This window comes from Rana temporaria, chromosome 11, assembly GCF_905171775.1.
Source record: "Rana temporaria chromosome 11, aRanTem1.1, whole genome shotgun sequence".
NCBI classification, from domain to species: domain Eukaryota; kingdom Metazoa; phylum Chordata; class Amphibia; order Anura; family Ranidae; genus Rana; species Rana temporaria.
Window position 1 is genome coordinate 55,775,591 of NC_053499.1, and position 124,378 is coordinate 55,899,968.

General features: G+C 43.3%; 1 protein-coding gene across 1 annotated transcript; it reads right to left on the bottom strand.

The window, feature by feature from the left end:
* Positions 1 to 2,027: 2,027 nt before the first annotated feature.
* Positions 2,028 to 108,534, bottom strand: LOC120917338 (solute carrier family 22 member 6-like). Its single transcript, XM_040328560.1, has 10 exons — positions 107,447 to 108,534; positions 104,539 to 104,642; positions 77,075 to 77,229; positions 72,009 to 72,177; positions 63,557 to 63,677; positions 57,674 to 57,789; positions 27,820 to 28,034; positions 18,949 to 19,057; positions 14,822 to 15,025; positions 2,028 to 2,886 (listed from the first exon to the last, which is right to left on the bottom strand). The coding sequence occupies exons 1-10, from the start codon at positions 107,738 to 107,740 to the stop codon at positions 2,826 to 2,828; spliced, it is 1,548 nt and encodes a 515-aa protein (XP_040184494.1). The 5' UTR covers positions 107,741 to 108,534; the 3' UTR covers positions 2,028 to 2,825.
* Between the last annotated feature and the right edge of the window lie 15,844 nt (positions 108,535 to 124,378).

Below are 124,378 nucleotides of genomic sequence, written 5' to 3' on the forward strand. Positions count from 1 at the left end.
TCGCCTGCCTGTATCCCACGATCGGATCACAGAGCTGAAGAACAGGGAGATGTTAGTGTAAACACAACATCTTCCTGTTCTGCCTAGGTGACACTGTCACTAATTGTGTTCCCTGTCATCGGGAACAACGATCAGTGATGTGTCACGACAAGCCACGCCCCCTAACAGTTACAAGCACTCCCTAGGACACACTTAACCCCTTCAGCGCCCCTACAGGTTAACCCCTTCACTGCCAGTGTCATTTTTACAGTAATCGGTGCATTTTTATAGCACTGATCGCTGTAAAAATGACAATGGTCCAAAAATGGTGTCAAAAGTGTCCGATGTATCCGCCATAATGTCGCAGTCACGATAAAAATCGCTGATCGCCGCCATTATAAAAAAAAATATTAATAAAAATGCCATAAAACTATGCCCTATTTTGTAGACGCTATATATTTTGCGTAAACCAATCAGTAAACGCTTATTGCGATTTTTTTTACCAAAAATATGTAGAAGAATACGTATCGGCCTAAACTGAGAAAAAATATATTTTTTTATATATTTTTTGGGGATATTTATTATAGCAAAAAGTAAAAATTATTGTTTTTTTTTCAAAATTGTCGCTCTTTTTTTGGTTATAGTGCAAAAAATAAAAACCACAGAGGTGATCAAGTACCACCAAAAGAAAGCTCTATTTGTGGGACGTCAATTTTTTTTGGGAGCCAAGTCACACGACCTTGCAATTGTCAGTACTGAATCACAAAAAGTGGCCCGGTCTTTAACCAGACAAATGGTCCGGGGCTGAAGTGGTTAAGTACATGGGGGTTGATTTACTAAAATTGGAGAGTGCAAAATTTGGTGCATCTGTGCATGGCAGCCGATAAGCTTCTAACTTCAAATTGTTAAATTAAAGTGGAGTTTCCATCCCAAAAATGTTTTTTCATTATTGTGCTCATTAGACCTAAAAAATAAAATAAAAAAAAAAATATATATTTTTTTACTCATCTGGAAATGCCTGTTGCTATGCAGTCCCACAAAATCTGCCTTTGGAATTACCTAGGATTCTGACATCATCTCCCTCTAATGCTCCTGAGAAATGTGTGTCATCATTTCCCAGGATGCAGTGCGCTGTCCAATTATCACTCCCCATCCAAGACTTCCAGGAAGTAAGGGCCAGATTCACGTAGACTAGTGGCGGCGTAACGTATCGTAGATACGTTACACCGCCGCAAGTTTTCATCGCAAGTGCCTGATTCACAAAGCACTTGCAATGAAAACCTACACTGGTGGCCTCCATTTAAATTAGGCACGCTCCCGCGCCGGACCTACTGCGCATGCTCCGTTTCGAAATTCCCGCCGTGCTTTGCGCGAAGTGACGTCATTTTTTCGAACGGCGACGTGCGTAGCGTACTTCCGTATTCCTGGACGTCTTAAGCAAACGACGTGAATTTTTACATTTCGACGCTGGAACGACGGCCATACTTTATACTGCTGTGTAAAGTTAGGGCACCCAAAACGACGACTAAATTTGTGACGGGAAACTAGACTAGCAGCGACGTAGCGAACGTGAAAAACCGTCGTGGATCGCCGTAACTCCTAATTTGCATACCCGACACTGGTTTACGACGCGAACTCCCCCCAGCGGCGGCCGCGGTACTGCATCCTAAGATCCGACAGTGTAAAACAATTACACCTGTCGGATCTTAGGGCTATCTATGCGTAACTGATTCTATGAATCAGTCGCATAGATACTCTGAGAGATACGACGGAGTATCTCAGCTGTGAATCTGGCCCTTAGTGCTTGTGGGCTTCACAATGCCCACAAGCAAAATGACAACGGTGTGGACATAGTTTTATAAACTATCTTTTTTTAATAACAATGCGGAGCGGCGGCGGATTGTAAAATAGTAAGTGACCGGATTTATATTATAAAAACACATGATGAAAGGACATACATTTAAAAAATGCTAATTGTGGTTGGAACCCCGCTTTAAGCTGACAAAAACCCTGGAAACCGATTGGTTTTTATGCACAGCCGTTCCAGATTTTGAACTCTGCAGGTTTAATAAGTAAATCCACCCCATGGTTTCTGTTGGTTACACTCTGCCACAGCCTTCATCTCCTGGAACCAGACTGAGGGATGGAGGGCTGAAAAGGGTGGATCACTCTGTGCCAAAAGGCAGGTTGATGAAGTCATTGTCAACTTCCAGACCCAGGATCCCAACAGAACAGAATGGCTATTTTTGGAGAGTGGTATCTTGGCACTTTAATATTGTAAAGGGATAAGACTGCAAATATCGGGCCACTAGATTGACAGCTCACATGTTTAGTTCTGCTTAGCAACTGATGACTTCATCCAATCCACAGCCTTGGGCAGATGACCCTCATTGCCGAGAGGATATCCAACACAAGCATTTTCAGAAGGAGGTCAGCAATGACGCATTGCCTACATATTTATCTTATGTGTATGGTTTATGTAACAATCCAATAGCTATTCAAAAGACTGTGTTTGGAAGATAGAATATTTTACCATCATGTAGGAGATACATACATTATAAAAAAAACAGTTCCTACAAGTCTGAGACACATTACCATGATCATGTAAAAAGACAAATGTACTAGTAGTTATAGTTTTATGTTGCAGTTCTGAAAACCTATATATAGAAATGTCAGCAGGTTAAAGAAACTGAACTGGAGGGTACATCTGATGTCTTAATTCCGGTGTCCGGTGTCTTAATGAATATTTAACCATGATATTGTGAAACAGGTATAGACTACGGTATGAGGGAACCCACTGCTGCTACATTGCACAATTTAACATTGTCATATGAATTAAATGTCTTCTAGAGCTTGGTACCATATACCGATTCTGTATCAAGATTTTTACGGGTAGCATTCTTGCCTCTGAAGAAAAATAAAAGCAGACATAGCATATGTTTAATAGAGTTGCACGAACATAACATGAAAACGACTTTACTTATTATAGTTTATTTTAAAATTATTGAAGCATATTATTATTATTATTACTGGATTCCTGGTATTTTTATATACCCTGTTTCCCCGAAAATAAGCCCTACCCCGAAAATAAAACCTAGCGTTATTTTTGGGGATGGCTGCAATATAAGCCCTACCCCGAAAATAAACCTTAGTTAAAGTCATTGTAAGAACGAACGTAATTCGTTTTGTAAAAAGATTATATAATGTGCAGTGTGTCTCCTTTTTGTAACTTTGTTTTGGAAAATACCTTACTTACAGTGCCGCTGGGCGCTCACGTGACCGGCCGGAGATCTTCTCCTATCCAACGTCAGTGGTCCCTTCCTCTGCAGTGCTCAGAGTGGAGAAGAGCTACGGCGGGTCACTGTGCTGGCTATCATGCTTTAAAGGATCAGGATATATATTTTTTCTTTTTGGGGTTACAACCACAAGATTATCATGATGACATGACTGTATTTGAATAAATGTAGATTATTGTACATACCGTAAAGAAATAAGACATCCCCTGAAAATAAGCCCTAGTGTGATTTTTGTAGCCAAAATTAATATAAGACCCGGTCTTATTTTCGGGGAAACACAGTAGCTACATTGATCCAGCTTGGATCCTGTGGAATCCTCGTGGAAGCTGGAAACAGTAGTAGGCACTGCAACTACAGCGTTTGCCGCTGCCTTCCATGTCCCGTGCCGAGTGGCTGCTCTGCTGCATTGTGAACACAGAAGGTTGCTCACTTAGAATGGACACCATTCAGGAAACACTGCATTTTTCAATAAATGAAAAGAGTTCTCTGATTGGACAAGGTAGAGGGGCAGTGACATTACAATCTTCTTATCTCCAATCAGGAAACACTTTGAATTCATTCAGAAAATACACAGTGAGGTTGATTAAAGAGCTTGTAAACCCTTATGCCGCGTACATACGATCAGTCCATCCGATGAGAATGGACCATTTTCATCGGTTAACCGATGAAGCTGACTGATGGTCCGACGCGCCTACACACCATCGGTTATAAAAACGATCATGTCAGAACGCGGTGACGTAAAACACAACGACGTGCTGGAAAAAACTAAGTTCAATGCTTCCAAGCATGCGTCAATTTGATTCTGAGCATGCATGGATTTTTAATCGATGGTTGTGCCTACTAATGATAATTTTTTTTCCATCGGTTAGGAATCCATCGGTTAAATTTAAAGCAAGTTGGCTTTTTTTTAACCGATGGTTTAATAACCTTTGGGGCCCACACACGATCGGTTTTGACCGATGAAAACGGTCCATCAGACCGTTGTCCTCTGTTTAACCGATCATGTGTACGAGGCCTTACAGACCACTTAGCCCTACAGGTAAGCCTAGATTAAGGCTTACTTGTAGGTGCAAGAAATATCTCCTAAACCTACACGGTTAAGGAGATATTTGCAGAAAAACCTGCACCGATGTCTACGGCGCGCAGGCGCAATGAGCATGCCGTTAATGAATGGGACCGCGCCGTCCCTGACGACTCCCACACACATGCACGGGAGTAACGTCATTGCTGCTCCGGCCAGTCACAGCGCCAGAGCAGCGATACCCGGAAGTCATGGCGGAGGAGAGGAACGAGGGTTACTGTGGGGGTTTTCGATCTGGGTAAGTAATTCATAATGAGCTAGTATGCTATGCATACTAGCTCATTATGCCTTTCTCTTGCAAGGTTTTTTTTTTTAGGAAAACTTTCAGAGGGTTCACTTCCTCTTTAACTAAAACTGTAGAGTGTAAAATTTGATACAACTCTGCATAGAAACCAATCAGCTTCCATTTTTTTTTTTTTTTTTGACAAAGCTTAATTGAACCAGCTGAAGTTAGAAGCTGCTTGGCTATCATGTACAGCCCCACCAGATGTTGCACTCTCCAGTTTTAGTTACTCAACCTCCGTGTTTTCTGAATGGCACCTGAACAAAGGCCAACAAAAACCTGTGTTCAGTAAACAACAGGACATCTGCTCGCACTGGGACCTAGATCGTAACGGCAATAACTGTAGTAGCAGTACCTTCTTTTGTGGTTTCTAGTTTCCACACGGATCCCACGGGTATGGGACTTATACAGTATACTTACATTGGTCCAAGCTGGATGAATGCAACTATTTAAAAATCGAACCCTGACCTTTCTCTGTACACTTATTGGAGTTGATCTTATTTACCTTAATTTCCTTGGCCCGGATTCAGAAAGGAGATACGCCATCGTAACTCTGAGTTGTGTTGTCGTATCTATGCGACTGATTCATAGAATCAGTTACGCATAGATTTCCCTAAGATCCGACCGGCGTAAGTGTCTTACACCGGCGTATCTTAGGCTGCATATTTACGCTGGCCGCTAGGTGGCGCTTCCGTACATTTACGCAATGAATATGCTAATTAGGTAGATACGCCGATTCAGAAACGTACGTCCGCCCGGTGCATTTTTTTACGTTGTTTACGTTCGGCTTTTTCCGGTGTAAAGTTACCCCTGCTATATGAGGGGTATCCTATGTTAAGTATGGACGTCGTTCCCGCGTTGAGTTTTGAAAATTTTACGTTGTTTGCGTAAGTCGTTCGCGAATAGGGCTGTACGTAAGTTACGTTCACGTCTAAAGCAATGACGATTTGCGGCGTAATTTCGAGCATGCGCACTGGGATTCTTTCACGAACGGCGCATGCACCGTTCATAAAAAAACGTAAAATACGTGGGGTCACCATTCATTTAGATAAAACACGCCCACATCATCCCCATTTGAATTAGGCGGGCTTACGCTGGACCACAGACGTTACGTCGCCGTAACATAGGGAGCAAGTTCTTTCTGAATACGGAACTTGCTCCCTATTTTCCGGCGGCGTAACGTATCTGAGATACGTTACGCCTGCCAAAAGATACACCAATGTATCTGAATCCGGGCCCATATCTACAAATTAGCAGAAATTAATTTTGAGTTTGTCGCAGCTAGCGATGAGCAGGGCCAGATTAAGAACATCATGGGCCTGGTGCTGAGGATTTTGGTGGGGCCTTTTAGGCTGCATTCACACCTCCGCGACAAGTAACGCCGCGTACGCGGCGTATTTTGCCGCGAATAGTGTAACTTTTTTTTACAAATCCTTCCTATTGCTTTGTATGGCCGAACATCAATGCCGCCTGAAAAAAAGGGTCCGGGACTTTTTTTCATGCCGCAGGTGTACGGCCTCTATGAGATGTGAACCATCTCATAGACAGCAATGGGAATTCACCCCTCCAGCGGCACGAGCGGCCGGCGTCGGGCGTTTTGTCGAGGAGGTGTGAATGGGGTGTAATAAATAATAAATAAATGCGTGGGAATGACATGAACGCAGCCCAGCCAAGGCAAGTGACCAAAGGCACAGAACCCAGAAGGAAGACCGGGTGAAGATGGAAGTGTCCAGGCCCCGCCTGATTCATCGCAGCACTGGAGGGCTCAGTCTGAAAATTGAAGTGTACACTAATGTGCTAATATGCTGTGCATACTTGTACGTTGTGGCATAACCTACCCCAGGGCCTCTAAAAAGTAGTAATGTCAGGAAAGTTTACTCACCGCTTTATTATCACAGGATCCCAGGAGCCTCTCATGGGGCCCCCTACTGACCCGGTGGACGGTGGCCCTTGGGCAGTGCCTAAGTGCACAGTTGCCAACATTTAAAAAAAAAATTCAGGGCCACTTTTTTATACAAGTGCTATATTTAGAGTAGCTGAGATCCCGATGTTCCTCTATACATCATAGTAGTAATCACAAATTAAATGATAGTACTAATAATGGGGCAGAACAAATACTGAGAACTGATATTTCCTTTAGTTGAACTAACAAAAGTGTGTCCATTCTAGAGCTGGTAACATTGAGGATATTCAGTATAATTTTAAAGAACTGTTTTTTGTGGGTAAGTAAGCGGACATAGGGGAGGAGTATGGACGGTATATAAGTGGGAAGTATGTGCAGGTGAGGGAGACGGAATGTGGAGGGTCTACACAGTGGGCACTATGTACAGGAGAGGAGTACAAAGGGTACGGAAAAAAAGCACTATGTACAGGAGAGGAGTGTGAAGGGTATGGACAATGGGCAGTATGTACAGGAAGAGTGAGGGGTATGACAGAGGGTAGTACATACCAGAGAGAAGTGTGGAGGGTATGATGGGGCAGTATGTACAGGAGAGGAGTGTGGAGGGTATGACAGTGGGCAGTATGTACAGGAGAGGAATGTAGACGGTATGATAGTGGGCTCTATGTATAGGAGAGGAGTGTTGGAGGGTATGACAGTGAACACTATGTATAGGAGAGGAGTGTGGAGGGTATGACAGTGGCGCACTATGTATAGGAGAGGAGTGTGAGGGTATGACAGTGAGCAGTATGTACAGGAGAGGAGTGTGGAGGGTTGCGACAGTGGGCACTAAGTACAGGAGAGAAGTGTATGACAGCAGGCACTATGTACAGGAGAGGAGTGTGAAGGGTATGACAGTGGGCGCTATGTATAGGAGAGGAGTGTGGAGGGTATGACAGTGGGCACTATGTACAGGAGAGGGGGTGTGTAGGGTATGACAGTGGGTACTATGTATAGGAGAGAAGTGTGGAGAGTATGACAGTGGGCACTATGTACAGGAGAGGAGTGTGGAGACGTATGACAGTGAGCACTATGTACAGGAGTGGAAGGATATTTAGGGACTGAGTAGTGGTTAAGCGGGTCATACATGGATTGAAATTACGCCAATTATGCAGAGACCAGCCATAGTCAATCTATGTATGGGCTAGCTGGTTTTACACAAGTCAATCTATTAATCAACTTGAGTACAACCAGCCTGTTTTTTTTTTCTTAAAACAATCAGTGCTGCCAGCTATAGTTTGCAACACTGATCATTGTACGCACTGGCAGAACACAATAACACTGCAGGAGTGATTCCCCCATCCACAGGTCAGCAGGTGAGAGGGTGTGTGGGGACAGGCTGGGGAGAGATACTAGTCAGTGGCTGGGTAGGCACTGCTAGTATCAGAGCCAGATACACACAGATTACATACGCCACGATCGTTAGAGCGCGAACAATAATTCTAGTACTAGACCTCCTCTGTAACTCTAAACATGTAACCTAAAAAAATGTAAAGCATCGCTTAGGATACCAAAAAAAATTGTGCTAACTTAACTAACTGTTTTTTTAATGAATGAAATTTTTTTTTACAAAAAAACATGTTTGAAAAATTGCTGCGCAAATACTGTGCTAGAGCTGCACAATTAATCGTTAAAAAAATTGTGATCTCGATTCAACCCCCCTGACGATCTTCAATGCAGAGTTTGCTGATTCTTTCATATAACAAGTGGAGAGACTTTCAGCAAAGAAAATATCTGGGCAGTCTGCCAAGTTTTTAACAGGAAACATTGTAATTAACCTTCCTTCTTAGATCAAAGGGATACACTTCTGTGTGTAAAGAACAAATCTGGGCAGTCTGCGAAGTTTGTAAACAAAATGAAACATTGTAACTAACTAACATTGTAACTAAATTTAACCACTTAAAGTCCAACACTTGTTTCTTAAATTAAAAAGTAATATTATTTGCTAGAAAATTACGCCAAACATTATATATATTTTAGCAGAGACTCTAGGGAATACAATGGCTATTGCTGCAATATCTTATGTCACACTGCATTTTCCCACTTCAATGAATAATAAAAACCATAAAAACAAAACAGTGAAGTTAGCCCATTTTTTTTTTTTGTTTTGTTTTAATGTGAAAGATGATGTTACGCCGCAACAATCGTGAGAGAATCGTGATCTATCTTCTAAGCAAAAAAATTGCAATTCTCATTTTAGCCAGAATCGTGCAGCTCTATACCGTGCAACATAAAAAGTGCAAAGACCACCATAGAGTCATTTTCTAGCAAAAAACAAATGATGATTTTTACATGTAGTAGAGAAGTGTCAGAATTGGCCTGGGTGGCAAGGGGTTAATTACCATGAGTAATATACAAATAATTATTATAAGCACTGTGATCCTATCAGTCTGCTGTAGTGTGTCAGCTTGTATTTATATTGGCCGCTCTGAATGTAGCTTCTGACAGGCTGTGCAAGCAGGCCCGTATCTCCGGAACCATAAATGATAGCCGTCCCATATTTTAGCTCTTCCCATGTCTACCCCCAAATGTGGGGTTTCTGTGACCTCTACAACCCCCCAAATTCGATCTTAAAAAAAAAAAAATCAGTTTTTTTTTTTAATTGGGCAAATGGGCCTATCTTGAGAAAGGGGCCTGGAGCTGCAGCTCCATCAGCCCCATTGTTAATCCGGCCCTGGCGATGAGCATGGATTCGGTTCAAACCCAAGGTTATTCCGAAAGTTATCTGTCATTGCCTCACAACTCATTGGCCCAACAATGACCGATAACTTCTGGGTTTGTATCAAACCCAAGCTCTACCCCAGACACATTCTTAACTGCTTTATTGAATTTCCCCACTGTTTTGCCTAAAACAATTTTTTACTCTGTTTTATATTTATCAGTAAGGCCTCGTACACACGGACGGACTGTCCGATGAAAACGGTCCGCCGAACCGTTTTCATCGGACATGTCCGCTGCCGGATTTTGGTCTGATGTGTGTACACACCATCAAACCAAAATCCCCGCGTACAGGATACGCGGTGACGTGGCCGCGATGACGCGGTGACGTGGGCAACCCTGGAAGGTCAATGCTTCCACGCATGCGTCGAACCACTTAGACGCATTCGAGGGCTTTCGGCCGAGTGGACATGTCCGGTGAGTCTGTACAGACGACCATACATGTCCGACGGACAGGCTTCCAGCGGACATGTTTCTTAGCATGCTAAGAAACATTTGTCCGCTCGAAACCTGTCCGATCCGCCGGAAAATTGTCCGGTCGGACGTACAGACGACCGAACATGTCCGCTGAAACTGGTCTGCGGACCAGTTTCAGCAGACATGTTCGGTCGTGTGTACGGGGCCTTAGAAATATTTTGATTCTGATCCTGCTGTAAGAATGTAAAATTAATAACTAATATTCTTGTAGCTTCAAGGGCGTATCTGAATGAAGATCATTCATAGTCAGGTTGATTTGAAAATAACGTGTGAGTTTATTGTCACACAGGTGGCATCATAAACACAATGAAAAATAGTATAAAGTTCAGTTTAACGTAGATGAAAATATCTGGAATTGGATCGATAGTGTTGTAGCAAGCTTATGAAAGCATGTGTGCAGCCTCAGGCCATGTTGTCTTCTGAGATTTTCCAAAGTGATGCAGGAAGAAACAGGAAATGACGTTTGACTTCTGGCTTCAGCTGTTCTCCTAGTCAATATGTCAGTATGTCAGTGTTGTCTTTCAAAGAGGGTGTGAATGAGTGTGTCTTAGTTTAAGTGTGATGTAAATGTGAGTGAGTATCAGTGTGTCATGTAAGTGTGTGGTGCAAATGTGTTCAGCCCTCTTTAAAGCAAAGCTTAAATATATGTTACAAGTGAACGTCATGACCTCATACGGTCCAGACTTAGACCCTTGTATGGCAAACATTAATATCTGCTATGTTCAGCAATATGTTATACCAAGGAAAGGTTTTAGCAATTCATACCTAATTACTATGATTAATCATAAATCAAAATATGTTTTGCAAGCTTGCCATAAATTATGAATTGCCGAATTATGAATTTGAAATAATATTCTAACACCTGCCTATTGCCCAATTGTTTTTCCAAAATCATAGAACTGTAACTTTAAAATTTGTAAGCCATCTTTTTCAGAAGATCGAAAAATGACTGCCAGATTTAAGCAGCGTTCCTGGGAGTCTGCTCTTCCTCCTCAGCAAATCACGGTAAGGACAAGTCACATTTCCTATACTAAATATTCATGTACAGTATATGACTGCTTGGGGGGATGCTGCAAAATCTCAAGAGGTAAAACTTTAATAGGTGTGCAGAAAATATGAAAAAAGCTCCAAAATCTTGATCTATGATTAATCAGCAATTAATAGTAATAAGATTTTCCCCAAATTTGCATCTTTGCAAAAATATTATCGTCATTGATGGATCTGGACAACAATATTGTTTTTGAGGTCACAAGATGAATTCCATTACTTGCTATGACTATAGGTGTCCTTTCACACCTACTGTATGTGTTGTGCTGCAGTGGCACTTGAGAAAAGGTGCAGGTGCACCATTTGGTGCATTTTTGGCCCCATAAAATTCAATAGGAGTGCATGAAAAAACGCACACAAAATGTATTTAAAAACACATGAAAAATGCATAAAAAGCCCATGAAAAATGCATCCATAAAAAGCCCATGAAAAATGCATAAAAAAAAGCCCATGAAAAATGCATTAAACAACCGCACACAAAAGCTAATGAAAATGCAGATGCATGTACCTTAGGTTTACAATTAACTCTCTGACTACCTGCATTTGCAACAGCAGTCTCATACTGCCCTTGGAGCTTAAAGGGGCCCTGTCACCAGACTATTTGTATCAACAAAAATCTTCCTTTAAGATTATAGAGTATCTGAATTTAACGTATTTTATGCATGTTTTTTGCCTGCAAATGTCTTCCTTGTGTAGACATCCGTTTGAGACTGCTGCTCGGCACCACCATCTTGGATGTGATTTCGGCACTCCCAGCAGGCCCAGAGTCATCAATCAAGTGACACTCTTTAGTATTCCCCTTCCCTCATCTCCCACGGCTACATAAAAGGTTATCTATTGAGAAGTGGGGAGGGGTGGGGGAGCTGGGCCAGCACAGATAATAAATTTACACTCCAAGAACAGGTAAGAGCTATGATGTGCAAGGAGGGAGGGGACTGTGATAAGGAACTAGTCCCTCCTAAAGTAGTAACCTTTTCTAGGAAGTTCAAAGGCACATTGTTCTAGAATGTTCACATTTAAAGTAAACCTGCAAATTGACTATTGTACCCTCCACAACAACACATAATTATTTTTTAGTTGCTCCCAGCAATCAGAAGTAAAGAAAGACAACTATGTGTAAGCTCCAAAACACTCCAGTTGGAGCTTATACTGGGCTGCTCCCCTCCCTCGTGTGACAGCACTGGGCCAATCACCAAGCACCAGCATGCTCTCACATAGTGCGAAGCACATACTTCCCTATATCTAGAAGATCAGAGTACATGTTTTCTTTAACCACTTAATGACCAGAAGGATTTGCCCCCTTAATGACCAGGCCATTTTTTGCGATACGGCACTGCATCGCTTTAACTGACAATTGCACGGTCGTGCGACATTGTACCCAAACAAAATCGATGTCCTTTTTTCCCCACAAATAGAGCTTTTTTTTGGTGGCATTTGATCACCTCTGCGATTTTTTTATTTTTTTGTTGCGCTATAATTTTTTTTATTACTTTTTGCTATAATAAATATCCCCAAAAAACAATTTCTTCATCAGTTAAGGCCAATATAAATTCTTCTACATATTTTTGATAAAAAATTGTAATAAGTGTATATTGATTGGTTTGCGCAAAAGTTATAGTGTCTACAAAATTTATTTATTTAGTTTTTATTAGTAATGGAGGTGATTTTTAGCGGGACCTTGACATTACAGCGGACAGATCGGATACTTTTGACACTTTTTTGGGACCAGTGACATTTATACAGCGATCAGAGCTAAAAAAATAGCCACTGATTACTGTATAAATGTCACTGGCAGGGAAGGGGTTAACACTAGGGGGCGGTCAAGGGATTAAGTGTCCCCTAGGGAGGTGTTTCTAACTGTGGGGGGAGTACACTGACTGGAGGAGGAGAAAGATTGCTGTTCCTGATCACTAGGAACAGCAGATCTCTCTCTACTCCCCTGTCAGAATGGGGACCTGTTTATTTATATACTCAGATCCCCATTCTGGCTCTCTGTGAAGCGATTGCGGGTGGTTGGCAGACATCGCGGCCGACAGCCACAGGCATCGGCTTTGGCATCTAATCCCCTATTGCTCTTAATGCAGCCGACGCACACCTACGGCAATTCACGCAGCTGTGCCAACCTGCTGCAGTATAATGGCTTTGGCTGGTCGGCAAGCGGTTAAAGTGTATGCAAACCTTAACAATGATCTTTAATTTACTACCTTTTTGGTTTGTGTATCAGTTATTTTTAAATACCTGCCAATCAGGGCCACCCACATAGCGAATTTCAGCTGGTTGCTCAGGAACAGGATGAAATTCATATACAGTAAAACCTTGGTTTGAGAGTAACTTGGTTTGAGAGCATCTTGCAAGACAAGCAAATTTTTTTAATACATTTTGACTTGATATACAAGCGATGTTTTGATATACAAGTAGCATCATGTCACAAATGAGTATAAAAGAGAAGGGAGGAGCCTCTAAGTGTAGCAATATGGTTACATTTAATGAAGGTACAACATTTAGCAACATATTGCTACACTTAGAGGCGCCTCTCTTCTCTTTTATACTCTGTAGTTCCTGCTGGATTTTGCTTCTAATCCCCTTCTGGAGGCTTCCATTTGTGGATGGACATGTTATGGTTACACAACCTATCACATTGCTATGATCTTTTTATATGGACTATAAACTGAAGGACCTATAAATAAATGGTTGTGGAACAAATCATTTGAGCTTCCATTTTTTCTTATGGGGAAATTTGCTTTGATATACAAGTGCTTTGGATTACATGCATGTTTCTGGAATTATGCTCACAATCCAAGGTTTTACTGTAGTGTATATACAGCATTGGTCTCTAGGTTGTGGAGAATAGCGTAGATTATGTTTTGTTATAGCGTAGGGAAGAGTTGATATCCCTGCCAGTTTATTGCTGTTTATGTATCACTGGGGGAGTTTTCCTTCACCTCCATGTCCCAGAGGCACAATAGGAGGTTATACCTTTGGGAGGAAATCCCCCTCTAAGGCCCTGTACACACAACCGTTTTTCCTGACATGCCAAAACCCAAAGTTTTTCTCGGCGTGATTCCTCTCAAGCCTGCCTTGCATACACACAGGTTCAGTCAAAAAAACACTCGACCAAAGCGCAGTGATGTCCAACACGTCCGATGGCACTATAAAGGGGACGTTCCATTCAAATGGCGCCACCCTTTGGGCTGCTTTTGCTGATCCTTGTGTTAGTAAAAGTTTGATGAGAGATGATTCGCGCTTTTCAGCCTTGTGCTTTTCAGTCCGATACATCGTGACGAATGTGCTATCTCCATTACGAACGTTAGTTTTACCAGAACAAGCGCTCCCGTCTCATACTTGATTCTGAGCATGCACGTTTCCCCCCTTAGAAAAGCATACACACGAGCGTTTTTTGCAACGAAAAAAAGACTGACGGGAGACACGACCTGTGCTAACTCTATTACGAACATTAGTTTTACCAGAACGAGCGCTCCCGTCTCATACTTGATTCTGAGCATGCACGTTTTCCCCCCTTGGAAAAGCATACACACAAGCGTTTTTTGCAACGAAAAAAAGACTGACGGGAAACACGATGGTAAAAAATAGAGCAGGTCCGATTTTTTTTGTGGGCAGTTTTCTCGTCGGAAAAACTGCTATGGAGCATACACATGCACGGTTTTCCTGACCAATCTAAAAAATGTCAGTTTTCTCATCGGGAAAACAGGTCGTGTGTACGAGGCATTAGACAGTTGTCCTCAGAAGTACGCTGTACTCTTGTTTCCAACAACACTGACATATACATGATACAACGGTGCACAGAAAATCATGTTTATAGCAGACTATACATTGTTCCTGGGCTGCCTGTGTGGAGGATATATGCTGGGCATTATGCTGAACAAGCTTGGGTGGCCTGCGTGAAAGAGCCCTAAAGATTAATTACAAGGTATAAAGAGGCATGTTTGATCAGGTCATTATTTTACAGAGACACTGCAGACACATCATTTATTTGTACTCACCTAGTTTCTACTTCATCCACTGTATCCAGTAGAGGACAGTTGGACAGTTTCTGGTAGCAATAAAATTGCAGTCCACAGACAATGGAACACTGTTCCAAAATCACAAGGAGGAAGAATGGCGCATATGTTTTGGTCATCAAAACTAGGGGGGCAACCACCGCCCCCAATCTCATCATCATGTTGGTGAATCCCATCCCTGTTTGCCTGCAAAATATCCAAATTTATGTATTTTATTATTTCGTAGATTTTTCTATAGCTAATGGTGAGGTATAGAACCTTGTTTCTGAACCACTATTCTATGAACTGCAAAAAAAAGTTCTACATTTTCTTTATCCTGTTACTGATAACATTCAATTAAAGATTGAGATGAAAGCCTGTTCCAACTACTGTGTTTCCCCGAAAATAAGCCTGGGTCTTAAATACATTTTGGTAACAAAAGACACAGTAGGGCTTATTTTCGGGGTAGGTCTTACCATGTAATGTGCTGTCTTCTCTCCCCCTCTACCTCCCTGCCTGTTGGGAATCCCCAGTGTGATCAAATGCTTGTAAAATCCTAAAACCCACTCTATTACAATATTATATAATGTACAATGTGTGTGTTTCTGTCATATGAAGTCCTTGGCTTCCCGGGCGGCTAGGGGGGTGGGCGCCGCATTGCTCGGGACCTGGTGCGCGTGCCCGGCGGCCGCGATGTCCGCTGGGCACCCGCGATTGCCCGCAATCACGGCAGGACCATGGATCTGTGTGTGTAAACACACAGGGCCAGATTCTCAGAAGAGATACGACGGTGTATCTCAGGAAACACCATCGAATCTCTGTTTTTGGCCCCGGGTATCTATTCCTAGAATCATTTTCGCATAGATACGGCCTAGATCCGACAGGTGTAAGTCACTTACACCGTCGGATCTTAGATGTAATTTGACGCTGGCCGCTAGGTGGCGTTTACGTTCAGTTCTCATTTGACTATGCAAATGAGCCTGATACGCCGATTCCCGAACGAATTTGCGCCGCGTCGTCGTCGTTAACGTCATTTCCGTAAGCGTAAGGTTAACCCTGCTATATAAGGGGTAACCTTATGCCAGTCGGCCGTATGCCATGTTAAGTATGGCGTCGGGTCAGCGTCGTCTTTTTCTGTCGGTTACGTCGTTTTACTAACTCGTTCGCGAATACGACTTTACGTCAATGACGCTCACGTCGGCGTCATTGACGTTTTCCGTCGTGAGCTAGAGCATGCGCACTGGGCTATTTTTCCGCCCAGGCGCATGCACAGTTCGATCGGCGCGGGGGCGCGCTTAATTTGAATACAAGCCGCCCCCTTTGAATTACGCGGCCATACGCCGGGCCAATTACACTACGCCACCGCAAATTACGGAGCAAGTGCTTGGAGAATACGGCACTTGCTCCAGGAAGTTGTGGCGGCGTAGTGTAAATGGCTTACACTACGCCAACGCGCATTCTATAAGAATCTGGCCCTCAGATCTATGTCCTGTTAGCGGTGAGGAGACCAATGTGTGTTCCCAGTACAGAGGAACACACTTTAGGGAACATATTAACCCCTTCAGCGCCCCTAGTGTTAACCCCTTCCCTGCCAGTCACATTTACAAGTTTTATAACACTAATCGCTGTATAAATGTGAATGGTCCCAAAAACGTGTCAAAAGTTTCCGATTTGTCCGTCGCAATGTCATGGTCAAAATAAAAATCACAGACCGCCGCCATTACTAGTAAAAAAAACAAAATGCCATAAAACTATCTCCTATTTTGTAGGCGCTATAACTTTTGCGTAAACCAATCAATAAACGCTTATTGAATTTTTTTTTACCAAAACTATGTAGAAAAATACGTACCGGCCTAAACTGAGGAAAAAATTATTATAATTTTTTTTAATTGTGATATTTATTAAATCAAAAAGTAAAAAATATTGTGTTTTTTTTCCAAATTGTTGCTCATCTTTTGTTTATAGCGCAAAAAATAAAAACCGCAGAGAAGATCAAATACCACCAAACAAAAGGTCTATTTGTGGGGAAAAAAAACATAAAGACTTAATTTGGGTACAGTGTTGCATGACCGCGCAATTGTCATTCAAATTGCGACAGTGCTGAAAACTAAAAATTGGTCTGGGCAGGAAGGGGTGAAAATGCCCTGTATGGAAGGGGTTAAAAAGGCTTCTAAACGCAAATGTAGCTGAACGCGGTTAAACATGGCTAAACGCGGCATGTAAACGTGTCAAAACTAAAGTTTTTAAACATCAAGTTAAATCGTTCAGGAGAGGTTGTAAAACATCCCATGTACATTAAGCCTAAGCAATAAACAGAGGTTTTCAAATCTGAAATGTAACTTCCCTATGAGCGCTTCTCATTCCTTTAAACCTGAACACATATTAATTACACAGGTTCTGTGGCTGATTAAGGTGGTAATTAAAGCGGAGTTCCAGTCTCCCCCCAAAAAAAAATTTAACGACTGCTCTGTAATTTTTAAAACCTGGAAAATAACATTTCCAACATGGCATATTTTATTGCTCTTTCACTTTCTTGAAAAATAATCTTTTACTCACAGATCTCGGAAGCAGACAGGTTCCATTTTGGCTGTGGGCATCTGAAGCCGTTCTGTGTTCATTTCCTGGACTTTTGTGATGCCTGAGCGGTTGCTATAGCAATGTCGATTCATGTAACATACGGAGGGAGCTGGATTCATGGGACTAGAGCCGTTTGAGAAGCGGGTGGGGGGTTGCTGCTAAAGTTGTTAAGCGGGGGGGGTTTGGGTGCTGCCGCCGAACAAGAAAAAAAGTTGTTAGGCGGGGGGTTGCTACTGCTGCTGCCGCCGAACAAGCCCTTGTACGCCGCCACCTCGGACCTCCCCTTCTATGGCTGGGAGGTATGGTAGCGGGTGCTGTCAAGCCGTCACCTCACCCCCCCCCCCCAGACAGCGGCCGTGTGGGAGGAGGCGAGCTGCGGGCTATCAGAATGTTTCGTACCGCTCGCACCCTCCTCCCTTTCTCCTGTCATTGGCCATTTGCGTCATCTGCATATAACGCGAGATCTCGGCAGTAGGCGATATCCCAGAAACCCTTGTAATCGCTTAGGCTATTAGGGGTGGAAGTCAAGAAGAAATAAAGTTAAAAAGGTATTTCTAGGCAGAAAAATAAATAAATAAATGCCAATGTGAAAAGGATTAGCTCAGGAGATTGAATATAGATTAAGTTAAAAAAAATGGGTGGAACTCCTCTTTAAACTCTCTAGGTGCCTTATCTGCAAATTAGCCTCAGAGCCTTGTACACACGATCGGACTTCAAACAAACTTTTCCTTGGACATTTGTCCAAAGGGAGTTGGCCGGGCACACCCATAGCATACACATGCTCTGACTTTTCTGCAAACTTTCCTAAAACTTTCCCAACATCACGTGTTTTTTTGGACTAGGCACCATCGCACTTTTGTTGACGAAAAGTTTGTCCGTTTGCAGAGCGAACTTTTGTCCGATGAAAACCGAAAAAGTTTGTCCGATGGAGCGTACACACGGTCGGATTTTTTTGCAAACTTGCAAATTTTGAAGTTTGTTGGCAAAAAGTCTGACCGTGTACGGGCCTTTATTCATATGTGTTTAGGTTTAAAAATGAGGTGGCAACTCTATTAGAGGATAACAAGTACATATACATATATACAGGCTTGAGGCCTGCCGGGAGGAGAACACTGGGTAGTGTGATATTTCTTTCTAACAACCAAGGCAATTAAAAGGTTAATGGTCTAACATTCAAATATTGCCAAGCATCAAGTATATATCAGTTTGGACCAAAGTTTTAATGCTATGCAGTAATGCTTCCACTAAAAGAGAGTCCGATTTTCATTGCCTTGTCTGAACAATTTACATTATTTAGCAGGACATCATGTACATGATCTCATTTGGGAGTATCATTAACAGACTTTACTGCAGTTTGGATTGATTTATGAATTAAATGGTACAGTTTTCTTTGTCCTCACAGTAACTTTTTTCCATTATGTGTGTAGTTAGATGTGGAGAAGGGATAATATTAGAAACCTGAGTTAAAGGAGGCCCCTAATGTGTAACTGGGAATATACATGTATATATCTCAATGTATCTAAAGGAATGTGTGATAAATAGTGGTAGCTTACCTGAGCACAGTGGGGTAGAGTTCAGGGGTATAAAGATAGCTACAGACAATGGAAGAACCAAAAAGTCCCTTGGCTAGCACAATGAGAGATATTTGCATTATTATTAAGTCTGAAATAAAGAACCATAAATTTATAGTCAATCATCTGCAAAAACATTAAAGTGATTGTAAAGGCTTGTTTTTTTTTTTAATAACAAACATGTTATACTTACCTTATCTGTGCAGTTGGATTTGTACAGAGCAGGCTGTATCCTCCTCTTCTCGGGTCCCTCTTTGCTGCTCCTAGCCCCTCCTGAGTGCTCCTCAGCCAGCAGCTTGCTACAGGGGGCACCCGAGCCGAGTCAGAGCTCCGTTTATCCATTCAGACACGTAGCCCCGACCTGGCCCAGCCCCCTCTCTCCCCTGATTGGCTGACTGACTTTGATTGACAGCCACGGGAGCTAATGGCACCGCTTTTCTTTCTCAGCCAATCAGGAGGAGTGTACTGGATGGCTGAGGGAATTGTGGACATTGCTGGGGAGAGAAGGATCTCAGGTAGGTAATTGGGGGGTTCTGGGGAGGCTTCTACACACAGAAGATTTTTTATCTTAAAGGGTCACTAAAGGAAAACAATTTTTTATCTGAAATGACTGTTTACAGGGTATAGAGACATAATAGTTAATTGATTCCTTTTAAAAATGATTAAAAATAGATAAAAAACAATCATATAATGTGCCTGCAGTTTAGTTTCGTTTTTGCTGTTGTTTCCTGGTTCTCTGATGTACAGAGAGCCAATAGAGGGCAGTGAGCCAATAGAGGGCAGTGATACTTTGTCTAAAACTCCTCAGCACCAATCCAGTTTTGTTTTACACACAGTAATCACACCTCCTTGATTAGTCACCACAGTGAATAATCTCCCAGTACTGTGGTGATCAGGAAACAGACAACCAGGAAGTGTCCAGAACAGAGAGGATTTACAGCAACATCAGAGCAAAAACGAACAATGAGGACATTAAACCAGGACTGCAGTAAGGTAAAGGAAGCTATTTAGCAAAAAAAATAAAAAATTCTTTTAGTGACCCTTTAACTACTTAACCCCCGGACCATATTGCTGGTCAAAGACCAGAGCACTTTTTGCGATTCGGGACTGCGACGCTTTAACTGACAATTGCGCGGTCGTGCGACGTGGCTCCCAAACAAAATTGGCGTCCTTTTTTTCCCACAAATAGAGCTTTCTTTTGGTGGTATTTGATCACCTCTGCGGTTTTTATTTTTTGTACCATAAACAAAAATAGAGCGACAATTTTGAAAAAAAATAATATTTTTTACATTTTGCTGTAATAAATATCCCCCAAAAATATATAAAAAATTTTTTTTTCCTTAGTTTAGGCCGATACGTATTCTTCTACATATTTTTCGTAAAAAAAATCGCAATAAGCGTTTATTGATTGGTTTGCGCAAAAGTTATAGCGTTTACAAAATAGGGGGTATTTTTATGGCATTTTTATTAATATATTTTTTTTACTAGTAATGGCGGTGATCAGCGATTTTTTTTCATTATGGCGGACACTTCGGACACTTTTGACAAATTTTTGGGACCATTGGCATTTTTATAGCGATCAGTGCTATAAAAATGCATTGGATTACTATAAAAATGCCACTGGCAGTGAAGGGGTTAACACTAGGGGGTGGGGAAGGGGTTAAGTATGCCTGGGTGTGTTCTTACTGTGGGGGGGGGGGGTGGCCTCACTAGGGGAAACACACGCACGGGAGTGGGGGGCGAGCGGGGGGCGAGCGGGGGGCGCGCGTGCCCCCTAGTGGCCGCTCGAAGAGCGGACGTATAGCTACGGGCTCTCGCCCAGGAGAGCCGACCTGCCGCCGTATAATGACGGTGGCTGGTCGGCTAGTGGTTAATGCATAGAATGCATTAGGAGAAAAAAACCTTTTGCCTTTACAACACCTTTAAACATAACAGGAGGAACACTGGGCCAGATTCAGAGAAGAGATACGACGGCGTATCTCCTGATACACCGTCGTATCTCTTGTCGTATCTATGCGGCTGATTCATAGAATCAGTTCCGCATAGATAGCCCTAAGATCCGACAGATGTAATTGACTTACACCGTCGGATCTTAGGATGCAATACTTCGGCCGCCGCTGGGGGGAGTTCGCGTCGTATTCCAGCGTCGGGTATGCAAATGAGGTTTTACGGCGATCCACGAAGGTTTTCGCGTTTCGTTACGTCGGCGCAAGTCTTTTTTTCCCATCGCAAAGTTAAGTGTGCTATTAACATGGTGTAAAATTACTCCACCATGTTAAAGTATGGCCGTCGTTCCCGCCGTCGATTTTGAATTATTTTTTTTCGGCGTAAGTACGTTCCGCACGTCGCGATTCACAAACACGTCGGGCCGCCGTAATTTCGCGCAAAGCACGTCGGCAAAATTGCGAACGGAGCATGCGCAGAACGTCCGGCGCGGGAGTGCGCCTAATTAAAATGGTACACGTCCCATTTGAATTGGGCGGGCTTGCGCCGGACGGGTTTACGTTACACCGCCGCAAGTTTACAGGTAAGTGCTTTGAGGATCAGGCACTTACACTGAAAACTTGCGGCAGTGTAACGTAAACGGGTTACGTTGCGCCGCCGCAATTGTACCTGAATCTGGCCCACTGTATTTATAATGATTCTAATTAATATTTTTTGTGATTTTTATTCTGTGATCTGTCAACTAAAAAAAATATTCTGATTGTTGCACACATGGTCCACTTTTCATCATAGTGGAACTATATACACACAGATAATTATGAAGCTAAAATACACATCGATCAGCCATAACATGAAGATCAATGACAGGTAAAGTGAATAACATTGATTATCTTGTTACAATGGCATCTGGTGGGATATATTAGGAAGTAATTAAATATGTTGTCCCTGAGGTTGATGTATTGAAAGCATAAAAAATGGGCATCACAGTTTGTTGTGTATGGGGCTGCATAGCCGAAGACTGGTCAGGGTGCCCATGCAGGCCTGTGTCCACAGCCAAATGCTCCTACAATGGACACGTGAGTATCAGAACTGGACCATGGCGCAACGGTCTTCCATTGCGCCATGGTCCAGGTGACCTGGTCTGATGAATCACACTGGGTAATCTTGGGTTCTGACATTCTTGTGGATGGTATTTTGATCCCTAACCACGATTGGGGTGTCATTAACAAATAAGCCTGCATTCACATCTGCGTGTTTTGTAAACACACTGCAATTGAGCATTACGAATGTGTTTTTATCCATTTCCATGTGAACATTTCCATGCGTGCAGCAACCGCACAGAAAACGCACGCTGCGCTATGTGTTTTTGAAACGCTCTTGCATCCCTATTATGGTAGCTGCACATTTGAAAATGTGGAGATGTGACTGCAGCATACTGTAATTGTTAATGACACCCTACTCTCTGTGTATTTTGCTGCGAGACACAACACACTACAAATGTGCCACAACGGGCACTGAAAATACATGCGATGTTCCATGACCAAAATGGTTCCTGAGCTGCTTTGGGGCATTTGTTGCGCATATGACAGCCTATTCAAGTGAATGGGCTGCCCTATGCACATTTACGTTTTACAGTGCATTGCAAAAGTATTCACCCCCTTGGCTTTTTACCTGTTTTGTTACATTACAGCCTTTAATTCAATGTTTTTTTAATCTCAATTATATGTGATGGATCAGAACACAATAGTCTAAGTTGGTGAAGTAAAATTAGAAAAATATATACATAAAACTATTTTTCAGAAATAAAAAAATGATAATTGGCATGTGCGTATGTATTCACCCCCTTTGTTATGAAGCCCATAAAAAGCTCTGTTGCAACCAATTACCTTCAGAAGACTCATAATTAGTGAAATGATGTCCACCTGTGTGCAATATAAAGCCTTGGACACATAAATCGGACTTCCATCTGACTTTTCTGTGGATTTTTGTCCGAATGGGTGTTGGCCATGAACTTGTTCTGCATACACACGGCAGAACATTTTCAGCCAACTTTCACCAAATCACGTGGTTTTTAAGCTCTTTACTGCCACCCTTTGGGCAACTTATGCTATTGTTGTCCGATGTTTAGCATTGGTTCTGAGCATGCGTGTATGTACTTTGGATTTTAGTCTTGGATTTACCCTCCATCGGACATTTGTTGTCGAAAAAGTTTGAGAGCATGCACAGCGAACATTTGACCGTTGAAAAACCAACAACAATTGTCCGATGGAGCATACAGACTTTCGAATTGTCCAATAAAACACGCCCATCACACAATTGTTGTCGAAAAGTCAGATCGTGTGTATGGGCCTTAAGTGTCACATGATCTGTCATTACATATACACACCTTTTTGAAAGGCCCCAGAGGCTGCAACACCTAAGCAAGAGGCACCACTAACCAAACACTGCCATGAAGACCAAGGAACTCTCCACACAAGTAAGGGACAATATTGTTGAGAAGTACAAGTAAGGGTTAGGTTATAAAAAAATATCCAAATCTTTGATGATCCCTAGGAGCACCATCAAATCTATCATAACCAAATGGAAAGAACTTGGCACAACAGCAAACCTGCCAAGAGACAGCCGCACACCAAAACTCACGGACTGGGCAAGAAGGGCATTAATCAGAGAGGCAGCACAGAGACCTAAGGTAACCCTGGAGGATCTGCAGAGTTCCACAGCAGAGACCGGAGTATCTGTTCATAGGACAATAACCTGTACGCTCCATAGAGATGGGCTTTATGGCAGAGTGGCCAGAAGAAAGCCATTACTTTCAGCAAAAAACAAAATGGCACGTTTTGAGTTTGCGAAAAGGCATGTGGGAGACTCCCAAAATGTATGGAGGAAGGTGTTCTGGTCTGAGGAGGCTAAAATTTTACTTTTTTGCCATCAAAGAAAATGCTATAACTGGCCCCAACCCAACACATCACATCACCAAAAGAACACCATCCCCACAGTGAAACATGGTGGTGGCAGCATCATGCTGTGGGGTAGTTTTTCAGCAGTCGGGACTGGTAAACTGGTCAGAGTTGAGGAAAAGATGTATGGTGTTAAATACAGGGATATTCTTTAGCAAAACTCGTACCACTCTGTGTGTGATTTGAGGCTAGGTCAGAGGTTCACCTTCCAGTAGGCCAATGACCCCAAACACATTGCCAAAGCCACACTTGAGTGGTTTAAGGCAAAACATGTAAATGTGTTGTAATGGCCTAGTCAAAGCCCAGACCTCAATCCAATAGAAAATCTGTGGTCAGACTTAAAGATTGCTGTTCACAAGCGCAAACCATCCAACTTGAAGGAGCTGGAGCGGTTTTGCAAGGATGAATGGGCAAAACAACCAGTGGTAAGATGTGGCAAGCTCATAGAGACTCATCCAAAGCGACTTGGAGCTGTGATGGCTGCAAAAGGTGGCTCTACAAAGTATTGACTTTAGGGGGGTGAATAGTTATGCACAATGACTTTTTCTGTTATTTTGTCCTATTTGTTGTTTGTTTCACAATAACAATTTTTTTTTAAAGTTGTGGGCATGTTCTGTAAATTAAATGTGCAAATCCTCAAACAATCCATGTTAATTCCAGGTTGTGAGGCAACAAAACACAAAAAATTCCAAGGGGGGGGGGGGGGGATAATTTTGCAAGGCACTGCATGTAAGTAAAGTCGCATTGAAGAAACATAAAAGTCCCAAGTAAGTCGCACTACATAGTAGCACTGAAAATCGCACTTGTACTCAATTGTGGTTAAGAAAAAAGAAAAGAAAAAACACACGGGCACACATCAAAACACAGAAAAAACACACTGGAACAAATCAAAAAGGCATAAAAAACATGCATGTAGAAATGCATTAAGAATGCAGAAATTGTGGTGTGAGCCAGCCCTCAAGCTATGGGCAGATTTTTGGGAAAAGTAGTGAGGCAGTTGCATGAGCAGGGTAATGGCTATTCAGAGAATTTAAAATCACAGGCCCGGATTCACGTACAGTGGCGTATCTTTGAGCGGGCGTAACGTATCCTATTTACGTTACGCCTCCGCAACTTAGGCGGGCAAGTGCAGTATTCTCAAAGCACTTGCTCCGTAAGTTGTGGCAGCGTAAATAGGCCGGCGTGTTATGTAAATGTTATGTGACCCCACGTAAATTACGCATTTTACGAACGGCGCATGCGCCGTCCGTGGACATATCCCAGTGTGCATTGCTCCAAAGTACGCCGCAAGGACGTATTGGTTTTGACGTGAACGTAAATTACGTCCAGCCCCATTCACGGACGACTTACGCAAACGACGTAAAATTTAAAAAATTTGACTCGGGAACGACGTCCATACTTAACATTGGTATGCCGCATGTACGCCTCATATAAATATGCAGTTAAGATCCGACGGCATAAGAGACTTACGCCGGTTGGATCTAATATTAATCTATGCGTAACTGATTCTAAGAATCAGGCGCATAGATACGACGGCTCAGACTCAGAGATACGACGGCGTATCTGGAGATACGCCGTCGTATCTCCTTTGAGAATCTGGGCCACAGAGTAGAGGGCCAGATTCACAAAAGAGATACGACGGCGTATCTACTGATACGCCGTCGTATCTCTGTTTCTAACTATGCGGCTGATCCATAGAATCAGTTACGCATAGCTAGCCCTAAGATCCGACAGGTGTAATGGACTTACATTGTCGGATCTTAGGATGCAGTACCGTGGCCGCCGCTGGGGGGAGTTCTCATCGTAAACCAGCGTCGGGTATGCAAATTAGCACTTACGGAGATCCACAAAGCTTTTTCCCTTCGTTAAGTCGCCGTAAGTGTTAGTTTGCCGTCGCAAAGATAGGGTACCTTTTACAAAGTGTAAAGTTAGTACACCATGTAAAAGTGTACCCGACTTTCCCGCGTCGCTGTCAATTTTTTTTTAAATTTTTTTTTTTTCCCGCCACAACTCTTTTTTACCCGTCGCTATTCACAAAACCTCGGCGCAACGTAACTTGACGTCGGGAAAATAGCGTCGGGAGCATGCGCAGTACGTCCGGCGCGGGAGCGCGCCTAATTTAAATGGGACTCGCCCCATTTAAATTGGCCCGCCTTGCGCCGGACTGATTTAGGATACAGCGCCGCAAATTTCCTGGTAAGTGCTTTGTGGATCGGGCACTAACATGGGCAATTTGCGGAGGTTTAACTTAAATCGTTTAAGTTACGTTGCGCCCGGGCTATGTGAATCTGGCCCATAGTTCTTATGTTTGCAAAAAAGAGAAATACATTTTAAATGTTGTCATTTAAAAAAAAATGTATTACTAGTGACAGAATAAAATGTTAAGGAGATGTAAAACATCACACTTTTTTGTTGGAAAAAGTCAGTCCTCACAAAAGTGATATTAGTTATGCACTGGTGGTGCCTGATTGGCTAATTATATGTCTCCAATGGAAACATCTCGATGCCTCATTAGGGGTTCTTCCACCTACCTTTGTGTATTTCTGCACCTTCTGTTGCATTCTCATCAACAAAATAAAAAATATATAAAAATCCAACAGTCAGAGTGGAACCGCCTCATAATGGTCACAACAAGTGTACAGCTGCATTCACACTAAGGCCCCGTACACACGACCAAACATGTATGCTGAAACTGCTCCGCGGACCAGTTTCAGCATACATGTTTGGTCGTGTGTAGGCGCGAGCGGGCCGAATTCCAGCAAACATTTGCCCGCTGGGCCTTTTCCCAGCAGACAAATATTCCTGGACGTGTTTTAAAACCGTCCGCTGGAATCCTGCCCGCTCGGACATGTATGGTCGTCAGTACAGACCTACCGTACATGTCCGAGCGCCCGCCGTCCCTCGCATGCGTCGAATGACTTTGACGCATGCGTGGAAGCCTTTAAATGGCAGGCCCGCCCTCGTTGCCGCGCCATCGCCGCGCCATCGTCGCGGCGACGACGCGGACACGCCCCGCGTATTGTTTACGCGCGGACTTCTGTACGATGGTTAGTACAGCCATCGTACAGAAGCCCTCTGGCAGACATGTACGGTGAAACCGGTCCGACGGACCGGTTTCATCGTACATGTTTGCTCGTTAGTACCCGGCCTAAGGCTGCATTCACACCTAGGTGACAAGTAACGCCGCGTACGTGGCGTATTTTGCCGCGATTCGTTTTAACTTTTTTTTTTTTTAACAAATCATTTCCATTGCTGTCTATGGCCGAACGCCAATGCCACCTGAAAAAAAAGGGTCCGGGACTTGTTTTCAGGCGGCAGGCGTACAGCGTTTCGGCGTTTGGCGTGAGATGTGAACCATCTCATAGACAGCAATGGAAATTCGCCCCTCCAGCGTATCGAGCGTCGGGCGTTTTGTCGCCAAGGTGTGAATGGAGCCTACAACGCGGCGTATTTTACCGCGAATTGCCGCGACAAATTGCGGCGTTTTGTCCCGCAATCTGCCGCGACAATACGCGGTAACATACGCCGCGGTAACATACACAGAAGGGGTGATCTCAATTGTCGGCTATGGCCGAACGCCGAAGCCGCCCGAAAAAAAGGGTCCGGGACTTGTTTTGAGCTTCAGGCGTTTCGGCGTTCGGCGTGGAGATGTGAACCATCTCCATAGCCGACAATGTAAAATCACCCCTCCAGCGTATCAGGGGCTGCTGCGGCGTCGCGCTTCAGGCGTATATACGCCTAGGTGTGAATGGGCTCTACAAGCTTACGAACCCAAGTTCAGATATGTCACCAATAGCGTCCCCGAAAATGTGGAAATTTGGGTTTTCTCACAGATTGTTAGAACTAACCTGCTGTAGTTTAATCCCTATAACTGATCAGGCTTTATTTTGGTTACTTATGTTTTTAATGGAGAATGATAGTCATTAAATATAGGTTTTTTGCTTAAACTTACCCTCAGGAACTGCCAGACTGCACAGTATAAGGACTCCAGCCAGAATGAGGCAACCAGAGACTGCAAATCGTCTTCCAATGTAAGCAGCCAGAACCGTACTCAAGACTCTAAAAGGGAGTTCTACAGATCCAAAAATTACCTGTACAAGATAAATACTGAGGCCAAACTTCTGAACATCCATTGCCAGGGCAAAGAAGCAAAAACTACTGGAGAACCTGATGTGAAAGAAAAAGAAATACCTCAGGTTAATGAGAATGATTAAAACAAGAAAGATTTTTCAAATGGTTTCAACATTTTAGGTTAAAAAGAAAGGGTTTTGTTGCATAAATTCCCAAGTACATGTGAAAATACACTGCCCTGTCAAGGTGCCTCAGCAAAGTGTGGTCCCTAGATTAAGGTTTACCTGTAGGTGCTTGAAAAATCTCCTTAACCTCCCTCCAAGACAAGCGGCGCAAGCGCACTGTAGTGCGCCGATCCTCATTGAGGCCGTGCCATCACTGCCGGCTCCCAGGTGCATGCGCGGGAGTGAAGTCATCGTGGCTCCGGCCAATCAGAGCGACGGAGCCGCGATACGCGAAAGTAACTCCCGAGCAAGATGTCGGCTTCCCGGGCATTGGAAGAGGACGGCTGCGGGGGCTTCGATCAGAGGTGAGTATTACATAATGAGCTAGTATGCCATGCATACTAGCTCATTATGGCTTTGTCTTGAAGGTGGTGTTTTATTATCCTGGGTTTACTTCCTCTTTAAGGCAGAAGTGCAAAGCAGGAAAGATAAAGGTATAGGTGCCTTGACTGAAAATAAAGTTGCTTTAGAGAATGCAAAAGAGGATGCTGATGATGCAAAAGTGAGAAGAAAAACTTATGAAGAAACAGAGTGAGGGTCTAATTTCTTCTCATGATGCCCGCTCTTCTAATCCCCTTTCTTTTCCCAGTGCTGCTGTACAGAGAATTCCCAGTTGATTTATGAATACAAATTAGAGTACATACACTAGTAGATTTTTTAAATAATATTAATGCCTGTTTCATGTGTAGCACCCTCTACTGTAGGTAGGTGCTAGAAAAAAATGTTTTCAAGGGAAGCTGTCAGTACAGGTACATTTAGGCAGGCCTATGCTCCAGGCTAGGCCTGCTTGTTTTGATCTGGGGGCAGGGAATGGTTAGTGTAGCAGTGGGTGTGATCACCTGTGCTTTAGTTCTAGGGAGCCTCCCCTGCTTCCAGGGAGAATGATCTGGAAGAGGGGCAAGGCACAGGACTGGAGTGACAGGGAGCTCATGTGAGGAGTCCTGACCAATCCCCACTTGGTATTGGCAGGGGGCAGGCCTCCGATATAGGCTCAGGTCCCAGCCCACTGGGGAGGAGTTGTCAGTCAGAAGACATGGAGAATGGAACATTAGGCAGCAGCAGGGGCCCCACCCCCATTTGGGGGGGGCGAGCCCAAGCAGAGGAGCCCGGGAGAGCTGCGAGGGAGCTACATCCTTACATGGTCATGGACTGAATGTCTTGGAACAGCAAGGCTGGAGAAGCTGTCAGAACATGGGTCCAGTTAAAGTTCTCCATCATGGACTCAGGGAAGGAAAAGGTCGGTGAGTGGATCACAGTGGATTTCTGGATGAGGCATGCCAGGGGAGCTGGGTGCGAGGCCAGAGACTGTGGGGAGTGTGTCAAATCGATGTGGCCTGAGGGCGCAGGATTTGCAGACCGTACTTGCTGGGAACAGTAGTCCACCAAGCTACATGTGCTCCTAAATTACTAGGCCACCGGGGAGAGGTACTGCAGACCTCTGGCCTAGTAACAGCACATTTTATAGCCAGCCATTGAGACTATTCACAGCGGCCTCTTTAGCTAACATGAGGAGGATGTGACAGGAAAGATAAGGCTCTAAAGTGAAGTTTGTGCAGGAGGAGAGAAGTCCTGGGAGCAATAGTCTGCAGGAGATATGCAGAGGAGGAGAAATGGTCTGCATGGCAATGCAGGAGAAGTGACCATAGATATTATTTGTGCATCACTACTTCAAGGCTCAACCAGATTACAAGTTCTTTAACCACATGCCGACCGGGCCATAGCTGAAAGACGATACAGCGTGGTCGGCTTATTCTGGGAGGGCGCCCATTGACATCCTTCCAGAATCTTGCTCCCGCACGCCCCCTGGGGCGCGTTCCCGGATCCGTGATCGGAAGACCCGGAGCATCACGGATCATAATAAACGGCCGCTGATAGCGACCGTTTACCACGTGATTGCTCTGTCAAATTACGTAGCGATCACAACAACAAACCAGCGCCACGCCTGCAATACTCATCCAGCCATCCATACTCTGCAATACTCATCCGTCCATCCATACTCTGCAATACTAATCCGTCCATCTATACTCTTCAATACTGATCCATCCATCCATACTCTGCAATACTCATCCATCCATACTCTGCAATACTCATCCATCCATCAATACTCTGCAATACACATCCATCCATACTCGGCCATACCCAGCTATACTCGGCCATACACAGCCATACACATTCATGGCTCAACTATGCTCAGCCATCCCCATCCATGGCTCATCCATGCCATATCAGTTCGCATCCATGCCACTACAGTGCTTCAAAGTGTAATTGATAGTCAAATTAGACTTGAAATTTATGCCCCTAGAATGCCTGCTGGTGCTCCCTGCATGTTTGACCTCTGTGTGTGGCCACGCTGTGTAAAAGTCTCACACATGTGGTATCGCCATACTCGGGAGAAATAGCAGAATGTATTTTGGGGTGTAATGTACATGCTGTGTGTGAGAAATAACCTGATAATATGAAAATTTTGTAAAAATAAATTAAAATAAATCTTGATTTTGCAAAAAATTGTGGGAAAAATTTACAACTTCAAAAACCTCACTGTGCCTCTTTCTAAATACCTTGGAATGTCTATATTCAAAAAAGAGGTAATTTGGGGGGTATTTGTACTTTCCTGGCATGTTAGGGTCTCAGGAAATTAGATAGGCCGTCAGTACTTCAGGTGTAATTCCATGATTTATTTGTCTTTTTTTTCATACAAATAGAGCTTTCTTTTGCTGATATTTGATCACCTCTTTGATCACCACCTTGCGCTATAAATGAAAAAAGACCGAAAATTTTGAAAAGAAAACGCATTTTTCTTAATTTCTGTGATAATATTTTGCAAATTAGTAATTTTTCTTCATAAATTTTGGTCAGAATTTATACTGCTACATATCTTTCGTAGAAATAACCCAAATTGGTGTATATTATTTGGTCTTTGTGAAAGTTATAGAGTCCACAAGCTATGGTGCCAATATCTGAAAATTGATCACACCTGAAGCTATGAAGACATTCCAAGGTATTTAGAAAGAGACATGGTGAGTTTTTTTAAGTTGTAATTTTTCCCCACAATTCTTTGCAAAATCAAGATTTTTTTTATTTTTATTTTTAATTATTTCACTAAATTGTCATATTAGCAGGTTATTTCTCACACACAGCATATGCATACCACAAATTACACCCCAAAACATATTCTGCTATTCCTCCCGAGTATGGCGATACCACATGTGTGAGACTTTTACACAGCATGGCCACATACAGAGGCCCAACATGCAGGGAGCACCTTCAGGCGTTCTGGAGCACCCAGGCCAATTCTGACATTTCTCTCCTACATGTAAAAATCATCATTTATTTGCTAGAAAATGACATCTCGCACAGTATTTGTGCGAGATAAACATCCCTTGTAATAGGAATATGGCATGACAGGTCCTCTTTACAGTGAGATATGTGGTCAATAAGACTCCACATCTCACCTCTAGGCTGGGAAGCCTGAAATAAAAAAAATAAAAAATTATCCTGGCTTTGATCGTAGCAGGGAGTCGGTAGAAGCACCGGAGGGTGGCAGGACGGGGGGGGGGGGTCACCTCTCGCCTCCCGTAAGAACGATCAAGCGGCGGAACAGTCGCTATGATCATTCTTATGGTGTAGGGAATCGCCGGCCTAAAAAGCTGATATCTGAATGATGCCTGTAGCTGCACCCATCATTCAGATATCCCCACACAAATATTGCCGGTTATTGCAGGGTATTGCAGAGTATTGCAGAGTATTACCGAGTATTGCTGGGTATTGCAGAGTATTGCCAGGTATTGCAGAGTATTGCCGGGTATTGCAGAGTATTGCCGGGTATTGCAGAGTATTGCCGGGTATTGCAGGATATTGCCGGGTATTGCAGGATATTGCCGGGTATTGCAGGGTATTGCAGAGTATGGGCAGGGTATAGGAGGGTATTGCAGAGTATGGGCAAGGATGGCCGAGTATGGGCAGGGATGGATGGATCTGTGACTTCAATTGTCACAGAGCAGCCTGTGGGCACTACAGATCCAGCCCACAGCGCTGCTGCCATCCGTTCTCTCCCCCTCTCCTCTCACAATGTACCGATCGGTACACAGAGGGGAGAGAGGAAACCGGCGTCATCACATGATCATCATTTGACGGAGCGATCACGTGGTAAACAGCCGCGATTAGCGGCCATCTACCGTGTTCCGTGATGCGCCGGTTCCCAGAATAACTCGACCGCGCTGTAGCCGTATTTCGGCTATGGCCCGGTCGGAAAGTGGTTATAGATTTTAAGTGGACATAGGACTAGTGAAATGTCTAAAAAATGTATAAAAAAGAAAAAAGACACAAACAGTACGTTTGTAAAAATATCCAAGTGTAGCGGTCTGCTACTTTCTAGCCGGCGCTGCTTTAAAGGGATAGAGGGTAGTCTAAGAGTTAGTTGACTCAGACTGTATGATTTTTCACTAAATTTGGGCCTCTGTTCTATCCATGGCTGTACTGTGAGTGACCACTATTGTTGTCTGGGGTGTCGTTATCACTCCAGGCCAGGGGTGGCAGCAGTCAGGTCAAGGTGTTTTGGGTGGTCCCCTTCAGCAGCCAATGAGAGGGAGTTGATCATCCCACTGTGCATGCTGGGGAGGAGTACTTAAGGGATAGAAGTCATAAATTCGGGGCCGATCCTGGTCTGTTGTCCCACCACCCCCCATGTGTGGCCCTCCTGGCCGGGGGTGCGTGTTCAAGTGTTCCTGGCTCCAGGACCACGTTAGTCCGGGGTTGTGATCTACTAAGTAGGCCCGGTAGTCAGACTGGGTCTACGTTTGCAGAGTGGTCCTGTGCTGTCCGTCCTGAGGAAGGAAGAAATAGAGGTAACATGCCGCCCAAAACAAACCAGCAGCTCCTTCAGGGGTAGTGCTACACAAGTATAACTGTTTTACCGTCTTGTAATATTTACTAAACATTGAAGAAATGTAGACCATAGAGGGGTTCTAATATAAAGAGAATCTGGGAAAGTAAAGAGGGGAGAGGTTGGGGGTGGGAAGTGGGATCTGGCTGGAGGAAGCCCTCAGCGGCTAGGCACTAGGCAGTGTGGAAATGATAAAGAAAACATGTACTGTATAGTAAAGTTGAAGCACATGGCGGTCAAAGTCTGCAAGTAAAAAAAGTAGGTGACCCATTGATCTGGGACCTTTTGGAACCTTGCCATTCTGCCTTACAACCTGCTCTTTAATTTATCATTAACCACTTGCTTACTGGGCACATATACCCCCTCCTGCCCAGGTGAAATTTCAGCTTTCGGCACTGCATCGCTATAACTAACAATTGCGCGGTCGTGCGACGTGGCTCCCAAACAAAATTGACGTCCTTTTTTCCCCACAAGTAGAGCTTTCTTTTGGTGGTATTTGATCGCCTGTGCGGTTTTTATTTTTTGTGCTATAAACAAAAAAGTGAGACAATTTTGAAAAAAATACAATATTTTTTACTTCTTGCTATAATAAATATCCCAATTTAAAAAAAAAAAACATTTTTTTTTCTCAGTTTAGGCCGATACGTATTCTTCTACATATTTTTGGTAAAAAAAAAAAAAAAAATCGCAATAAGCGACTGGTTTGCGCAAAAGTTATAGCGCTTACAAAATAGGGGACAGAATTATTTTTTTTTAATTATTTTTTTTTAATAGAAATGGCGGCGATCTGCGATTTTTAATGGGACTGCGACGTTATGGCGGACACATCGGACACATTTTTGGCGCCATTCACATTTATACTGCGATCAGTGCTATAAATATGCACTAATTACAGTATAAATGTGACTGGCATTGAAGGGGTTAACACTAGGGGGTGAGGAAGGGGTTAAATGTATCCCTGCTTAGTGTTCTAACTGTGGGGGAGGGGGGGGTGACTGGGGGGGTGACCGATCTGTGTCTCTATGTACAAGAGACACAGATCCGTCTCCTCTCCAGAGACAGCACCGCTGTCTCTGTGTAAAACGGCAATGAGAGATGATCTCATATGTTTACATATGAGATCCTCTCTCATTGGCCGCACAGATCGCCTCGCGAACGGCCACTCTGATTGGCCGTTCGCGGCGATCTGTAATTGGCTGTGTCCGAGGGACACGGCCAACACAGATTTTCCCCGCAGCGCGCTCTGGAGCGCGCGCGGGGACCGCCCTAAGGGGCGGCCGTCAATTGACGGCAGTTTGGAAATTGGGATCCGCACTGTAGCCGTCAATTGACGGCAGGCGGATCCCAAGTGGTTAATCAGCACCCACTGTAACCTGGATTTGACTTCTACAACATGTGTAGTATCTGAAAGCCATGCTTTTGCTATGGTTTGTTTTCAAGCTGCCAAAACTTGGGTCAGAAGTGTAAACTGGAATTTGGGGATAGTCAGTGGTTTCAAGTTAACCGGTTAACGACCGCCCACTGTATCCACTTCCCGACCGCCTCATAGATATACGTCGGCAGAATGGCACGTACAGGCACATCAACGTACCTGTACGTGCCTGCCTAGACGTGGGTCAGGGGTCCGATCGGGACCCCCCCCCCCCCGCTACATGCGGCGGTCGGATCCCCTCGGGGAGCGATCCGGGACGACTGCGTGGCTATTCGTTTATAGCCGCTCTGTCGCGATCGCTCTCCGGAGCTGAAGTCTGGGGAGAGCCGTATGTAAACACGGCTTCCCCGTGCTTCACTGTGGCGGCGTATCGATCGAGTGATCCCTTATATAAGGGAGACTCGATCGATGACGTCAGTCCTACAGCCACACCCCCCTACAGTTGTAAACACACACAAAGTGAACACTAACTCCTACAGCGCCCCCTGTGGTTAACTCCCAAACTGCAACTGTCATTTTCACAATAAAGAATGCAACTTAAATGCATTTTTTGCTGTGAAAATGACAATGGTCCCAAAAATGTGTCAAAATTGTCCGAAGTGTCCGCCATAATGTCGCAGTCACGAAAAAAATCGCTGATCGCCGCCATTAGTAGTAAAAAAAAAAAAATTAATAAAAATGCAATAAAACGATCCCCTATTTTGTAAACGCTATAAATTTTGCGCAAATCAATCGATAAACGCTTATTGCGATTTTTTTACCAAAAATAGGTAGAAGAATACGTATCGGCTTAAACTGAGGAAAAAAAAAATGTAGATATGTTTTTGGGGGATATTTATTATAGCAAAAAGTAAAAAATATTGAATTTTTTTCAAAATTGTCGCTCTATTTTTGTTTATAGCGCAAAAAATAAAAAACGCAGAGGTGATCAAATACCACCAAAAGAAAGCTCTATTTGTGGGGAAAAAAGGACGCCAATTTTGTTTGGGAGCCACGTCGCACGACCGCGCAATTGTCTGTCAAAGCGACGCAGTGTCGAATTGTAAAAACCCCTTGGGATTCGCCGCGAAATCGCTGTTATCGGTGGCGGGAGAGGGGCCCCCCTCCCGCCGCTTACCGGAGCCGTCGGTAGTGGCGGAGGCGATCGGGTCCTTTCACATGCTGTGTGGGGATGCGAGTGAGGGCAAGATGGCCCCCACCCATCCCCATAGCATTGCTGGGCGGAAGTGACGTCAAAACGTTAGTCCCGCCCAGCGTCTTAAAGAGACATTTTTTTGTTGTCATTTTTTTAAATGACAAAATTTCCATTTTTTTTTTTTTGCATTTAAGTCTAAATATGAGATCTGAGGTCTTTTTGACCCCAGATCTCATATTTAAGAGGACCTGTCATGCTTTTTTCTATTACAAGGGATGTTTACATTCCTTGTAATAGGAATAAAAGTGATACATTTTTTTTTATTTCAGTGTAAAAAATTATAAAATAAATAAGAAAACAAAAAAATTTTTTTTTAAAGCGCCCCTGCCCGACGAGCTCACGCGCAGAAGCGAACGCATACGCGAGTAGCGCCCGCATATGAAAACGGTGTTCAAACCACACAAGTGAGGTATCGCTGCGATCGTTAGAGCGAGAGCAATTATTATAGCCCTATACCTACTCTGTAGCTCAAAAAATGTGACCTATAGAATTTTTTAAACGTCGCCTATCGAGATTTTTAAGGGTAAAAGTTTGATGCCATGCCATGAGCGGGCGCAATTTTCAAAGCGTGACATATTGGGTATCATTTTACTCGGCGTAACATTATCTTTAACAATATATAAAACAATTGGGCCAAATTTATTGTTGTCTTATTTTTTAATTAAAACAAGTGAATTTTTTCCAAAAAAAGTGCGCTTGTAAGACCGCTGTGCAAATACGGTGTGACAAAAAGTATTGCAATGACCGCCATTTTATTCTCTAGGGTGTTAGAAAAATATATATATAATGTTTGGGGGTTTTAAGTAATTTTCTAGCAAAAAAAACAGTTTTAGTCTTGTAAAGGCCGAATCTGAAAAACACCTTCTGTCCTTAAGTGGTTAAGGAGTGCCTAATATGGGTTCAAGGGAATCACCTATTGAAAGCGGATACGTAGGATTTCGTACACCCGAGTACAAAAGCTATGAACAATGGAGCAGGTCAGCCATGTGTGTAAAAATTAGAACAGCCTTGGAAGCATGTAGTGGGGTGACCAGGATATTCTTGTGGTAATCTGTGAGGTACCATGTACCATCGCAGTAGTGCTTTATTATTGGTTTCTACTGCTGTTGCATTGTGTTAAAAATTCTTTATTTTTATAGACATAATGTAGCATAAAGCATTACCACTAGGGGGTGTCATAGCAGTGCTGAATCATACTATGCTTAGGGGACAATCTTTGTGCTAACAGTTACAGTATGTAGAGTATATCTCCTGCTTGTCATTATTCACACAGACAGACACAATATGTACTTGTGAGACCGTTAATGGAACGTTTTCTTTTAAAGTAATACAAAAAAGTCTATGCTAGTCATACATGCATCTTTTTATTGCTCTATTGGAATTATTGGTTTTCTTGGGAATATTTTTTCTATGGTCATGCACGTATTTCCTATGTTTTTTTTTTTATCCAGGTTGATGGAAAATTAGGCAGATTCAGAGAGACTTACGCCGACGTATCAGTAGATACGCCGTCGTAAGTCCGAATGTGCGCCGTCGTATCTCTGCGCTCATTCTTAAAATTAGATACGCCTGAATATTGCCAAGATACGACCGACGTAAGTCTCCTACGCCGTCGTATCTTGGGTGCATATTTACGCTGGCCGCAAGGGGCGCTTTCGTTGATTTACGAGTCGAATATGTAAATGAGCTAGATACGCCGATTCAGGAACGTGCTTGTGTCCGTCGCTGTAATCTACGTCGTTTACGCAAAGCGTTTTTCCGGCGTAAATTTTACGTTGTTTACGTAAGTCGTACGTAAATGGGGCTGGGCGTAAGTTAGGTTCACGTTGTACGCATTGAGCCGTCGTATCGTAGTGAGTATTTGCAACGTGATTCTGAGCATGCGCGCGCATGCGCCGTTCGTTCGGCCATGCATTCACATGGGGTCACGCTTCATTATAATACTACACGCCCACTGCCTTGCTACTTTGAATTACGCGGGCTTACGCCGGCCCATTTACGTTACGCCGGCGCACATATGGGAGCAAGTGCTTTGTGAATACAGTACTTGCCTCTCAATGTTACGTCGGCGTAGCGCATATGAGATGCGCTACGCCTAACTAAAGATGCGCCGGTCTCTCTGAATCTGGCCCCTAGTGTTTTATACATTTTGACTTGGGCACATTTTTTTGCATTCTATAATATATTATTGGAAAATACTCAATAATACCACACATTGTGGTATGAATAAATTAAGTGATAAGCACAAATTGCGACACTAAACAGTGTAAACCAGGGAACACTGACCAGGTGCTAATAAACACAACATAAATGTATGTGACAAGGATACAAAAAATATATGTACGTGAACCAAACTCCTAAAACGCATCAAAATCACAAAATAAAATTATTAAATAAAAATAAAAGCATGTCAATCACAGCCTGTGATTAGGAACGCCCACTCCCGCGGGGAAGCCGGGGGTGAAAATAGCCCTAAAATGGTATGTACGCAAAAAAAGGTCGGCTCCATGCAATGTTAGAATTTTTTTTTAGGGTGAACCCCCACTTTAAGGTTCTTTAGGATCCAACACACCGTGGGCTCCGTCGCAAGTGCAACCTTTGTGACCCTGTCAGTTCCACCAGTGTAAAGTGGAATTCTGGTATATAACGAATCTTAAAACTACACCCTTAACCCCCTAACACCTATACCAAGTAACATGTAAAAGAAAGATCACTATACTTTTAATTTTCAGGCCACTCTGGTCCAGTCAAATGATCTTCCCTGTGTCAGCCAGCAGTGGCTGCAGAGGAGAAGAAAGGGTGCTCGACAACGGCTGAGCAGTGATATCACCAATAGGCTTACTATGGCCTATCACTTATTGGCGCTCCCTCCTCTATCCTCCTATCCAGTGCTAGCTGACACAGGGGAGCCGATCACATGATCAGACCAGAGCGACCTGAAACTCTTTCTTCCACAGGTTAGTTAGTATAGCTGGTATAAGGGCAGTGGGAGCAGTTTTAAGATTAGTTAGCTTTATCCCAGAATATTACCTTAAAGCGGTGGTTCCCCTAAAAATAAAATTTTAACATTGCTTTTCCCAAATAAATTACGATTAGAATCGGACGGTTTTATTAAAAAAAAAAGGTCTGTACATACTGTTTGTTATTTTCGTTCCCACCGCCACTTCCGGGTACGATGCTGGCGGTGGGCGTTCCTAATTGATGGACAGGCATCCGACCGACGCATACATCGCGTCACGAGATGCCGAAAGAAGCCGAACGTCGGTGCGCATGCGCCGTATAGAGCCGCACCGACGTTCGGCTTCTTTCGGCATCTCGTGACGCGATGTATGCGTCGGTCGGATGCCTGTCCATCAATTAGGAACGCCCCCCGCCAGCATCGTACCCGGAAGTGGCGGTGGGAACAAAAATAACAAACGGTATGTACAGACCTTTTTTTTTTAATAAAACCGGCCGATTCTAATCGTAATTTATTTGGGAAAAGCAATGTTAAAATTTTATTTTTAGGGGAACCACCGCTTTAATCCTCAACCACTCTCCAGCAATGCATATCTTTCCTTGCTTTGCCACACCATTCGCTGAAAGCAAAGGAAAATACCTATTACTAATGGGTATGGAGCAACATATGATTTAAGCCTCATACACACAATCGGAATTGTGTGTTGACAGCCTGTTGGCTGAAAACAAATGTTAGATGGCAGGCTTTAAAATTTTCCAAGGACAATGGTCTGTTGTCGGATTTTCCGATCGTGTGTACATCAGAAAAAAGTACAGGACTCGGATGCCAGCCTAGCCTTGCAGCTCTCTCCCAGCCCTCAGCATCTAGGCACTTTTGGGGACTTTCCACCCTTCAAATATGGGCCGCTCCAGGGCGACTAGATCCTCCACGTCCAGGGGATCATCCCAGCCCCCTCCGGGAACCTCCGCGGATCTCAGGGCGTTTTTCACACAGCCCGGGCCCCAGCAGACCAGGGACTCCAAGATGGCGCCGGACACAGACGCGGCCGCCATGCGTTCCCCCCCGCGGCTCTCTCACTCCATCCCGGCGCTGCTCCGGACACCCGAAGATCGGAGGGACACCCCGCAGACGATCGGGAGCGGGCGCCGCTGGTCGGGTGAGCAAACACCCCCTGCCTGGCCCCCACGCACTACGGAGGCCTCACAGCCTGCCTCGAGGGCCGCCGCCATCTTGGGACACCCGGAGCATTACACACAGTGCTCCGAGGCCTATCCCCAACTGCTCAGGACTGCCTCAGACCCAGCCATCAGCGGGCTGGGATACAGCTCCCCGGAGTCTACACGGGGAGCGGAGGATTTCCCTGCACTGCCCAGCCCGTTCCACCCTGGCTCCCATCCATGTGCTCCACCCGGAGCAGGCCGGAACAACAGCCCCAGGGAACAGCCAGCAGGGACACCAACCATCCCTGAGCAGCAGCACACACAGCACCCAGGACCCCTCATCCGGGCTGCATCCCACCCAGGGCCACCTGCATCCTATGCCCAGATAACTGAGCCGCAGCACACGCAGTTCCCTGGGCCCCTCATCCGGGCTGCATCCCACCCAGGGCCACCTGCATCCTATGCCCAGACCACTGAGCCACAGCACCCTGGACCCCTCATCCAGGCTGCACCCCACCCAGGGCCACCTGCATCCTATGCCCAGATAACCGAGCCGCAGCACACGCAGCTCCCTGGACCCCTCATCCAGGCTGCACCCCATCCAGGGCCACCTGCCTCTTATGCCCATATGACATGCCCCCCTGTCCCCTCCTCAGTTCGGGACAGGGAGGGGGAGGCCTCCCAGCCCCCGCAAGCCCAGGCCAGGGGTACACAGGAGGCCTGGAGATCCGAGGGCTCCATCTGGGGGCCATCACAGCGGGCTCAGGCACACCCTCCCCCGCACCCCCACCTGCCTCCACTACCGCTGGATACTGCTCCGAACCAACCCATCCCACCACAATGGCTTGTATACCTGCAAGCAATGCCTACTAAGGAGGACTTTCGACAGCTTATACTTGATGTGAAATCCACTTGCAGAACCGAGATCCAAAACCTCCAATTGGGCCTTAAACATCTGGCTGACCGAGTGGAAATGGCGGAGGAGGAAATTCAGGAAACCAAATTGGCAATTCACAGAACACAAACGCAAAGTACGGAGCATCGTACCCTCCTCAGAGACATTTTTGTGGGGCCCTGAGGAAAGGTACACCTGTGAGTAGTACCGTGTTGCAAAAGCAAAGGAGCCCCCTTTATCTAGATGTGTTTCCTGGACCATAATTACATCCGCCCCCGACATTTAGAAGACCTGGACAACAGGGGGCGCAGGAACAACATTCGCGTTCGGGGGATACCAGAAACGGAGGGCCCGGAAGATGTCCACTCCACCTTACACACCCTATTCAATAACCTAATCGGGGAGCCCCCGACCAAGCCCATAGACATGGACCGAGCTCACCGGGCGTTACGCCCCAAGGGGGCCAACTCCAAACCAAGAGACATAATTTGCAGGCTGAGCTCTTATCCCTTGAAGGAGGAAATAATGCGCCAGGCCCGCCTGGCCCGGAGGGTGACCCTGGATGAGGTCCCCGTACAGCTTTTCCCCGACCTTTCGTGGATCACATTACAGAAGCGCAGACTACTACAGCCGCTACTACGCACCCTGCAGGAAGAAAATATACCGTACCGATGGGGCTTTCCGTTCAGCCTTACAGCGACTACAAAGGGCAAGTCAGCAGTCCTGAGATACCCAGAGGACCTGCAAGCATTTTGTGATGATCTGGACATTCGTACACCTCAGTTGCCAGATTGGGATCTCGTGGCCACGCCACCCCCTCCACCCATAGTGTGGCAGAAGGTCTCATCGTCCAAACGCCCCAGAGCCTCGGAGGGATCCAAGCGGAGCCCACACGGACAGCACAGGAAGAACTGACCCGACCCTCCTGGCACGGGCCCCTACACGAATGACGCTCTGTGTGTGTTTCGCCTGCCAAGGCCCCCGCCCTGGAAGCCCATCTAGTAGCAAAACCCACTCCCCATGCCCTAGCAGTTAGTTTAGCTTAGCATAAAGGGCAAGTCTCGGCCGAGACTTCAGAGAGAGCCCCCTCATGTCCCCTCCTCCCCCACATGTCCTTAGTTAGCCTCCAGATTTTTTGGACTTTAATTTTGGCGGTCTTGTTGTTTGACGTGACCGCTTCAGGGTTCCCGTGGGCTCCCCTGGCGCGGTCCCTAGGGGCCGGGCTGGAGGGGCCCACGGGAAGCCGTTCAGACCTGGGCCAGTTGGCCCCAACAGGTCGCGACTTACAGTTATTGGTTTGTAATCATTGCCTTACACTAATGTTTTTCTTTCTCTTTCTCTCTCTTCCTTTTTCCAGACTCCTCTCTCCCCCCCTCATCCCTCATCACCGTGTGGCTCTGCTCAGCACTTCTGGCATACTCGTGGATCTCCTCCTGCGGTGTCTGGCTCCCGACCTTTGGCGCCTGATTCTTCTCCATCCACATCAGATAAGTACAGCTCCCTTAGACACCACACATCCTCATGGCTAAGGTACTATCCCTAAATGTACACGGATTGAATTCCAATAGAAAACGGCATCTGGCTCTGAGGGAGTTTAGGCAGTCGGGGGCGGATGTAATTATGGTCCAGGAAACACATCTAGATAAAGGGGGCTCCTTTGCTTTTGCAACACGGTACTACTCACAGGTGTACCTTTCCTCAGGGCCCCACAAAAAGGCCGGCGTGGCCATACTCATTAAGAAAGGGTCACCCTTTGTCAGCTCCCACCACTATAGTGATCCACAAGGTCATTACATCATCCTCCAGGGCTCGTGGCAGGGTCAAGAGGTGACCTTCTGCGCCATCTACGCCCCAAATGCACGCCAGCTCGGGTTCCTGTCCAAAGTGTATGCGCGCCTCTTCCGCACAGAGCATGGGATCCTAGTGATCGGGGGGGACTTTAACCTTATCCAATCGGCCACTTTAGATCGCCATGTGGTGAACCCCAGGGCACCTTCGGATCGAATACTCAGGGACTCGAGGCTGTTCCGACAACTTTCCAGACGCTATGCACTTTTTGATGCCTGGCGAGCTCTCCATCCTGGCGATCGTCAGTACACGTTCTACTCGGCCCCCCACCACACACACTCCCGAATCGATTATTTCTTTGTAAACAATTCTACCCTACGGCTGGTCAAGGCAGTGCAGATACAACCGATCTCCTGGTCGGACCATGCCCCAGTCCTGTTAACTCTGGCAATAGGCCCCCCAGACCCTGCACCTGGCGCCTGAACGCATTTCTCCTTCAGCACCTCCCTTCTAAAATGGAACTGGAATCCACCTTGAGGAATTACTTCGAGGAAAACGATACTCCCGATATAACCCTACCCACACTGTGGGAGGCCCACAAGGCGGTGCTGAGGGGGAAGTGTATAGGCCTGTCCTCAGCCATGAAAAAAAACGCTCAGGCACTGAAACAGCGTACAGAGGCAGAACTTGAGATCTTGGAGCGACGGTTGCAACTGTCTCCTACGGTAACGCTTCTAAAAAAGATCTCCACACTGAGGGCAACTCTAGGTGAGATAGCGCTGGGTAAGGTGGAGAAGGCACTGCTTAGGATTAGACAATTGTTTTACGATAAGGGTAACAAGGCCCACTCCCTCCTGGCCAGGAAGCTCCGTGACAGCGCACAAGCCGCGACCCCGCATCAGGTCAAGAATAGGACAGGAGACCTGGTTTCCCATCCTAATGACGTAGTCCACTCTTTTGCGGAATTCTACACAACCCTGTACAATAATCCGGACATCCCCAGTAATCCACCATCCCCTGAACTCGCTCAGCGTATGGCGCGCTATCTGGAGCAGAGTGGTGTCTCCAGACTCAAACCCTCGGATCTAGCCCCACTGAACGAACCGATCACAGTGGAGGAACTAGAACAGACCATTAAATCATTACCCTCACACAAAGCCCCGGGACCCGACGGTTTCCCATATGAGTACTACAAAACATTCCTCCCCTTGCTACTACCTCGCATGTGTAAACTGTTCAATGCATTTCTTGGGGACACATCTGTCCCCGGGGACATGCAACGCTCCTTCATCACGGTGATTCCAAAGCCGGATAAGGACCCCTCCTTATGCGCTAACTACAGGCCCATCGCTCTCCTAAATTCGGACTTAAAGATTTTCACTAAATTGCTATCCATCCGACTGAACTCGGTCCTACCCGCCCTTATACACAAGGACCAAGTGGGTTTTGTCCCCCTTCGTCAAGCAGGGGACAATACTAGGAAAATAATTGACCTGGTAGAGGTGGCGAATAGGGAGGGTCAAAGGTCCATATTATTGGGCCTAGATGCCGAGAAGGCCTTTGACCGCTTGGGGTGGCCCTTTCTCTTCGCTACGCTCCGCCATGTGGGCTTTAGGGGGCCATTCCTGCGGGCCATCCAGCACCTTTACTCCGACCCATCCTCCCAAGTCAAGACCCCCTTTGCCCTCTCACCCGCGTTCCCGGTAACTAATGGCACTAGGCAGGGGTGCCCTCTGTCCCCCCTGCTGTTCGCGCTCTGTGTGGAACCCCTGGCCGCAACCATCCGTCAAAACCCAGATATTAGAGGGATTTTAGTTAGAGACCAAGAGTTCAAAATCTCGCTATTTGCAGACGATATCATCCTCACGCTCACCCAACCTAGAATCTCCCTCCCGAATCTACATGTGGAGCTTGATCGCTTTGGAGCGCTCTCAGGCTACAAAATAAACGCGTCCAAATCAGAAGCGCTCCCAATTAACATCCCTGACGGGGAGGTGGCTCATCTACGATCCAATTTTTCTTATAGCTGGAAAGCCTCCTCGTTGAAGTACCTGGGAATCCACATTACCCCCTCCTACACCACCCTCTATCAGCAGAACTTCCCCCCCCTTTTCAGCAACATTAGGGCCCTTATACAACGGTGGAGAAAGCACCACATCTCCCTTTTGGGGAGAATAGCAGCAGTAAAAATGGCGATTCTCCCAAAAATACTCTACCTGTTCCAAACCCTGCCCATCTCAGTACCCTACGCCCAGTTGAGAAAACTCCAAACGGACTTGCTCCAGTTTACCTGGAATTATAGGCGTCATAGAATCCCCCGGTCGGTGTTGCTGGCGGCGAGGTCGGAAGGGGGTTTGGCTTATCCAGACCTAGTTAAGTACTACCAAGCGGCCCAGCTGAAGGCAGTAGCCTCCTGGTTCACATTACGCTCCTACAATAAATGGACGCAAATAGAGGAGCTGTGGCTAGCCCCGGTACATCCAAATAACTTGTTATGGAATGCGAAGGGGGAGGTGGACCCGGGCCGCATGTTAGGTCCTATGACCCAGCTCAGACGCACGTGGCGAAAATTGAAACGCCAACACAAGCTAGCCTCAGACAGCTCCCTCTTGACCTCTTTCACCGGCAACCCCGAAATCCCGGATAGTCTCACCCACAGAATGTCAGCCCCATGGACAACGAGGAACCTCTTTCATTATGGGAACCTAGTAGACCCCCTGACCCGTAAAATACGCACATTCGAGGACATACAGGCCAAACATGACATGCCGCGCCAGGAGTTCTATGGATATCTCCAGATACGCCACTATGCACTGACGTTCGCTCCAAACTTGCAGTTCTCCCCCCCAACGGCTTTTGAAAGGCTGATATTGGCGGGGACAGCGCAGAGGGGCTTGATCTCAAATATATATAAAATATTGAACTCTCGGCCGACGGACACTGGGAGCAAACATGCATATATGCTTCGGTGGGAAAAGGCCCTAGGCGAGGAGATATCCATGGAACACTGGCGGACGATTTGGTCCCAGGCAGCAAAAAGCTTGATCTGCACTCTCTACAAGGAGAACATATACAAAATCCTCTACTTCTGGTACATGACACCGGATGTTCTCCATGCCATCTACCCGAACACTTCAGATCGCTGCTGGCGCTGTCAGCAGGACAAAGGAACGCTTATCCATGTATACTGGAGTTGCCCACTGATCGTCCCCTTTTGGAACTCGGTCCAGCAATTATTGGACCGACTTCTAGACAGGACGATCCCCCTGACTCCGAAGGTTTATCTGCTAGGATTCCCCCCACCAAACATCCCAGTACCCTACAAGAAATTGACCAGGCATGTACTTACGGCAGCGCGCTGTCTGGTGGCTTTGCACTGGAAGCGTTCTGCCCCTCCCCCCCTGAGGCCCTATATGCCAGAATAAAAGATGTGGAAATGATGGAGAAGATGACGGCCAGAATGCTAGACAGACTGGAGGCCCACGACAAGGTCTGGGAGCTTTGGCACCGCCGAGAGGAGATAACCTGATCAGGTACTTGAGCCGCACGGATGATTTCCCTCCCCATTCCCATACCCTCCACTCCCCTCTCCCCCTCCCCCTTCTTCTTTTTACAGTTTCTTATCTTTCCTTCTTTTTGTTTTTTTTTCCTCTTCCTCTTCTTTTCATCTCCTGTGAACCCACTGGTGATACGAAAATGTTCACTAGTATAACACTGCACTGAAAGGTTTGCCTAGTTCATAGCACTTAACTAGCTTATGTAGCTGATACTCGGTACGAAAAGTTCGCTACTACATGAATGGACACATAACTGGTTGAGTAGACTATTAGACATTATCCAGTATGTTAATGACCATTCCTCTAGATATTGTTATCGAGATTGATCCTACATGTATACGTGTATTGAAAAATTTTCTGAATTAAACTGTTATTGGAAAGAAAAAAGTACAAAGTACAAACACGCATGCTCAGAAGCAATACTCACCAAACACGACAGAAGGTGTCCAAAGTGTGGCGCTTAAGAGCTGAAAAACCACGTAGTACGTAACTACGTTCTAGTTCGTTGGCCGACAATTGTGTGCCGTTTGTTTGCAAGACAAGTTCCTGGCCAATGCCCTTCGGACAAAAGTCTGACACTTTTAGCTAGATTCAGGTAGAGTTAGGTCGGCGTATCAGTAGATACGCCGACCTAACTCAGAATCTGCGCCGACCTATGTTTAAGTGTATTCTCAAACAGAGATACGCTTAAACATATCTAAGATACGACGGCTTGCGCCGTCCTATCTTAGGCCCCGTACTCACGACCAAACATGTCTGCTGAAACTGGTCCGCGGACCAGTTTCAGCGGACATGTTCGTTCGTGTGTAGGCAGTAACGTACAGAATTCCAGCAAACAATCGTCGGCCAGACCGTTTTCCAACGAACAACTGTTTCCTGGTCTTGCTTTAAAACAGTCTGCTGGAATCGTGTCCGTCAGACATGTTCGGTCGTCTGTACACAAAAGCAGCGTACAAAAACCCTGCGCATGCTCAGTCCAAATGAGGAGACGGGAGCGCTCGTTCAGGTAAAACTCGCGTTTGTTTGGGATATGGCACATTCGTCATTAGAAACCTTTTATTCTAGCAAGAGAACAATGTCTTAAAAAGGCGCACTAAACCACATTTTCAAGCCTCGTTTTATTAATTCTTCTCTTGCTAGAATAACCCCGTTCTCTTGCTGATGCAATTTCAATAGAGTTGTCCCATACTGAAATGTCACATTTCTTGCTTGTGATGTAATCCTTTAATAATGTTTTCTATGCCAGACGTGTGTTTTGGTTGGTGGTCCTCCATAATTTATAGTAGTCATTTTTGTAAAGGAATGTGCATATATATTTTTTTTTTGTTGTTTCTAGTTATGTCACCATTTAAAATATTTTTTTTTTACATGTTTTTTTCAATTTTTTTTTTTATTTTTTTTTTTTGGTGTTTCATTAGAGAATATTAAACCATGTTGGCACACCAAATGTCCCCCCCCCCAAGGAGTGTGTCCTTTGTAAATTACCCATTGTATATTTATTAAAGGTTTGCTGCCTAATAATCCCCACAGTATAACAAACAATAGACATGTTTTCAAATGAAAGCAAAAAGCCTTTTATTCAGGCAAATGTCATCACAAAAAATAAAAAGAACGGCAGCACTAGAATAGATAGCAAACTATATGCAAACTTGCATTTCCAACATGGTGAAGGATAAACTTCCAAGCCTCAGGAGCCAAACACAAAAATATGAAGCAGCAGCACACAAACAAAGGAACCCAAACTGTGGTAGTACAAACAAGATGTCCTTTATGTGGAAGGAAATGGAAGGCAGAAAATCAACGTTTCCTCCTCTTTCCAGCCTTCCCTCCAGGCAGCCTTCCAGCGGATCGAACACGGGGTCTTGCAGGTGGGGTTGATGTGGCAGCAGGAGGATGGTGTTCCGCAAGCCGGGCCGGGTCACATAGCCCAGTGTCTGGGGTCAGCAGGCCCCTCTGCATCCACCAAAGGACCTGGTTCATCAGGGCCTTTGCCAGTCTTCTCTGGTCCTCCTCCCCTTCATTTAAATCATGGGCCAATGAGGCACTGAAGGCCTCTGTGGGGTTGAGGGGGGCCCTCATGATGGCGCTTGCCTCCTGGATCATGCGTAGGCTTGCCTCCTCCACAGGCCTCAACTGCCTCCTTCGGCCTGATGGCCTCACCTGGGGGGGAGAAGACTGGCTGGTGGTGGTTCTCCTGGCCGGGTGGACCTGCTGCAGGCCACTGGGCCCAGCCTCCTCCTGGCTGCCACTGACCCCGGCCTCCTCCTGGCTGCCACTGACCCCGGCCTCCTCCTGGCTGCCACTGACCCCGGCCTCCTCCTGGCTGCCACTGACCCCGGCCTCCTCCTGGCTGACAGACACCTGAGGATCTGCCACCTCCTGGCTGATCTCTTCTTCCTGTGTGGAAAAAAAAGGACATTTTTTACAATTTCGCTTAATAAAACCACACTCATTTTCATGTTTTTCGTTTTGTATTTTCTGTTCATTATTACTTGAATACACTCTACTTCTGACCCCTGCAGTTGTCATCTCTGACACCTATTTGTCTGAACACCTTTTTTTTTGCTTTTTCCCAGCTTGGTTTTTTTTTTACAATATCTAATCATTAATCCACCAATAATTATTTACGCCAGAAATATAGAGGAAACTACTATACCTCCTCATCGAAGGGTGGCAGATCTGCATCTCTGTCAGCCAGGCCCTCTTCCTCCGACTCTGCAGGGCTGTGGTCATCTGGGGAAGGTCCGCTGGAAGGTAGCATGGAGGAAAGGTTGGAAGAAAGACTGGACATCGTTTTCCTGCCTTCCATTTCGTCCCGCAAAAAAGCCATCTGTTTATAATACCACAGTTTGGGTTCCTTTGCTTGTCTTGCTGCTGCTCCCGATTTTTTGCTTTTATTAGCTTTGTATGCTCTCCTGTATGTGCTTCTGAGGTTGGCAAGTTTATCCTTCACCATGTTGGCAGTGCATCCTGGCACCCAAGTTTGCATATAATTTGCTAGCTCTTCTAGTGCTGCCGCTCGTACCTCTTTATTGCAATATAAAGAGTGCTTGGAATTCCACAGGATGGGCGTCTCCTGATATTTTTGGAGTAAGGCCTCTATAGATTCCTTGCTTTGTAGGAGGTCCATTGTAATTTTTCAAAAATTATATTTCTTTTTGAGTCTAGATTACAAAAACATAAACCACAGAAAAATAAATATTCCAAAGGATCAGCGTTGACCTTGATCTAATATGTGTCTTCAAATTTATTACCTATATCTAATTACAAACACAGTCTCTCTTGTTTAAACAATGATTGGCAGCTCGGCCGCATTGCTTGTACCAAACATTGATTTGCTAGATGCAGAGCCATTGTTCACATTGCAGTAAATATTTTAAATATAGAAAAATAAACAATGCTTACAAATGACAGTTTTCATCTAGGCACTCTTTCATGTGTAGATCTCCTGCCCCTGACAATGGATGACATAAAAGACACTTCCTAATGACCTCTGTACAACCAACACTTGAACAATACTTTGCCTGATCTGAATACACCATTCAAAAACTTGTCAATGAGGTACAGCATTGTTCACATCTCTATTTTGTGAGGTGTCCAAAAGCATTTGGAAACCAAAATAACATTGTGGTACCCCATAGACAGAATAGCTTAAAAAGGGTGCAACCAACAGCCCAAACCCCCATCCCATGTGTCTAAATTTTCAAGGCCTCTGCTGATCACATTTTTAATTTCCTTACCTTCCTGTCTCTCGCTCCTCGTTTCTCACGCTCGCCTAATTACCGCGTAAGATGCGTAATCACGGCGTAAACCTTTTAAACACTCCGCGTATTTATTAAACCCCGCCCTCGTCACCTTTGCGAGGCCCCTAATCAATGAGTTTAGGAAATATGGCGTTAACTGTGTATGTTCTGGATGCGCTCGAAGATTCTCCGCGTAACCGACGTAAACACGTTGTTTGCATTCTCTACACTCCGCGTATGTATTAAACGCCGCCCTCTTCTCCGCCCATGGCGTAAGAATTCATCTTTTCCACGCCCATAATCTCTGTGGGAAAGGAAAGATGGCGATGTCACACGAGCGGGCACGATGCTCTCATGCCACAAGTGAAGGGACAGAGGCAGGGACGTCCCGATCAAGGCAAAGAAGATATAAAGCCACTAATATGCGGTTCCAGGAAATGGTGGAGTTAGTTTACATCATGCGAAAGAAGGACTATGATGGTGAATTAGGGCCATACAAGACCCCTAACCGCCGAAAGGCACATATTATGGACAAGGTGGCGAGGAGAATGCAGAGGATGTTTGGGATCACCAGGTCCAAGGAACAGCTGAGGAAACGATGGTCAGACTTAAAATTGAGGGAGCCACATAAGATGAAGAAAATACTTAAAATTCTGCGTAAAAGTAAGTAAATATATATTGGGGTTGGGGGGGGGGGGGGGTGATTGTCTGCAATAATGTGTTGCCATGTATATTTCACCATCTGCCTCCTTGGCCTGCTTGTAATTTTAAAGACATGTTGTCATTTATTTTTTAGGACATAAATAACTACATATTTACAAATAGTGTTCTTAGTAAACAACGTAACATCACATAGTTTCTCAGAAAGGCTCGGTTATTCCAGGAACAACACACCTGGACATGGCTCACTGGCCAAAAACTTTGTTTGTAAACATTGTGTAAAAGCTAGTTCTAGAAACAAAAAGTATGAGAATGGGAAAGGCAAACAGGATTCATTCTAAAAACAGTGGTAATAAAGCAGATGTTTTCACATCTGCAATGCAGAGCACCTGTGTCTCCCCAAATCAAAAATGGGTTTTGGTAGGGTCTCCCAGAAATACAGTTTAGGGGGGACATCCATGTGTGTCACTTTGCTAAAAAGGGGCAGGATCAGAGCTTGCCATATAGAAGTAATTGCAAAATGTAGGTTTGGTGAAAGATAAAAGTAACTAAATGAAAGCATCTTCTAAGCAATGTGTGCGATTTATGCTCTCCAATATCTGTGTGCTGATGAGTCTACATTTTTTTTGGTTTATTTCAGGGGAAAGAAGTCGCCAGCATTTGGAGGAGGCAGAGAGGGCCAGACAAGGCCAAAATCTGCCATCTCAACATGTGGAGGAGGAGGAGGATGTGGAAGGAGAAGAGGATGTGGAAGGAGAAGAGGATGTGGAAGGAGAAGAGGATGTGGAAGGAGAAGAGGATGTGGAAGGAGAGGAGGATGTGGAAGGAGAGGAGGAAGGAAGAAAGGAGGAAGGAAGAGAGGAGGAAGAAGTAATTTTGGACTTAGAAGTTATAGCAGATGAAGGGCAAGTGGCGGAAGAACAATTTGGCGAATTGAAAGAAGGTGGATTGATGGATGAAGGAGGAGTCCAAGATGATGGGGAAGTGGTGGAAGAAGGAGGAGTGATAGAAGATGATGGGGAGGTGGTGGAAGAAGGAGGAGTGATAGAAGATGTCGAAGAGGTGGAAAGGAGAAGCCCATCAGGTCAGTGTCACCCTAGCTTGCTTCAAAAAAACATATGTAGATAGGCCTCATCGAAAAATAATGTTGTAAATGCCATTTTTTTTTTTTTTTTTAGGGGAGGAGGATGGTGTGCCAATATTTTCACGTGCAAGTGCTGCTATAATTATTCAGCAGGTAATGGAGTGCAGCACTGAAATGCACAATATGCGTGAAAGGATGTTTCTCATGGAACAGAATGTAACAAATGTCCTTTTGGAATGCAGCACGGAAATGGACAATATGCGGCAAAGAATGATGGTCATCGAATCTAATTTTAAAAACATTATTGACATGATGGGCCGTGTCAAAGACTGAAACACCCCCCGCCCATCCCCCGCCCCCACAAACATTTTTACAGTTTGAATAATGAATACGCCAAAATTTGAAGATACACACACAGTGTGCCAACATGTGCTATCTGCCATCACAGAATATCTAATGTCTGTGCTTTGTGGGTCCAACCCCCTCCTCCATCCTCAAGTAGTTGAGAGGAAGGGTTTGCTCCCACAGAACACAGACATTGATCACCCATGATGTCAGATAGCACATGTGGCCATTTGTCTGTTGAACCAATGACATTTGGCGAGTTTGCACTGAATGTGTGTATCTTCCAATTTTGGCGTGTTCCAGTGTGAAAGCACACCATGACTGACTGCTGTTGTGAGTTTTTATATTTTTGGAATTGGATTTTGTTACTTTTTGACCATGTTGAACATTTTGGGATACTATAAAGTTTAGACCATAAAGAATAAACAACGCCAAAAAATTTAAAATATATATATATAGAATTATAAATCTCTCTAATCACTGAATTTAGTGAAGTAGAGATTTGACTCCAAAATCTCACCTAAAAATTTACTTTTAGAAAAACACACCAAAAACAAAAAAAATGCTCAAAAAATTATTATTTTTTGTGCATAAAAAATATGCCCAAAAAAAAAAATTAAGGCGGTAAACACCCCACCAAAAATAATCTATATATATATATATATATATATATGTAAACAATAAATCTAACTATATTTGCTAAAAAAAAAAGTGAACTTGTTAATAAATGTATAATCTGCATAATATTTTTGGTTGAATTACCTGAAAAAAAAAAAAATTCAAAAAAAATTTTGTAGACTCCTAAGTACAAAAGCAGGGAGTAATGAAAAAACTATAAAATAATTTTTGGGGTCATGAACAAGCAAAAATTAAAATACTTGACCTCAAAATTTACAAATGGAGTTGCTTCTTATTTCTAGACTCAATACCCTGTTTGTAGATGAGTGAATACTGTGCAAAATGTGGTTAGTTACTAAAAGTGGAGAAATCAATTATGCATTACAATTGAAGAAGTTAGTTAGAGAACCAGGAAGACAGAAAAAGAGAAAAAGCATTAATGACAAACAACTGTATAAAGTCCAATGGTCTAATTATTTATTATTTTTTAGAATATTCCTTTCTTTGGGGGCCGAATTAGAAAGAAATATGATCTGGCATAGCAATGGCCCCCCGACCCATGAAGTACTCAACATATTTGTCGCGTACCTCACGAGCTGATTGGGGGGCCAAGCCAGCGCGACCAGTGTCCAGCCCGGGAAGGGGATCTGAGGGTAGTCTTGCCTCAGAACCGATGTCGGGTAGGTACGTCTGGGAGTGCCTGCGTAAAAAGTTGTGCAAAATGCAGCAGGCAAATACAACGGTGTCCAATTTATATTCCGCCAGATGTATCGATGTCCTGAACAGGCGGAACCGGTTGGTGAGTATCCCAAAGGCATTCTCGACTACCCTCCGAGCCCTGCCCAACCGAAAATTAAACACACTCCTCTCTGAGGTGAGGGTCCTCTGGGGAAAAGGCCGCATGAGGTGAGGACCAAGCCCGAAAGCCTCGTCCGCTAGGAACACAAACGGAAGTCCTTCCACATTATCTTCATCTGGTGGCAATGCCAGACCACCAGCTTGGAGACGATCATAGAAATCAGTCCGTGCGAACACTCCCCCATCAGACATCCGGCCGTTCTTCCCCACGTCCACATATAGAAACTCATACTGTGCCGATACCACCGCCATCAACACAATACTATGATAACCCTTGTAATTATAATAGTAGGACCCCGAGCGGGGTGGGGGCACAATGCGGACGTGTTTCCCATCTATTGCTCCACCGCAGTTTGGAAAATCCCACCGCTGGGCAAATTGGGAAGCCACAGACTGCAATTCCTGTGGTGTGGAGGGTAGCTGTGGGGACAAACAAAAATAGAGATTTAGTACTTTGTAACAAAAACATCCTACAAGCATCCTTGTGACAGTTCACAGTATTAAAATTGCATTAGAAAAATGTGCATGGAGAATTTGGGAAATGAAATATATAGGGCCACTTCATTAAGAGACTCCACAGCCCTCTGATGGGGACAATAAAAGTTTGAAGGGGGGGGGGGGGGGACACAAAAAACAAAAAGTCCTGTTTGAAAAAATGGCAAGGTGGGTTTGTCCCTAGGATAGCATGCTGGACAGGTTAATATTGGGTAAGGGAGAAATATGCAGGTAGGCCAAGAATAAAACATGTAAAGCTTATATCAACATGCATAGGGAGAAAAGGTAATGTTAGTTAAACACACAGCATATCTGGGAAATTAAAAATAAAGTTAGTTAGCAACATTATTACAGCCAGGAAACTTACCTTAATATACTCCTCATGCATAACTTTGATGATGGCAGCACACGTGTCCGGTATGATGACCCCAAGCGCCTGCGGAGAGATGCCTGTCGAGAACTTGAGGTCCTGCAGGCTCCTCCCAGTCGCCAGGTACCGCAACGTGGCAATAAGCCTCTGCTCGGCCGTGATGGCTTGGCGCATCACAGTGTCCTGCCTCGTGATATAGGGGGACAGAAGTTCCAGCAGACTGTTGAATACGGGGTCCGTCATGCGGAGAAAATTCCTAAAGTCATTAGGATTATTCTCCTGGAGTTCCCTAAGCAGAGGCATATGTGAGAACTGGTCACGCTGGCGCAACCAATTCTTGGTCCAGAAACGCCTCCGCCCCCTGTTTCTGGCCAAAGTACTGGACAAATGAACATATCCAGCAGCCATCCCATAAACAGCACCAACTCGCGAAAATTGACGCTGCTGCTCCATCATGGCTTCAAACCGGCCGGCTGGTCAGTCAAGAACACACTGAAACAGAAAGCACTCGCAAATCCAGCACTACCTGCGACAAACGCGTGACAAACAGATACGAGCGCACAGGATGCAACTGCTAAAGCAGAAACAACCTGCTTGCCTATAGCCGAATGACAACTACGTTACCGCAAGCACACGCACTGAACCCGTGAATACACGCTGTCAAAGCCTGGAGACCGAGAAGCGCGAATCAGCTCTAACCAAACCTTCACTAACACGAGCAAACCCGTAACTAGCAAAAGAGGAACAGAGGGCGGCGCCATTAACTTTGGTCTTCCCCTTTATAGTGACGTCGTACGTAGTTTACGTGCACGCGTTCCGGTACGACGGGAATTTGGTCCGCTGGTGTGTACACGCCAGCGGAACAAAACACAAATCAGCCTTGTACGCCGGAAACTGTCGGGCAGACAGTTTCCAGCGCACAGATCCGGTCGTGAGTACAAGGCCTTAGGTTGCAATATTTAGGCTGCCCGCTAGGTGGCGCTTCCATTGCGGTCAGCGTAGAATATGTAAATCAGTAGATACGCCTATTCCCGAACGTACGCCCGGCCGACGCAGTACATTTACGCCGTTTACGTAACGCATTAGCAGGCCTAAAGTTATTCCATCAAATAGATGGAATAGTAATGTTAAAGTATGGCCGCCGTTCCCACTTCGAAATTCTAAAAATTTACGTTGTTTGCGTAAGTCGTTCGTGAATAGGGATTTACGTCATTTATGTCCACGTCGAAATCAATAGGCCCGTGCGGCGTACGTTGCCGCAATGCACACTGGGAAATGTAGGTGGACGGCGCATGCGCCGTTCAAAAAAAAGTCAATTACGTCAGGTCAAGCCCCATTAACTTAAAACACGCCCCCTTAGCCGAATTTGAATTAGGCGCGCTTGCACCCGCCGCATTTACGCTACGCTGCCGTAAGTTAGGAGGCAAGTACTTTGAGAATACAGTACTTGCCTCTCTGACTTAAGGCGGCGTAGAGTAAATATGATACACTACGCCGCCTTAAAGTTGCGGCGATCTGTGAGAATCTAGCTAATTGTCTGTGGAAAATCCGATCGTGTGTACAAGGCTTTACTCTTTGGGCCAATCAGTTCATCAACCCCACTGCGTGAGGGCAAATTGGTCACTTTAAATTAAAGAACAGGCTTTTTTTTTAAATTTGTTATTTACAAGTAAAAATCTGTATTGTTTGCTAGAAAATTACTTAGAACCTTATATGTTTTTTTAGCAGAGACCCTAGAGAAAACAATGGCGGTTGTTGCAATATTTTATGTCACACTGTATTTGTTGCAGCGGTCTTTCAAATGCATTTTTTTTTAAAACATACAGTTTAATGAAAATAATGTGAGAGATGATGTTATGCAGAGTAAAAAGATATCTAACATGCCATGCTTTAAAATTCCGCACTATTGTGAAATGGCGTCATACTACGGTACTTAAAATCTCCATAGGCGATGCTTTAAATTTCTTAGAAATATTGCTCATGCTCTAATGATCGCGGCAATACCTCTCATGTGTGGTTTGAACACTGTTTACATATGTGGGCGCGACTTACTTAATGAAGTCACTTTAGAGCACAAGAAAGAAGGGATGGGGCACTTAAATAATTTTTTCTTATTTATTTGACTTTTTATTTTTACACTGTCCCTTTATTTATTTATTTTCGATCACTTTTATTTCTATTACAAGGAATGTAAACATCCCTTGTAATAGAAAAAAGCATGACAGGACCTCTTTATTGAGAGACATGGGGTCAAAAAGACCCTAGATCTCTCATTTGCATTAAAAGTAAATGATAAAGTAAAAAATGTTATTGACACTTTAACCGCATCGGATTGGTTTCTCCCCTGCTGCCTATAAAAGTGATCTCATGGCAAATCTACTGCTGGGATCACTTTTATCTAAAAGCCGGCCGCCTATGGGAAAAAAAAATACCAGGGTTATGGCAGCTAGCTCCTGCCATACCAATGGTATTTTTAACGTCAAAATCATGACATATATTTCTAGTTAGGCAGTCGGCAAGTGGTTGTTAAAGCGGGGGTTCACCCTATAAAAAAAAAAAAAATTTTTTTTTCTTCTAGCATAAAATTCGGCATAGTAGCGCGAGCTACAGTATGCCTGTCTTAATTTTTTTATCCCCGTACTCACAGTGTAATCGTACATAGAAGAATCCGACTGCCCACGGGGAATGGGCGTTCCAATCCAGACGGAAGGTGATTGACGGCCGGCTCTGGCGCGTCACGCTTCTCCGGAAATAGCCGAAATAGGCTTGGCTCTTCACGGCGCCTGCACATAGTCTGTGCGCAGGCGCCATGAAGAGCCGAGACCTACTCCGGCTGTTTTCGGGGAGCGTGACGTGCCAGAGCCGGCCGTCAATCACCCTCCCTCTTGAAAGGAACGCCCATTCCCCGTGGGCAGTCGGAATCTTCTATGTACGATTACACTGTGAGTACGGGGATAAAAAAATTAAGACAGGCATACTGTAGCTCGTGCTACTATGTCGAATGTTATGCTAAAAAGTTGTTCTGCAGGGTGAAACACCGCTTTAAGTTAACTTAAAATGTATATTTTAGTTACAGTTGGAGCCCGGAGGGCTAACTCTAATGATTTCTTATATGTCTTAGTTACTCCAACCTCAATATCTCTTTGCCATAATTCTCAATTCTGTTCCCCCTCGATCTGAGAATTTTTGGTGTTCCCAATCATCTTTGCATGTATCTGCACCCCCATAATATAAAAGTGAATAACAATACAATAGGGAATGGGACCTCAACATAATGGTGACAGCGGGTGCACAGAGTCAGGTACCCAAATGCAGATATGACTCGATGGGTTTCTTTAAGTAAGATAAGAAATTGTCAGGTGATTACTCTCTAGCACCTACCAACATTTAAATTATGAATAGTTAGGTGAATTTTCACTGTTATTGTTATCATGGAATATCCATTTATAAAATAAGAACAAATTCATCACCAAGTCATAGAGAGGAAGATGGTAATTTTCCGCATAGCTGGGGTGCGAAAAAGATCAATAGGGGTCATTCTGGAAGTCAACGCTGAGGAATCATTTGGAGTTTCTAGTTTCAGCATCTGGAGAGAAAAGTAGAAATGGGAGGTCAATCTTAATTGCTGAGAATTTACTCTCTCCATATGACATAGTGACTGGGTTCCAATACACAAAGAGAAAACATCAATTACAGTATATGTGTTGTACCCTGTCCTAGACAGGGGCTACTACCCAAATATAGACAAGCTGGGTAATAGTTAGCCCAGACTAATTTATTAGTTTACTTGTTCATTTGGTTTTTTCCTAAACTCAGTGCAGCTGTAGTCTCTTTTTTTGCTGAAGTCACTGGTACTTATGGCAATAGGGTGAGAAGATACAGTAAACCTGAGTTATGTATATACTACATATGTGTCCTCTAGCCAACCGACAGGTGGTTTATTGACACTGGTGCATGCTAGGGGGTAGCCTAAATATTTGGGGAGGACCATGTGAGCTCTCTTCTCTTGACTGCTGCCTGGGTAGGTTGTGTGGGGAGTGACTAGGCCAGGGGCCTAGGAAGGCTTTGCATGTGGTTAGTACGGAGACCTGAGAGCAGAAGGAGACTGCCTGTCCAGTGTGGCCCTGGGCTCAGGGAGAAGAGAGGAAAGGAGAGTTCATTTCTGGGATAGTGTACAAGAGGTGACTCTGTCACTGGAGGTCCTATGGAGAGGGAACTCATAGAGAGCCTGGGAAAGCACTGGGATGCTTACTAAGGATGCTGCTGCTGCTATAGAAAATACTGTTGCTATTGGAGCCTGCTGCTGCTTCTGAGAAGGCACAGGTTCCTGGTTCCAGCAGTGGCGGCTGGTGAAGTTTTAGGATGGGGGAGCCAGACCCTACCTTTTTGACCCTCCTACTCCCCACAAGCCCCACCCCTTATATAATTCCACCCACTCTGTCCCCTGTATTCCATTTGCTTCCACCCGTAGTGTCAGGAGTATACAGCTCAGCATCACAGGACAGAGTATATAGCTCAGCCTCACAGATCAGGGTATATAGTTAAGCATTACAGAAAGGGTATATAGCCCAGCATTACAGATAGGGTACATAGGTCAGCATTACAGATAGGGTACATAGGTCAGCATTACAGATAGGGTACATAGGTCAGCATTACAGATAGGGTACATAGGTCAGCATTAGAGATAGGGTATATAGGTAAGCATTACAGTTATGGTATACAGGTGAGCATTACAGATATGGTATATTGGTGAGCATTACAGATATATTATATTGGCGAGCATTACAGATAAGGTATATAGGTGAGCATTACATATAGGTTATATAGGTGAGCATTAGAGATATGGTATAAAGGTGAGCATTAGAGATATGGTATATAGGTGAGCATTAGAGGGCTGAAAAGCATCCTCTGTGTCTCCACTCTCCTCCACACTCAGTGGGGGCAGCAGCAGCGTCGGAGGTGTCTGCTTCTCTCATGCTTCCTCCGCTTGCCAAAGCGCCGCTAGGCATCCAATAGGTTTGCCTGATGCTTTGGCCAATCAGGAAACAGGTCTCACCAACCTGCCTCCTGATTGGCGGAGAGGCACTGTAGTGTGAAAATAGCCCCTGGCTCTAATCACATGCTTAAAAAAACACCCCTCCCATCCACGCCATAGAAATCCATTTGTTCAGCGCCCCGAAGGGGGCCGGGCACATGGATAGGGAGGCGGCGGCAGGGATGGGGGGGCGGGGTTGTCCCTGGGTTCCAGCCTAAATGGGCCTTTTTCGTGTACTGAAGTCTATTGTTGGAATCTGAGTCTGTAGGTCTGTAATGTGTGTTTCCTGACGGCTCCATGTCAGCACAGCTGGGGTATAGGCTCCGCCCCCCATGCCTACAGGACTTAACTCATATAATTTGAGCCCACCTACAGACTCTTCGTTCTTCTTTTTTCCTCCTATGCACAGGACCTAGGTGTGCTCCTCTACCTGGCTGGTCTAAAGGGCTGGCTATCCATCCATGCGTGTGGATTAAGCTGGATGCAGTCCCTGGTGTCTCATCTAAATAACCTATAATCCAGGGAGCCCCACTGCTGGGCCTCGGAGCGGCTTTTATCATGGCTAACAACCATGCCTGGGGTCCGCTGGGTCCAAATAAAGTGCGCAGCGGTGTTGGCAGAGTCTCCCCTATGCACGTGCACCCACGCTGTGCCGGTGTTTACGGTGGGATGACGGAGGTTGGGTGAGCTAAATTTGTAAAATGTTTTGTATCCAAATGAATGCTGCATTGCTGGGTATTGTTGTGCATTGCTCCCTGCAGCCACTATGCATAGCCTGAGCTCCTTCACCGGGAGTACTCTGCCTAACAGGTACACAAAGTAACACTTTGTCTGTTCACACATGGCAATAAACTGTTGGTGGCTTCTCATGTTTTTTTTCACAAGAAAGGTGGCTTCTCATGTTTGCTTTACTGTTGTGCCATTATGCCAACACCCTCAAAAGATCAGCATTTCCAGAGAAGGTAGAGGAGTCACCTGTGGATGTCTACTGGAGCCAGCCATGGCCTGTTGAGATATGATATATCCTTTTATATTTCTATGTACTCTTCAGTTTTTCACCAAAAAAAATAAAAAGGGAGGAAAAGCATGTTTATGATGTCTACAATTCCCTTGGTTTGTGTACATTGCAGAAGATTATTGTAATTCTGTTGCAAATTCCTGCCTTTTTGTTGTTATTCTGAACAAACTTTTTCATTATGTCCTGATCCTGGCAGGACTAGGTTAGGCTCATTACCACCTAGTAAATCAGGGCTGTAGATTGAGGCTTCAGTCTCCCTCTAGCACTGTGGTTAACCCCTTAGGGTTTGTTACTAAGCAAACTATTTTACTGCATTTAACTATTTTTATGGGCTGGTTTATTAAATGGTATGAAAAACCTGTGGAAAGGTTATCTATTAGTAATTACCAATCTCAGAGCAAACAGCCCTCTTCATGCTCTTCAATAAAGAAGACGTGGATGAACATGACTGTGTGAATCTTGTTTTGATTAAAAGCTTTGTAAAGGTACAATTTTTTTTCCCTAAAAAGCTTCCTTTACCTTAGTGCAGTCCTCCTTCACTTACCTCATCCTTTGATTTTGCTTGTAAATGTCCTGATTTCTTCTGAGAAATCCTCACTTCCTGTTCTTCTGTCTGTAACTCCACGCAGTAATGCAAGGCTTTCTCCTTGGTGTGGAGTGTCATGCTCGCCCCCTCCCTTGGACTAAAGGAGACTCAAAGGAGTTATTCCCACATACCCTGTGAATGGTTTAAATTCTCTGGCAAGGAGCAGTCTCATAGCTTTCCCTCTTCAGACTCTATAAGAAGAATACATGGATGGGCATGACAGTATGTATCCCACTGGCTCAAGCAGCTAGGGATAAGGATGACACCTAATAGGATGTCACATTCAATAAACCCATTGCCATTACACAGTGGTTTCTGCTCACCTTTTGAAAGGGTTATCTGCTCTGGCAATGAGAAGCTGCCTATCCATACCAGGTGAAGCAGACCATTTTCTGAATTTCCAGATGGACATGACTGCATACATTCTGCTTTGTTCAAGCATCCAAGGATAAGATAACCTAACAGGTTGTCACATTCACTAAGTCTGTGGTCAATACCATCTAAAGGAGTGTTTCCACCCACCCTGCGAAGTCTCCAAGCCTTCCCAGGCAAACAATCTGCTTCAGATCCTTCCAAAGAGAAGACAAACATGACTGAAAGAATGTTGCCTTAGGCCTCGTACACACGGCCGAGGAACTCGACGTGCCAAACACATCGAGTTCCTCGGCCAGTTCAGCCCTGAAGCCGCCGAGGAGCTCGGCGGGACGAGAGCTCCCATAGAACAACGAGGAAATAGAGAACATGTTCTCTATTTCCTCGCCGAGGTCCTCGTCGGCTTCCTCGGCCGAAAGTGTACACACGACCAGTTTCCTCGGCAGAATTCAGCCAGAAACTCGGTCGGAAGCTGAATTCTGCCGAGGAAACTGGTCGTGTGTACGGGGCCTAATTCAAGCAATCTAGGATAAAGATGACGACGTCACATTCATTAAGCATGTGGTCAGTACACTTTCTAAGGGAGTCGTTTCCACTCACTCTGTAAAGGGGTCATATATGGTGCCAATGAGTGAGTAGTCTCAGAAGCTCCTCAGGAAAATTAACCCTTGTCAGCTTCATTCCAAGCAGAGGTGAATGAACATGTGATTCCTACTTTGTTCAGGCAGGCTGCGGTTAAGATGAAGGTGACCAAGTTGTCACAATTAAGCATATGGTCAAGACACTCTAAAGGAATGAATGAATTAATCTCCTGCATGGGCCATCTATTCTGGCAATGTCCAGTCTTCTTTTCAGGGCCTTCTTAAGCCAATCAATTCTCTTCAGTCTCTTCTGAACAGGAAGATGAGGACGACCTTTGTCCAGATTGGTAAGGTCGGTGAAATGCCTTTAAATAGAAGTGAAGCTTTGGAAGTATTTTAAGTACCTCCAGAAGACAGCTTGACAATGCCCTTGTTTGATGGATCAAGTGCTCGTTCTACAAGATTGGAGTATATTGTCACAGCAGGATGTCAAAGTTATGCCCTTTTGAACTGAAAGATGTCCAGGGGTAGGGATCAGTGTGTGTCCCTTGTGGGATTGGCCATATACATGACCGTACCATCAGAAAATGAGGCCTTCAAGGACAAATGCTATCAAAGAGCACATTCTGTAGCTTTGCTACAAGAATGAAGATACCACAGAAGAAACAGCAGTGTAAAATCGGACAGCAGCATGATACCTTTAATCAGGGATAATAAGACCAAACACTGTATTTTATTTATTTTATTTGCAGGCAGCATCGTTTTGGCAGGTCTAGTGTCCCAAGTGTCTCACAATAAGATGGCAGTTTTTTGGTGGATAGATGTGTCTGAAGGGGTCTTTGTTTTTATATATGTGGCGTCAATTCTTTAAGTCATGAGTACCTTTACCATTTATTTTTAACCATTACAATTTTACTACATAAGGAGGAGGTGCTCTGCTTATACTGATTATAATTCACCTAAAGACCAAGAAGTGCATAGTTGGTCATTGATTGCTACAGAAAAAATTAAAATTGCTTGATTAATTTTCTATTTACCCAACTGCAAAGGAGTTGAGTTCACCTGGAGCCTATGCTTGACCCAAACCTCACCCCTAAACAGGAGGTATTCACTGTGTCACAGATCAGGGATCTGCTTCTATTACTAGGTGGACTGGGCAACAAGGGGTTGGTAGTAGCAGTTGAAACTAGGCAGTGGCATTGGCCATGACTGAATACCTGAAGACCCTGATGGGGAAAATCCAACATGCTCACTCGACAGTGGAAGTGAGAGCCCTTAGAAGGGCTGAGTCTAAGGTACTGCCTTGTCTTCAACAGAGCCCTTAAAGGTGGGGCTGAATTTGGCTGCAGGGGATGTCCACCTTGTGACCCTCCATATCAGCTAAACAGGCAGCTACTGGAACCGAGAGTAGGTTGCTGGAGATACTGAGACACACAGAAGATGAGTAAAGGTATAGGCTGGACAGACACTGGGAAAACAAGGGTCATGGAAACAATACTGTAAACTAAAGCATTGGAAATCACAAGAGAATATGCAAGAGAGCACAGGGGTCTCAGCTGCTAGTTGGTGGAATTAATTTCTCAAACACTGAGCACCCTACATGCTGGCCTTTTAAGACAGCGTCCCCTCTGTAATTGGCTGGAAGCAGAGGCACACAGAGGGAAAGACCCAGCACAGAAGTATGGAATAGGTGAGTGTGACACATTAATCTCATTGCATCACATAGCCCTAATATATGATGATTATTACTAATTTCATTACCTCAAGAGTAACAGGGCTTCCATCTTTGTCTCCATTAATTCTTGCTACTCGATTCAGATTGCAAAGAGCTTGCCGAGAATGCTTTGCAAGTACAAGCCAGCGAAATGACTCTGGGACCCAACTATCATTAGTGACATAGGAAGAAGAATGGAAAACTGATTAATATTCAAAAGAAATGCAAGTAAATTGGAAAGCAATTAGCTGTCTGTAACACATCCTTGTTACCTAATTCAAGTGCTATTTACAGAAACCAGCTTTCAAAAGTTATTTTCTTGTTTGTACATTACAGGACCCAGGATGGTATTCTTAAACTACTGGGTCCTACTGCCACCTACAGAAGATTGTACATTACATTCGAAAAGCAAAGTTGTAATATGACCCCTCCCACTCCCAATCAACAGCTGGACAGAGCAGGTACCGAGACGTGAGGCAGAGGCAAAGACGGAACACAGGCCAGGTTCAGTACACAGTCGGGCAATGAGGCACAGGGACATCAGGCAGAAGTGGAGTCAAGCACAAGCCGGGGTCACAGGTAGGCAGGCGGAAATCAACAGGAAGGTTCAGACAAGCCGGGTCAAGATACAGGGTACTGGTACAGATTGGGTTAACGGGCACTAGCTGAAAAGACCATTCAGCAAAGCATGCACGTTACTGGCGGGTTTAAATAGGCGGACTGGTGCCAATGCATGCACGTGTGCGCACGCCAGCTCGCGCCGGCGCGCTCACACTTGTGCCAGTACATGTCTTTTCTTGTGCATTTCTTAGACGGTCCACACCTGCGCACTACTGCGCGCTTGTTACCTGGGTTTCTCTTACGTTGCCCCCCCCCAATGGGCAACCTCCGGATGCCCATTCCTAGCATCTTGTCAGGGTGAGCCTGGAAGAAATTCTGCATTAGTCTCTAGGCATGGAGATTAGATCCTGATTCCCAGGAATTGTCTTCGAGTCCATAGCCTTTCCACTTATTCAAATACTGGATGGTGCCCCCCCCTGTTTTCTGCAATCTACAATTTTTTCAACTTTGTACTTTTCATTGCCGTTAATCAAAGTAGGTGCTGCCAGGGAAAGGGTCTAGTCTAGTGACTTTTAGTAAGGACAGGTATAAGACCGGATGAATATTATAAGTTGCGGGAAGCACAAGTTCATAGGCTGCAGGATTTATTTGTCTTTTATCTGAAAATGGGTCAATATATCTAGGACCCAACTTTTTAGATGGACAGGACAATTTTAGATTGGTAGTAGACAACCATACCGTGTCCCCCCCTTGAAGTTTCAGGTCTCCTCTTCCTGTCAAACAATCTCTTGTTATCCCATTGAGCCCTGGAAATGGCATCTTGTAATACTTTGTAATTTGATTGGAGATCACTTACTCTTTCCTGGACTGCAGGGACTGAGGAATCAGGTAAAGTATCAGGTAAGAAAGCTGGAAAATATCCATAATTTTCCATAATCCAAAAAATGTAGCTTGTCCTGTGGCTGAATGAACTGCGTTGATGTAAGCGAACTCTGCCAGGGGTAACAGTGATGCCCAGTCCTGGGTAAAGGATGAGAAGCACCGAAAGTTTCTGCTCTAGGGTCCGGTTCGTCTGGAGATGGTAGGCTGAAGAGAAGCAAGTTTAAATTTTCAGAACCCTGCAAAAATCTTTCCAGAATTTTGACGTGAACTGCAATCCTCTATCAGAAGTGATGCTGCTAGATACCCCATGAAGCCTGACCACTTCTTTGATGAAGGTATGAACAGTCTCTGTTGCTGAGGGGGTTCCTAACATGGGGATGAAGTGTGCCATCTTTGTGAGACTGTCAAAGACCACAAAGATGGTAGTGAACCTTTCAGACAGAGGAAGTTCAACAATAAAGTCCATACTAATCATTTGCCAAGGTCTCTTTGGAGTCGGCAATGGTCTCAGTAGACCCCAGGACTTAGTTTTATCGTTCTTGTTTCGAACGCAGACCCCACAGAAACGTTGCATCAGCTCCGTAGTCTTGGTTACTCCAAAGTGTCCTGCCAAGGGGTGATCATGGCACAGGCTGAGGATCTTGGAGCGCAAACTTGGGGGAACAAACACTTTTTGGTTGAACCGAAACAACCCCTCTTGCTCCTGGAGGCAAACACCAGATGGCAGGACGTCCCTTGTGGAGGCCTGCTTGAGCTGAGTAATCAGATCGATCTGTAACATCTGCTTGATAGTGCTCTTCTCTTTCCTCTGGGTACATGCGAGAAAGCACATCAGGTTTGACTTTTTTAGTGCCTGGCCTATACGTGCTCACGGTGCTCACGGTGTGTTGTGATGGAGGGGAAGAAGATGAGGATGTCGTCTAGATATACAATGAGGAACAGGTCAAGGAAGTCTCTGAAAATGTCATTAATGAAATGCTGAAATGTGGCCGGAGCATTACATAACCCAAAGGGTATAACAAGGTATTCGTAGTGTCCGAATCTAGTGCAAAAGGACATTTTCCACTCATCCCCTTTGCGGATCCGCACTAGGATGTAGGCACTTCGCAGGTCAAGCTTGGTAAAGATGGTGGAAGTCTTAAAGCGTTGGAATAATTCCGGAACCAGGGGTAAAGAATATCTATTTTTAACAGTAATTTAATTTAATTCCCGGTAATCAACACAGGGGAGCAAGGTATGATCCTTCATCTCCACGAAAAAGATTCCAGCGCACGCAGGAGATGTGGAAGGCCGGACGAAGGCCTTCTCCAAGTTGTCAATGTACTGACGTAATGCCTTAAGCTCTACTTCTGAAAGAGGGAAGATGCACCTGAAGGGTATTTCGGCACCTGATAAAACTTAAATTGGGCAGTAATACGGGTGGTGAGTTGGCAGGATGTCTGCTTTCTGCTTATCGAAGACATCCAAGAATTCATGATAGACTGCAGGTATAAGTTGTGACACGGAAGGGTCAGTATGTACTCCCAGAAGAGGTGTAGGTCTCATAGAAACTGGATGCAGGCAGGATTGCAGGCAGTAGGTGGATGAGAAAGTCACTTCTCCTGTTGTCCAATTTATCTGTGGATTATGGGCTTGCAGCCAAGGGATGCCCAAGATGATGGGGAACAGAGAAGGAATAATGTCCAGGCGTAAAAATTCCTGATGACCAAGGTTAGATGTGACCAATAATGGAAGAGTCTCATGCATAATAGGCCCAGACCTAAGACGAGATCCATCGGCCAGATGGATGACTAACTGGTGTGCCTTGGCTTGCAAGGGAATGTGGTGGAGTAGGGCAAAGTCTTTATCCATGAAACAGCAGCTGCAACCCCCGGAATCCACTATGGCAGGTACTTGGATGTTCCCTCTGGAACTGAAGTGACAGGGACAGTGTAATATGGGTAGACCCCTTTCTCGCTGAGCAGTTAGCCAGATACGAAGAAGGGATGGACTAGGTTTTTGCGGGCCGCACCGGGCAGTTCTGGAGATAATGTCCTGCCGGCCCACAGTATAGGCATAAGTCATTCTGCCGTCTTCGCAGCTTTTCTTCACTAGAGAGTGGAGAATGGAGAAGTCCCAGTTGCATTGGCTGCATATTTATTGAAGCAATGGTGATGCCAGCCTTTTTTGTTCTCCTTTCTCTGAACCTGCGATCAAGCTGTATAGCAATACTAATGAGGTCGTCAAGAGAACTGGGGACCTCAACTCGAGCAAGTTCGTCTTTGAGGCCCTCAGACAGGCCAAGGCGAAACGTATGCCGCAAGGCTGCATCATTCCAACCTGTATCAGAGGCCCACAGGCGGAATTCTGCAGTATAGTCCTCAGCGGGTCGATGACCCTGTCGTAGAGTATGAAGAGCTAGTTCTGCAGTAGCTGTATGCTGAGGGTCATCGTAGAGCTGGGCCACCACTTCAAAGAAGGAGGCAAGAGAGTTCAGGGCTGTACTGTTCTGTTCTAGGAGCTGATGGGCCCATGACTGTGATTCTCCCAGAAGCAGGGATATGGTGAAACCCACCTTGGTGGTCTTGAGTGAGAAGGTTCTAAAGAGTTCTTGAATGCACGGAACTTGAGTCGGTCGCCTGTAATTCGCTCAGGCGCAGGAACTCGGGGCTCTGGTGGTGGCATATCTCCTGTGAATGAAGAGGCCGTCTGCTCAGATGAGAAGCAGCCAGGTGCGGTAGTAGGTGCAAAGTCTTCAGAGTTGGGAACCGTGGATTGGATGCGATTTTCCAGCTGCCGGTAGCTTTTCTGTAAGGTGCTGATTGCCTGGGTCAGCGAGGTAAGTTGCTGGCAAATCGACCCCAGAGGTGAAGCCCCTACTTCGATCTCTGACATCTGGCTGAGAGGTACTGTCAGGTACCTGGTGGAGATCGAGCTGTAGAGAGGGCTTCTCTTGCACCTCCTGTCCAACACCCCTGGTAGTGGTGACAGGAAGTGGAGGACACAGAGTGTCACAAGGGCCGCTGTAGCAGATGGCTCTGGCTGGGTCTTGGCAGGAACCTGGTGACTGGAGAGCGCTGGGCCGGAACTGAGAGCAGGAGCCCTGTGTTGCTGGATAAGCAGCTGGAATCGTAGCTGGAACGTGAACCAGGGGGTCATCAACAGCCGGACAGAGCAGGTACCAAGACATGAGGCAGAGGCAAAGACGGGACACAGGCCAGGTTCAGTACACAGTCGGGCAATGAGGCAAAGGAACATCAGGCAGAAGCGGAGTCAAGCACAAGCCGGGATCACAGGTAGACAGGCGGAGATCAACAGGAAGGTTCAGACAAGCCGGGTCAAGATACAGGGTACTGGTACAGATCGGGTTAACGGGCACTAGCTGAAAAGACCACTCTTTAAATAGGCGGACTGGTGCCATTGAGTGCACGTGTGCGCGCCCGCTCGCCAATGCGCGCACATGTGCGCGCCCGCGTATGCTCCAGACGGTCCACGCCTGCGCACTACTGCGCGCTTGTTACCTGGGTTTCTCTTACAGACCGAGATCGGAGATACCGCCGCAAAGGATACCAGCACCATGAGTCTATACTGCAGGATGTGGGCAGGGTGGTAATTAGGCGGGGTTTCCTGTGAAAGCACCAGAACTTGCCTCTCACCCCCCTGCAGACATTGCTCTCACCCCCCTTCTGCCATCTCAATCCCCTTCCTCAAGTTGCTGCACAGAGGAGCAGACGCAGCTAGCTTCAGTTTCTCAGTGCATGCCAGTGGTCTCTGCAGTGCTGGAGTAATGAATTGAGGCTTTTTCACGTTATATACTTTAAAACCCCTCCCCCACATACCACCCACCACCATACACTCCGTGTCCCTCTCCTGCACGTACCACCCACTGCCATCCACTCTGTGCCCCTCTCCTGCACATACCACCCACCACCACGAACACTTCTCTCCGCGGCGCGCCAATTTATTTTCCCGCAATTTCTAGGGCCCACTTTTAAGATTGCACACAGACCCACTGATTTTGCCCATCCATCCACTCACTTCCTCCCTTCTCTCTCCTGCATCCCAGTGAGTACTCTGATGTAAGAGGCACCCTTCCTTCCTTACCCATCCCTATTTCTTTCATTCTTTCTTTCGCTCTCTCCCCATCCCTCTTTCTTTCTCTTTCTCTCCATCCCTATCTTTCGTTTTTTTTTTTTTATTCGTTTATTTATTTATTTTTTAAAGTGTATTTTGTGCGTGTACTCGAGAGAGGAGCCGGACTGCAGGATTTGGGAGTAGGCAGGCCTCCCCCAGAGGCAATCTGCCATCTTTCTCCATGCCTCGGGTGGCAATGGCGGGTGCATGAGGGGGTCCTCCCACACAGCCCGCCCTACCTGCTCTGCTATGAAGCCCAACGGGGCAGAGGGACTCCCTATAAGGGAGTGAGAGGATCTAGCCCGCTCAACCAGCCCCGTTAGTCCTTTGCCTCTCTTTTTAGAGACCGCGTGGTCAAAGTGCGTGCATGTTAACCCAATTTCGAGTGCGTGTAAGTGTGGTGGTTTTTGTGGGAGGGGGGTGGGCGTGCTAAGCGCAGGCTTACCTCGCATAGCACACCCACCAGGAGCCGGGCTGAATCTTTCATTCTTGCTTCCTCTATCCCTCTTCCTTTTTGTCTCCCTCCATTCTTCCATTCTCTTTCTTTGACTTCCTTTCTCCCCCTCCCTGCCAGACCATTTGCTTGAATTATACTATGGCTATTCCTCACCAGCCAACAGTATTTTCCATCCCTCTCCAGTCTCCTTGATACCCATCAATTTGCCCCTCCCCCCCACCTCCCCCCATTACCTCATGCCAGTACAAGTCCTCCTCCTCCTTTTTTTTTATCCCTATACAGACCAGTATCCCCCAACTTCACTCCAGTTATGCTCTACCCACCTCTCATCTTCTATTCACTCTCCCCTACCCCATTGTTCCCAGTGTCATCCCCCCATTTTTACAGGGGTTAAGGAAGAACCCTGAGGTGGAGCATCTTATTACTGCTGCTGCTTGTGTGGATGGGATGTGTACTGCGCCAATCCTTGCGGCCCCTCCTCTCCTATTCATTCCATGTGATTGGCATAGTACACACCCCACTCACACAAACAGCAGCAGTAATAAGATGCTCAGCCTCAGGGTTCTTCTTAACCCCTGCAAAAGGCGTGAGTGAGGCCTCATGTCTAAATTTTGCCTATGGCTCACAAAGCAGCCTAGAGTGCCTTTGTCTCTGATGTGAGTTTCAAATCAATAAGAACAGCAGTGGCTTATTTAAGTCTGGGAGCTATGGCAGCTGGCTGCTGCTCCTCCGAATGTATTTTATCTATCAAGGATCTGTGAGATTCTTAATCAGTGTTGCTGCAGCAGAAGGCTCAGAAGCTGCTAAAACTGCATGTAAGCAGACGTAATTTAGCCTCCCTGCAAGGGTGATGCTGTTTGATGGCTGCTTTGCAGGGAGGGTGGAGGACAAGGGGAAAACCATCCATGTTTACAGAGTTTGCTGTTCTCGCTCAAAATTACCACATTAATATACTTTGCTGCATAAAACAGACCCTGCGAGTTCACATTCCCTGCGGGTAATGAGCCCAGGCCACACCTGCATGGGGCTATATCAGACAATAATTCAGACAACCATTTAGTCTACTGATGTCAGAGCACTGTGGGCTACCCCAGAACTGGTGGTAAATTTTGAGCTGGAGAGATCCAATATCGAGGGATTGCTCCACTTGCGCTTGGGATTTAACATGTTGCATTGATTGTTAAACACCACGTATTTTAGTCTACCAGATAAAAACCTTGAGTACTCATAAATCGATTGCTGAGATCGATAAAGGTCCAATAATAGCTTGAGGTAAATCAGGATGGAGAATGGTGGGAAGAGAATATGGAGGGCGCTTTTGCAACATTCAAATTAATAGTGCAGCACTAAATTCATCAACATTTTACCCCTTTTTGTGGAGACCAAAGGAAAAGGGGGGAGATAACAGTGGCACCTGACAGCTAGTGGCATATCGTGGGGGCAGTTAGTCCACTCGCCCCAGGCGCAACATTTTGAGGGGCGCAGAAATTAGTTCCCATCCCCTGGAAAACCTGTGGCTCCATCCACCTACTCATTACCTTCCCCTCCTCTGATGACTACTCCGTCCTCTGAGGGTGCGGGTGACAGCCCTCTCTCCTTGCCCATGTGCTTACTCTCTCTCCCTGTCCTCTCTGTCTCTCTTCCTGCCCCCTTCCCCCTTTCTCTCTCCACCTCCTCTCCCCACCCCTCTCTCTCCTTGACCCCTTTCTCTCTCTCTACCCCCCTCTCTTCCTGCCACCCCCTCTTTCTCTTTCTATGCCACCTCCCTCTTTCTCTCCCACATCCTGCCCAACTCTCTCTCTCTTTCTCTCTGTCTCTCTCTCCCTGTCCCCTCTTTCTCTCTCCCTCCCCCTTGGGGAGGGGGGGACATAATAGTGGCACCAAGCAGCTCTAATAAATATAGTAGCTCCTGATGCTTGCACAACACAGCATACTCATTAAGCAGTCTTCAGGGACATGGTCACACCAGAGGCTCTGCCACAGCTCTTGACCAAAAGCAATCTTCGGTCCAGTGGGGTCTGAGTATGGCCTCCAAAGCTATTGAGTATACACCCGTCCAGGCAGCTGCACTAAGAGTCTAGCTCAAACAAAGTCTTGACTGAAGAAAAAGTAATCCTGATAAAAATGAAAAAAATTTGAATAAAAAAGCTTGAACTTTTCTCAGTAGAGTCCATTGTCCATTGTAGGTAGTATAACACTAGCAAAAAAAAATGAAGCATGCTGAGAGTGGAAGGGGTTATACCAGGCTGGTTAATGTTTTGTTGTTCACCAATATTCAAATCCTTCTGTAAGCGGTAACACAATTGTTTAAATGTCCTTTGTCTCTTAGTGAACAAGGAAGAAAACATTTTATTATTACTGATTATTACTGCAGTTTCCACAATACCTAAATGTACTTGTTTATATATTTTTAAGTCTATTTATTCTACTTTAAATTATATTTTTTACTCTCATTTGTTAAAACATGCTTCTTGGTGTCAACCTACCAGGCAAGTATAAAGAAAAAAAAGTATGGTACAGATAGTGCCAGCTGCAACCAGTGCCAGTCGTTTATGACATATGCCACTCCTCCCAAGATAAGCTGACCAAATGTGAGACAGGTACTTTGAAACACTGAAACTGTGGCACGATATCTTATTGGTGTCCACTCCATTGCTGTCAAGAAAACAAAAACATCTTAACATATTATGATGTCTGTAGAAAGATACAAGTCTTTCCTATCACTCTTTCCCACAGAATAACTATCTTTACCTTGCCAAAGTATGTTAAATAAATTAAATATTAACATTATATCATACATGTTGTATAAGAACAGTGCAGAATGCATTATTTACATTGATGCTGCATGTCGACAAGATGTGTGACTTTAAAATGCTCATGGGACCTCTGAGTGAGTGAGTGAGTGAGTGAGAGACTTGTAAAGTGCAACACATGCAAACTGAATCGCCTCTGGGTGCTGTATCCATTTCATGGGTAAGGAACCCCTTGACCTCAGATGGGTTTTAATCTTTCTCCTGAAGGCCAAGTGGTCCGACTCCAGTCGGATGGTGGTTGGTAGGGCATTCCACAGACGAGGTCCCTGGACTGCAAATCTTCGATCTCCTTTGGACTTGTATCTGGCTTTGGGTATCTGGAGTAGGTTTTGATTGGTGGATCACAGAATGCCTCTAAAGCCTCGTACACACGATCAGTCCATCCAATGAAACCGGTCTGAAGGACAGTTGTCCTAGGTTAACCTATGAAGCTGACTGATGGTCCATCGTGTGTACACACCATAGGTTAGATAACCGATCGTGTCAGAATGCGGTGACGTAAAACACAACGACGTGTGGAAAAAAACGAAGTTCAATGCCTTTAACCAATGGTTTTGCATACTAACGATCGGTTTTGACCTATCGGTTACCATCCATAGGAAATTTTTTAAAGCAAGTTGCTTTTTTTAACCTAAGGTTAAATAACCTATGGGGCCTACACACGATCGGTTTGGACTGATGAAAACAGTCCTTCAGACCGTTTTCATCGGTTTGACCTATCCTGTGTACGAGGCTTAAAGAAAACCTTGTATGAGAAAGATTAGAACTGAGGTGAAACAATAGTGGAACGTAATATGCCACAAAAATCTATATACATATACAGCTGTAATGTTTACAGAATATCCAACACATTTCAGGCTCCACTGGAACCCTCAAAAATATGCCAACTGTATAACGTTTGCTATAGCATAGTACAGTACATTCCTTTGGACACAGACACTGCCCCTCCTGACAAAGAGCTCACATCCCTTTTGTGTTCGTTTTAATACTTCCAGAGTCACTGACCAAGAATAAGTAGATCTGGAAAGACAGAAAAGAGGTATCTCCCAAACCATCCCTGCTGTTCCCCATAATAGGGAATAGCATCTTCCCACCTGGAGTCCAAGATACTCCGTTTACAATTTAAGTATGGGGGCTCACCACTTCCAAAACCATGAATGGATCACCCCAGACTCCTTTTCACTTAACCCTTACCTTGCCTCATTGGGATCTTGGAGACAGAGCCAGCTCTTATCTTCCTTCAGCCAACATGTTTGAGCGCCTCCTGACCCCTTTCGAATGAGAATGCTCTAAATCTGGCCTGGCTAGACACACTTTATCACTCAAGTTACTTTAACAGAAAGACCTCACTGTCCCCTCCTTCCTAGAAGACTGTGAAAAACTCTCACCCCAACAGACAAATTACAGATCTTAAATATATCTACAAAATCTTCTATTGGTACAAATATCAGGAGTCCGGACACAAGGTCTTGACTCAATGGTACTGGATGCCACAGATACTTCACCGCCTTTATCCAAACACCTCTCATCACTGTTGAAGATGTGGGAACACATGCCACATTTGTTGGCCATGCCCAAAGCTTGACTGTTTCCGGGGAGAATTTCTTGCGACAATTCAAGAATTCCACTTAGAATATATAAGAGCTTTATCTTGATGAATGCAGCCTGCGCTATTATACCAGCACTTTGGAAAAACCTTCCCTGACCACGATATAACAATGGTTTGACAGAATAAACATTATTGTGCTTATAAAAACACTTACTAGATCCTTCAAGGACACCACCACGAAATTCCATAAGACCTGGTTTTATTGGTATGAATACAGTAAACAATTAAACTGAAAGAATTACACCAAATAGATCTGTACTGTGATTTACTACTGTTTGTACCAGTTTTAGGAGGGCAGGTTAAGCAAGCGTTAATGAATCTTATTTGACATCTGCTTACCTGAGTTTGTTGTAGCACAGTCAAAATTCCTAAGGAGGAATGTTTTTGTCCTCCAAAATGCACTGTTTTTTTCTGCTATGAATCAGTTTTTAAACATTTTGGACTCTTGGACATTTGTTTTAATGCTTTCATTGGACTTTATGTATGTGGACTCTCAAGTCTAGGTTCTTTCCCTGTATCTAAGGGGTGCCCTTGTTTTGTGGCGTGCTGTCAAACCAGAGCCAGTGTGCCCAGAGACCATGTCAGCGACACTTAAAGTGGTTGTAAATCCACTTTTTTTACTTTTACCTACAGGTAAACCTGCACGGTTTAGGAGATATTCCCCTCGCAATGCACCGCGGCGCATGCGCAGGGGGGATCTACGGCGAAAGGACCGGCAGCCGCCGGACCTTGCCGCATTTAAATCTTCTGCGCGCACGCGCGAGAGTGACGTCATCGCCGCTCCAGCGAATCACAGCGCTGGAGCGGCGATACCCGGAAGACACGCCAGGCAAGAGGACATCTCGCTCGGCGTGGACCAGGTAAGTTCTACACACCTCGTTCCGAGGTAAGTATTTCATAATGAGCTAATATGCGGTGCATATTAGCTCATTATGACTTTTGCCTTGCAGGAGAAAACATAAATACAATTTTGGATGCGGGTTTACAACCGCTTTAAAAAATCTGAATCCAGCACCTCTTTTGTTTTTGTGCACATTTTTTATTGCAGTCTGTGTCCCAGAAAGGGAGATTTGTATTTCTATTTGTCCTCGTGACCACTGGCCATGAGACAGAATGTTATAGGAAATTTAAATCATTATGGTTGGTGATGCACTTTGAACTCTTTTGCCCAATTCAGGGAACATGGAGTATTTGTTTACACAAAGTTGGCCTTCTCCCTGTTTGTAAATGAAAATGATAGGTTTGCACTCCCAACAAATTGGTATAAAAAATGCTTATGACAGGTGTGTAGGCAGGTAGAGGTTAATGCTGCCTGGTTGGGAAGAGAATGGCTAATTGTCTTCTCTGGATTTCTTTCTTGGGTTTTGCTGGGTCCAACCCACTAGTTTCATGTAATATAAAAGGAATAGGAGGTCCGGCATCTAAAAAAAACTCCCAGGGGGCTGGAGCTCCTAGCTAAAAGGATGTGCCGATTTGTCATCATTCCCGTAGTCTGGATTGCCAGTGCCATATTGTGATTAGAATTCATGCTTTTAGGAGAAACTGCTAGGACGTGATAGGACTGATAGGACTCTCTGAAGAAACCTCCTATGGATTCTATCAAGGATAGACTTTCATCCTATGAAGGTATGCTGGGACAGCCATAAGCCTGAAGTTAGGGACTACAAAGTTAGAGACAACTGCACTTTATCTTGACCTGTTACCTGTGAATGTCATCATGCTAAATTATTTAAGTAAAACTTTGCCTTTCCCTGATCTGAAGTTACTAAAGGGGTGCAATGCAAGTAATCAGCACACATACGGTAGTTACAGCTTGGGTCACAAAACACATAAGGGTATGAAGATAATGGCATGTGACAGGTGAGATGCAGTGGGGGAGATGTTGTTGGTACTCCTTCTGCAGCATCCCGTCTCCCATAGCAACAGGAGCAGATCTTCCCCGCTGGAGCCCTCAACTTGTACACAGGTACCGAAAAGAAAGAGTTAAATGAAGTGTACAGATGGAGTCAGTGCTGGGTGCATGGTGGGAGTCCATACCATTACTGGGAGAGAGGTGGTGGTGACACGCTGGACAGGTGGAGAGAGCAAGGGTTCTGCGTGTCCCTCCTAATAGCACAAGCAAACAGTGATGTTTAGTGCATTGAGAGAGTTTATTCAAGCAGCCGTCTATTGCAGTAAAGGTACCCTATGTGTAATGCGATGACCCTAACCAAAGTGCCTAGCATAGCCCAGAAGAGCCCACCCCAGGGAAAGCCTCTCATGTGACCCACACTTGGAGCCCAGTGAGGAGGGGAACAGGGGAACATGGAGGATGTTATAATCACTCCATCACCCCCCCCCTCTCCACTACAGTTGAAAAACACTTCTTGTGTAAGGTAAGCCTTACCTAGTCAGACCCTCACCTATTCATTGAATTGGGCCAATATCAGGTTATGTATAACCCTCCTAAGGCTGCAGAAGCAATAAAAAAAGTATTTTTAGCAGTCAGTCTTTCTTTATAATTTAGGTCCTCACTTCTCTTATAAATTCAGATGCCATATATAGTATAGTGCTTAAAGGAACACTAAAGGTTCGTTTTTTATTAGATAAATTGATTGCTGTAAGCGAGAGCATTTAAATATCACTTACCTCATTTTTCATTTTGACCTCCAAAATACAGTATTCCAGGTTTGAAAATGCCATTTCCTGTCTCTCCTCTTTTTGCTTTCCACCAGCATCTGAGCCGTTTTGCATGGTGGAAAGCAGAATGTGCTCACCCCCTCCCTATGACTACAGCCCTGCGTGAAGATGCTCTCTTATCCCTCACAGGCATGGAGGCTAAGCCTAATGGGAACTGTAGTTCCCAATTAGGCCGTGATGTAGCAAGAATGAATGCGCACCGCAAACCAAGAAGTCAGTGAGAATAATGATTCAGGAGTGCTGGAGGTGAATAAAACAGCTAAATTTCAACAGGTATCAAACTAGTTATAATGCAAAACATTACTTTTTACTTCATCAGCTATTGTCAGACTTTAATTTAAGAGGAAAATATTTTTGTCTTTACAACCCCTTTAACAACCTACTATGTTTAATGCAATGTGCCACACCATATATAGTAGGTACAATATCCCATCTTCCTCCATAGACTTACTTAATCCAAGGTCATTGATGATGAAACCACAGATCCCCATGCCAGCCATGAATCGAAAAAAACAGTAAAGTGAGAAGGAAGGAGCAAAGGCAGCCCCAGTTCCCATTAAAGCTGTCTGCAGAAGACAACATAAGATGACTATTCGGCGTCCAAACCTACAGAGTATGAAAACAGTGGGTATAAGCATGGTGATCTGAGTTAAAGAAATCATTAAAACAGCTTATTTTTTTTAAATGATCCAAGACATGTAGGTATACCTTGATGGTCTTCAGAATCAGAAAAATGCATATGTTTTTGTGTTGCTTTGATTTTTGCTTGAGTCACATTGACCTGCTTTTGACTTATTCCCTATGATTAGCTTTTGAGTTGTTTCAGGCTGTTTATAAGTATCATGTAGACCAATATGTGATCTACAGATATTAAATAGGCAGAGTGACAGTGTTTCTGCAAAGTTCCCCCTTCCCTTGACAATCATATTCTTACCCTGCCTGAGTTCCCTTGCTGCATCTTCCACTGTTGCAACTGATGATGAAATATTCAGTGGAATGGATACAATAGAGAAGGATTAGAACCCCAGTTTTTAGTGCTAATAAAGAGGTAAAATGGTTTAAACCGTAGAAAAATGAAAATGTATTACCAAATACTTACCGTAATTTTACTTTCCTGATAGACTCCATGGTAGACTACGTGTGGGTCGTCTACAATGCTATAGGACCCTCTACCCATAAATTTGATTTCCGTAACTAGCCGACTCTTAGATTACTCTTATACTCATGGGTGGGAACTCTGTCTGCCATGGAGTCTATCAGAAAAAGGAAAATTACGTTAAGTATTTGGTAAATTTTCCATTTTCCTGACTCCATGGCAGACTACGTGTGGGAAATAACTAGCCAAGCCACACGGGAGAGGATGCTGAACAAAAATATTTAATCTTTCCTGTCAACTGACAAGATTCTCAGACCAAAATTAACAGAGGAAAGGGAAGCAGGTTCAACACAATAATGAGACATGAAAGTGTTAATCGAAGACCACGAGGCTGCCTTGCATATCACATCAGGAGCCACGTGTCGAGCTGCTGCCCATGAGGCCGCCATACCTCTGGTGGAATGAGCCGTCACTGCCTCTGGAGGAACCAAGCCCTTCGCCGCTATTGTTCTGGAAGAAGCACGTTTTCCTCTGTTGCTGCCAGAGTGAAATATAAACAGATGAGGGGAACGTCTGAAGGATGAAGTAACTTGTAAGTACTCCTTCAAAGTTTCACCCACATCCAAGGGATGAACATCTGTGGACTCCAGAGATTTGAATGTAGGAAGCACTATCTCCTGGTTTTCATGAAACACAGAAGTAACTTTTGGCTTACATCCAAGCATGGAAATAAGGACCACCTGGTCCGGAAAGAAAGTCAGAAAGGGTTCCTGACATCCCAGAAAGCTTATTTCCGGCTGAAGTGATGGCCACCAGAAAAGCCAGTTTTATTGACAAGTTCTTAATAGAAAGATCCTTATTGTTGAGGGCTGACAATGAGTCAAGGACGAGTGGAAGATCCCATTTGGGGAACCTAGGTTTCCTCTGAGGCCTGAGTCTCGATGCCCCACGAAAGAACTGCCGTTTAAGTGGGTGGGCTGCCCATGGATGTTCCAGAAAAGGCTGACAAAGCTGAAATTTGCACCCTAAGGGAGCCAACAGATAAAGGAAGATCCAGGCCGGACTGGAGAAAACTCAGGATATCTTGGACTCCAGGGTCTCTACATGATTTAACAAACATAAAAAAGTGCAGCGCATATAACAATTGATAAAGTCCAACAGTGAATGAACAATAAATAAATGTATAAATATCATCAAATAAAATGAACAATCACTTACATATTGTTCAAAAAAAGTCCAAAGTGAATAAAGTGAAGATAATCCCTATATTCTGGAACGTGAAGTGAGAGAAACCACCACCATCCAATAAAGAAGAGGCTTACCGAAGACAGTGAACCCAAAAGAACATATGTTCAAAAGGGTCAACTGAGCATGGTATGAACCACTGGAAAAACTGGATCCTCAGCTGCAGTTCCCGAGCAAACGATACCCACACCAATCAAATGTAAACAAGAGGGTGCTTTGATGGTAAGTAGCTTCCAGGTGGAGACCCAATGAGGGGCGGGAAGTAGAGCCAATAGGATATATATTGAAGTAAAAAAGAAAGGGGCACATAGCATAATACTGTATATAAATTAAATTTAATGTAGGTAGGAACACTTACATTAAGAAGAATAAAAGAGTGCTTGTAAGATATAAACGGCAGCAGTGGAGTCTCCCGACATGTTTCGCAACAAAGTGCATCATCTGGGGTGATCCCCCACCGCTGCCCTCCACAAATATAAAGACAATATGACCCCTTGATTGGGAGGCCATCCCCCGGGTGTCCGCCCAACAGATAATCACTTCCTGTGGTTGCAACCTAGGATCCAAGCCTCCATTTGGATCACATTGTAATGATCCTAATAGCCACAAGGATATCTAGAAAGGAGTCGATTGTAACAAAATTACAGCATGAAAATGCACATCAAATGATTGTAACCCCTACCAAAAAGAAGAAGAAAACGAACGTACTTCCTAGAAGTCCGTTGACCGGCTGCCGTCGATTGGCCGCCGGTCCCGCTGGCCGAGAGTGGTATTTTGTTTCCGCTGGCCTTTGGGCGGGTGCTGACCTTGCAAGCCCATCTCCCTCTCTGACGTAACGGCATAATTTTGAGGCGTGGTATCAATCCAAACCGAGGCTTGGAACGCACGCCTGGATACCATTCGGGCTTCCAGGAAGTTCATAGAATCAGTTACGCATTGATATCCCTAAGATCCGACAGGTGTAAGTGTCTTACACCGTCGTATCTTAGGCTGCAATTTCACGCTGGCCGCTAGGTGGCGCTTCCGTTTGTTTACACGAGGAATAAGCAAATTTGTATTTACGTTGATTCAGAAACGAACGACCGCCCGGCGTTTTTTTTTTTACGTCGTTTGCGTAAAGTTTTTCCGGCGTAAAGTTACCCCTGCTATATGAGGGGTATGTGCAGCGTATCCTATGTTAAGTATGGCCGTCGTTCCCGCGCCGAGTTTTGAATTTTTTACGTCATTTGCGTAAGTCGTTCGTGAATACGGCTGGACGTAATTTATGTTCACGTCGAAAGCAATGACGTTTTGCGGCGGATTTTCGAGCATGCGCACTGGGAAGTTTTCACGAATGGCGCATGCACCGTTAAAAAAGAACGTAAAATATGCGGGGTCAAGCATAATTCTAAAACTCAAATATATTTTTGTCACTTTCTTCTAGTTGTTGTAGAAGGATGTATATATGCTGACGTACTTGTGTGTGGGTGGTGGGGCCATGATTACATTTTGCACGAGGTTCCAAGTAACTGAAGGCCATGCCTGCATTCATATTAGTATGCTGAGAGATGGTTTGTAATGTACAGCACACCTGAGCTGTCACTGACAACATGCTGACACAGGAAGCTGAGAGAGGAGAGCTGAATTCATTAAAGGAAGGCAGGCATGGTGTAGAATGCAAAATACTTTGAAATACTGAGCAAATGATGGCTTTTGAGGATGAGGGAATGTAGAAGAATGTAGTGAAATATATTTATTGGAGTTTCAATTATATAATTTTCTTTATAGTGGACTTTACTCTACAGAATACCTTTTTATATTTTAGATGCAATATATTTTAGCTGCAATATTGTTCCTATGGTAAACACGTTTTCAGTTTGCAGCTGACAGACATGTCATGTTTAAAATCTGCTTATTTTAAATTTTCACATTTTTCTTTCAACACTCAGATCAAGCCCAGTGCTTGTGTCAACAGTAAAGACTATGGCCCGGATTCACAAAGCACTTACGCCGACGTATAACAAGTTACGCCGCTGTAAGTGCAAATGTGCGCCGTCGTATCTGTGCGCCAGACCCACAAACTAAGATGCGCCTAAAAACAGGCTTCACCCCGCCGACGTAACTTGCCTACGCCGGCGTAGGATGGGCGCACATTTAGGCTGGACGCATGGTGGCGCTCCCATTGATTAGCCATTCAAATATGCAAATTAGGGAAATTACGGCGATTCGCGAACGTACGTGCGCCCGACGCAGGCTACGCGAGGTGCGCGTAAGTTGTACGTCCGGCGTAAAGTTATGCCCCATAAAGGAGGTGCAACCCAGCAGCAGACATGCAAAGGTCTGCACCAGGGAATACAAGCCGGCGTATTTTACGTTGGACGTGTGTCTGGCTGGGCGTAGGTTACGTTCACGCCGTACACAGTGATCCGGCGTAGTTTAGGCAGTTGTTCTGACGTGATTGTGAGCAGGCGCAGGGGGATGCATCCACGTCACGGCGCATGCGGAGTTCGTGATACGTATCTGTCTGGCGCTAGGCCCATCATTAGCATGGGGTCACGCCTCATTTGCATGGGTCACGCCCACTACCACCTACGCCGGTTTACGCCTTAGAAACCCACGCCACGCTGGTGCAGCGTTGGGAGCACTGGCTTGCTGAATTTCATGCTTGCCTCTCTGCGCTGCGTTGGCGTAGCGTACAGTGGTTATTCTACGGCGGCGTAATGTGCGCCCTGCTCTCTGTAAATCTGGGCCGAAATTGCAAGAACTTAAAGTAGAACTCCAGTCACATTTTTGTTGCAGATTTTTTTCTCCACTGGGGAGATTACTCCTCACTTCCTGTCCATGTGCCATCTGTCAGCAAGGCAGGAAGTGAAGACAAATCTCTCCAACTCGAACACAAAAGGAAAAATTTAAATCACAGAGGCTCTAACCTTATTAAATTCTAGTTCACTTTTATTGTATTTTATGTGTCCCCATTTGAGAAATTTCCCATCACTTTCTGTCCTGGTGGCACCAGTCACCTGGGCAGAAATTGAAGGGAAATCTTTCCAACATGCACATGGAAATCTTTCCCCTCCTCTGTCTATAACTTAAAGCGGAGTTCCGGCCACAATTTCACTTTTTAAATATAAATACCCCTGTAATACACAAGCTTAATGTATTCTAGTAAAGTTAGTCTGTAAACTAAGGTCCGTTTTGTTAGGTTGTTACAGCATTTAGACACTTTATAAAATAGAAATTGACTGCGGCCATCTTAAGTGTGGGCATCATGAAGCCAGACTGTATGACTTCCTGGATTTCAGCCTTGCAGATCTCACACATGCTCAGTGCTGCACAAGCAGTGTCAGATCAGGTTTCAGCACCTATGCTGTCCAAGTCACATGATTCTTTAAGACTGGGGAGTGCACAGACTCCTGGAAAGTTACACCCACTACATTCCCAGGAGTCTGTGCGGTGTAGGTTAGGAAGCATTAAGCACCTAGGTGCAGGAAGTGGGAAGATTAACTATTCTGCCTAGCAACAACACTTTGAAGGCATCTAAAAAAAAAAAAAAATTTCGTAAAGGACTAATGACATTTTTTTAAAACTACTGATGTAATGTTATATTTATGGGTGGAACTCCACTTTAATAAAAAAGCTTCAGCTGAATAAGTAGAAATATGTGTCTTAGTTTTAATTCTTGAATATTTAGGTTTCCCAACTGTCATTCTGATTGACTAAGGTTGGGGTTAATAAAATGTAAATAACAGCCATGCTTGTCATCCTTGTGAACAGAAAAATGAGAGGTTGGGCCTAGCTGTGTTTGTCATGGTACCGACACTTGGTAGCCAATTAGCTTCTAACTTCAGTTTGTTCAATGAAGCTTTGACAAAAAAAAAACCTCAAAGCTCATTGGTTTCTATGCAGAGCTGCACCAGATTTTGCACTCTCGTTTTAGTAAATCAACCCCATTGTCACATTTTAGGGGTTTGTTATTGTTGTTAAAAGCGCACTTCCCTCCCTCTTCCTTCTTAGTTATACAACATATTTTATGCAGAAAAAGCTCACTATGTCTCTGACACTATTTTTAGGAATGATGTTGAAAAATTATGATGTTTTTCCTTGCCTACATAAATGGGCATAATTTTTTAATTTGCAACGATGGACTCATGAGATACCACATGTACTCAGTAATTAGTAACTGTTGCAGTGTGAGCTTGTAAACTGTACACTTGCAATGTTCTATATACTACAGACGTTGTTTTTACTGAAAAAAAATATTCTATATGCTACTCTGTATGGCAATGTTGACTTTTTATACTTTGGTGAGCAAATGCCGCGCTTTTCACATATCATTTGTTGAGTTGTTGTTTTTTACATTAAAGATGGTAATAATATGCCTCTATGGGTTAATTTGGGTAAATGATACCCGTGTTCCTATTTTAAGGCTGCATCCAATTCACATGTCAGGAGATTGTGTCCGGCTCTCAATGGAGCCGATTCACACACCTCCGGATCGGCTCTGGAGTGAATTGCACAGGAGTCCTGTGCGTTTTCCGGTCCATTTCAGGTCCAAATTTAGCTAAAAATTTGGACCAAAATCGGACCTGAAACTGTGAACAGGGACCCCTGCTATGAGGCGCACCTTACGGCATTGTGAACTCAGCCTAAAGTTTTAAAAATACTTTCATACAATGAAATGAGAAATAGTATCTAGAAAAATCCCTGATTTATGAAATTGAAAAATGTCTCACATGTAAAATTTTATTTATTAAAAACCATGTACATATTTAAAAAATTTACAAATACTTTATAATACAAAAAACAAAATCTACATAAAGTTTAAAGTTATTTTTCTTTTTATAACATGAATCATAGATATATCAGAAAAGAATTTCATTAAACAAAACAGCCCCCAGACTCCTGAAGGTCCTCACATAGGTATGTTGTCCTACAGCAAAGGATAATGTTAGAATGGAAACCCCTAAACTCCCAATGTGTTTTTTTAAGACATAATCTTGCATACATATTATTTAGTTTGCCTTATCTGTTTGTAGGGCACAATAACAGCATTATTTTAATGTTTAATGCACACTGCAAATTGGGACCACAATGTATGCATTAAACATGAATGAATACTTATGTACACATAGAAGAAAAATTAAAGCTAATCTCTGGGATTATCCCACTCTGTTTTACTCAACCAATTCTGCAATTACATATTTTTAAATTAACTAAATGACCCAAATACCTATCTGAATCTACAATAACATGACACACTGGATCCCCAGTCGTTTTACTCCTGCTCTGAGGAGCGTATACTTCTTTGAGCAGTCATGTCTCTTCCTAGTGATGGCGTCACTTTTTACTGACTACCTTTTGACACAGTCCCCAAAAGAACCAGAAGGCTACAGCAGTGGCATGAAGATGTCACAACAAGTGGTGGCATCAAGACTGGTTGGTGGAGATCCTTAACTGCAGTAGTGTGTAAGCGGGTGTTTCCAAGGGGTTTACTATTTTGTGTATTTTTTTATATATGTTCTGATTGTTTTGGGTTTGACTGCCTGGTTTACATGCACTTGTTGCCCTAATTGCATTGTTTAGGTATGCATGCCCTGCCAAAGGTGGACTCAGGCTTTTTGGGGTAATGCCACCCTCTGCTGGGGCAAGCACATAGAACAGGAGAAAATTGCCTCTCGGGTATGCCGCAGTAAATAACACAGCCAAATGTATGGCTCCAAGATTCCCCATTTAAGGAACAGAATACTGCTTAAGATGTGAATTACATTACAAAGAACAGGGCTTATTTAGGAGGTAAGACAAGATAGAGGAGATTCAACACAAATGTCTAATGTGCAGTGAAGTCCAGAACTTGGTGTAGTCGACGACAGAATACACCCCTTGCATGCACCTGAAGCTAGCAAATAGACCATGGTGTCACAATCTAAAGGACTAGAACACCTGGGACTTTAAAACTCTGGGTCTAACGGAGCAGTAGGGGCGACTAAATGGGGGTGCCAGAGTATGGATCCTGGAAGGTACAGGAGCAGTGTGACCACACATAAACCGGAATCAAGTTTATTGGCTGTTAGAGTATGGTACAGTCTCATCGTGCCAGCTCACAAATGGTGCACAATAAAGTGAGAGAAGAACTATGAAGTATATTAAAGAACTGTGATCTGTAATGCATACAGTGTAATGAGGAAATTATAGCTGGAATGAACAATGTACAGAGTACAGAAGTTGGGCCATGGACTACTAGGAATTAACTTTGTATACTTGTGGTGAAGCATTGCTTTTAAGTTGGAGTGATGTCTTAAATGCCAGCCTTGCTTTGTACTGCAGCCTCAGCCCATCTTTTGGGGGCACTAGTGAGCACTCTATCCAAGTACCAACATGGGTGCAGTAGACCCCGCCCACGGATCACTGGTCTCAACTTTTGTAGCAGTGGATTCCGGTTAGTGATGAAGGTTTTCAAAGGGTTGTTATTTAATTGCGAACAGGGAAAGGGGCAATAGATTGGTTCCTATACTGTACTAATATTTATATACAGTCGTATGCAAAAGTTTAGGAACCCCTGACAATTTCCAAGATTATCATTTATAAATATTTGGGTGTTTGGATCAGCAATTTCATTTTGATCTATCAAATAACTGAAGGTCACAGTAATATTTCAGTAGTGAAATTAGGTTTATTGGATTAACAGAAAATGCGCAATATGCATCAAAACGAAATTAGACAGGTGCATAAATTTGGGCACCCTTTTCATTTTGTTGATTTGAATACCTGTAACTACAGGTCATTCTCAAAAAATTAGCATATTGTGATAAAGTTCATTATTTTCTGTAATGTACTGATAAACATTAGACTTTCATATATTTTAGATTCATTACACACAACTGAAGTAGTTCAAGCCTTTTATTGTTTTAATATTGATGATTTTGGCATACAGCTCATGAAAACCCCAAATTCCTATCTAAAAAAATTAGCATATTTCATCCGACCAATAAAAGAAAAGTGTTTTTAATAAAAAAAAAGTCCACCTTCAAATAATTATGTTCAGTTATGCACTCAATACTTGGTTGGGAATCCTTTTGCAGAAATGACTGCTTCAATGCGGCATGGCATGGAGGCTATCAGCCTGTGGCACTGCTGAGGTGTTATGGAGGCCCAGGATGCTTCGGTAGCGGTCTTAAGCTCATCCAGAGTGTTGGGTCTTGCGTCTCAACTTTCTCTTCCCAATATCCCACAGATTCTCTATGGGGTTCAGGTCAGGAGAGTTGGCAGGCCAATTGAGCACAGTAATACCATGGTCAGTAAACCATTTACCAGTGGTTTTGGCACTGTGAGCAGGTGCCAGGTCGTGCTGAAAAATGAAATCTTCATCTCCATAAAGCTTTTCAGCAGATGGAAGCATGAAGTGCTCCAAAATCTCCTGATAGCTAGCTGCATTCACCCTGCCCTTGATAAAACACAGTGGACCAACACCAGCAGCTGACATGGCACCCCAGACCATCACTGACTGTGGGTACTTGACACTGGACTTCAGGCATTTTGGCATCTCCCTCTCCCCAGTCTTCCTCCAGACTCTGGCACTTTGATTACCGAATGACATGCAAAATTTGCTTTCATCCGAAAAAAGTACTTTGGACCACTGAGCAACAGTCCAGTGTTGCTTCTCTGTAGCCCAGGTCAGGCGCTTCTGCCACTTTTTCTGGTTCAAAAGTGGCTTGACCTGGGGAATGCGGCACCTGTAGCCCATTTCCTGCACACGCCTGTACACGGTGGCTCTGGATGTTTCTACTCCAGACTCCCAAGGTCTGGAATCGGTCCTTCTCCACAATCTTCCTCAGGGTCCGGTCACCTCTTCTCGTTGTGCAGCGTTTTCTGCCACACTTTTTCCTTCCCACAGACTTCCCACTGAGGTGCCTTGATACAGCACTCTGGGAACAGCCTATTCGTTCAGAAATTTCTTTCTGTGTCTTACCCTCTTGCTTGAGGGTGTCAATGATGGCCTTCTGGACAGCAGTCAGGTCGGCAGTCTTACCCATGATTGCGGTTTGGAGTAATGAACCAGGCTGGGAGTTTTTAAAAGCCTCAGGAATCTTTAGCAGGTGTTTAGAGTTAATTAGTTGATTCAGATGATTAGGTTAAGAGCTCGTTTAGAGAACCTTTTCATGATATGCTAATTTTTTGACATAGGAATTTGGGGTTTTCATGAGCTGTATGCCAAAATCATCAATTTTAAAACAATAAAAAGGCTTGAACTACTTCAGTTGTGTGTAATGAATCTAAAATATATGAAAGTCTAATGTTTATCAGTACATTACAGAAAATAATGAAATTTATCACAATATGCTAATTTTTTGAGAATGACCTGTACTTAGCACTGATTAATTGGAACACACAATTCATTGAGCCTTGAACTTCATAGCCAGGTGCATTCAATCATGAGAAAAGGTATTTAAGGTGGCCAATTGCAGGTTGTAGTTCTCTTTGACTCTCCTCTCAAGAGTGGCAACATGGGGGCCTCAAATCAACTCTCAAATGACCTGAAAACAAAGATTGTTCTACATTATGGTTATGGGGAAGGCTACAAAAAGTTATTGCAGAGATATAACTGGTCAGTGTCCACTGTGAGGAACATAGTGAGGAAATGGAAGACCACAGGCACAGTTCTTGTTATGGCCAAAATTGGCAGGCTACATAAAATATTGGAGAGGCAAAGGCGAAGAATGGTGAGAACGGTCAAAAACAGCCCATGGACCACCTCCAAAGACCTACAACATCAACTTGCTGCAGATGGTGTTACTGTGCATCCTTCAACAATTCAGCGCACTTTGCACAGGGAGAAGTTGTATGGGAGAGTGATGCGAAAGAAGCCTTTTCTGCACACACGCCACATACGGAGTCGCTTGAGATATGCAAACGCACATTTGGACAAGCCAGCTTCATTTTGGAATAAGGTGCTGTGGACTGATAAAACAAAGATTGTGCTATTTGGTCATAACAAGGGGCGTTATGCATGGCAGCAAAACAACATAGCATTCAAAAAAAAAAAACAGTTGCTACCCACAGTAAAATTTGGTGGAGGTTCCATCATGCTGTGGGGCTGTGTGGCCAGTGCTGCATCTTGCTGGTTGAAATCTCGGTCCCATGCTGTTACATCTTTCATATACATACTCAGCTTTATTGACCCTCTGGGCGTAGGCTCATTAGGGTTCAATTCATCTGGTAACCCTTTTTCTTACTGGTGGAGGGCATCTCACAATTGTACGTCAAGTTTTGTGGGAATCATTGTTGATCTGGAACTTTTTCACCCAGTCTTATTCATCTATCAAGTTTTCACCATTGAACACATTATTTGGACTTTTTTCTTTTAACGCAATATAGTTATATACACTTGTCACTTGGTGTTTTTATATAGACAATCAGTGTCTTCTTATCACATTAATTAGCGCTACAATTTTGTATGTTTTGCTTGTTGCTCTCCTTTGTTCACTGGATTGTTTGTAGCTGCTTACTGTTAGGATAGCTCGGATTTATTTTGTTTTTGTATCAATGCCGATAGTGGGAATCTGGTTAAAGTTGAGGGTCGCATGGATTCCACTCTATATCAGCAGATTCTTGAAAATAATGTTGAGGCATCAGCCACAAAGTTGAAGTTACGCCGGGGCTGGATATTTCAACAAGACAACGACCCAAAACACTGCTCAAAATCTACTTGGGCATTTATGCAGAAGAACAAGTACAATGTTCTGGAATGGCCATCCCAGTCCCCAGACCTGAATATCATTGAACATCTGTGGGGTGGGGGGGGGGGTGATTTGAAGCGGGTTGTCCATGCTCAGCAACCATTAAACCTAACTGAACTGGAGATGTTTTGTAAAGAGGAATGGTCCAAAATACATTCATACTGAATCCAGACACTCATTACAGGCTATAGGAAGCGTCAAGAGGCTGTTATTTCTGCTCTACTAAATACTGATGTGATTTTTCTGTTGGGGTGCCCAAACGTATGCACATGTCTAATTTCGTTTTGATGCATATTGCGCATTTTCTGTTAATCCAATAAATCTCATTTCACTACTGAAATATTTACATACAAAACAAAGCCGCGCCAAAGAGATTTTTAAATAGGTAAATTACATTCAGGGTATGGTGTAAATCAAGTCCATAGAATGCAGTAATAAGCATATATCTCCAGATGACAATAAAGTTCATGCAGATACAGGATCCTGGAACCTCACACCACCCAAAGTGACAGGTATTGTAATACTAAAGTGATCCCTTCACCGAAAATGTAAGGCCCCTTACCAGAGGGCAAGCTTTATATGCGGTCGGCTATAGCCCAGCCGTGGCCTTTGTAGACTCTCAGGAATACAAGGGGAGACAGGTCCCAAGGGAAACAGCGGGCACAATCTCAGGCTCATCCGATTATAAGAATGAAAAGAAGGTGCACCATAGCATAATTCCGTATAAAAATTGGCATTTATTAAAAACGTAAGCGTACTTACAAACATCGATATAAAAACAGCATGTAAACGAAAGTGCCGGCCGGCAAACTGTTGGAGCCCTTCCTCCTTAGCGTGGTGTCGTCACTGCATGTCCTCCCAGACGCATTTCTTCATCAATAGGACGTTCTCCATGGGATAGGGCGTACCAGTGATTCACCAAATATATATAACCAAGCCTCATTGTGAAATGCAGGACAATAGCAGCGCAGACACCATCTTAACTGTGGGAAAAGATGCCAATACTCGGCGGTGCGGCGCAACACCCCCAAGAAAAATGATAATTATAATTGATAATTATAAGAACTCTTTAAAGAAAAATAACAAAGGGGTTAATGCCTGGAACCGGTCATTACCTTTTGTGTACCATTTTATTAGTCAAGGGTTTCATAGAGTGATTCCATCTGGCATAACGCAAGCCACGTGACCTCCACTCCACTCCTATATAGTATACCCCCCACCACCCCGAGCATTCCTATGTGGCGCCAATGCACGGCAATCAAACCATCCCCTCCTCTCTCCCCCGAAACAAGAGGGACCACAGGCGCCACACACATGCAAAACCCAGATTTTTTTTTTTAGAGATAGACCTTACTTATCCCAAAAGCCCAAATACTTCCCCTACTCTCCCCGGGTTTAACCCATACGTAACCCCCTTATACATAAGTTTCTCAAGGAACCTAACTTAAATACTAAAAAGTTATATGGATATGTACATGAAGGCAGCAATCATAAGCTGTCTCCCTCAATATCCTATTTATGACAGTGTGTAAATTCTCTAATAACTGGTAAAAAAATATTTCTTGCTCTCTTTATTTATTTAGGAAGAGCCTGTATTTATATTTGTATTTATATATTCTCATGAACTATATATTTATCATTTATTAGCGCTGCATTTCTTTTTGTTTTTTCCGATAGTATATTATAACCTCTCCTATTCAGGTACCAAAACCCTACATACCGAGGATGAAGTTCATCCCTCATCAGCTAAAGGTAGTTGCTTATTAACCTTTAGGCATGGTGTATCATGCATACCTAATAATACGGGCGCACCTTACCCTACGAAAAAAATGTGCTATAAAAAACAAAAGTGTACTTAAAAATTAGAGTACAAACATTTATACCGGTATTGGGCTACCATTTTCTGTGCTATTCAAGGACGAATAGAACTCCGCCTACATAACGGCGAAAAACTCCACCGACGGAAAGCAGTGTGACGTGCATGTGTCAAATGACAAAAATCGTATTCTTTAGGAAATAAAAAAAAAGAAGAAGAAAAATGTAACAGAAGTAAATTAGAAAAAAAACTGTAATATACCAAAAGAGGGGGCACTAGGGGAGTTATGAGCCGCCTCTATTGGTGCAGATCAGAATGAGTTTACAGATCACGCATTATTAATAAACGCATTCACATCTGTTTCAATGTTCAACCCATAAGGGGCATAGGTCTTTAAACGGTAAATCCAACCCATTTCCATCCTCGAAATTTCCCTTACCAGATGGCTCCCCCTCCAGTGTGGCTTGAATTTATCGATCCCTAAGAAGAGGGTATTAGATGGATCTCTCCTATGTTTCAAACGATAATGGTTAGAAACAGAATGGTTTTTGAATCCTGACAGAATATTTGTGATGTGTTCGTTAACGCGAATCTGGAACGATCTTTTGGTCCGGCCCACATACTGTAGGCCGCAAGGGCACTTCAGTAGATAGATATACTATGCCAGTAGAGGCACAGGTAATACAGGGCCTAATTTTATGTTCTCGCCCAGTAGCTGTAGAGGTAAATGTGGTAACACACCTCTGTGAGCAGGAATTTAAAGAACAAACTCTACAGCGTTTGCACTTATAGTATCCTTTCAATTGATCAAAAAAAACTATACCCCTAACTGGAGAGTCTAGAGCATTCACTGCCACTTGGTTATTTAGGGATTGAACACCCCTAAAGATAACCCATAGTTTAGATGGCAGGATGTCCTTCAGTACAGGATCATTCATTGCTATATGCCAGTGTTTGACAAGTTGGGTAATACTTCTATGCTGGATGGAATAGGTTGTTATAAAGGGTACCCCATCAGGGAACTTCTCCCCCTTGGTGGCAACTTTCTTCTGCAAAAGATCCTCTCTCCTAGTGGCCAGAACTCCATTCAAGGACCCCTGTAGAGACTCCTTTGAATATCCTTTCTCTAGGAAACGATCAGTCAGTATCTCAGCCTGGACCAAAAATTGGTTAGGATCAGAAACAATTCCTTCACAATCTGAGATATTGGCTCTTGGGAACCGCCCTTAGCCATGGCTCATGATGACAAGTGTCCATTGGTAAAAAGAAATTTCTATCTGTTCCCTTGAAAAAAGTGGAGGTAACAAATTCATCATCCCTAACCTCAATTTTCAAATCCAAATAGTGGATTTCGATTTGGCTGGCTTCATATTTTAATTGGATCCCTCTCTGATTGTTGTTTAGGGATACCATGAAATCAGCCAAATCTTGGTATTCACCGGCCCATAGGAGGAGGATGTCATCAATATATGTAGCCCAAAGAGCCATCTGAGGTATAACCCTTGAGTAGATGACATCCTCCTCCCACCTGGCCATAAACAGGTTCGCCAAACTAGGGGCGTATTTAGCCCCCATGGCTACTCCCGTATCCTGTCTGTAAAAATTATTATCAAACCAAAAATAGTTAGCAGCTGCTGCGAACCTCAATAAGGACATCACAAATTCTACTTGTTTGGACCGGAGCCCAGAGTCTCTCTCTAAAAAGCATTGGACTGCATCAAACCCTAATTCATGGGGAATGATCGTATACAGGGAAGTGACATCCACTGTAACCATCCACATATTAGCTGTAGGGGAACGTCCAGAAAGAATATTGATAATATGTCTGGAGTCCTTAACATACGATGGGATTTTCTTCACCAAAGGTTGAAGGTAAAAATCAATATATCTGCCCACCCGGGACGTAATAGAATCAATCCCACTCACTATGGGACGTCCCGGGGGGCAGACCGGATTCTTATGAAGTTTAGGTAAATAGTAAATGGTTGGGGTTCGGGGGGCCTTAGGTATCAGATAAAATTTTTCTTTTAAGGAGAATATTCCTTCAAAAAATCCCCTCTCAATTAATATCTTCAGAACCCTTTTATATTTAACTTTGGGGTCACATGGTAACAAAGTGTAAGTATTGATATCATCCACAATGTTATGCATCTCTGTTAAATAATCTACTCTATCCAGAATGATGACCCCCCCCCCCCTTATCAGCTGGTCTCACCACCAGATCTTTGTTATTACAAAGAGAATCTAACCCTTCCTGGAGGGTCTTATTGAGTCTCGCTTTCTTGATCTCATTACCCTCTAGGTCCCTAATTAGTACATTTCTAAATATCTTAAGAGATGGTGCTAACCCACCTAGAGGATTAAACAAAAATGCATTAGCTAAAAAAAGAACCCCTCCCCCTTCCACAGGGGGAGGGTTTCTTTCATCGACAGTGTGGAAAACTGGAGACAGAGCCAGTATGTAGATGGTGATTATCCATCTCCCTCATACTGCCGGTCGGAAGTAAACCCCGGATTGGGATTACAATGTCCCTACTTATAACTCCTTTTTCCCTCTTAGAGATAAAGATGGCCCCGATGGTTATCAGGTGCCGGATGTGTCTCAATACCCCACACCTAATAGCGGAGCTTGGTTCGCACCTCCCCCATTCCAATCTCAAGTTGGTATGTCTAACCCTGGGGGTAGTGTGGCCCCAAATGGATCCACACATTGGGGTTTTTACAGACCCACCCAGGGCCTAAAAAGACAGGGAGAAAGAGGAGAGGGAATAGAGGGGAGAGGCGGTGCAGGGCACTCAAAGCGCACAAAAACATAGTAGGAAAAGGGATTTTTAATCTAAGCACCAAAATACTTACTGATTCAGAAAAATCCATTTTGGACAAAGGCCTTAAATTTGCGCCACCCAAAAGTTTAAACAAATTTAACACGTATATGGATATTCATAAATTTATTAGAAAATTTAACATAAAACGCTATATGATTGGGAGTTCACCTGCAAGTCATCTGGCGTCCAATGATTATGTCCAGTCTGGTTTAGCTAATACATCTTTGTTTAATCCTCCAGGTGGGTTAGCACCATCTCTTAAGATATTTAGAGATGTGCTGATTAGGGACCTGGAGGGTATTGAGATCAAGAAAGCGAGACTCAATAAGACCCTCCAGGAAGGGTTAGATTCTCTTTGTAATAACAAAGATCTGGTGGTGAGACCAGCTGATAAGGGGGGGGGGTCGTCATTCTGGATAGAGTAGATTATCTAACAGAGATGCATAACATTGTGGATGATATCAATACTTACACTTTGTTACCATGTGACCCCAAAGTTAAATATAAAAGGGATCTGGAGATATTAATCCAATATTGATCCAAACAAGTAGAATTTGTGATGTCCTTATTGAGGTTCGCAGCAGCATCTAATTATTTTTGGTTTGATAATAATTTTTACAGACAGGATACGGGAGTAGCCATGGGGGCCAAATATGACCCTAGTTTGGCGAACCTGTTTATGGCCAGGTGGGAGGAGGATGTCATCTACTCAAGGGTTATACCTCAGGTGGCCCTTTGGGCTAGATATATTGATGACATCCTCCTCCTATGGGCCGGTGAATACCAAGATTTGGCTGATTTCATGGTATCCCTAAACAATCAGAGAGGGATCCAAATAATATATGAAGCCAGCCAAACCGAAATCCACTATTTGGATTTGAAAATTGAGGTTAGGGATGATAAATTCGTTACCTCCACTTATTTCAAGGGAACAGATAGAAATTCCTTTATACCAACGGACAGTTGTCATCATGAGCCATGGCTAAGGGTGGTTCCCAAGAGCCAATATCTCAGACTGAGAAGGAATTTTTCCGATCCTAACCAATTTTTGGCCCAGGCTGAGATACTGACTGATCGTTTCCTGGAGAAAGGATATTCAAAGGAGTCTCTACAGGGGTCCTTGAATGGAGTTCTGGCCACTAGGAGAGAGGATCTTTTGCAGGAGAAAGTTGCCACCGAGGGGGAGAAGTTCCCTGATGGGGTACCCTTTATAACAACCTATTCCATCCAGCATAGAAGTATTACCCAACTTGTCAATAAACACTGGCATATAGCAATGAATGATCCTGTACTGACGGACATCCTGCCATCTAAACAAACCATGGGTTATCTTTAGGGGTGTTCAATCCCTAAGGAACCAAGTGACAGTGAATGTTTTGGACTCTCCAGTTAGGGGTATAGTTTTTTTTGATCAATTGAAAGGATACTATAAGTGCAAACGCTGTAGAGATTGTTCTTTAAATTCCTGCTCACAAAGGTGTGTTACCACCTTTACCTCTACAGCTACTGGGTGAGAACATAAAATTAGGCCCTGTATTACCTGTGCCTCTACTGGCATAGTATATCTACTGCAGTGCCCTTGCGGCCTACAGTATGTGGGCCCGACCAAAAGATCGTTCCAGATTTGCGTTAACGAACACATCACAAATATTCTGTCAGGATTCAAAAACCATTCTGTTTCTAACCATTATCGTTTGAAACATAGGAGAGATCCATCTAATACCCTCTTCTTAGGGATCAATAAATTCAAGCCACACTGGAGGGGGAGCCATCTGGTAAGGGAATTTCGAGGATGGAAATGGGTTGAATTTACCGTTTAAAGACCTTACGCCCCTTATGGGTTGAACATTGAAACCGATGTGAATGCGTTTATTAATAATGCGTGATCTGTAAACTCATTGTGATCTGCACCAACAGAGGCGGCTCATAACGCCCCTAGTCCCCCCCCTTTTGGTATATTACAGTTTTATTTCTAATTTACTTCTGTTACATTTTTCTTCTTTTTTATTTCCTAAAGAATAAGGGTGCATTCACACCACAATTTTATCATCCTACTTGTTCTCACGATTCTTAGGTTTGAAATCGTACAAATCTGTATGGCAAAACATATCCATTCACTTCCATTCATTAATGTAGGTCCCCAAGTGCATCCGATTTGATCCGCATCAGATTTGATACGATTTAAAATCGCATCAAAAATCGTGTTTGACCACGATTTTTGGTCCTGATTTGAAATCGTATTAAAATCGTGTCCGATTTTTTTTATATTGTGGTCAATCTAAATCGTATTAAATCGGATGACTGTGCGTTTTTATCCGATAAATCGTACCCGATTTTTTATTATGCATGCGCACTAGACACTGGAACGAGCTAGAAACTGTCTTTATGGCCATTGCCAGACATTATTTAAAATCAGGATCCGATTTTTTAGTGAAAATCGGATGGAACATTTTGACATACGATTACATACGATTTTGTCATATACGATTCCATCCGATTTAAGGGTCCGATTATTGGATGTAAAAATCGTGATGTGAACCTAGCCTTAGATTTTTGTCGTTTGACACATGCACGTCACACTGCTTTCCGTCGGTGGAGTTTTTCGCCGTTATGTAGTTCTATTCGCCCTTGTATAGCACAGAAAATGGTAGCCCAATACCGGTATAAATGTTTGTACTCTACATTTTAAGTACACTTTTGTTTTTTATAGCACATTTCTTTTGCAGGGTAAGGTGCGCCCGTATTATTGGGTATGCATGATACACCATGCCTAAAGGTTAATAAGCAACTACCTTTAGCTGATGAGGGATGAACTTCATCCTCGGTATGTAGGGTTTTGGTACCTGAATAGGAGAGGTTATAATATACTATCTCTGTAAAATTTATTTTTTTACCAGTTATTAGAGAATTTACACACTGTCATAAATAGGATATGGAGGGAGACAGCTTATGATTGCTGCCTTCATGTACATATCCATATAACTTTTTAGTATTTAAGTTAGGTTCCTTGAGAAACTTATGTATAAGGGGGTTATGTATGGGTTAAACCCGGGGAGAGTAGGGGAAGTATTTGGGCTTTTGGGATAAGTAAGGTCTATCTCTAAAAAAAAAAAATCTGGGTTTTGCATGTGTGTGGCGTCTGTGGTCCCTCGTTTCGGTGGAGAGAGGAGGGGATGGTTTGATTGCCATGCATTGGCACCACATAGGAATGCTTGGGGTGGTGGGGGGTATACTATATAGGAGTGGAGTGGAGGTCACATGGCTTGCGTTAGACCAGATGGAATCACTCTATGAAACCCTTGACTAATAAAATGGTACACAAAAGGTAATGACCGGTTCCAGGCATAAACCCCTTTGTTATTTTCCTTTAAAGAGTTCTTATAATTATCAATTATAATTATCATTTTTCTTGGGGGTGTTGCGCCACACCACCGAGTATTGCCATCTTTTCCCACAGTTAAGATGGCGTCTGTGCTGCTATTGTCCTGCATTTCACAATGAGACTTGGTTATATATATTTGGTGAATCACTGGTACGCCCTATCCCATTGAGAACGTCCTATTGATGACGAAACGCGTCTAGGAGGATGTGCAGTGACATCACCACGCTAAGGAGGATGGGCTCCAACAGTTTTCCGGCCAGCACTTTCGTTTACATGCTGTTTTTATATCGATGTTTGTAAGTACGCTTAAGTTTTTAATAAATGCCAATTTTTATACGGAATTATGCTATGGTGCACCTTCTTTTCATTCTTATAATCGGATGAGCCTGAGATCATGCCTGGTGTTTCCCTTGGGACCTGTCTCCCCCTGTATTCCTGAGAGTCTACAAAGGCCGCGGCTGGGCTATAGCCGACTGCATATAAAGCTTGCCCTCTGGTAAGCGGCCTTACATTTTCGGTGAAGGGATCACTTTAGTATTACAATACCTGTCAATTTGGGTGGTGTGAGGTTCCAGGATCCTGTATCTGCATGAACTTTATTGTCATCTGAAGATATATGCTTATTATTGCATTCTATGGACTTGATTTACACCATACCCTGAATGTAATTTACCTATTTAGAATCTCTTTGGCGCGGCTTTGTTTTGTATGTATGTCTTGCTCTGTGTATCGCACGCCAGCTGCTGCCTATTTTTAGTGTAATTTTTTGTACTTATTTTTGGGTGTATTAGCGCAGTTTTCTGTTTTTTCCTTTGCATTTACTGAAATATTACTGTGTCCTTTAGTTATTTGATAAATCAAAATGAAATTGCTGATCCAAACACCCAAATATTTATAAATGATAATCATGGAATTTGTCAAGGGTTCCTAAACTTTTGCATATGACTGTACGTTATCTATATTTTTATCTGTACCTTATTCTTCATAGACCTATATCTTCATCTATTCCTTATTCTATTTAGTCTATTCTCACAATATAATCTCATAGTAAATTCCCACATCATACTTAACACCTTCCACTTGTGTTAAACATCATTTTTCAGATCTATTTGTTATGGTTGATCTAATTTTAGCTCTATGAAGTTTTATCTTCAATCTTTTGAACACGGTATTAGATTTTAATTTTGAGTACTTTCCAAAGTAACATCTATTTTCTGCTTTTATTCCCGCTTTAAATCCTCGGCTTGCTTTGATTTTCTCTGTAAAAAAGATGCTAAATATTTGAATTCATAAGCTTTCTGACATTCATAGCTTCCTATTTTAACATTCTTTATGTTTGATACCCCCTGAAATGACTGATGTAATTATTAATGTAGTTTTCTCCTAATTGAATTAAAAAAAAATCACTTTTATTTAAAGAAACCATTTGATAAAGGACAAGTTCACTTTTAGTAAAAAGTATACTTACCCACTGTTCCTTAGCTTAAACTCACCAGCGAGCTGTTTTTTACCTCAGCATGAGGATTGTGGATTCTTCCAATGCATACCTCTTCAAGGCCTAAATCTTCTTCAGCGTCATTTGTGCATGTGAAGCAAGCCCTTATAGACTTGTGAATACAGAGGCTCGGAGCACACCCCCAATCAGGTCAACGATGGCACAATCTCCTCTCTGATTCTGAGACGTGATCATTTTTATTAATTGAATATATGAAATAAATGTATAGAGTTTATATATTTATGATGTGAGGTTTAAGTATGACTGTTTTTATTTCCCCAGTGTGGTCCTTGTAACATGTTTATTTTTTGTTACCTCAAGGTTTAATGCATTTGGAACACAAGTGTATTATCTCCAATATCATGGCTGCTGAGCCATCTGACCATTATTGTTTCTGTCTTCCCACTGCGGTGCTTGGAACGCACGTGTCACACTGTGAGGGCAATTTACGCTAACCGATCATTTATATTGTACCTTCTGTCACTACGCTGTGCCCCTGACGACATCTTATGATGATGAAACACGTAGGATGGAGCTTCAGCATGTGATGTCATCACAAATAGGTGTGAAGTGCGGCCATTTTACTGGTTTGAAACATTACCTGACTGTACTGATATCACGCTGTTTTTATATTCGATCCATGTGAATGTTACTTTTATCCAATAAAACAATTGACAAATTTACTGCACTATGGTGTCCATTTTATGAAACTGAGATGACCTTTTGATAATTGTTGTCCAACTTTCTGCTAACAAATGTTGGATGACATGCTAGAAAATTTTTGCCGGACAATGGTTGGTTGTCAGATTTTCTGATGGTCAGTGCCCAAGTCCATCACACAAGAGTTGAAAGAACAAACACGCATGCTCTGAATCAATGCTCAAACACAAAATTAGCAGAAGGGGCCCAAAGAGTAGGCGCTCAAGAGTTAAAATTCCTCGTAGTACGTCGCTACGTTCATGTTTGTTGGCCGACAATTGTTTTTCTGTTAGTATGCAAGACAAGATCCAGGCACACGCCCTGAAGACAAAAATGTGACGTTCGGTTGGCCAACAATTGGATTGTGTGTACGAGGCTTAATGGATCGCTTCCCTTGTTTTTTCCCCCTTCCTATCTTCTATTACAGTTGCAGTCCAGACCTTGGTGTTAATCATTCTGGGAAAGCAGCTGTAACTAGTAAACCTCACCCTTAATGGATGATTAGGTTGAAGAGTGCAGAATTAGAATCATTTTATTCTGTGGTGATGGTTTCATTTCTCTACAAATGATTCAGCTCCCAGCATTTTAATATATTCTTCACAATTAGGTTTCCATTTTTATTTCTATAAATCATCACTCCTGAATAAAAACCATTCTTTACGATATTATATCTCTTTCAACAAAGTTCTACCTTCCTTCTTTTCAAGTAACTCTTCTATTCCCTGAAGCTTTTCTCACTCTTTTCCATTTCTTCTTTTGCATATTTAATGTGTCATTCTTTTTCTTTTTTTGGAAATTTGTCTATACTTGTCATTGTTTTTTTTTTTTTTTCCTCTCTAGACTTGGCCCTATTTCTTTTCTACATTTCTCCTCAAATCTTCCTTCATAAACACACACTGAAAACCAAGAACTTTGTACACAAATATTCTTATAAATTTTTTATTTTTCTGTCACATTCCCTCTTTTTCTTGCTCATTTTTAATATTTTATTTTTTCACATTTTAGATAATTTCTAATTGATATTTATGTTTTATGCATCCCTATGTATTATGTCTGTTTTCATAAAATGTCTTTACTTACTGCCCTTTGCTTATCCTCACACATTAAATTTTATTTTGAGCATTCGATATATCCATTGCTTATTTTCTGTAAATTGACCTGGTTCATTTTCTTTCAGGGTCCCCTTTTCATGGTGAACAATAACCCAACAGCAACAACCAGGCACGCAAAGGTCGCACTTGCGACTGGGTCCTGGTGTTCCACCATTGTGGGGGGTGGGAAGGGGACACTCATGGACGTAGCTTAAGGGGTCATCACCCATGCTCCGGGGGGCCTGTGAGGCCACCCTGCGCAGCACCCTGTGTCAGTCCTCTGATAGATGTCTCCTGGCAGGATATTTACTGGGGCATGGGGGACTGTGAGACTTTTCTCCTATACACATCGGTACGGGCTTTGTGTGAGAAGGGGGGACGGCTTCTCTGTACTGGATGAAGATAAGGAGAGTTACAACAAAGTTGATTTATTGGCTATTTTTCAGAGAATATGAATGGTAGCGCAAAAACTTTTTTCACTCATGGTTAGTGTTTGACTGAAGTAATTTCTTAACAATCAACTATGTTTATTCTTTTTAAATCATAATCACAACAGAAACTACCCAAATGACCCTGATCAAAAATGTACATGATTTTGGTCTGATAACATGCACACAAGTTGACACAAAGGGGTTGGAATGGCTATTAAAGGTAACCATCCTAACCTGTGATCTGTTTTCTTGTAATTATTGTGTGTGTGTGTGTGTGTGTGTGTATAAAAAAGGTCAGTGAGTTTCTAGACTCCTGACAGACCCTTGCATCTTTCATCCAGTGCTGCACTGACGTTTCCTGGGATGCTGAGTCATGGGGAAAGCAAAAGAATTATCAAACGATCTGCGGGAAAAGGTAGTTGAACTGTATAAAAAAGGAAAGGGATATAAAAAGATATCCAAGGAATTGAGAATGCCAATCAGCAGTGTTCAAACTCTAATTAAGAAATGGAAAATGAGGGGTTCTGTTGAAATCAAACCACGGTCAGGTAGACCAACTAAAATTTCAGCCACAACTGCCAGGAAAATTGTTAGGGATACAAAGAAAAACCCACAAATAACTTCAAGTGAAATACAGGACTCTCTGAACACATATTGTGTGGCTGTTTCAAGATGCACAATAAGGAGGCCCTTGAAGAAAGATGGGCTGCATGGTCGAGTCGCCAGAAGAAAGCCATTACTATGCAAATGCCACAAAGTATCAGAGACAAGCCCCAAACCTTCTGGCACAAAGTCTTTTGGAGTGATGAGACCAAAATTTTGCTTTTTGGCCACAACCATAAACGCTTCATTTGGAGAGGAGTCAACAAGGCCCATGATGAAAGTTACAGCCATTCCTACTGTGAAACATGGAGGTGGATCACTGATGTTTTGGGGACGTGTGAGCTTCAAAGGCACAGGAAATTTGGTCAAAATTGATGGCAAGATGAATGCAGTATGTTATCAAAAAATACTGGAGGAACATTTGCATTCATCAGCCAGGAAGCTGCGCATGGGATGTACTTGGACATTCCAACATAACAATGATCCAAAACACAAGGCCAAGTGGACCTGTCATTGGCTACAGCAGAATAAAGTGAAGGTTCTAGAGTGGCCATCTCAGTCTCCTGACCTCAATATCAATAGAATTATTGGGCTGTCATGCAAGACAGCCCAAGAATTTACAGGAACTGGAGGCTTTTTGCCAAGAGGAATGGGCAGCTTTACCATCTAAAGCCCCATACACACAGTCACACTTTTTGCCAACCAACTTCAAAATCTGCAAGTTTTCTAATTTGTCTGACCGTGTGTACGCTCCATCAGACCAACTTTTTCGGGTTTCATCCAACAAAAAGTTGGGTCTGCAAACGGACCAACTTTTTGGCAACAAAAGTCCGATGGTGCCTTGTCTGACTGTGTGTACAGCAATCCAACCAACTTTTGGACAAAGTGCAAATACGCATGCTCAGAACCAATGTTAAAAGCAACAAACAATAGCAGAAGTTAACCAAAGGGTGGCGGTAAAAAGCAGAAAATAGCAAAAAAAACATGTGATGTTAGGAAAGTTTTAGAAAAGTTTGCAGAAAAGTCTGACTGTGTGTATGCTATGGGTGTGGCTGGACAAATCAATTAGGAAAAAAATCCAAGGGAAATTTTGTTGGATGTCTGACTGTGTGTATGAGCCTTTAGAAGATAAAGAGCCCCATCCACAAATACAACAAAAGACTTCAAGCTGTCATTGATGTGAAAGGGGGCAATGCACGGTATTAAGAACTGGGGTATGTAAACTTTTGATCAACATCATTTGGGTAGTTTCTTGTTGTGATTATGATTTTAAAACGAGTAGTCACAGTTGATTCATAATAAATGGCTTCAGCCAAACACAAACCACGAGTGAAAGAAAAGTTTTTGTGTTATCACTTATATTCTCAGAAAAATGGCCAAGAAATCATAAATTCTGCCAGGTTATGTAAATGTATGAGCACAACTGCTTACCAACCAAATTTAACTTGTCCAACAGTATGTGTTACAAAACAGCGGTTTAGTTGGCACACATTTGCAAATGCAGGCATAAGCTGCAAGGCCCCTTCATGGCACCCTGCATTACTTGCAGTCCTAACCCTTGTACGTTTATCTTGTACGTTTATGACAGTCTCCACAGTGGGAGCACAAGCATTCTAAAGGATAGATAAGGGGCAGGTGGGCATGGAGGTAGCCCAATCCTTCTTAAAGTCACAGGGGCACACTGGACACCCAGCACATAGCACAATGGCAGCAAAGGTGCCCAGTGTGTTCCCCCACCAAATTTACACCAGTAACAAACAGATGGCCTCTGCCCCCTTCTATAGCTGGTCTTTTTAGCAAGGAGCACATGGAAGGGCAATGCATTAAAGACAAATCCAGAGAAAATTCCCAGCTCAACTCACCAACTAGTCTGCTTACCAATCAAATTAACCTGTATATACAGTGGTGGAATTCCCAGGGTCGCAAAGGTTGCACTAGCGACCAAGCCCTTGCTTTCCACCACCATGGGGGGGGGGGCAAGGCGGTAGGAAGGGGTTGGCTGCAGGACCATAATAAAGGGCCCTATGATGGGAGTAAAGGGTCCTGAGATCAGTGGAAACGGCCCCAGGACTGATAGATAGGCACGCAGGACGATTGGGTCAGGAGGGCCATTCATGGTTTCTTGCTCCGGGGGCCCTGAAGGTTCTAGTTATGCCTCTGCCCAATAGCATATACCTACTTTACCACAAGGCTCCAGTGAGCTTCATTGTGTGGACTTCTAGCACCAAAAAAACAATTATTCAAAATCTACATGTTTCAAACCTTCAAATCATACAGTGTTCCCCCTGTGCAATGTTTAATTTCAATGTGATGTCCTTTTTTACTGTCTATTTCTACGTCCAAGATGGCTCTGGCAAACAGCAGTCATCCACACTGCTTTACTTTCTCATGGAGATTAAAAAGTTATTTTGGATGGTTGTTGTAGGACCGCTTCACGTAAGTGCTCTCACCAGTCAGAAGTCTAAGACTGATGAAAACATCCATGATTCATCATAAACACCCATATTCTCATGGTGAATGTGTGTGTTTCCATTAGCGTTCAATCTTTTTCACTCAGATGTTTGATGGCTTGCTTTAAATTGGAAACAAAATTCCAATTTGAGATTCAACTGCTGTTAGCCTGCACGTTTATACAGTATTTAAATTTTAACTGAAGGCATAAAAAAAATATTTTAGTTTTGGATAGTGTGACAGACCCAACCAGTCCAGTTTTTTTTGGAGGGGACTGCAGGGTAGCCTACTGACTATGGGCCCTGGCATTTAATAGGAGCGTTTCAGGAAGATTTCCTGTTATATAATGCAAGATGACATTACCACCTTTAATAGTCAATGAAGCCATGAGGGTTTCTGCCAACTTGATACTCAGTGAGAAGATTTATGTGAAAAGAATACTGGTTAATGAGATTTGGACAGCCCTGGGTCTTCTTGAATACTGGTGCCGAACTGTCTGGATGGGCACTGACCTGGGTCACCTAGGCTTGTCTAGGTGACTAGATGTTAATTAGATTATCTGTTTATATTGGCTGTTCCTTAGATGTGCTAATAATATTACCCAATCTTGTGTGATATATTTTCTGTGTGAATTTACAGTAAAGTCAGTTCCAGTTTTAAATTAAGCTAGTGTCGTCTAGTTTTGGGTGCAGTTCTCAGCTATAATACCTGGTTCCTGGTTTCAGAGTGGAGGAAGCTGTATCTTGGTGTAGGCACCCAGGCTTAGCGATAGGAGGTCCATCGCAGATCGAGTGAAGATGGACTAGGACACCTGTTTTTATTTTTATTTGCTACCTCTGGCCCCTGTTCAAGGAGATTCACCCTCTCTTTTTCCAGAATAATAGAGGAAAAATCTTCCATTGGGTACATTCGTTTTGGTGACCTGGGGGTCCCAATGGATTCCCTTAATGTTCAAGGACTTCCTCTCACTTCCTGTTTTGGTTTATGGGACAGGATGTGAAAGTGAATCTCCTCAATGGGACAAAGTTTTGCCTATAGCTCTACTTTAAGGTCCACATAATGTCTTACCTGTCTGCAAGAGATCCATACACCATTGCCCCTGACAGCACTCCAGCCATGTAGATAGACTGTGCAAGTTCTTTCATCCATTCTCTTTCACATACCAAATCCCACTATGAGAGATACATATTTTTATTAAGATGTCAGGGTTGAGGGAATTGGATATAACATGCTTAAAGTGATTGTAAATGATCACCTTGTAAAACAACCTATTCAGTTTAAAATCAAAATAAAAAGGCAAAACATTTTTGTATAGATATATATATAAAAAAAACATTATAAATACCTTTTCCCCCTTTTTAATAATTGCCAAAGGAGCTGAGGGGAGGAGAAGCAGCAGCACACTGATCTTCTCAATGAATGTCTCTGCAGCAAGGGCATTTCAGGACAAGTCTGATCATTGGAGGAGAGCATACTGAGTTCCCAGCATAGTTAGAGAACTGACCACAGTCTGCTCTCCTGCTTAGTGTGGTCAGTTTTTAATAGGAAAGCAAGGGGACTAGCAGGAACACTAGGGATTTCACACAGGAATATGAAATGTCCGGGTAACAAAACGCTTTACGTGGACATTAAAAAACATTTGTTTTTGCAATGTCTTTAAAATTATTTTGAATAATGAATTAAAGATTTAAGTGTACTGGAAAGGTTGTGGATAGCAATTTTCATAAATGTTATGTAAAAGCTGCCAATTAGTAGGATTATTAGTCATCAGCACAGATGTGCTGGAGAAATTATTTGGCAAACAAGGGGTTACGTTTACGTAAGGGAAAGTTAAAGCTGGCCACACACATTACAGCCTAATTGTACAATTTCTATCCAATCTCCCCTAGGCCGATGTTAGACGGGCAATTTGGTAGCAGAGATTAAATGCTGCTACAAATCGCTAATGCTAACGATGCAGCAAGCAATTTAACCACTATAACTGCTAGTAATAGTACTACATCATTGGGTTTTTCCCTGCTACAAATTGCTCTCTTTTAGAAATTTGAGCAGCATGTCATAGAGATGCCTTAAGAGCGATTGTCATTAGCGACAGAGCAATGCATAGCTTATATATTATGTATTTCTTGTGAGGATTTTCTATAACAAAATAGGGGTAATTGATGAAAAATCACCCACCCGACATCAGCCTTGGACCTACTAAAGCACTGTACACATGACCGGTTTACTGCCTAGAGAACTTTTGGCCGGGAAAACCGGACGTGTGTATGCTTCCTAGAAGTTTTTCCATCAGGAAAACAGACGGAAATCACGACGGGAAAATAGCGAACCTGCTCTCTATTTCCCCGTCGGGATTCCCGACATTTTTTTGCCACCAGATTTACTAATACTCTATGGGAAACACTGCGAGGCAGTGGCCATGGAGCATTCACACGGCCGGGATTCCCGGCTACAGCTCATTGGCAGTTTTCCTGCCAGGTTCTCGGCTTTCCCCTCCGTTTTCACAGCAGACTTTTTACCGCCGTGAAAACTGAGCGTGTGTTCAGGTCTTAAGAGTACGTAGTAAAAGTTCCATTCCACGTGTATTCAGCAGTAATAACGTCAGGGCAGTTTACATTCTGTCACCTTGAGAACTGTTCAACTAGTATTCATGCTATTTAACAAAATGCAAGATTTCATGCAACACTGGTGAGAGAAATGACTCCTACGTAATGCTTATCACATAGCAGTTTCCTCTGAATAGAGTTAATATTAGAGAATTTGGACTCTGGATCATGGATACAGTTGGGATTTCACAGTAGTCCATGAAGCTAGTAAAGTGCATGAAGTTAACCTAAAATGTTATATAATATACTGTGCAGAATTTTTTTTAATACTTTAAACAAATATACAATGTAATCTTAATATTCAGTGTATGTTATGGTACAGAAAATGGTGAGAAACTGGACATGTTACAGAAGATGGATAGTGACAGCGGACAGCTACAGAAGATGGTCAGGAGACTGTTAAAGACTGGGGAAATATTACAAGCAGCTTCTAAAGAATCCTGCAATTAGAGTCAACCTCTCTCTACATGCAGACCTTTTGAAGGGGTTGGAAATGTACATTTTTTTTCCTAAATGGCTTCCTTTACAGTGCAGTCCTCCTTCACTTACCTCATACTTCCATTTTGCTTTTAAATGTCCTTATTTCCTCTGAAGCCTCGTACACACGACCGAGAAACTCGATGGGCGAAACACATCGTTTTGCTCGTCGAGTTCCTTGTTAGGCTATCGAGGATCTCAGCGAGCCAAATTTCCCCATTCCCGTCGAGGAAAAAGAAGACATGTTCTCTTTTTGGCTCGACGAGATCCTCGACAGTTTCCTCGTCAAAGTGTACACATGACCGGTTTCCTCGGCAAGAAAAAAATCCCAGCAAGTTTCTTGCTGGTTTTTGCCGAGGAACTCGGTCGTGTGTACGAGGCCTGAGAAATCCTCACTTCCTGTTCTTCTGTCTGTAACTCCACACAGTAATGCAAGGCTTTCTCCCTGGTGTGGAGTGTCATGCTCACCCCCTCCCTTGGACTACAGGAAAGTAGGGACGCTCTCTACATTGCAGATAGAGAAAGGAGCTGTGTGTTAGTGGGCGTCCTGACTGTCCTGTAGTCCAAGGGAGGGGGCAAGCACGACCCTCCACACCAGGGAGAAAGCCTCGCATTACTGTGTGTAGTTACAGACAGAAGAATGAGAAGTGAGGATTTCTCAGAAGAAATAAGGACATTTGGTAAGTGAAGGAGGACGTCAATAAGGTAAAGGAAGCTATTTAGGAAAAAAAATCGTACCTTTACAACCCCTTTAAACATTTAATGGTGCTGTAAAAATATATTCACACTTCTGTCATCAAGATCCATTGCAAATTGTTAAATAAAAAAGTAAGGAGGTATGAAAGAAACAAACCAATTCTATAACCATCAGAATCTTAAGGAATGTCACTTACCTTATTAATGATAGTGGAAGTGTATGTACTTAGGTCATATTTCCAGTCACCTGGCTTGCAGGGTTCAGTGGCATTGGACAGCAAAGAGATGTAGCGATTGCAGGAGTCTTTTTGGGAACGGAGTTGGTCCCATGTAAGGTTGGATTGACAGTGATGTGGTGGAACTGCAGCTGTAAAAATCTGCATGAGGTTGTGTGTGGCAACAAGTAAAAGAGGTGCAGAGAGAATAGACACCAAAAGAGATTGAAAGGGAGAGAACAGGCTTCCTTTCCCCAGTATATCTTTCAGTGCCATTAAAGAAGAATACTTATACTTAAATAGGCAAAGGGGAATTGCTTTTTAGGTATAGTTTATGGTAAATATCTGTATTGACTAAAATGTCCTTTGCTGACTTGAGCTGACTGCTGAAAGAGGATAGTAGCCTCAGGAAGGATGGCGTTTTTATGATGGAAAGTCTAAAGTGAATTATCCTGATAATGTCTAATGATGATTACTGCTAACCAGTGATTTAAATGATCTATTGCTGGAAAATGTCCTACGATGAATGGTTCCACGAATCAAGAATGTCTTTCGGGAATTCAAAACCAGCTTTTAACAATGGATACTCCTAATGAGATAAAATGGATACTCCTAATGAGATAAACTTTTCTTTGAAGAAAAACCACGCTTGACTGAACAGGGATAACTTCTGTTCGAAGGGATTGTTTTCCAGTGTATAATATTGACTGTTCTCCAGTAGATGCAAAGACAGGTCACTGATCAAAGGTCCTGTTCTCCAGTGAAAATGAGTTTCCTGTTCCCATAACTAAGGTTCTTCAGTAAATGAGGTCAATATTTTATGCAGGCCATACTCCTTGACCTCCAGTCTTTGAGACCCGCTTATGTCAAAGACTGTTTTCAATTAAGGCTTCGACCTGCCATTGAAAACAAATGTTTATGATAGGACTTGTACTTGAGGGTTGAAAGTTTTTTTTTTTTTTTAAGGTGATAACCCCGATAACAGAAGCTTTCTTTCCACCAGCGGATATCTAAAGACAACTAAGGATGTTTTCTCTTTCTTGTTAAAAAAAAAAAGGATGTCTTCTCTGGGTTGCTGTTTAATAAGACTGATGTTATGCCTGTGAGTCATTTTGTAAAGGTGCAATGACTTGGCATTTGTTAGAAATGTTAAATATTCACATTTTCCTAACTAGGAATACACTAAAAAGAACAGTTAATAATAAACATTTTCAAATGAAGGATCGCTGCATCAGAATATAGATAGAATCATAAGCTAGCACTATACCACATGTGAAATAAAAAGTGGAACATAATTATTGTTTGGTGAATAAATCAGTGAGATTGACCATGCATAGGAAATCGTTAATTCAACATAATGAAAAATCCACATCCTAAAGTATATCTTAAGCCAACATATTCCATTTTAGTCTTGGACATACATAGTAGGTAATAACAAAAACCAATGTAATTTTTGTTCACAGCTGTACCCCTTTTGGATATTTTCGTCTTATCCTGTCCTGGGGATACATGTGTCCTGGAGTAAATGAGCGTTCCAGGTGCATCCTGGTGAATTCACATTCTTTTATGATGACAGCGATTAAAAGTTTGGATTTCCAAACACGTTCTGTCCCAGTGACAGTAGTCACCATGACAGGAGTCACCATGACAAATTCTACCCAGCAGGAATATACAGCAGTGGCCAAAAGTTTTTAGAATTACAAAATAATAATTTTCACAAAGTCTGCTGCTTCAGTCTTTTTAGATCTTCTTGTCAGTTGTTACTGTTGTATACAGAAGTATAATTACAAGCATTTCATAAGTGTCAATGGCTTTTATTGATTATTACATTAAGTAATTACAATCTTTGCAGTGTTGATCCTTCTTTTTCAAGACCACTGCAATTCGCCCTGGCATGCTGTCAATCAACTTCTGGGCCAAATCCTGACTGATGACAGTTCAGTCTTGCACAATTAATGCTTGGAGTTTGTCAGAATTTGTGTGTGTGTGTGGGGGGGGGGGGGGGGGTTTCACCCGCCTCTTTTGGATTGACCACAAGTTTTCAATGGAATTAAGGTCTGGAGAGTTTACGTGCCATGGACCAAAAATGTTGATGTTTCTTTCCCCAAGCCAGTTAGGCGGTTCATCATGCTGAAAAGGGCATTGTTCCTCACCAAACTGTTCTTGAATGGTTGGGAGAAGTTGCCCTTGGAGGATCTTTTTGTTCCATTATTTGTTCTTAGGCAGAATTGTGAGTGAGCCCACTCCCTTGGCTGAAAAGCAACCCCACACATGAATGGTCTAAGGATGCTTTACTGTTGGCATGACACAGGACTGATCGCGCTCACCTTTTCTTCTCCGGACAAGGTTTATTTCCAGATGCCCCAAACAATCAGAAGGAGTATTCATCAGAGAAAAAATACTTTACCCCAGTCCTCAGCAGTCCAATCCCTGTACCTTTTGCAGAATATCAGTCTGGTTCTGATGTTTTTCCTGTAGAGAAGTTGCTTCTTTCCTGGCCTTCTTGACACCAGACCACCCTCCAAAAGTCTTTGCCTCACTGTGCGTACAGATGCACTCACACCTGCCTGCTGCCATTCCTGAGCAAGCTCTGCACTGGTGGTGCCCCGACCCCGCAGCTGAATCATCTGTAGGAGACAGTCCTGCCACTTGCTGAACTTTCTTGGGCGCCCTGAAGCCTTCTTCAAAAATGCAGTGGAAATGTTTTTTATGGGATTAAATTCATTTTTATGGCAAAGAGGGACTATGCAATTAATTCCAATTCATCTGATTACTCTTCATAACATTCTGGAGTACGTGCAAATTGCCATCATAAAAACTGAGGCAGCAGACTTTGTAAAAATTTATATTTGTGTCAGGCCTCGTACACACGACCGAGTTTCTCGGCAAAAACCAGCAAGAAACTTGCTGGGAGATATTTTTTGCAGAGGAAACCGGTCGTGTGTACATTTTCGTCGAGGAAACTGTTGAGAAACTCGACGAGCCAAAAAGAGAGCATGTTCTCTATTTCCTTGACGGGAATGGAGAAAATTGGCTTGTCGAGTTCCTCGACAGCCTAACAAGGAACTCGATGAGGAAAACGATATGTTTCGCCCGTCGAGTTCCTCGGTCGTGTGTACGAGGCTTCACTCACAAAACTTTTGGCCATGGCTGCTGCAATAAAAAAACAAAAACAATAAATACTACTTTATACAAAGAGCTTCATGTGTTTTGCCCAGAAAAAAACTCTTTATTGGATTGACTGTCCACAAACATTTGTTTAGCCACTGCAGTCATTAAAAACAATTAATAATAAAAAGTAGTACCAGTAGACATGCCACCTGAAAGGGATCAACGTGAGGTCAAATCAATCAAACAGACAATGAAATCTATAAAATCACTACACAATAATCATTACCAAGATATCCACCCACCCACCTACCCATCCATCCACCCACCTATCCATCCATCCATCCAACTAAACTTACAGTATATAGTTAATTTGTACATTCAGTAAAAAAAAATCATTCTGCTCCTTTTTTGTCACTGCAGTTGAAAAAGAATGTTGATTTGACCCCACTAATGATTAGAAAAATTAACGAACATTCTTACTGCATTCTTACAATGGAAAATGTTGAACATAATTCTATTAATGTATACCCAGCTTTAGATTGCCTAGAGACTTAAAATTGCTTAAGCATAAAACTCCCAGGAGTTTTCAGGCACTCAGGGAGATGCAGGGGGTGTGCACAGCCGGCAATCCAAGTTACAGGCTGCACACAGCCATACTCATGTAAACACCAACGCGCATGTGCACCTTTTTACTGAATGTGGGGTTGATTAGAGATATAGGGCTTCATTTTCAAAGAATGAGGGTCTTTATTTTTATTCATGGGACTGTCATTTTTAGTTCTCATTAGACTTGGATTGAAATAACTGTCACTTTTTTGTAAATAAGGATCCTTATCCCGGTGAGTTAGCTTTGTGAATTGAGTCTTAGTCTGGAATTACCAAAGTTTGCCAAATATAAAATATTTTAGATTATATATTTATGACAGTAATACTAATGAAGCTTCACAATGTTTCACTGTGTCAGTAGTTTGACAACTGCCACTGATAATTCTATTGTTTCTGTTTCCATGGCAATCTACTTCCTACTTTTTTTTAGAAATTAGCTCTTATTTTGGGAGCTAGTCAAATCTAAATGTCATACATTTCCTAATCCTTTCCCATGTACAGGAATTACATGACACTATGTTGAGACAAACAACACACAATCAGTGATAAATTAAAAGAAGTTCACAGTTTAGTTTTGGTGCCTTTCTCTGACAATCCTTTAAAATATCTTACAGAAAGAGGTCTTTAACCAAACTAGTAATGAAATATATAATGACAGCTGCCTATTTTTCATTACCTATTTTTATACCACTCTTGTTTTGGTCCCAGTACCAAGTCAATACAGTAATATATAGTCACTGTACATAGCATCCGTACTGTATATGTAATATAATTCACTATAGATTTTATGGGAGGAAATCACTATTAGGCCTCATGCACAGTTTTTTTTCTGCCTCTAAAAAGCTCTAAAAGTACTTGCTCCTAAATGCTACTAAAAGCCCATGTATGCATGGACACATAGGCTAACATGGAGGGGCCTTTAAAGGCAGAAAAATAAATGCCAGATGCCCCAAGAAGCAGCTGCAAAAATGTCCTGTGTGCATGAGGCCTCAATGCCCTGCAGGCAGTGATGCGACAAAGTTCTCTGGCACCCAGGGCAAGGATGCCAAAGTTTGCCCCCCACCCAGCACTACAAAATGTATTCTGAATTTAAAGCGGTAAAAAAAAGCTGAGGCTTACAAAATGTAGGGTTAAAATACAAAATAACTATAAAATGTTTGCTATTTTTCCCTTTACCCACTAGAATCATGGTTTTGGTACAAATAATTTTTTTTATTAATTTGGCGCTATAAACATGAATAATGCAAATGTGAAAAGTTTACATGCAAACGATTAAAAACAAAATTAGCAAAAAAAATACTAGGGCAATGAACAAAATAGTAAAAACTAATTGGGGTTCACAAATTTTTATTAAGTGGCTATATTTTCTTTTTTTTTTTTACACACAACAATAATTCATCATTGAAATCTTCAGTAGTAGCTAACATGTTACATATGTCTGTTATTGGCATTGTCTGTTTACTTACCTCTATTTAAAGTGGCAACAAAAAGTATGTGAACACCTTGAAAAAAGTAAGTAAATAAGCCATCTTTTCTTTGGCTAATTGGAGGTCTGCACAATTTAAAAGTTTTGTATATAAAGCAAAGACCAATGAGGCATATCCTTGGTCATACTTTGAACACCAATACTTTCAGGGAAGAGATCCAGATCAAATAGACTATCAAACACAGTTGGGTCTCAGGCACCAATTCCACAAAGATGTTACAACATAAATACAGTAGCAAGTAAAAAGTATGTGAACCCCTTGGAATTAACAGTTTTTTTTTAAGTAATTTGCCATAAAATATATGCTTAAAGTGTTACTAATGTCAATTTTTTTTTTTTAAATAACAAGCGTGTTATACTCACCTGCTCTGTGCAATAGTATTGGAACTTGGAACTTGACTGGCCTGCACAGAGTTCCTGATAGAACACTTTTGGGATAAATTAGAGTGCAGACTGCGAGCCAGGCCTTCTCTCCAACCTTACCTCACAAATGCGCTTCTGGAAGAATGGTCAAATATTCCCATAGACACACTCCTAAATCTTGTGGACAGCCTTTCCAGAAGAGTTGAAGCCGTTATAGTTGCAAAGGGTGGATCAACTCAATATTAAACCCTACAAACTAAGACTGGGATGCCATTAAATTCATGTGCGTGTAAAGGCAGGTGTCCCAATACCTTTGGTAATATAGTATGTGTCCATCTAATAGGATTTCACAATCTGATATGCAAAATATTTTGTAGCAGAATAATATGATAATTTGTATGACATCAAATCCTAATGTGCCTAATTAGCCATCTGCATTTTGTAATTTGGGTGTGTTTGATTTCTAAATGCATTGTACAACGTAAAAAGTATCCTGTCATACATTTATATGGCCACTTTTTAGAAAGGTTACTCCATTACCATAGGCTATAGATAAGGGCAATGAAGGATCAGAATCAGGCACCACATCCCATTGGACAGATAGAGACAACTTGCAAAAGGAGCGGGACTTTTAAGGTGCCAAAACAATATACAACTTTTTATTTAAAAAAATATCAGTTTTATTAAATATCAATTTCTTTAAATGACAATAAATGTTCAACCAACATATAATTCATACAACTACAACATGCAGCCACTTCTTGCTCTACATGTTTCATCCAAAGGAGCTTCATCAGGAGCTTTAAAACTACTGCATTAAGTTGATACTACAAAAGAAACAGATAATTGTGAATATTTATACAATGAATTATATTGTGACAATCAAGTAAAACAGTACAAAAAAAACACGCATATCAAATCATTAAGCATAATTACATGAACTTCTTACATAACAAACTGAAAACATTTGCCCACCAGATGCTTTAAAATAAAAATTCTTGGATCAATTGAATAATTTCAGTTCCTCTAAAGCCTAGGTCAAAGGGACAAGTTGCAACCATAGGGAGAAGAACATTTTATGGAATATATAAGGTTAACATATAAACCTGAATATATGGACATTATTATTTATTATCAAAATCAATGTAACTAAATCAGAAATCTTGAACATCAACCTAAACAAAAGGGAGGTAGGTCTGGTCAAGGGAATCTGTGCGTTCCCCTGGACTAAAGAACTAAAGTATCTAGGTATGAAACTGGCCAACACGGTGCAGAAGATGTACAAAATAAATTTTGTACCTCTATTAAATGAGATTAAAAATGAACTAAAAAAAACGGTAAACAAACCCATATCATGGATTGGGCGTATCAATATGCTGAAGATGGTAATAGTCCCAAAAATACTATACAAATTTTTATTAATCCCAATTGCTCTCCCTCAGCAATTTCTTAGAATTCTGAACTCCCTCCTATTAAATTATGTTTGGAAAAATAAAAAGCATAGAATATCCCTCTCTATCCTTAAACAAAGAAAGCCACTCGGCGGCTTGGCAGTCCCGGACATTAAAAGCTACCATAAGGCGGCGGTTCTGTCTCGAGCTGTAGAATGGGCCCGGGGTAGGTCTGACAAAAGATGGGTACAAATTGAACAAGCTCAAACAAGCAAACACTTGAATAATATTATTTGGATTCCTGCACACTATAGAGCACTTGATCACCAAGTACACGATATAACACGATATACCTTACGAATGTGGGACAGGACGCAGTCACAATTAGACGGGAAATTTAACTCCCCTCTAATGAATCTGAAAGAAAATCCCTATTTTGCACCAGGGGAATACAAAATTGGGGGAAAATGGATTAGGGGTGACACTGTACACTTGGGCGATATAGTAAAAGAAGGAGAGATAATGTCCTATGACGATTTGAAATCCAGAACGGATTACTGGAATCTTGATAGGTGGCATTATTCACAGCTGCACCACTTTGCACGGCACCTCCACCACCCATTACAGACGAAGGAGGAGTTAACTCCACTTGAGAAGATATGTATAAAAAAAACCTCAAAGGGCACTATCACTAAATTATACGGTATACTGGTTAAGATAGGATCACGGGGAGAAGCACCCTTTCTGGAAAAATGGGAAAGGGAGCTCGGAATTCCGAGAGGGACAAACACTTTCCAGAGGATCATGCAATTAACCCATTCATCAGCAATAGACATACGAACCGCCGAAGCAAATTATAAGTGTATATCTGGGTGGTATATCACCCCGGATAAAGAAAACAAATATAAAGCAGAACGGACAGCAGAGTGTTGGCGGGGCTGCCGAGAAAGAGGCACGATGGCCCATCTATGGTGGCTATGCCCGAAAATTCAAACTTATTGGGAGGTAATATTAAGTCAAATAAAGATCATCACTGGTGACGAACTAAAGAAGGACCCCTGGGTAGTGCTCTTTCACTGCAGCCAAGGGGGGGTGAGAAACTATAAGCAGTCCTTACTCCCCCACTTGTTAAATGCAGCCAAGAGACTCATACCTAAAAAGTGGCAGGAGACTGAAAGCCCTCAGGTCTGGAATTGGATAGACGCAGTAGAGGATACATTTAGGTTAGAAGAGTTAAAGGAAAGCCTCTCAGAGACACACAGGGAGTTTGGGGAGAAATGGGAAAAATGGAAGGAATATAAAAAAACATGGAGCTATGTGGAGAAGGTCAGGGGGCACTAGAGTTAGCGTATAACCAAGCAGAATGAAATAACACCCATCACTCCGATAGTCATCGCCAGGTCCTGCTCGCGTGGTTTTTACCTCTTTCCAAAAACCTAAAACTATATTCTCTTAGGTAAAGAGAGTGAGATCCCCGGGAGCCATGATGGGAGCCATGAGGGGAGTGGGGAGGGGGGTGGGGATAAAAGTTGTAACTGGTCACTAGCGAACCCTAGCGGGAAAGCGACACTTATATTTTGCTTTCTAGCGCACATGACCACTGTTCAAAAAAAAAAAAAAAAAAGCCCAGAGAATATATACCACACATGATGCAACCCATAAACAGAGACGTAAGAAGCATCAAATCATGAGCTGGTCTCTTGAACTTGGTACTAGCTGAGGTGGTAAAAAAAAAAAAAAAAAAAAGATGACTGGGGCAAACAACAAGGTTTGGTGTAGATAATAGAACGCAAAGTGTGTAAGAATAATTTGTAAGCTCCACTTCGGGAACCGAACATATGGTATGGGTGACACCACGAGTGGCCACGAATTTGACATGACAAACAAGCTAACGAATCCTACCTGGGACAGTGAACGTGCGACTGGGTTTGCTTTGGACTGCAGTGGGTGTGCAACACATCCGACGAGAGTGGTGTGGTGCCATGCATGACGCACAGGCAATAACTTTGGTAAATAAATGAGAGAGAAGAACCGTGTACAAACAATTTGTGGGAACTAAAACACACGGCATGGGGGAAACAACGAATGGCAATGGTAGAAAGTATGCAATTTATCTGATAGAAATCAGTTATAAAGAGAAATGACTGATACAAAACGGTCCATTACAACTACATTTTTCCTTTTGTCTGAGGGTTTAAAGCGTTAGTAAAGGAAAAATGTGTTGTCATTTAAAATAACAAACATGTTATACTTACCTCCACTGTGCAGTTCGTTTTGCACAGAGTGGCCCCGATCCACGTCTTCTGGGGTCCCTCTGCGGCTGTCTCTGGTCCTCCCCGCAATTACTCACCACAGTCATGCGAGAGCTCGCATGGTGCTCAGTAAATGCGGGCGCGCTCCCGTGATACAGCGAGCGGCCATAGCCGCTCACTGTATCACTCGGCCCCACCTCTCGGCGCGGCGCGTCACTGGATGTGATTGACAGCAGTGCCAGTCAATGGATGCGCTGCTCTCAATCCATCCGCTTTAGCCAATCAGCGGCCAGGCTGAGCGGCGAAGAGGATCTCGGGACCGCGCAGGACTTTCGAGGGGTCAGGTAAGTATAACGGTGGCTGGGGGGGGGGGCGGTATTATGAGATGTTTTTTCACCTTAATGCATAGACTGCATTAAGGTGAAAAAATGTTTTACTTTACAACTCCTTTAATAATTAAATTGGATTTCTGTTGCAGGGAGCGGACTGCCTCTTGTTGATCAAATGTCAAATTTTAAGGCTCCTAGTTTCACTGTCTGGGATGCAAACCAGGGTAGATCAGAGTCTGCAACTCCGGCTACTTCTTTGAGACGGCTGAGCAGAGTTTTGTGGTCTACTATGTCGAAAGCTGCACTGAGGTCCAGCAGAACCAGGAGAGTATATGGCAGTACTTGGGTATACAGCAGTAGGCATGCAAGCGTTTGTATAGCGTATGGGCATATGGAAAAATATATAATTTTCAATTTTTTTTAATGCGCCTGTGTTTGCACGAGCACTGTCGAACACCTGAGTCCAACTGTGCACAGACATTCATGTCTATAAGTAGCTGTACACAGCACCTGGGCTTTCCAGATGTGGAAAATACCCTGGAATTTATGCTGCACCTGACATCCATGTGCAAGAGGCCTTAAGCAGATAAGGAGACAAGGAATGTGCACTGTCTGTATTCTGTTATATTATGTATAAGGAGCAGCTCATTCATCAGCAGTATTTGTACTATTAATATGAACAGTCAGTAAAAATTGCTTTCATCTAGCCAGCCATTTTATTTCTGTTACTTGTAAAACACTTATAAATTTCAATAGGAACAATACTGACACTATAAATAGATACCTGTTTTTATTCAAATTGTGAATTGTATGTACCTGAAGGGGGATGCTAAAAGGAAAATTGTGAAGGATGCTGCTAGATGTGGCAGTAATTATGCATGCAGTATTCATTTTTATAAATAAATAATGTTCACATCTTTAGAGACACTGGCATGGTGACAAAATATATATCTGCTTAGCTACCAGGAAGATTCATACTAGATATGTAGGGCAACAGGTGTTTATTTTGATCTTTGCACCTTTCCTGGCTGTCAGGGTCAGCATTATTTGATCATTCATATCTACGCTATTGTAGCAGAAGTGTTCAGTACTGAAAAGAGTCAGGGTAGATTTGCATGGAAGAATAGATGTGACATCTACTCTACAATCATATTAATATGAAATAATCACTACCACAGACAGCACAGTGCTTTCAGCACAATGATCCGAAAACCAAAAGAAAATGCTGCCTATAGTACCCATGCAGAATCCCTTTTCCCAGTACAGGCTATACAAAATGTGGTTGCTATGGGCAACCTCACAACTTTTCATTCTTTTTTTTAATTCGAACCCCAGGATGAGCAAATATCATCTAAATACAATAGACATGTGTATTTTTTTTTTTTGGCATGTTCTGTGTATTTAGCCCAGACCCAGTAATTCAGTGTAAAACTTTATGTCTGTGCAGGAGTTTCCTGTAATAAAGACCAGTCACTGGACTCTCCTCTTGTGCAGAGTGACTGGTCTCCATCGCTCCTTTAGTTTTCTGCAAGCAAGGTGGTTGTGCTGGATCCTTCCACAGTTCTGCTCCCTGTATGGATGGACTATGGTGTCCGTTTATGAAGCAGTGAACAGCGGTGATCCCAAGGATCCCCACTGATCACAGCCCATAAACAGTTTATAAAACAGAGATAATTGGGGGGAGAAGTGTTTGAACTTGTTCTCCCGTCGATTATCTCCACACACAGAGAAATCTCATAGACTGACACAGCAACGGCCAGTTTATGAAGCTGTGATCTGAGCACTTCACTGGTGATCTGTGTCAGAATTCACACTCCCCGATTCACCATCTCAGAGCTGGTGAAGTGGGGTGTGAAGAGGGAATCCCGGGGGTTCTGAGGAGGAAGGAGGAAGATTTTTAACTTCCTTCTACCTCGTTCAGACCCCCCAACACTGTAACTATGTCCCCCTGTAATATTTATGTGTATACACACATATATATATATATATATACATAATGTGTACATGTATATATATATATATATATATATATATATATATATATATATATATATACGTGTGTGTGTATATACATGTGCATATAAAATGTGTGTGTATACATATATATATTATGTAGGGGGACTCGTTATTTTAATTACTTTAACCACGCCGTCTGTCAGTGTACTGAGCGGTGATAGTTTATCACTGCTCAATAAACTGACATCTTAGGCCTCGTACAGACGAGCGGACCTGTCCGATGGGATCATTTGGTCTGATGGCTGTACACACCATCAGACCAAATTCCCCGCGGACAGACGACGCGGTGACGTTGCAGCGACGATGACGCGGCGACGTGCGCGAACCCGGAAGTTCAATGCTTCCACGCATGCGTCGAATCACTTCGACGTCATGCGCGGGTTCTCGGGCCAGCGGACATGTCCGATGAGTCGTACTGACCATCTGACATGTCCGACGGACAGGCTTCCAGCGGACATGTTTCTTAGCATGCTAAGAAACATTTGTTCGCTGGAAACCTGTCTGGTCGGCCGGAAAATTGTCCGGTCGGCCCTACACACGACCGAACATGTCTGCTGAAACTGGTCCGCGGACCAGTTTCAGCAGACATGTTCGGTCGTGTGTACAAGGCCTCAGTGTTTCAGTGAATTTCTGGTACTGTAATCTCGTAAAGTCTCATGAGATTCCAGTATTAGGGGCCGTTCTCCACTGTTTGAAGCTTTGGTAGATCACTTCACTCCTCCAAGGGTGAAGCGATCTACTCCGCTTCATAAACTGGCACACAGATTAGAAAAATCTCTTCTGTGAATGGCAGAGAACGAAGCAGTGAATAGATTTCACTGCTCCATAAAAGGACACATATGTACATAAAATACCATCCAGGTTTGCAAAGGCATTTGTGAACACAAACTGGATTTGTATCCTGGGTGGCTGTTGAGGAAAATATTCAGTTCAATCTTTTTTTTAAGAGTTTTGTATAACAGTTACAGACTAGGTACAAAGGTGAGGTAGAAATATGCAGTCGTTATATTTTTCAAACTTTGTCAAATCACATTAGTGAGGCAATTAATACAAAAGATTGTAACAAGATAATGTTGATACAGAGCACTTGGATAGTTATGAACACGCTGTTCTTGAATAATCGCTGTCATCACATCCTAGACTTATCAAGCTTATCAAGTCAGCTAGAAGTCGCTTCTGATAAGTGACTAGAAGTTGCATTGTACTCTGACTCAAATAGTCATATATTCAATATAATAATCTTTTAGAGGGTGAAAATGAAACACCTGAGTATAAAAAGGGGAATAAGAGGTGAATGAGATGCTTAAATGAGGCAGGGGAAGGTGGAAAAGTAAGAGACAGAGAAGCATAGAAGAAGGTAGGTAAAGGTACTCCATGATGGCTAAACTGGTCCGGAAGGGTCACCTTTAGAAATCCAATCTATGAACACTGATAATAATCTAAACATAGACCAAGAGACCCTGGTATTTCTAAACTGTGTTTCTTCCCTTTCAGGTTCCCAAGACAATAGTATCTGGAGACTATTACACTCCTGGAACAAAAATTACTATTACTCTTCTGCTCTTTGGTCCTACAGTCACATCGACTACTTATGGTCCCCCACCTGTGGTATTGAAGCCATGATCTGGGCAAACCATTCATTTACCAGTGTGTCTCATACTCCCCTCTGCTCCACTGCGGGAATGAATGTGGTGTCTTAATGATTCCCTTTTTCCTAAACTGGAATGCAATAAACAAATAGCAGACACAATCCAACACCTCTACACTTTAAGCAAGAAACACTGAAACTGGTCCTTTGAGGATGCTAGTTTGAAGAGAGAACAAGATAAATCTATAATACCATTGTGTTCTACTATACTAATAAAAGTGCAAAGATAAACAATGTAATAAAAATAATAACAAATGCAAAAAGTAAAGGAGTGAGAACATGTCCAAAAAAATCTAAATAAGAGTCCAAAAAAAAATGTCCAAAAAGAAAACCAAAAAGAATTGTGTCTATAATTGTCTGCACCTTCCACCACCACCCAGAGTGATATCAGGATGCAGGCTTACCAAATATGCATGACCCCCTTATTCAACACATGCTCTCAAATCCTCTGGAAAAACATTCACCAAACACCGTCGGTAGATCTCCCAAGGATAAAAGTCATGCAGGAGCAAACAAACAAATGTTCCTTGCATTTGGCGTTCACTTCTGGTACACAATGACATCAGATCGAGGCTCCACTCGATGCATTTCGACATCAAAGGACATGTTTAGGGGCATGGGTACTATATTGCATTATCACGTGTATATACACCATTCATTTTAACAAAGTCTAATTTTGTGACAAAACCTATGTATTCTTTAAGCCTCATTTTGGTTAACAAATCCAAAAATTTACCCACAAGCTTAATTTCACTCAAGGCTGGCTCGCATCCAAGCCTCGATCCAAATATGACACTGACAAAAATATTAAGAAAACAATTGTCCTTTTGAAATCCGAGATAAAGTTTAGATTCCGGCTTGGCCATGAGACCTTCCTTTTCCCCTACACAAATAACAAAATTAACACATTATCAATTAACCACTTAAGGACCGGAACGGATTTGCCCCCTTAATGACTAGGCCATTTTTTGTGATACGGCACTGCGTCAATTTAACTGACAATTGTGCAGTCGTGCGACGCTGTACCCAAACAAAATTGATGATTTTTTTCCCACAAATAGAGCTTTCTTTTGGTGTTATTTGATCACCTCTGTGTGTTTTTTTTTGTGCTATAAACAAAAAAGGACGACAATTTTGTAAAAAATATATATTTTTTACTTTTTGCTATAACAAATATCCCTAAAATAAAATAAAAAAAAATCTGTTTAGGCTGATATGTATTCTTCTACATATTTTTGGTAAAAAAAATCACAATTTGCATATGTTAATTGGTTTGCGCAAAAGCTATAGCGTCTACAAAATAGGGGATAGATTTATGACATTTTTATTATAAATTTTAATGGCGGTGATCAGCGATTTTTAGCAGACTATGACATTGCGGCGGACAGATCGGACACTTTTGACACTTTTTTGGGACCATTGACATTTATACAGCGATCAGAGCTAAAAACAACCACTGATTACTGTATAAATGTCACTGACAAGGAAGAGGATAACACTAGGGGGCGATCAAGGGGTTAAGTGTTCCCTAGGGAGGTGTTTCTAACTGAGGGGGCAGTGCACTGACTGGAGGAGGAGACAGATCGCAGTTCATAATCACTAGGAACAGACAATCTGTCTATCCTCCCCTGACAGAACGGGATCTGTCTGTTTATATTGACAGATCCCTGTTCTGTCTCTCAGGAGCGATCGCAGATGGCAGGTGGACATCGCGGCTGCTGGCCATGCGCATTGGCTCCGGCATTGAATAAAACTTTTCTTCAGTATCTCAGCTTGAAATAAACAATCTTGCACTCTAGTGCAGTTACAGTGGGTAAAATAATTATCTGATCCCCTGCAGATTTTGTAAGTTTGCCTACTATATAGGGTCTAATTTTTTTTATCATAGGCATAATTTAAATGATAGAGACAGAATATTACCCAAAAATGCAGAAACAAACATGATACAAATGTTATAAATTGAGTTGCAGTTTATTGAGTAAAAAAAGTATTTAAACCCCAAGCAAAACACGACTTATGCCGCGTACACACGACCATTTTTCGGGTTCTAAAAAATTTCATTTTTTCAATGTCATTAAAAACGATCGTGTGTGGGCTCCAGAGCATTTTTCACGATGCAAAAAATTGGCATTTTTACAAAAAAAAACGCACATGCTCAGAAGCGAGTTATGAGACGGGAGCGCTCGTTCTGGTAAAACTACCGTTCATAATGGAGTAAGCACATTCATCACGCTGTAACAGACTGAAAAGCGCAAATCTACTTTTACTAACACAAAATCAGCTAAAAGGGTGGCGCCATCCGCATGGAACTTCCCCTTTATAGTGCCGTCGTATGTGTTGTACATCACCGCACTTTGCTAGAGCATTTTTTTTCACGATCGTGTGTAGGCAAGGCCGTTTTAATAATCGGGTTGAAAAAAACGTTGTTTTTTCTAGACCCTTAAAAACGTCATTTTTTAGAACCCGAAAAACGGTCGTGTGTGTACGCGGCATAAGTACTTTGCGACAAAAACCTTGTTAGCAAGTACAGGTAAGACGTTTCTTATTGTTGGTTACCAGGTTTGCACGCATTTTTAAGAGGGATTTTGGTCCACTCTTCTTTACAGATCTTCTCCAAATCCTTAAGGTTTCTTGACTGTTTCTTGACAACTCGAAGTTTCATTTCCTCCATAAATTTTCTATAGTATTAGGGTCTAGAGACTGGCTAGGCCACTCCATGACCTTATTGTGCTTCTACTTAAACCACTCCTTTGTTGCCTTGGCAGTATGTTTTGGGTCATTGTCATGATGGAAGACCCATCCATGACCCATCTTCAGTGTTCTGGCTAAGGGAAGAAGGTTCTCATCCAAGATTTTACAATTCATGGCCCCGTCCATTAGAACCTCAATGCGGCAAAGACGGCCTGTACTGTCATCAGACCTCCATCCTTGACTGTAGGGATGGTGTTCCTAGGGTCCTCGTCAGCATTTTTCTTCTTCCAAACACAGCAAGTCTCTTTTCTTAAGAAGGCACATGTGCAGTCATGCCAATGAACATCTAAATGATTCAGAGACGTATTGGGAGAAAGTGCTGTGATCAGATGACACCAAAATTGAGCTCTTTGGCATTATGTCGACTTGCCATGTTTGGAGGAAGAAAACATGATGCCGCTGTTCCAGAGGCTTACACAAATACGGGATTGTCTGCACTACAGGATACATAAACAAGGTTAAGCCAACTCATCAACCTGCATATCTAATTTTCAAATACACCCTTCTTTGGAAACCTCAGGTTCCATTTGTAAAGTCTCAATTTCTTGCTGTCTGGATTGACTGATACTTTTTGTGGATCTTTGTGAGGGACACCTCGGGCCACAGGGGCTCTATACCCATTTGGGTGACATACCTATAGGGAAACCTCTATCTGATGCAGCTCCATCATTTATTCTTCCAAAAAAAATGTATCTTTCATATGATACAGCATTGAATGCCTCCAAATCTATCTCTATTTTCCTGAAGAAGGGATATAATTCTACATTGCGTCTGGCTCAATGAGAAGTAACCTCCATGCCTTTCATTAGCTCCTCTGGAGCCTGATATATTATAGTTTGTCTTGCATATTATGTACTTTCATGGTGATGTTTGCACAAATACAATTTTAAGAACCTAATAAACTCTATCTAATCTTTTAGTCAAGACATATACTTATTTTTGGTTTGCCCATAAAGTCCCA

Excerpts from the sequence above, each read along its gene's own strand:
- LOC120917338 (XM_040328560.1), bottom strand. The coding sequence starts at position 107,740 with ATGGCACTGAAAGATATACTGGGGAAAGGAAGCCTGTTCTCTCCCTTT. Across the intron at positions 77,230-104,538 it reads TATGGATCTCTTGCAGACAG|GTTTGGACGCCGAATAGTCA; the intron begins GTAAGACATTAT and ends CATACTCTGTAG. Across the intron at positions 57,790-63,556 it reads GAAGCCCTGTTACTCTTGAG|ATGCTGAAACTAGAAACTCC; the intron begins GTAATGAAATTA and ends TTTTCTCTCCAG.